Source organism: Cibotium barometz, chromosome 28, assembly GCF_041138505.1.
Source record: "Cibotium barometz isolate CiBa-2024 chromosome 28, ASM4113850v1, whole genome shotgun sequence".
NCBI lineage: Eukaryota > Viridiplantae > Streptophyta > Polypodiopsida > Cyatheales > Cibotiaceae > Cibotium > Cibotium barometz.
In genome coordinates, this window is record NC_141073.1 from 30,237,985 (window position 1) to 30,382,163 (window position 144,179).

At 41.2% G+C, this 144,179-nt stretch overlaps 1 protein-coding gene and 1 pseudogene across 2 annotated transcripts; both read left to right on the forward strand.

Moving 5' to 3' along the window:
* Window positions 1-6,035: 6,035 nt before the first annotated feature.
* LOC147622732 (uncharacterized) lies at window positions 6,036-57,797 on the forward strand. Of its 2 annotated transcripts, none has more exons than XM_086822358.1 (3): window positions 6,036-6,239; window positions 6,357-6,878; window positions 57,111-57,797. In XM_086822358.1, the coding sequence occupies exons 1-3, from the start codon at window positions 6,116-6,118 to the stop codon at window positions 57,593-57,595; spliced, it is 1,131 nt and encodes a 376-aa protein (XP_086678484.1). In that variant the 5' UTR covers window positions 6,036-6,115; the 3' UTR covers window positions 57,596-57,797. The 2 variants fall into 2 exon arrangements, with proteins under 2 accessions (XP_086678484.1, XP_086678485.1); XM_086822359.1 differs by having other exon boundaries at window positions 6,149-6,272.
* On the forward strand, window positions 53,577-56,577 carry LOC147622733 (uncharacterized; annotated as a pseudogene).
* Window positions 57,798-144,179: the final 86,382 nt, after the last annotated feature.

Genomic DNA, 144,179 nt, shown 5'->3' on the forward strand with positions numbered 1-144,179 from the left:
AGCGGATAATCGAGCACCTATGTGCAGGCACCTCTAGAGGCGGTGAAGAATCGATAACTATGGGAGGATCTTGGGCCTAAGGCTAGACGAAAAAAAAGGCTTTATTATTTAGAAAGGGATATGGAAGGACATACATGCATATGTGTCAAAGTACATGCCTTGTCAACTTAACAAGGATCCAAACATAAGGCCAAGGGTTTTGCTTCAACCCTTAACTATGCCCGAAGGGAAGTGGACTCACATTGCTATGGATTTCATCATGGGACTTTCTTAAACAAAGAAGGGATGGGACCCAAGATCCCATCTTGGGTCCCATCCTAGAATGGTAAGGAAAATGGTCTCTTTTTATACAAGCATTAAGCTTGAAGTGAATACAAATTCTCCACTTCCCTCCTTTCTTAGGTGAAACCACTACTACTAAGACCCACTCTTCCACTAAGAATATAAACTCTACATTCAAAAACTTGTAGATTTTGGTCCTCAAAGTCTCTCCCCTAAATGACCCTAATCTCCTTAATTTTTGAACCACAAGTTTGGAGCCTTCCTTGAGATTGATGATGAGATGCTCCATCCCTTAAATACCTATTAAATCCTCATATTAGTGGCAAAGACTCTAGGAAAAAATTCCAATGCATTCACATACTCTTCTTTCTCTTAATAAGAAAGATCTTCAAACAACATCTTGTCATGCATCTTCTTCTTATGGGAATATAAATGTTTCGTGAATTATAACATGCCCCGGGGGTGACAAGCAACTGTCCTCAATTTTTTTGAAATCATAAATAATTATCATGGTCTAGTATGAATATAAGATTCAATCAAGCATGGATAGTCAACGAGAGCATGACTGGGGTTAATAATACAAAAACAATATTCAACAAAGGAATTAGTCTAATGATAGAATGATATGTGAATAGGAAATTAGAGTAAAAGAATTGGTTTTTATGCTATAAAATAAAATGTGAAAGTTGTTAATCTATAATCCTCTATAAACATGTTTATGAAGTGCGATAAATATCTTTTCAGGTGAAAGGTGAGACTAAAGATAATTTAAATGAGTTAGAAAGTCGTGTCATGGCGTGGGTGACTGTGCAAATTTCTTCAATTATGTAGCCTCGAATAATTTCGTATTGTTCCATGAGTTGACAAAATTGAATGCTGGGAGAAAAGATGCGAGTGTTTCCAATGGGGATCATGACAAAACATGCTTCATAATCTTGTGTCCAATCTTCGACCATTCATCTTCGGGTTTATCATTAAATATTCGTAGCAATGCATCAAAAAAGTGTGAATTGTGTTTGGTTATAGAAGCGAGTCGGTGAAGACATTTTGCCATAAGTCGTTAGGAGTTTGGATGGTTAACAAGGATTGTGAGGAGACATAAGAGTCATTGTGTTGTGTGCAAGATATTCTGCCATAAAGAAACTCTCAATTGTATTAGTTTTAAAAAGAATCATTAAATAATTTACATGTCTAAGAAAAGGTTTTTGTAAGGCTTATAAAGCTTTACACTTTATAAAGCTTAAAAGCTTTAAATCTTTAATAACTAAAGCTTAAGGTTCTAAAAGTTGAACAAAAAGAAACTGGCAGTAGCCATATACTGTGCGCTGAAATAAAAGAAAGAAGTAATGATTTATGAAACGCCGCCCATTACCATTGAATCCATGGGGAAGAGAGAAAATTGATTTTCAGCCATGTAAATGGTGTTTTACAAGAGTAGAACTCAATCTGTGGTGGCTGATTGGAAGGAGATGAAGAATTGAGAAAAACTAGTTGAGATTTTTGAGTGGTTTAGGGAAGTGGTTTTCCACCTTTCTTTAACTTATGGGTAAAAGAAACATAGAAATTGGTTATCCAATGGATAGAAACATGCTTTATTTGAACCTTTGAATTCCCTTGTAATTTATGAATGAAAATTACCTTCTTTTGAACTCCAAGGCTTCTTTATCTTCTGGTTCTTCATCGCTTTCAATTTTTGCAATCATTCATGGCTATGATATCACTGTTGTGGGAGGTTAACATGAACACAATAAATTGATTACAAAATACTAAAGACCAAGCATAAAATAGATAAAAATTTGCTCAAGACACAAGATTGGGTCCAATTTTCCCCCACACAAGAGTGAGCCCATGCTTCCTCTTGGAGTATTTAAATATATTACTTGAAATAACTTGTGGGGATCAAAATAGTGTCCTTTTACAAATATGTCAACTTCTTCAAAAATAGCTAGCTTTATAGGACATGTAAGCTAATCTACGTCAAAAATAGATGTAAATCTAAAACCATATAAATGTGTACATATCTTGTAAAACCAAATATGCACAAGGGAGCTTTCACATGTCCTAAATAATATATGTACATTGTCAATAAAAATGGATGGTGCCCAAAATGAATTAATGGTGCTTGTTACCATAAAATAAAAATGGATGGTGCCCAAAATGAATTAATGGTGCTTGTTACCATAAAATAAAATAATATTTGTTGACACTCAAAATCGATTATCTCGAAATATTCCTGACCACCACTAGCTCGCCTCCTTTATCCGATCCAATGATCCACACTTACATCAACTATGCCAATCAATTAATAAATTTATTGATAAAAATATAAATAATCATATGAAACTCATAACATCAAGACTATGCAATCAAAAGTCCCATGCATCTAAATTGGTAGAAGCAAGGGATAAAGAAATGTCAACATAAAACTCTATGCTACCTTGCTCAAAAGCTTTGAAAAAAAAAATCCAAGGAGGAGATGAGCTGAATTGTCAATAATCCCTTCCAGGTGGTGGATCAAATGTGTGGTGTACATTTACCTTATCGATACTACTCACCATAATTCATTTTATCCCTTCCCCGTGTGGTGGATCAAATGTGTTGTATACATGTAAATTTTCGATAGTACTCACCCTGATTCATATTGTCCATACCCTAAGCCAGTGTTCCTCTACTTAAATGAGTGCAAAATACTTGATCATGACACCTTACATTGTTTCCATTCATGTATAACAAGTGTTACCTCAAAACTGGGAAATCATGTTCTCTAGACTAAAAAAGAAATAGAGGTGACATTTATCACAATGTCTCCATTCATGTGCAACAAATGTCACCTCAAAACTGGCAAAATCATGCTCCCTTCACTAAAAAGGAAACAAACCAAGGGTGGAAGCTACTAATGAAGTAGCTAGACCATAATTATGGTGCTTCTATTGTTTGTTATAGATCGCACAAGGTAGCAAATTGCCCAAATTAAAAATCTTCAATAACTATAGTTGATGTTGATACCTTACAACTCCTATGTGAACAATGTGCAATCGATCACATGTTCATAGGCTGCTCGAGGGAGCCGCTTTAATGCATGATACCTCTTAGTACTCAATCCTCAATATCTTAAGTGTGTAGGATGGATGGTTTGTCCATGATACCTATGAATGTGCTCACACGCTTGTAAGGTAAGCAAAAGCCAAAAAACCTCTAACAAATGACTCCAAACATTGGGTGGAGGAGATTGCCTTAAAATAGAAACCCAAAAAGGATTCACAAGCTCTTAAATCCATGGGAACCAAAGGCAACAAACTGAAGAAGCTAAGGCTAAACCCAAGGACAAGGAAAAGAAGCCTGAAAGAAGGTTTGCCAAAAAGAGGTAAAGCTACACACGATGGAGTGGAAGCACCAACCTCCAAAACTATCCTAGGAAGGAACCCACATGCAAGGAACTTTTTTCAATCCAAAGCAAGTTCATTCTCATCACATGGGCAAAAATCAAATGATGAATCAATGTCCAGTCCTCACTTAGTAAATTTCAAAATCAACTCAAGGCACCAAAATCCAATGCACAGTCCAAAACACTATCCTAAACCGATGACAAGATTCTTGTCAAGATTTGTGAGGAAGCTTGGGAGTGTATGGTTACGATTATTGAACAATTAGCTGGGTCACTTGCATTACATCCAACCCATCAATATTAGAAACTGTACTTTTATAAAAAAAAATAAATGAAGCAAGGGACCGTGCTAAAGTAGTCAATTCACCTCGATTTAATTTACTAGATACTTACACATGCCATTAGAATACTATTTACTATAACAAACCCCAACATACTAATTTTTTACCTCGTAATTTGTAGAACATATGAAGGGGCCAACCTTTGGAATGTTAAGGACTATACTTACTCATACATAGTAATTTTTCTAGTTATAAAGTTGCAAGGTTATTTTTTTGAATAATCCACTAAATTATTACAAACATGGAAAGGAGATATCAAAGGTAGTTTTATTACATATTTCAACAAGATAGGTGTGCACACGTGTCTGCATGTGTTTGTGTGTGGGGGTGTGTGTGTATGTGTGAGATGATAAAACTTCTTGTGGTGTTTTAGCATCCTAAAGAAGTGGGAGGTAGTGAAAGCTTGGCCTAAGAGTGCAAATGAAAATTTTTGCTCTGCACATTGAATGGGTGAAAGAAAACTAAAGCAACCCTTCATATGCAAGGTACATTTGGGTATGAAAATAGAAGGGTGAAAGAAATCTAAAGCAGCCCTTCATATTCAAGGTACATTTGCGTATAAATTTTTTTAATTTTCATACCTTTTTTGGTGCTAGTTTTTTTTTTCAAAACTAATCTTCATGCTCACAAACTCGTTTGTTATATTAATATTTAGATGGTATTTGCCCACAACTTCGTTCATTAAAGAAAAAATCTTTATACTAGCCCATATGGGAAAAGTAAACCTTTACCCATGGCAACCTTTGAAGTGACTTTCCCATGAAACAACGCTATTACTGTAAGAAAGTCACCTTTCCTATGGTTTTTTTTTTGGGTGTGTGTTTAGCGTGCAAGTGTTACACTACAGGAGGAAAGGGTACTGAAAAAAACTGTTATTTTGCCAATGAGGTGATAGCTCAAGTGGTAAAGGTGGTCGTGGGTTCAAAACTCCACATGCTTCTTCGATGGCATCGCATACATGCGATTGAAAAAGCGCTTACGAACAGTAAAAAAGCGCTTATACGAACAATGAAAAATGGTAACTACAAGAGGATCTTGGGGCCAAGACCAATGGAAAAAAAAGTTATTTTGGACGGGATTGAAATCATTGAACCCCAACCCATGAAAATGCATGTGCCACCTTCCTATGTTGGGATGCCATTTTAGAGTTTTCCTTTAATACGTGTATGCCATGTAGTAGAGGACCACCAATGGAAGAAACAAACCACAACGAGAGGGGAGGGGGTGCTTGAGTGCGATCCGATTCTCTACGTGTCACGCATGTAAGGCGCGAGTGGGCGAGTGGTGGTATTAATCGGCTCGTGGGAGTGCATGCAGTGTGTACGTCGACGGGTGGTCAGCGTATCGCGTCTTGCATGGTAGTCGCCTCTAGTAGTTGGCTCCTTCGTGAGGATGAAGGGGAGACGGGATGGGGAGATTGGGACACATAGGCTGAGGAGGAAATGAAGCGAAGAGGTGAGGAGGTTGAGGTGATCTACGTCAAAAGAAAGTGTGTAATCAAGTCAAAGAGAAGGTATGCCTGAAGCTGAGCCAGGAATTTATCAGAGGCCAAGTAGGTTTATTCTCTATGTGTAGTGTGTTCTTGTTCTGTTCAGGAAAACCTCCGTCGAAGAGAGAACTAGGTAGATGGCTGCAGGAATCCATCTTGCATGATTGTGCTGTTTCTAAGATATTCTATCTTGGTAAGGGTTTTTTCAATGTTTTGTTTATCAAAGGGCAATCTCGACTGAACTGTTTGCCAAGGGCCCTTTGTTCTTTGGTCAAAGGCTAATTCATGTCTTTCCCTTCGACCCTCTTTTTGATGTTAATAAAAGTTTGCAAAACGCTTGCCCTGTTTGAGTCGAGGTGATAGGGTTGCCCCCTTGGCTGAGACTAGCTTTGCATGATATTTCTCAATCTCTAGGTCCACCGGTGTTGATTGTCCTTGGTCATGAGGTAGCAGGAAAACAAGGGAAAAAGTGGTGTGATATATGTTGTTGGTGTGACTTGATATACTTTATTGTAAAAAAAAAAAAGAGAGACCTCTCTATCAACGGGGAGACCAAACCTGACGCTCGTGCCCACTTCTCATGATTAATGTCCTTAAATCTCAACACAAAGCTAGATTATGGCAGCCGTCAAGCACATCCTTGGGACTCCTACCCTTACACTAAACACGGACGTACGGCCACGTTGGAATTTTCAAAAGCAAACCGTGCCTAGCCTTATCCGAGCGCCGTGTACGGACACCGGTTAAGTGCTCTCCATTAAACTAATTTTCAAAGGTGCTTCTTGAGTTTAATCTTGGATTAGTCTTCCTAATCTTAGTTACAAAACACAATTGGATTTTTTTTTTTGGGGGGTTGCAGGGCACAAAGCATCTATCAGGCCAGGGAGAATTGTGATGGCAGCAGCTGGAAGTGAAGGTGGGGTAGTTCATACAGTAGGCCATGATGTGCCAGACACCGAAGGCCTAGGGGCCAAGACTGTTGATGAGCGTACACCCCATGACATGTGGGTTTGGAACTCCCTCACCCACTGGAAACACTGGCATGGACTGTGGGCCATGTACCAGCCGCTTCAAGGCCCTGACATTGTCAAAACCTACAAGTCGGTAAGGTCCCTCTGGCCAGTCGACAAGGATCGGGTCCACCTCTACCACCGCAACCAATGGTATGCCACCACCGGCGAGGGCCCCGACATCAACTGGGAGTGTGGACCCTGGGCTATGTATGAGTTTAAACATAGCCTCCCTGATGGTATATGGCATCCCAACTCCATTGATCACCGCATTCTCCAATTTCCTAATGGTGACCTAGGTTGGGTGCAGCTAGCATTGAAGCCGAATGACCCCAAAAGCGTGGTTTTCAATGAACTTCATTTCATGGCATGTAAGTGATACTCCTTTTTGTATTATAATTCTTATAATTCCTTGGGGATTCACTATTCAAAGCCCCTTTGTGTTAAGTGCATTTGAAGGGTACATATCAAACACCTTATCTGCGAATCTTGGCCCTAAAGAGGACCCCCTTTATTTAAAATAGATTTACAATGTTTTTCTCAAGTCACTTAAAAATATTCCTTATGCGAGATCCTTTATTAGTAATGTCTGCAAAAAAGCGAACTACAAAACCAGCAGCCCTAGGGGGAGTCTGCCATGTAGATCCCTCCAATGAGGTAAAAAGAGAAACAAGAGGGGGCCCTCTTTGGCTGGTTGCACTTGGAGGGAGACTACATTTGGGGAGGGGGAGGGAAGAACCACAGTTGGGGCCTATAATGCCAAAACGGTCCATCACCCTTTATAGTGAGGAAGGAGCCCGGTGCTGCTACATCCGCTTCGAGTCACTTGCGAGGCACTCCCAACGTCCTCGCAAACTATGGATGACAAAGTCCTGGATGATGTCTAGCCAAATGGAGCAGATTGGGGGTTGGGAGGGGGAGGGTAGGTGGTGTGGTTGTGCCATCAATGGCCTCTTTGCATCTCACCCACTAGATATGTGCAACATGTGGAAGCTTACAGAAAAGGATTATACTTTGATAAATACTTTCAGCCCTTTGTTCTTGACGATGATAGCACAATGTAGAGAAGATAGGAGTAGAGAGAGAGAGGACAGACAAATACATGATATTGGGTCCCAAATACCCTCTGAAGGGTCCCCACCACACACACCCACACACACACACACACACACACACATATATATATATATATATATATGTATGTATGTATGTATGTATGTATATATGTTTGGCCATCTGTTTGTGGATGGAATGCACTGGACAGCTGTAACTTAGTCCCAAAGTTGTCAAACAACACTCTCCAAAAATGGGACGTGAACTTAGGATCTCTATCTGATGTGATTGTCCGTGGCAAACCACCAATGGGATACCAAAACCGAATAAACAAGCGAGCTATGTCCTCGGCTGTGGGGCAATCTACTTGCATGGAATGAGCATGCAGAACTTACTGAAACTGTCCACAATTGTCATACACTGTGTTCAAGATCCAACTGAGGTGGGAAAAGGGTCTACGAAGTCCATACTGGTGTCGTGAAAAGGTCCCTTTGGAATAGGCAAAGGCTGAAGTAACCTTGTTTGTTTTGTACGAGGAACTTTCACCTTTTGACATATCTAACATGATTGGACGTGTTGGTAGACATCCCGTCGCATTTTAGGCCAATAGAATGACCACTCTAACTTCTCCAGGATACTATTGATACCCCTATGACCTCTGATAAGAGAATCATGAGCATCGTGGAGAAGGACTTGGCGCTTTTCTTTGAGTACACAGACAGTTCTTGAAAAACAACCAACCATCCTATATATTGTAGTGGCCTGGTTTTGAACTAAGGACCAACTCATATTGAGTCTCGAATTCTTCTGAATCCAGATACTGTGCCTTCATGTTGGACCAACTTATATTGAGTCCCGAATTCTTCCTAATCCGGATATTGTACCTTCATGTTGTCTAAGTCTTTGCCTTGAATTTCTAGCACAGTGGACTCCTGCAATGTTTGGATTGTGCCTTTTCGACTAAGAGCATTGGCAATGGGGTTGTTATTACCAGGGACATACTAAATCATTCCCCCAAATTGTTGGAGCAATTGACTCCATCTCGACTGCCCGTCACTCCATTGGGCACTGGGCATGGTTTGTAACCATTTAAGTGTCTGGTGCTGTGAAGTCTCTCCCGTAAAGGAAGTGCTTCCAATGTTTAAGCGTGGTCATCACCCCCAAAAGCTCCTTGTATCAAATAGTTCTTTTTAGTGTTATTCAACTTGTGGCTATAATAAGCCATTGGCCTACCATCTTGCTATAAAACAGCTCCAATGGCTAGGTTACTGGCATCGATAATCACCTCGAAAGGATCATCCCATGATGCAAACTTCAAAACTAGTGACTCAAAGGCAACTTTCTTCATTGCCTGAAATGCCTCTAAAGCCTTGCCCATGACGGACACTTTCTGACGACGAGTCTTCATGTCCTTGAGCAAGTCGATGAGGTGCTGCAAGGTTAGAAAACTTGTCAATGTGTGTGTTGTAGGCCTGACAAAGACCCACAAATGAGCGGATTTATTGGGCTGTAGTGGGAACATCCCATCTGAGAATAGCCTGTACCTTTTCAAGATCGAGGCTAATACCTGATGAACTAATGATATATCCCAGGTAATGGATTTCCAATACCCGAAACACACTCTTCTTGGCATTAATAAAGAAGTCATTGTCTTGCAAGAGTTGCAAAACTTGTGCCACATCTCACTCATGCTGCATTGTAGTTCCTAAGAAGATAAGGATGCCATCTAGGAAGATGAAGACGCATTTGCCAATGAGATCCCGAAAATCCCCCCAACATCATCTTGTTGAACGTCGCTAGTGTGTTGGTAAGGCCAAAGAGCATCACCACAAATTCATAGTGGCTGCGCTCAGTCTTGAAGGTGATTTTTGGAATGTCGGCCTCAAAGATCTGAACCTGATGGTAGCCACTCTTAGGATCTATCTTAGAGAAAATTTTTGCACCATTGAGTCGTTGGAGGATGTACTCTATTATCGGCATGGGGAATCTATTTTTAACTGTGAGCTTCCTTAGCGCCCTACAAACCACACATAAGCGTGCAGTCTTATCCTTTTTTGGGACAAACAAAATGGGAGGAGAAAAAGGGGAGGAGGAAGGTCGGATAAAACCAAACCGGTCATCGAGGATCCACTAGAAGTGGATGAGCTTAAGGAAATTTTGCAGCCAGAGCAGATTGTGTATCACAAGAAACGCAAGCTTCCTGTTGGCAAAGTTGTCAAGCGTTACCTTGTGAAGTTTAAGAACTATCTTCCCATTGATGCTAAATGGGTAGATGAAGAGTTCTTTAGAGATTGCCCGCATTTGCTTCAGATGTATTTGGATGCTTCATAGTTGCGGACAACTGTTTAGAAGTTGGGGCGGATGTCACCATTTGGCCACCTAATTGGTCCGGCCGTGCTTTCTCATTATGTATGTACATTGGACTGGCGTCCATGGGAGTTGCATATGCCAGGGATTGATGCTACTCATGTGATACTGTGGACTTGGCTTTCCGTTGGGACTTGTGCCTGTGTGTGTAAATGCTTGGAGGATTGGTGTTCCATTGGGTCTGGTACCTCATGTACTTGCTTGGAGCACGTCTATTTTGGTATAGTCTCATGAACAGGGATTGTTCATACCAATGCTGCATTGCATAGCATCTTTATGTGCTTGCTTGCAATTGAATTTGCATGCTGTCTTCATGCTTGCTTGACTAATATGTAGTTCCGGCCCTCCGGGTAAGGGGATGTCCGCCCGTGAACCGTGCGTGTGAAATTGTTTGGTGACATGGTTATGTGGCATGTGACGGGTGGTAAGTATTGGTCATAAACCTAGCCTTAGAAATTAGCATTAATTTATAAGTGACTGTGTACACACTTCATTAAGTTTTGGGTAACCAAAACTCGCTTATAAATTATGACCAGCCCTGGATTCACACACAGTGATGTCCCAAGGTGGACAAAACTCAATGCCCACCGCCCAGACCTTATCTCCTTTGTACAAAGGGAGCAACCAGCCATGTGTCCATCGCAACTTGCACCACAAGTCACTTGTCCACTCTACCTGATACCTAGGGTGGACATCTCATCATATCTCTCTTCCCTCTCTCTGAAGTTGGCACCCTCCTTCATGAAGTCTTTTGGCTATATTTTCTGCACTTTCTCCTTTCCAACTCCATATCCAAGCTTGCTAGTGTATTTTCCAAGCTTCCAAGAGTGTTTCCAGGTGGGGTTCACTCTCTTACAAACTCCCAATGACTGAAATTCAGCAAAACAGCTCTTATATTAGCTGAAAACTCTAATTTCACCCTTCCTTTCTCAAGTTGAACCATAGGGGAAGCTTTCCTAGGGTTCCCTTCATCCTCTTGAAGACTTTTGTCGCGAAGGATCGCGACAGATTGAAGATTTCAATACTCCAAGCGCTTCCATCGCAAAGACTTCCGCTAGCATGGACTCTACTTGCAATTGGTAAGCTTTGATGCTTAAATATGGAAGCAAGTAGTAGGACTCCATGTTCACATACCCTATGTAGTGTTCTCTTATCCTACGTGCTCTCTTGCAGATTGTGGCTACCATGTGTTGGTGGAACAATAGAGAGCAGATTGTAGGGAACATGGGCACTTGAGAGGGTAGTGTGAGTTGCAAGTCTACACAGATAACCACATTGTTTGATCTTATATTCATATGCATTGGTATGGAAATTTGGTAAGAAATGTCCATGACACCATGTACTTGATTCTCCTAAGATCAATATACTTTATTTGAGGAAGAGGCCGGCCGTTCCAGTTCATTGTGCGTCTCTTGTCAATTCAGCAAATCACTTCTGGTATTGAGCATATTGTCCATTAAATCTTGATGTATGTAAGTGTATTGATTAGCATTGTGTTCAACCAAGTTACAAGAGGGGCTATCCATTCTCTACTTTCAGGGCTGTCCACTCTTTGCTCATGCATATGCATGCAAGCCCACCAACATGCATGCATGCTACATGCAAAGTTATCCACATGTATGCATGCAACATGCAAAGCTACCTTCATGCATGCATGTCACATGCAAGCCTACCTACTTGCGTGCATGCTACATGCAAGCCCATGCAACCATGCAAGTTCATGCCACATGCAAGCCTACCTACCTGCGTGCATGCTACATACAAGCCCATGCAGCCATGCAAGTTCATGCAAGCCCATGTAACCATACAAGCAATGCAAGCTCATGCAACTTCACCTTTTTGAATGTAATCTCATCCACTAGCATGTAAAGCTATCTAGCCCACCCAAGTCTATAGAAGAGCGCCTGCTAGCTAAGAGAAGCTCATTCTGTCATGTTCAAGACATGCACTGGCTGAACTCAGAGGCTACTCCTGAAGGGCAAGAGGATACAAATAGATCAGAACTAGACTGTGGAGCATAGGTTGCTGCTTTGGCAAGGGGGTTAACTGATGGAGGACATGGTGTGCTGTCGGCCAGCGATTGATGACTTGGATGACTTGTTGGCTATAGCTATTTATTGGATTATATGTCCTGGACCTGGCTGACTGCTGTCAGCCAGTCCATGGGTTCTCTCCCAAGCCTATAAAAGGCACCAAGGCTCATTGTGGTAGATCATTCGGTCCTTGTTGGCTGGATCATTAGTCTCGGCTTAGACTTAGGTTAGATTAAGTAATTTACTAACTTTTTAGGCATGCCTAGGGCTGCCATGACTTGCACCTTTTTGTACATATATGAATGTACTGAATACTCAGCTATCTCTCTCTCTCCTCTCTCTCTTTTGTTTGCGTTTTTGCATTAGCATGTTCCCAGATGGTGTTTAGGGCTGAAAGAAGACTCCCAAAGCTTCCACATGTGACATTGGTATCAGAGCTTCAGGTTGGTTCTGAGTATTGTTGCTGCCCATGTCCCACCCACCCTTACTACATCACGCATGGATGAAACCATCGCCTGATTCTTGAATTTGTGGTGGTGTGGGAACCAAGCAACATTGTTTCAGCATGAGGCTCAGCAAGGCTAAACACCGATTCAGTCCCAGATGAAGGTGCACATGTCCAAGGTACAAGGCCCGAGGCAAGGAACACAAGACATGGAAGAAATCCCAGGAGGTCGGTTGGTGGTGTTCCAAGGGGATGGCAGTCTTGTGAGTTGGGTGCCACTTGGGGCACACCAGGAAAGGCTTTTAGGCAACGGTTCCAAGGGATGGAGTGAGAGTGCCAGACTCATTTAAGAGGAAAGAAGACCAGAGAGTGTGTTTAGGGACAGGGCAGGAACGGAATGGGGACTGGATGGAACAGATGCGTAGATCTTCTTCAGAGTTAGAGTGGATTTGGAGACCGGGCCGGGTGTTCAGTGAAAAGGTTGCCAGAGTGGAAAGGATGACACAGGGTCTCTGGGAATAGAATGGGATGATGACAATCATCCAAGAATATAGATTGGAATCCCATCATCAAGTTTAGTAGAGGGGGATGTCATGTGCAAGACATGCACTGGCTGAACTCAAAGGCTAGTCGTGAAGGGCAACAGGATACAAATAGATCAGAACTAGACTGTGGAGCATAGGTTACTGATTTGGCAAGGTTGTTAACTGATGGAGGAGATGGTTTGCTGTCAGCCAACGATTGATGACTTGGATGACCTGTCGGCTACAGCTATTTATTGGATTATATGTCTTGGACCTGGTCGACCAGCATAGTCAGCCAGTCCATGGGTTCTCTCCCAAGCGTATAAAAGGCACCTGTATATGGTAAATTAACCATGCTTGATGAAGAATTCAATCTTTAATTAGTGTAAGCACACCTCCGTCTTGTTATAGTCGTATTAGAGCAAGGCTTCTTTCTCTTTCTCAAGAGGAAGGGGATTCTGAAACCAAGGGCAATCCCAAAGCAATGTGAAGCAGTTGGGTATTGGTGATACAATCGTCGTGGGAACTCTTTGTAAACGGAAGGGCACCTCTAACACGGAAATCTTATCAATCATGAAAACTGAATAAACACATAAGCATGCCAGATAAAAGAAAGATAATAGCTCTGCACAACAGTACACCACACTAGGGGCCAGAAGATGGGCTCAACAACCCCCCCCCTATGGTTAGATTACCAAAAAGGAGTCTGCTTCCAAATACAACTTTGCGGGTGCCCAGGGATTCTCCACTGGCTAGCACCTATTTCTTCTAGTACAATATGAAAACAAAACAAAACATATCCTGAATTTGATGTCAATGCTCAGCACAAGAGAGAATTCTTGGCATAAAGCACATGTAGGACAACCATGGACAGCCCATAGCACTCCCACATCAGCCCGGGACAGCCCTGCATCTTCATCTTCCTCCTGTCTGGCTCACAGAGCAAGTAGACCAGCCTTGAAGGGTTGTTTACAGCAGTCGACCAGCTCTCAGAAGCCACAGAAGAAATCGACCACGAGTAACAGTTCACAAACCAGATGGTGTTCGATCAGTAGAAGATGTCTCTCCCACAAATCGGCCAGCACTTCCCTGCCTCCGGATGCCCTGACCAGCAGCTTCTTAGGGCTGTAAACAGTCAGCCAACATCAAAAACAGCCACTAGATGAAGTCGACCAGCCTTGGCCACACACCTGGTTGAATTCCGTCATGGTAGGTAGTAGTAGATGGCTGTAGGAAGTTGTAGAACTAGTCGACCAGCTCCTCCCATGCACTAGAAAGCATGCGCCTATGCAAAACTAGAGTTCTCCCCGTGTAATAGAGTTCCACCGCTGAAAATAACCCAATTGTGTGCTTTTCTGGTCGAGAATGGGTGCCTACTATTAGTTGGCTCAAATTAAGTCCGGTGCCCATCTTTTGGCTACCACATGTATTAAAATAGTCTTGTCCAGTGTGAAAATCTTATAAGTTGTCCGGTCACTTATAAGTGAGTGTGGACCTCCACCCATAATTATTAGTATGTAAAATCATAAAGCTGTAAATTGGGTTTTTAGGGACACTTACCCATAGTCACAAGGGACGGGGGACGGGGACGGGACAGGGACGGCCATAAGTAGGGAACGGGGATGGGGGAGGGAATGGCACTCAAAAAATACTTTTTTAAAAGTTTTTTTACTCTACACTTATTCTACTTTGGAAGTACATCAAAATGAGCGCAAATTTACACTATAATGGTAAGCTTTTGAGTCATATTAACAAAATACGCCGCTCAAAGAGTGAAGGCATTGACGGTTGATTGTATTAATAATTAAGTAGATACAAAATGAGTCATGACTCAAGAGTCAGGACTAAGCCTTAAGGAGGCACAATACATGGAAGGACTCCAATGAGTCAATGACAAGTGCTAAAGCCTAGAGGCTAGAGCTAAGTAGTAAGGCCTATGAGTCGTGATCCATGAATGATCATCCACTTGAAGTGCTCGCCTCATGGTCATGGGTAGCTTGTGCCAAAGGAGCATCAAGCTCATCCTCATTCTCATCCTCACTGGCATGCTGCTGCTGCACCTCCTCCTCTTGTTGACTCATCTTCCACTCGGTGAAGGGATCTGCCTTCTTGGTCACGCTCTTGCAAAGCATTCGCAAGTTCGTGCTTACGAAGACAAGGTCATTGGCACGCTCTACCCCGAGTCGGTTCCTCTTCCTAGAGGTAATGTGGTTGTAGGTGCTCCAACGTTGCTCCAAGCAAGAGGAGTTGACGTCCTGGCTAAGTATGCGAATGGCCAACTGCGGTAGCTTTGGTCCTTCCGAACCAAATTCCTCCCACCATAGAGCAGCACCAACTTTGGAGCGGTCGATCTGTGCATCATGACAGCCATAGGAGCCATGAAATGACCTGTACATGGAAAGCTGGTTCCTAATCTTGCACCTCATTAGGCACAAGACGGTCCAAGATGATCCTCCATCCAGCGCTCACCTCCCGGTCGCTCTCTTGCTTCTTGCCTTGGAATTTTGGCTCCACCACATAAGCTGCTGCATGCAATGGAGAGTAGTAGGAATTCCATCTTCCTAGACACAAGGCATGGATCTCCTTGTATTTGTCTTCGTTAGGCTCGAAGTCTTTCAACTTCTCTATCATGTAATCCATGACCTTGTAGACCTTGCCTATGCATGGTTGCCTAGTGTCTACAATCCTCAATAGGTGGACTATGGGCCTCACCATAGCATCCGTGGTCTTCACACACTCCCACCAAGAGGCGTCATCGGCCCGTAACCTACACTCTTGGCCAGTGTTTGTATGGGACTCTTGCATGCCGACAAACTTGTCGCTAAGGAAAAGCCTCCTCAAAGCACCACTACAATCCTTCAAACGGCCCAACATGAGGAAGTTGTAGGCAAACCGGGTGTCCGAATATTTGAGGAGAGAGAGAGAGAGGACCTCTTGTTGAACTCATGCCAAAGTCTTTGGTGGTTGAGAACAAAGGAGACCATGGTGTTGGCCTCCTCAATGAGCGGGCTGATCCATGGCAATGCCCCTATGTCCTTGAGGAGGTTGTTTAGGCAATGAGCCATACAAAAAGACACCGTGACATGTCCATACATACCTTGGAGGATAGCTCCCGCCGCCCTATTGGAAGGCACCCCATCCGCAACAAAGCCCACTACATGCTCGGGGCCATGATCTCCATGGTGGTAGCCCACTCCGCCGCAAGCGCATCCGCACTCTTCCCGGTGCCAGATGCATCATGAGATGAGATGAAGTACATCTCTCCGCGGGAATATGCAACCACACCATGAATACTCCTCTTGCGGGTGTCGCTCCATCCATCCACAATGAGGGAGACTCCGTTCCTCTCCCATTGCCGCTTTGTGTTGTTGGCCTCTTGCTCTACAATGCACTTCTTGAAAGAATGTGCACAAGCGGAAGCAAATAAACGTGAGAGAGAGAGAGATTGCAAGCAAGAACAAGAGCTTTATTAGCTTGAGGTTACAGAGTACAAGAGCCAGCAAATAGGGCAATGAAAAGATGATTAAATGAATAAAAGAGAGCAACTCTTATATACTTGTGCATGAAGCAGTCAGTTGTAGAAAACAGGCCGATAGGTCTCCACGACAGCATAAGGAGAGATGCAATATTTTAACACCCCCTCTGCATCTTGAAGTGTGCAAAAAAGTCAAAAGAAAACTGATGACGAAGGTGCGACCATGGACACCTCAGCATGGCCAGTACTGAGTACACCTCGGAAAATGCACATGTCAGCTTGTTGTCTTCAGAAAACATAATGCCACTATAAAGAGCAAAAGAAAATCTGCTTGGCTCCAAACTCAAAGTAGAACTGTGAACACATCACATCCAATAACCTCGAACAAATGAACATGGAACACATCCTATCCATAGTCTCTGTTGACCAATAGTTCTGGAACTCATCCGAACCATGAAGGAAACTTGGTTGATCTTGGAACTCATCCGGACCATCAAGTGAACTTGCCTGTCTTCATACTTGGAACTCCGACACACGGGTCCCATGCTCCAGATTTAATATAAGCGAGCTTTTGAAAGCCCCCTCTCCCGCCCACAAGCCGTTTCTGGAAGATAGCATGCGGGGGGATGCCCTTAGGATCAGAGCAGGACACCAGTCATGTTCTCTCCAGTCTGCAAGGCCTTGGGAGAGCTAGGGTTATCACTAGACGAGTCTGTGTTAGTGTCATGTGACTTGTCTTTGCCCTTCTTTGAAGACTTGCCCTTGTCCCTGGATTGACAATCCTTTGACAGGTGGCCTTTGTAACACCGACTCCGAACTTCCTTCTGCACCGTCGCGAGATCATCAAATTCGAGGGAACGTGTTGTGATCTGAACCCGCAAAACTCGGGAAACCATGTCATAATCTGGAGGAAGCCTGGTGAGGAGGAGAGCAGCTAACTGAGAAGAGGTCAGGGCAGTACCCATTGCCACTAATTGGTCATGAATTACCTTAACCTTCATCACAAATGACTGCATGGAAGTCCCTGTTGTAAACTCCAGGGAAAAGAGCTGACCCAATAGGTTGACAGACCGCATTGTAGAGTCCCGTGCATATAGATTTGTCAGCTTTCTCCAAACAGAAGTAGCACAATCCAATGTTTGCACGGCGGGGGAGACCTCTAGTGAGATGGCTCGTACAGAGCTTTTGAGTCTTGATTCTCCCAAGCTGAAAGTTCTGCGAGAAAGGCATCCTCCTGGTCTTGAGTCCACTTCCTAGAGCTGGTAGGGCATTCGGGATTTCGTTCGTGGCCTTGAACAATCTCCTAGAGTCCCTTGTGTGTGAACCAGACCTTCATCTGTAACTTCCAGTGATCATAGTTTGAACCACTGAGCTTGTCCTCCTTGTTCGTGCAGGGGGGACCCATGTTTGCCTCAAAGAAGCTATGTCTCAAACAACCTCAGAGTAGCTAAGCAATCCACGTGCTCTCTCAAGCTCCTTTCCACAGGATCCAACTAGGGACTAGTAGCCCCCTTTGAAGATGCAAGCTAGACAGCAGCAAAAGAAACCCAAAAACACACCACCGGGAACCTCCTACGGGAAGAGGGAGGGGATCTTGGAGGGAGAAGAGCTGATGTGCCACTTGTCTGATGCACTTACTGAATTTGCAGCTAGAACTCCTCCACTTGCCTATGTAGAAGAAAACGGCGTGGGGGCTGGCCGATAGCAGTTGGAGGGCTTGTAGAGCAAAAAACGCAGCTAAGAAAGAAAAAAGGCAGCCACTGTTTGAAGGATCTACAGCTTGGAGAATCTAGGGAAGCAGAAAACAAAGAGAAGCAGATTGTGCAACAGCCAGAGCCTAAGCGTATGATACCATGAAAGAATGTGCACAAGCGGAAGCAAATAAACATGAGAGAGAGAAAGATTGCAAGCAAGAACAAGAGCTTTATTAGCTTGAGGTTACAGAGTACAAGAGCCAGCAAATAGGGCAATGAAAAGATGATTAAATGAATAACAGAGAGCAACTCTTATATACTTGTGCATGAAGCAGTCGGTTGTAGAAAACAGGCTGACAGGTCTCCACGACAGCATAAGGAGAGAGGCGATATTTTAACACTTCTCCTTCTCGAGCAATGTAGTGCACATGCTCTCGGATGAGGGGGGGCGTATAGGTTGAGCCATACTCCCCAATCTTCTTAACCATGACCGTGAAGTATTCCAACCTATTCAAGAAAGCAATTTACTAATGAGAAGGGGACTAGGATGATGAAAACATGAATGATGAATTGGCAATGATCGATTGCACTTACCTAGCCGGTTGAAAGGCAATGTGGTCGTGGAAGAAGAAGTGGGCCACCGCCATATCCACCTTCTCCAACTTAGGGTTCCAATTCTCCCCAAGTGTAGATTGTCGCCGTGGGCCATGCAAGAGTTGAGAGGCCATGGAGATGGAGGGTGTCGGCGTCATTGTAACATGTGGAAACTTCGGGGGAGATCGGTAACTTCAATGCTCAGAAAAACAGCACACTTGTCACGACGAAAATTAACACACAAAACTGAATATAGATGTGCAGAAAAATAGAGAGAGAGAGAGGGAGAAGAGGACAGAGTATTGGGTCCCGAATACCCTCTATAGGGCCCCACCACGAATGGTGTATTTGCTTTTATTAGAATGATGCAAGAAAACACACTTCCTTTTCGGAGCGCAATGTGACCATCCACACTGTGTGGGGGAGACTTCCGGAGGCTGAAAACCAACCGTCCTTCGAGGGACAGGAGTTGCTCCGAAAGGGGTAGTCCACCGGAGTCTAAAAACCAACCACACGAGCTAGAAAAATTGAGAGTAAGAGGAGAGGTGATACAATCTTTTGAAGAGAAACACCGCAAAGAGACTTGAGAGAATGAGTATAGTAGAACTCGATCACACAAGGGCACCGACACGGTCTTAAAATTTCAGCAGCAGTGGGCTTTGAAGTCTTTGAGGTCTTCACAATCGTCCACAAGATTAAGACCTTCACTTCAGGATGGTCTTCTCAATGTGCTTCACAATCTTCACTCCTCAATGGCTTTCAAGAGCTTCACTTCAAAAGATCACCTCTGCAGCTACACACACCCTTCCCCTTCTTCAGCTTTTAGTTCCGTGGCATCTTCTTCAATCCTCCCTCTTCCTTTCGAGCTATTCACATTGAGCTTCCCTCTGCAGACGACCTTGACAATAGTGTCTCTGGTTTTCACTCTCTCTTTTGTTCTCTCTCTCTCACCCCGTTTTATAGTGTTACGAGGTGTTGTGAGAATTTTGGTAGGCTTGCCAAGTGGCTAGACATGCTATTACTCGCCATTACCTCTCGATCAATCCCAACGTTGCTGGACAGCTGCCATGTCGCCCCATCATCACCTTTCTCTGCATTGCCATACTATGTCTTCATTCATGCCAAAGAGAGGACTCCACATGTCTATCTCGATTAATCTCCACACTCCCAATATCAATCGGCTCGTTGCCACGCCATGCCTACGTTGTAACAAAGTGGAATGGTCTCATATGAATAATGGGCCTAAGGCCAATTGACCATGCCCATGGACAACACTTATGATAGTGTGAAAGGGGGTCATGTATATAGGCTACATACACCATATTTTTGGTACCTTTTGATAATTAAGAATACACAAGTCTTTTACTCTCTCTTCTCTCTCTAAATCTAGGCTAATCCTCATAATATAGGGTAATCCAAGGCTAATTAGGCTAAATCCAAGATAATCTAGATGCTACTTTCTTTCATTAGTATCAGAGCTATGTCTTTAATCCATTTCGATCTTAGTTTCAAGAAAATTTGAGAAATTCTTGGATTTCCTTGATTAAGAAATGGGGATGTGATGATCTTGTTGAGGGAGAATTGATCTTGCTTGAGTGGAATTAATAATTTGATTCATCTTTTTCCTAAGTTTTGGGGACATGGATGACAGAGGACTAGATTCTAAAGGATCTGCTCATAATTTTTACACTTGGACCAAAATTGGGAGAAAACTGCTAATCGTTATTAGGGATGTTAATTCAAAACGTTTTTTCAATAAACCTCTCCTCTATGCAAGTTTCCGTAGCCATAGCACTCATTCCCAATTAAATCTTGTTGCCATTCTTTGGGGCAATCATCAAGCAAGCAATTACTTCTTTTTTTTCATGAAGCTTGAGGACGATTGATGCACTGGGATGCTGCCGCAGATTGCTGTGCATTTTTGGAGCTTGTGAGCTTAGCCATGGCCATTAGAGACTAATATGTTTTCTTTGAGGTTGTGGAAGCCCTTTGCCAACATCTTGGAGGTTCAATGGACAAAATCGACGTCGATTTAGCTGCTTCCCTTCCCTCACGGCTTGCAAGATCTCGCCTTGTGCTAGTAGGTTATTATCGAGTTTAATCACCATGGTTATGGTTAATAAAGCTTTTGTGATCCTTGTTACATCAGCAAGAAAGTTTAAGGGCCAATATTAATAGGGATTTGCAGCATTTGTGCAACAAAGGGGTTGCATTTTGCTTTCTTAGGGTTCCATGGGGATAGCATGGCATAAGATAGCTTAAGTAGTTGCCTATTAAGCTTTTAGTCATCCATAATCTTGGTTAAGCATCTGCATTTGCTGATTCTTTCAATCTTTCCAACTCTCTAGTGATACAATCGGGGATTTTATAATAATAGCCCTAATTTCTTACCATTGGTCAAATATACATGCTATTCATTGATATGGAAAGCTATATGATGCCTCAATGAAGACCATGTGCAACCCATTTATCCTCAATTGAAGCATTGGGAGAATCCTAAGCAAGATTTGATCACTCTTGTAATTTTCTTGGAAGCAATTTGGGGATTTAGTTCTATTTTCAGCATTTTCTTGGCAATTATGGACTCCCATGGTTCAATTGGTGGCATAGAGCTCTTTCATGAATTGTTACATGCCATTGGAGAGTTGTAGATTCCATTCATAGCCATCTTCATGCTATGAGATATCACATCACATGCATGATTGGGTTCATATGAGTATGGAATGATGATGTATGCCATTGATCATGTGATGCAAATGATATGAGGTATGCTATATGCTCTTGTGAAGAGGCAATGTTTGAGCATTGTGAAGGGCAAGCAATTGAAAGTGGTACTTAGAAGACATCTTTATGAAGTTCACCCTTGCAATCGTCATCATCACCATTAAACTCTTGTAATGATGGAAATTGGCATGCATCTATAAATGCCATTTGTAAGTGAACTCTTACTTCTACTCTTCTATTGCAAGCTTTTTCCGTTCTAAAATCTAGTTTGTGGTAGAGGAGTACCTTGGCATATAGGCGGAGAGGCCAAGGGGAGAGATTGTTTGAATCTTCCTTGCCATGAGTGCCTTGGTAAAGCCGTAAGGAAGAGGATGAGGTACACCGGTGGTGAAGACTTAGCCCAAGCCCTTACTCTCGGATTTCAAACTTGAGTAAGGGGGTTGAAAGAGCTTGGCCGGGAGATCGGCAAGCTTCAACGCTCTACATCGACTCTCAAGTGCTTATAAAGGATGCATTTTGTTGGGCAAAGAATTGGCAAGCATGGGATATAGTGTTGCAATTGATTTTCAATCGAGTTTATAGTGAGATTTGGTTGCAAAAACAAAGGAGGTGTTGTACCTAAGAATTATTCTCATTGAACCTTGCCATGAAGACATTAAGGAGGATGTGGATGAGTATGAGGAGTACTTCGAAGATGCCAACAATGAAGTTGAGGATGTAGATTAGGATGGTGAATTTCCCTTTGATCCGGGTGGATTAAAGGAGGAAAATGTTGACTATGATGATGGGTTACCAATGCCTATGATGACAAAGACAATATGGCTACCCTATGCAATATCTCAAGTCATGCCTATGCTGGTTGCAAAGGAGCCAATACACTAAAGTTGAAGGCATGCATTAATGGAAGAGTGACACATAGCTTTATCAACACCAAATTCATGTGCGGTCTCAAATTACAGCGTGTAACTTTATCTTTGTGGCATGAGGTTCAAGTGGCTAATGGAGCAAAGATGGATTGCACAATGGTATGCAAGGATGTGAGGTTGATTCTCACAAATGATTATACTTGCAAGGCTGATTTACTTGTATTGGATATGGGTCCCATTGACATCGTTTTGGGATGCGATTGGTTGGCAACTCTTGGGTTGTTTCACATGAATTTACAGCAAGGGTATATGAGTTTTATGCATAGAAACCATGAGGTTACATTGATTGGAACTCATGTGCCAAGTATCAAGATGATCAATGCCACATAACTCAAGAGGGAGCTAAAGAAGATGGGATGCATATATGTTTTATAGCTTTGCAAAGAAGAAGGCAATGAACAAAAGGGTGAAGTTATGTGTAACTTGGTTGAACACAATGGTAATCAATACACTTAAATACACTAAGATTTGATGGACACTTGTTCAAATATAAGAAGTAAATTGCTGGATTGACAAGAGACACACAATGAGCCAGAACGGCCGACCCCTCCCTCAAATAAAATATATTGATCTTGGGAGAATCAAGTACATAGTGTCATGGGCATTTTTGACCAGATTTCCATACCAATGCATATGAATACAGTATTGCAAACAAGTGGTTGTCGATGTAGACTTGCAACCCACACTACCCTCTCAAGTGTCCATGTTCCCTACCATCTGCTCTCTATTGTTCCACCAACACATGGTAGCAACAATCTGCAAGAGAGCACGTAGGACAAGAGAACACTACACAGGGTATGTGATCTTATAATCCGGTTCCTCCCTCGTGCTACTTGCTCCCATATTTAAGCATAAAAGCTTACCAATAGCAAGTAGAGTCGATGACAGCGGAAGTCTTCGCGATGGAAGTCCTTGGAGTGTTGAGATCTTTGATTTGTCGCCTTTCTTCGCGACAAAAGTATTCAAGAGGATGAAGGGAACCTTGGGAAAGCTTCCCCTATGGTTCAACTTGAGAAAGGAAGAGCTGAAATTAGGGTTTTCAGCAAAAAGACCAGAAATTACAACAATAAAGAGAGCTGTTTTGCTGAATTTCAGTCATTGGGAGTGAGTAGGAGAGTGATTAGTACTTGGAAACACTCTTGGAAGCTTGGAAAACACCCTAGCAAGTTGGGTATGGCTATGGAGAGCTTGGAAATGGAGAGAAATGGTGGAAAAACAAAGTTGTCAGCCTTTAAAAGTCTTCATGAAGAGAAAACATGAATTTTCTTTTAATAAGTAAGTGAATTGGGGTCCAATCAGAGGGACATGGGGAGATGCCCATTTATGAGTAAAAGGGGAGGATGAGGTCCTGGACATTGAGTCTTGTCCGCCTCGGGACTTCAGTGAGTGTGAACTTGGAAGCGGTCATAATTTATAAGTGACTTTTGGGCATCTAAACTTTAATGAAGTGGGAACGCACTCACTTATAAATATTGGCTAAGTCCAAAGGGCTATTTGAGCCTAGATTGGGTAATACTTACCACCTGTTCACATGCCACACAACCATGTCAGCAGACAATTTCATACGCACGGTTCACGGGCGGGCGTCCCCTTACCCGGAACTACACATTGGTCAAGCAAGCATGAAAACAGCATGCAATTTCAATTGCAAGCAAGCACATAAAGATGCTATGCAATGCAGCATTCGTATGGACAATCCCCGTTCATAAAGATGCTATGCAATGCAGCATTGGTATGGACAATCCCCGTTCATGAGACTATACCAAAATAGACGTGCTCCAGGTAAGTACACGAGGTACACCCAATGGAACACCAATCCACCAAGCATTTCCGGGCATGTATACGGAGGCACAAGTCCCAACGGAAAGCCAAGTCTACAGTATCACATGAGTGGCATCAATCCCCGGCGTAAACAACTGCCATGGACACCAGTCCAATGTACATACATGATAAGAAAGCACGGGTGGACCAATTGGGTGGCCAAATGGTGACATCCCCCCCCGGCTTCTACACAGTTGTCCGCAACTGAAAAGCATCCAAATATGTCTGAAGCACATGCTGACAATCTCTGAAGAACTCTTCATCTACCCATTTAGCATCAATGGGAAGATAGTTCCTAAACTTCACAAGGTAACGCCTCACAACTTTGTCTGCAGCAAGCTTGCGTTCCTTGTGATACACAATTTGCTCTGGCTGCAAGATCTCCTCAAGCTCATCCACTTTCGGTGGATCCTCAATGACCATTTCATTGGGCTCTGGCCCTACATACTTGCGAGGGAGACTCACATGAAAAGCATTGTGTATGTGCCAATGACTAGGTAATGCCAATCTGAAAGCCACTTCATTGATCTTCTTGATCACTCGAAAAGGCCCATAGTACATGGTTGCAAGCTTAGGATATGCACCCTCTTTGCAAGTCTTGCTTTCTCAAATTTCAGCAATACCCAATCATTCTCTTTAACATCCAATTGCCTTCTATGCTTGTCAGTAGCCTTTTTATGCTTGTCTTGTGACCTTGCAATGGCTGTCCGCACCTGAGCAAAAGCAATATCCAAGTCTCTTACATACTCATCAGCTGCAAATATATCATCCTTTGTGCAAAGGATGGGTGGCAAAACCACCTTACCATAAACAATCTCAAACGGGGCCTTTCCCGTAGATGCATGCACTGTGTTGTTGTATGCAAATTCCACAAGCGGTAAGTACTTCTCCCAGGAAGACTTCTGATCCGCCACATAACATTTCAAGAGATCCAACACGGCTGAATTTGCAGCCTCACTTTGCCCATCCGTTTGAGGGTGATAAGCTGATGAGAAGTCCAATTTGGTGCCCATATTATCAAATAAGGCCTGCCAAAAGAGACTTGTAGTCCTGGGATCTCTACCTCCCACAATGGACTTCAGCATTCCATGATGTTTGAACATTTGTGCAAGATATATTTTAACCATATGCTTAGCTTTGATGGTCTTTTTGACTGGCAAGAAATGAGCTTGCTTGCTAAACCTGTCCACAATTGTGCAAATTGCATCATTATCCTGTTGGGTATGTGGTGGCAAGTCCATAATGAAATCCATTGTAATACTTTCCCATGGCTGCGTGGGAATAGGCAATGGCTGAAGTAAACTTGGTGCCTTTTGCCTATCAAATTTGACTTTTTGACAGGTGATACATGCACGTACATGTGCCTCTATGTCCTTCCGCATACCTGGCCAAAAGAAATACCGCTCAATCATGTGCGTAGTAGACATTATGCCTTTATGACCAGCATATGGAGGAGCATGGCACTCATCCAAAACCTTTTGCCTCATGTCAGACACCACACATAGGCAATTATTTTTCATGAGATAACCCTCTTTGATCACATATGAGGCATGTGCATGACCAGCCATCAAATCAGCCCAAATAGTGGCAAAATCAGCATCCGTATGATACAAATCACGCATGGTAGACAAGTCCCCATGAGAGGCAACCGAGATAGTTGCTACATACGGCTTTCGTTGACAATGCATCGGCAACTACATTCTTCTTTCCCGGGGTGTGCAAGATTACATTAGTCCATTTGAACACGGCCTTCTTCTTTGTCAAATCATGTAAAGGAGAAGCAATCCATGCAAAGTGCCGAATGAACCTGCGGTAGTAAGAGCATAATCCATGAAAACTATGGATCTCATGCACTGAACTCTATTCAGGCCAATTCGGAATTGCATCAATCTTTGCAGGATCCATCCGCACCCCATCTTTGGACACAATATGCCCAAGATAATGTATCTCTGACAAGAAGAACTCACTCTTCTTTGCATTTATGAAGAGTTTATGCTTATGGAGCTCTTCAAAAACAATGGCCAAATGAGCTTTATGCTCTTCTTCGGTCTTCAAGAAGACTAGGATGTCATCAAAGAAGACACCTGTAAATTTCCTATACCCACGTAATATGCGATCCATCATTCTATTGAATGTAGCGGGGGCATTTGTAAGACCAAAAGGCATAACAAGATACTCATAAAGCCCAAATGCTGTCCTTAAAGCAGTTTTGTGTACATCTTCAGACACTACGCGCACTTGATGATACCCACTCTTGAGATCAATTCGGCTAAAGCATGCCGATCCATCCAACTTGTCAAGGATATCGTCTATGCATGGAATCGAAAACCGATTCTTGATGGTAAGCTTATTCAAAGCTCTATAATCCACACACATACGAAAGGATCCATCCTTCTTTTGAACCAAGAGGATGGGTGAACAATATGGGGAAGAGCTTGGCTGAACCAAACCCTTCTCAAGAAGCTCATTCACTTGCTTCATGATCTCCTCTTTTTGGGATGCACTTACACGATAGGCTGGCCTATTAGGTGGTGAGCTACCCGACACAAGATCAATGCGATGATGTTCCGGTCGTACAAGTGGTAACTCATTTGGTAACTCATCAGCAAAACAATCAGTGTGCTCTTGCAAAAATTTCAGCCTATCATTACTAAGAGTGTTTACATGTACATTATTTTTCTCAACATGATCTCGTACAAAAATCAAGTACGCAAAAACACTCTTTTTCATTACTTTCTTAATTTGTACATGAGATACAAGGGGAATGGTATCACCCTCTTCACCAACATCAATTACATGCTCTCGGCCTTTATGCATGAAGGTGATTCTGTTGGTCTTGTAAGCCTTGCACGGATCAATACGTGTATGCCAAGGCTTTCCAAGCAATACATCACAACCATTCAAAGGTGCCACAAGAAAATCCTCATGATCCACATAGCCTTGAATGTGTATGCGCAACTTGCCAAAAATAGGCATGACCTGCACTTCTCTACCAACAAAGGCAGCCCCTGCTTTAATTTGAGGACCCATGTCCTCCACTTCAATACCCAAAGCAGCTACCATCTGTGTGGATATGAAATATTCAGATGCACAATCATCAGACACGAACAAAGGGGGCTGATCTTTGAGCGCTCCCCAAGCTTTACATACAACCCTATCTTTGCTATCATGTGAAGTGTTACCCTGCACTTCCGGAACCATATGCACATTAGGCTTTGATGCATTTGCATTATCACGCTTCTTCTTGTTTAGGCATGCCTTTGCAATATGCTCGGTGCTACCACAAGTAAAGCATTTTCCCTCACTCATATATTGCTTTTTCTGCTCCGGAGTGAGACCATAGTCTCTTAGTTTGAAGGGACGCTTCTTGGTAGTGTTATTTTGATCCTTTGGACCATTTTTATCTTGGTTTTGGTCCTTTTTAGGTGGCTGTCGAATACCTGCACCAACAGAAAACTGCCATGATGCATGTGTTGTGCGTGCACATTTTCAGCCGGCAATGGCATTTGACATACATTTTGACCACTGCCATAAACATTGTATCCTTCACGGGCTACATAAGGTATTCCTGCATGGCGTGAAGTCACTGATTGTTCCTCTCCCATAGCATGGAGATTCATCTTCTTAGACATAAGTTCTTGTTCGGGCACTTGTGGGGATTCCAAGACACGTGGGATGGTTGCCTTTTTTGCATAGGCATCCTCAGTACGAGCCAAGTATGCACGTGCTGCATCCCTCAGTTGCATGTGCAACTCTTGAGCAATCATTGCCATTGCATGATCCATAGTCATGTACCAATGGATCCTCGTGGTGGTAGAGATTCAATTCTTCTTGTTGTGCATGGAGACGAGCCTGCATACGAGTTAAGTTCAGCCCTCAAGACTATGGACTCTTCTTCCTGCATCTTCTCTTTGCCACGGGACGGCTGTCCCACATATTCATGTTCCCTATTATGCACCACATGAGTTTGCTCATCCTGTAAAGCATTGGAGGCATGCATTTCATTGTCCTTGCCCCTTGTATTAGCATCTCCAACATTCATTGTATGGCTGTCCATAATGTTTTAAGTGTAGAGATAGCTAGTGTTCACGGTGATCGTCTCTCACTATAGAAGTGAAAGAGAACCGTATGCTTTGATACCGATGTAACTTGGTTGAACACAATGCTAATCAATACACTTAAATACACTAAGATTTGATGGATACTTGTTCAAATACAAGAAGTAAATTGCTGAATTGACAAGAGACACACAGTGAGCCGGAACGGCTGACCCCTCCCTCAAATAAAATATATTGATCTTGGGAGAATCAAGTACATAGTGTCATGGGCATTTTTGACCAGATTTCCATACCAATGCATATGAATACAGTATTGCAAACAAGTGGTTGTCGATGTAGACTTGCAACCCACACTACCCTCTCAAGTGTCCATGCTCCCTACCATCTGCTCTCTATTGTTCCACCAACACATGGTAGCAACAATCTGCAAGAGAGCACGTAGGACAAGAGAACACTACACAGGGTATGTGATCTTGTAATCCGGTTCCTCCCTCTTGCTACTTGCTCCCATATTTAAGCATAAAAGCTTACCAATAGCAAGTAGAGTCGATGACAGCGGAAGTCTTCGCGATGGAAGTCCTTGGAGTGTTGAGATCTTTGATTTGTCGCCTTTCTTCACGACAAAAGTCTTCAAGAGGATGAAGGAAACCTTGGGAGAGCTTCCCCTATGGTTCAACTTGAGAAAGGAAGAGCTGAAATTAGGGTTTTCAGCAAAAAGACCAGAAATTACTGCAATAAAGAGAGCTGTTTTGCTGAATTTCAGTCATTGGGAGTGAGTAGGAGAGTGATTAGTACTTGGAAACACTCTTGGAAGCTTGGAAAACACCCTAGCAAGTTGGGTATGGCTATGGAGAGCTTGGAAATGGAGAGAAATGGTGGAAAAACAGAGTTTTCAGTCTCCAAAAGTCTTCATGAAGAGAAAACACGAATTTTCTCTTAATAAGTAAGCGAATTGGGGTCCAATCCGGTGAAGGGACATGGGGAGATGCCCATTCATGAGTAAAAGGGGAGGAGCAGGTCCTGGACATTGAGTCTTGTCTGCCTCGGGACTTCAGTGAGTGTGAACTTGGAAGCGGTCATAATTTATAAGTGACTTTTGGGCGTCCAAACTTTAATGAAGTGGGAACGCACTCACTTATAAATATTGGCTAAGTCCTAAGGGCTATTTGAGCCTAGATTGGGTAATACTTACCACCTGTTCACATGCCACACAACCATGTCAGCACAGAGTTTCACACGCACGGTTCACGGGCGGGCATCCCCTTACCCGGAACTACACATTGGTCAAGCAAGCATGAAAATAGCATGCAATTTCAATTGCAAGCAAGCACATAAAGATGCTATGCAATGCAGCATTGGTATGGACAATCCCCATTCATGAGACTATACCAAAATAGACGTGCTCTAGGCAAGTACACGAGGTACCAGACCCAATGGAACACCAATCCACCAAGCATTTCCGGGCATGTACACGGAGGCACAAGTCCCAACGGAAAGCCAAGTCTACAGTATCACATGAGTGGCATCAATCCCCGACATAAACAACTGCCATGGACATTAGTCCAATGTACATACATGATAAGAAAGCACGGGTGGACCAATTGGGTGGCCAAATGGTGACATTATGCATAAAGGTATGAAGGAATTGTTGAAGGAGTATGAGTATGTGTTCCAAATGCCAAAGTGCTTGCCGCCAAAAAGAGAGGCGGATCATGGGATAGAGCTTGAACCGCATACCAAGCCCGTCAACAAACCACCTTATAGATTGTCAAAAGTGGAGAAGGATGAAGTGGCAAAGTAAGTGCAAGAGCTTATGGACATGGAATGGATTACTTCTAGCCAATTACCTTTTGCATCACCCGTACTCTTGGTCAAGAAGAAGGATGGTACTTTTCGCATGTGCTTACTCCTAGCCAATTACCTTTTGCATCACCCGTACTCTTGGCTAAGAAGAAGGATGGCACTTTTCGCATGTGCGTGGATTATAGGACTTGAGTAAATCTACAATCAAGAATAGATTCCCCATTCCATGAATTGATGATTTGCTTGGTGAGTTGAAAGGTGCATATTTCTTCTCCAAGATTGATTTGAGATCAGGCTATCACCAATTGAGAATCAAGGAAGGTGATGAGTACAAAATGACATTTCGGACCGAGAGAGGTCTCTACCATTATTTGGTTATGTTGTTTGGGTTGTGCAATGCGCTGGCAACATTTCAGGCTTTAATGAACAAGGTGCTTCGATCTTTCCTCTACAAATGGATGCTTTTATTCTTTGATGATATCTTGATATATAGCAAAGGGGAGAAGGAGTACTTGATGTATGTAAGGGCTGTTTTGGATGCTTTAAGAGCCAACAACTTATATGCGAAGGAGAGCAAATGTACATTTATGGCACAAAAGGTTAAGTATCTTGGACACATAGTGAGCAAAGAAGGCATTATGGTGGATCCTAAGAGGGTTGAGTGTGTTAAGAATTGGCCCACGCTTAGAAATACCACTCAATTTTTAAGGGGATTCTTGGGCTTGTCATCATTTTATAGGAGGTTCATTAAGAGGTATGCTCATATTGCCGCACCTCTTACCGACAAGCTTAGGAAAGAGGCTTTCTTTTGGAATGCTATAGTCGATAAGAGCTTCCAAGAGCTTAAGGAGATGCTCACATTAGCCCCTATACTTCTATGCCCGGACTTTTTTTTTTTCCGAGAAAAGATCCTTTCATTAGTTATGTAAAAAAAACGCCCGTAGGGCTACAAAAGAGCTCTCTCCTGCTCCTAACAGAGAGAAGAGCAGTGAATACATCATGGCAGCCCGGGAGACTCTCCCTAGGTGCTGCACAATACAAGCATCAGTCTAAAGGACTGAGCGGCTAAATCATACAATGGGGGGGGGGGAAGAGCCAAACAGGTGGCCTGTAGTGCCAACGGGGGGATCCCGTGTGTAGGGTGTAGAACGGGCCGCAGCGCCAAGTGGTATGAAAGGCCTGGCGCCGTAAGATCGCCTCATCCGAGTCTCCCCGGATGCGGTCGTACTGTCCTCGCAGGGTGTGGATCAACTCCTGCCAAATCCCCCGAACAGTCTCTGCTGGTGGCTCTAATCTCCCCTCAAAGGCCGTAAAGCACCGGGCCCTCCAGGTGAACCAGATGGTGAGGCTGCTGAGGAGCTCCCATCGTAAATCCCTCTCCTGTGTCCAGCTGGCGGACGAGAAATCCGGTGCCGGAACCAGGCGAGGCTGGCCCCTAATAAATCTGATGGCCTGACTGCCCTGCTCCATCTCATAGCCCATAGCAGGCCCTGACGAAGTCGACCAAGCAGCGGCACCCCACGTAAACATACTCTCTGGAGAGAGGGGGGCCAGAATACGCAGCATCCGCAGCCAAATCTGCTGTGCCTGAGGGCAGTCCCAAAGGCAGTGTCTCTGTGTCTCCATAGGGTGGCCGCATCGGACGCAGGCCGCCGGAAGACCGCTGTAAACAAGCCAAGTGCCAACTGCTGAGCCCCTGTGGGCGACCAGCCACTGAAAAGCCGAGATCCTGCGGGCCTGTCGACTAGCCCAGAGCCGAGCCCAGAAATCCTCCAGGAACTCCTGTGATAGTCCCTGCAATCGCCAATGCCCCGCTGCCGCTAGAGAAACCGTCCTCCTCGCCGTCAAAATATGCCGTCCCAGCCGAACAGTATACTGGAAAAATGTGATCTCTGTGGCCTCAAGGGATGCATAAGGATCATGCCACTCGTACTCTCCGGGGTCCCACTGTAGCCGGGCCAAGGGGCGCGCGGCATATGCCCATATGCGCCAATCCGGGAGCACGTCAGCAGGGTCGGGGTCAATATGCCACTTCCGAGAAGCGGCAGCCACTACCCGAATCCTCTGAAAGGTGCACTCTGCAACCAAAGGCGACTCCACCTCCACTCTCTGGAGTCTGCCCTCATCCTGAATCTCATAGTAGAGGCATCTGCCATCCTCAGTGCTAGCTCTGACAGCAATCAGGATCTCCAACTGTGTAAAGGCTCCCATCCACCGTGGGGCCACTGGCTCAAAAGGTGTGAACCACTCCTCTGAAAGTGCCTCCTGAATATCATCCCTCATAATCAACCCCCCTCTGAAGTGACTCAGCCTCTCCACCTGGGTCTCCTCTGGTAGACTGCAGAAAGCCTGCCAGTCTCCAAAACTACGAGCTGGGCCTGCCGCTAAAGGTCCCCAGGCTAGACGAGGCCGAGAACCCAGCATATGACCCTGCTCTGTACGAACCGCTGGGCTCCAGATGAGCGGCTGCCTGGCCCGCTCCTCAACACAAGAAGGAGGCCGCTGAGAGAGCCCCGGTCTCAGCAGCTCCCAAGCTCTCAGGATACTCAAAGCAAATCTGTCCTCCCATCCTCTACTGAGGCCTGTCCTCCTCATCTCTCACTAAAAACCTGGAGCGACTGCTCTGCCCGAATAAGATTGGCCTCTTGGCCATGCAAAAATAAGCCCGTGTCGTCTGCAAACTCAGCATCAAGCAAATCCTCCCCCCGGACTGGGAGCTGAAGTCCTCTCAAACCAACCTCTTCTGCCGACAAATACATACTCATAGCCTCCGCAAAGAAGAGAAAAAGGAAAGGGGCGAGAGGACACCCCTGACGGACTGATCTGGTCAGCTCAAAACTCGGCCCCCGACCTCCTGCAATCAGCACCTGGCTGCGAGCTGTGGAATACAAAGCTGCCACCCCTCTGATCCATCCTGGCTCAAAGCCCAGGCGTAGCATAGTGCCCTCTAAGAATCCCCAATCAACTCTATCGTATGCCTTCTCAAAATCGAGAAGCATCACGACCAAGTCCTCGCCAAGAAACCTAGCTCGGGCCGTCGCCTCCCAGAAAGTAAAGATGTTGTCAAGGATACTGCGCTCCTTGACAAATCCTGTCTGAGTAGCATGAATCAACTCCCCCAGGAAGGGCTGGATCCTCAAACTCAAGGCCTTTGCCAAGACCTTATAGACAGTATTGAGGATCGTAATAGGCCTCCAATGCCGAATATCATCTGATACTCCCTCTCCCTTGGGGATAAGATAGATCAAGCCCTCTGAAAAGCTCTGCGGCATCACCCCAGTGTCCAAAACATGCTGAAAGCCCCTGCGGAGGCCTGGCCCCAAAAGGTCCCAATAGTGCATAAAAAAGGCCGGCGTCAGTCCGTCCTCCCCTGGGCAACTATGTCGCGGCAGGACCCTCAAGGCCTCGGCAAGCTCAGTCTCTGACAGAGGCGCACCTAGAACTGTGCGCATATGGTCTGTGACCCTCCTCTGCACATGGGCCCACACAGTCTGTCTGCATACATCTCGATCCTCAGTGGCTGGCTCCGCTGAAAGGAAGTCACTATAAAAAGCAGTGGCAATGGCTCTGATCTCCCCGAGCTCAGTAGCTATCGATCCATCCGGTCTACCAAGCTGGCGAACCCCTGCTCGCGCATGACGGGGTCCAGTGATCTCAAAAAACTCCCCAGTCACTCTATCACCAAGCTGCGTCCACTGAGAGGCCTGACGACGATAGTAAAACTCATGTCTCTGCTCCTCTGCCTCTCTAACCTCCTGGCGGGCCTGGCTCAGCTGGGACGCCACCCACTCACATGCTGGCTGCTGCTCCTGAAGGCGCTGTAGCGAAGCAAGGCTGCGTCTCAGCCGTTGCTCCCGCTCGCGAATCTCTCCCAGTCGTGTCAAAGCTGCAGCGTGCAGAAAAGAGCTAAGATCAATGAGTCCCTGGGCACACTGGCCCGCTGCATCCTGGTCAGAGCACTGACTATCATGCCAGATCCTCTCAATGTCCTCAGCGAGACTGGGGTCTGCAAGTACCCGCTCTGGGATCCTCAACTGCAAGCTGGGCTCCCGTGTCCCCTCCTCCAAAGTCAATATAACTGGCGCATGATCTGAAAATGAGGTGCCAGCAAGAATGCCGACGGAGCCCCCTTGCTCCCCCAACCAATCGCCCACATAAAAGCGATCAATCCGAGATAGATTAGTCCCTCCCTGCCGGCGATCCGACCGAGAGAAACTTAGACTGTCCTGAGACCGGGAGAAAGCCCCATGCTGCCATGCATCAGTGATCCTCAGTGACATGCAAAACCGGTCCCAAGCTGCAAGCTCCGTGCCGTGCACTGTAACATGACTGCCTCCCACCCTATCTGCCGGGTCCTCAAGCATGTTGAAGTCTCCCCCAACACACCAATGTGCGGCCTCTGGCAATGCATCTGTAACCTGAGTCCAGAACTCTGCTCTGGCACTAGCATGATTGGGCACATAGATGTTGAGCACACCCAATAGCTCATCATGCATCCTCAGAATGACATACTGTGCTCTACCAGGCACAATGATACCTCGATCCACAATGGCCTGCCGCCATGCATCTGCAATAACCATGCATACTCCTCCCTGTCCACCCAAAGGACCAAACCCTGCAGACCAGAAAGTGTCCCATCTACCAGGCATCACCGAACCATATCTCCGGATCCTGCTCTCACCCAAGTGGTGCTCCTGCATCATCAGAATGTCAATGCTGCCACCAACCAGGCATCTCTGTAGCTCCTGCCTCAAGCAGCCTTGATAGCGTATAAAGTGTGCTCCGCCAAGGCCCTGTACATTCCATGAGATGATCCTCATGGATGTCCTACTGAGGTGGATGCTGTCTCAGCCGTGCGGCGAGCCTTCGCAAGCGGCTTGGATGGAGAGTAGTCCCCATCCGAACGGCTGCGAGTCTGCCCACCCGGTGTACTGCAAGAATCCCGGATCAGGCGCCAGTGGCTGTGACCCATGGCGACTGCCTCCTGCTCTGACATAGTAACCTCGTGGATACTCACATATCCTGGGTCGCGTGCCAAATCTGCAACTATGCGCACGACCAAATGCCGAATCCCGGATGTATCCACACTCCCGGGATCCAAGAAAAAATGAGCCAACTCCCAAAGTCGGCCTATCACATCTGTAACCTCCAAATCGCTCATGTGATGAGAAAACTCAACTGCCTGAGTCTTCAACGTGCTGAGAGCGAGCTCTAGAGTCCACTCCCGGTCACAAGGTCCACATAGAGGGAAAGAGAAGGCCACCGCTGAGTCTAGTGCCTCCTCCCCGCGGGCCGGAGGTATCACTACATGCACTCGGATGGGTGCTGGCTCATGGGGGCCCTCTGCTCCAAAAAGCCGTGTAAAGGTATAATCAAACGCCTCCGAGCGCTGTCGAATGCCGAGGCGACTCAGCCGACTGCGGATAGATGAAATCCGTGAGGCCCTAATCGGCATAGGTCTCCTCTGTGATGCTCGAGCGAGGTCAGTGCTCAGCGCCCTCCGGACTGCAGGTGAGCGCCAGGGAACTGCCAGGACCTCCCGGGAAGGCGAGGCGGGCGGAGGGGGAGGAGGGGGAGGCGAGGGAGGAGGAGAGGGAGCCGCTGCCGAGACCGGAGCGGGGGCGGGAGGAGGCGATGGTGGACGCGAGGCGGTGGGAGGGGGTGGGTGTGGGGGAGGTGAAGGAGGGGGAGCTGGCATCTCCTGGTCCTCGGTCGCTGCAGGGGTCTCCTCCTGAAGGGGAGCAAATCTGTTCCTCACGGGAACCCAGTGAGGCTGAGACTGTGGCTGCTGCTGCAGCGGTATCTGGGCGCGCTGCTGTGGCTGTCTCCCTCGACGGCGCCCCTGTCCAGGCTGCCACTCCGAGGTCTCTGTGGCCTGAGCAGGTGTCCCTGAGGCAGCCTGCCGAGCCGAATCTGTGGGCGGGCCATCCGTGGCCTGCTGCTGTGGTGAGGGTCGAGGTCTCCTGCGAGGGCAGGCCTTGGCCAAATGACCGACCTGCCTGCAAATGAAGCACTGGTTCGGGAGCCCCGAGAACTCCACTCTCTGATCTATCCACCCCCCCCCTATCCTAGGTAGCTGAATGACCTTAGGAAGGGAGGAGATGTCAGATACCAACACTCTGACCGAAGGTAGCCCAGCTGCTCTGGCCACCACTGAAGCTGCTGAGGGGCCCGTCTCAAGAACCGAGCCCACCAATGCTCCGAGCCTGGAGAGGAGCGGAAGATACTCCCGGCGGAGACCAGGGAAACAAACTGTAATATGGAAGAGGCGCTCTCCCTGCTCCGCCGCAGCTGGGTCAAATCCATGCTGCCAAGGCCTGAAGAAAGCCCGAGCACCCCTGATATCCAGAGGACTCATGGCAAGGACCTTGGCAACGCTCTGGGCGGCCTCGAACTCGATCTGATAATGTCCCCGGCCCAAGAGCTGTACATCCAGGATCTTGCCCACATCTGCAAGAAGGCGAGCCTGAAGTAGATCCCTGATCTCCCCTCTGCTGGGGCGAGTGCCGACTATATGGCAGATGGTGGAGTGAGCCTGAAGGCGTTCCACCTCTGCGGTGAGGCTCGCTTCCTCTTCCGGCGAAAGAGAAAGCCTGATGGGGATGACCTCGGGGGCGGGCGAGGGGGCTGCGGAAGAGTCCCTCTGAGGCGAGGCGGGAGGAGTCTCCATCAGAGTCTGAAGCTCAAGCGAAGGCGAGGCGAAAGCGGAAAACCTGCGAGAAGCGGGCTGCACACCAAGGGGCGGAAGGACGGATGACGATGAGGAAAAAAAAAACAAAAACCCCCAAGGGGTGAAGAGCACGGAGGAGAGGCCCAGAGGGGGGGGGGGCGGCGACAACGCGAGAAGGAGGGGGGCGGGGCGCTGCTGATGGGAGGCGGGCGTGAAGAGGCGAAGAGGCGGGGAGGGGCGAACAGGCGGCAGCGGGGAGGGAGGGCGAAATGGCGAAGAGGGGAGGGGGGGCGAAATGGCGAAGAGGGGGGGGGAGGCGCAGCAGCGAGGAAGGAGGGGGGGGGCGGCGCAGCAGCGAGGAAGGAGGGGGAGGGCGCAGCGGCGAGCAGAGGGGAGCAAGCGGGGGGCGGAAGGAAGAAAGGCCGCGAGGAGGGGGGGGGAGCGATGGCGCGCAGAGCAGGGGGAGGCGGGAGCTTCAGCGAGCGGGAGAAAGATCCGGAAAAAACGTTGTACTTCTATGCCCGGACTTCTCAAAGCCATTTGTGGTTTAAGCTGATGCATGTGGAAGAGGGCATTGGGACTGTTTTGTTCCAAGAACATGGAGTGATTGCTTTTGAGAGTCGAAAGCTTGATGAGAAGGAAATGATTATGCATGTCTATGATCAAGAGATGTTGGCAATACTTCATGCAATAAAGAAGTGGCATCATTACTTGTATGGGAGTCATTTCTTTGTAAAGAGTGATCATAGAGTGCTTCAATACTTCTTGTCTCAACCTACACTCTCTCCCAAGCAAAGAAGGTAGGTAGCTACATTGCAAAATTATGACTTCGAGATCTCTTACATAAGGGGAAAGAGAATGTTATGGTGGATGCATTGTTACGCATATGGGCATGTAGATGCATGGAAATATCGGAGGTACATAAAGATTGGATTTTGGATATCCAAGAAGAGTACCTATTGGATGAGGAAGTGACACCAATGTAGCAGAAATTACAGCAAGGATACCATGATGATTTGCTACATTTTGAACTTCTTAATGGACTCATCTACTACAAAGGCAAAGTCTACCTTGTGCCTACATCAAGCTACAAGAAGAGGGTGTTAGAAGAGATGCATTCTTCTCCATTATCGGGGCACAGGGGCTTTTTAAGACCTTTGAGAAGTTGCGGAAGAGTTTTTATTGGAAAGGAATGTGGAAGGATGTGTATACTTTTGTGACAAATTGCTTGCTTTGTCAACAAAACAAGGATCCCACTTTTGCCTATTCCAGATGGCAAATGGACACACATCTCCATGGATTTCATCACGGGGATTCCTCATACAAGGAGGGGATGGGATAGTATATATGTGGTGGTAGACCGCGTGACAAAAGTGGCACATTTTATTCCTTCCAAGGTTAAATTTTCAGCATCTATGGTTGCAAAAGAGTTTATGGATCATGTGTTTAAGTTGCATGGAGTGCTGCAATAAATTGTTAGTGACCGAGATGTGAAGTTTATGAGTTCATTTTGGAGGACATTGTTTGAGATCATGGGGACTGTTTTGACACCTAGCACCGCCTATCACCTTGAAACCGATGGACAAACCAAGAGGGTGAACAAGTGGGTGGAAACTTACTTAAGGCACTATTGCCATGATATGCAAGGTGTTTGGGATGAGTGGTTGCCGCTTGCCGAGTTTGCTCATAATAGCACGTATCATGAGAGCATTGGCATGTCACCTTTTGAGGCACTCTATGGGTACAAAGTGAATATGTCAATGATGGTTCAAAAGCAAGAAGGGGTGAATCCTAATGCAAAAGAGGAGATGGAAAAGTTGGATGCACTCATGCAACAATGCAAAGCTAATATGAAGTAAGCTCAAGAAAGGATAAGGCATTATGCTAATGCTCATTGAAGGCCATTGGAGTTCATGGAAGGTGATTGGGTATTCTTGAGGATTCCCAAGACAAGATATGGTTCTCTCAAGGACACGACAAATACCAAGCTAGCTCATTGCTACTATGGGCTATACAAGGTGGTGAGGCGTGTTGGTGAAGTTGCTGCACTTCCATCAACCTCAAAGATTCATGATGTATTTCATGTATCACATCTCAAAGCTTACCTTGGGCCGGAGGTATTTATGCAAGATGAATTACCTCTCGTGAATAAGGAGGAAATGATTGAGTATGTGCCGGAAGTGATTTTGGGTGCAAGAGAAAGAGTCCTTTAGTGGAGTACTTGGTCAAATGGGGTGAGGGCTACCTATGGAAGAAGCTTCTTGGCAACCCGCCTCTACATTGGAAGAATTTGAAGGGTTGTTGGATGCATTTTGGAAGTCCAATGAGGGTCATGAACAATGAATTAACTTGCTGGAAATTACTGTAAAGTCAATGTGGACAGGCCTATACCCTTGGAAATTGGATGCATAATGATTGGAAGCTACTTAAGGTTCTTATGCCATTATGGGAAAGAAGTTATGGCTTGTTTTGAGGGTTTATTGAACAGTTTACAGCCATATACATGTGATTTTGGTCTCCCATACATGGTGTGAGCATGAGCTTCAAGTTTAACACGAGTCCATTGACATATACTCTATCCATGAGGATTGTAATTGTACATATCAATGGTTTCGAGAACGAAACCTTTTGGGTGGGGATGGTTTGTAACAAAGTGGAATGGTCTCATATGAATAATGGGCCTAAGGCCAATTGACTATGCCCATGGACAACACTTATGATAGTGTGAAAGGGGGTCATATATATAGGCTATATACACCATATTTTTTGGTACCCTTTGATAATCAAGAATACACAAGTCTTTTACTCTCTCTTCTCTCTCTAAATCTAGGCTAATCCTCATAATCTAGGCTAATCCAAGGCTAATTAGGCTAATCTAAGATAATCTAGATGCTACTTTCTTTCACACTTGGACTCCTGCTCCATACTCTAGCTATTATCCTTCTCTCTCCACGAGCTCTTGATGCCGTCAACTAGCTGTCATGTTGCATATACACCACTAATGCGTGGTCATTGGCCACATGATTGTCCATAGTCTTCATTTTTGATTTTTTTAAATAAAAAACCTTAGTGTATTTTTTTGAAGGATAGCCCAAAGCCCTTGTTCACATCGCTAGGCTCTCACTTAACGGGTCCATCACAACACCACCACATCCACTTGTCCACGGCGACCACTCTCTCCCGAAAGCTAAGTTTCTCAAGATGTGATAGCTACAACTTCATCATCAATCCAATGCCCAAGTGAGTCAATGGCACCGTATACCACCAAAGTCTCCGAGATCAAGAGTGCAATGTCATTAAGAGCTTCTTTAGAAGAGTTGTTATCATCCCTTGATCCTTATTACAAACATACACACGTTGTGTAATAAACAACATGCTATATATACAAAGATGAATTGATGCATCACTCAAAGCATAGTGCAAGCATACTAGTTGATCATTAGTACATCCCCGTCAGAGGATCCTACTACTCCAATCACAAACACAAAGTGCGTTTATTTGAGTATACCAAAGCTCAACACACTTCGCCTTGGTTACTTTTGTACAAGGTTTTGGGGTTTGCCATTTTCTCCTAGCATCGTGCTTCCACCCATCCTTCGGACTAAGGATAAAATCTTATCTTTTGATTAGTATGTCAGAGATTTGGATACCGCTTATGCACAGGTATGGGCAGCCATAGAATGCTCTCAAGATAAGCATAAGAAAGCTGTTGACAAGCATAGGCGCAAAATGGGTATTAAAGGAGAGGGATTTGTAGGGTTTGAGCTATTAGGGTTAGGGTTTGGAAGGCACACTAACAGGAAACGTGAGAGTGAGAGAGAGGAACACGACTGCTCATGTATTGATTGTGATAAAGTGAAGTACAATAGCCACATAAAAGATGTGACCTAATAGTGTGTTCACATGGTCCGGCCATAAATAGTGCCAGGTGGACCAAATCACTTATAAACCTCTATAAGTGAAACTAAGCTAAAACTGGGAAAAAAACCTCCACTAACTGAAGTAAAAAGTGCCCCAGTAACCTACTGATGTTCACTAGCACTCCCCTGGGTGCATACACAGCATAAAACCCAACAAACCCCCCTGGAGTGATATGTGATCACTGTACATCATCCACCAAAAGGAAACAAATTCAAAGCAATGCGGAATGCTTCGAATTTCGGACGTGGTAGTGCCTTGGTGAAGATGTCTGCCACATTCTGATCTGTAGGGCAGTAAATCAGACTGATATCACCTGCCTGGAGTCTCTCCCGAACAAAGTGATAGTGAATCTCAATGTATTTCGTGCGAGCATGAAACACAGGATTCCTGGCCACAGCAATGGCACTTTGACTATCAGTATAGATAGGTGTAGGCTCCTCCACTGAAATATCCATATCAGTCAATAAGACGACGCAGCCATACGCACTCAACGGTAGTAGTGTAGGCTGCTCTGTACTCTGCCTCACAAGACGAAGCGGCCACTGTGGTCTGTTTCTTGCTTAGCCAAGAAATACATGAAGAGCCAAGAAAGAAACAATTTCCACTAGTGGAATGTCTGGTATCAAAATCTCCAGCCCAATCTGAATCGCTGTAAGCTTATAGCTGCATGTCACCCCCCTCAGGATAAAGCAATCCAAGAGACAAGGTACCCTGCAAATACCGAAATACACGCTTCACAGCTTGCCAATGTGACAATCGCGGGCTGTGCATGAATCTGCTCAACTGAGATACGGCATACTGAATATCTGGCCGTGTAGTACACAAGTAAATAAGGCACCCAACAGCCTAAGCATATGTAGTGGCATCAAATAAAATACTGTCATCCTGTAGTGACAGTTTCATCCCAGGCTCCATAGGAGTGCTGATAGGCTTGCAATCCTGAAATTTGAACTTCTCCAGAAGTTTAGCAACATACCGAGATTGCAACAACCCAATGCCTCTGTTATCCTGCACAAACTGTATGCCCAAATAGTAGTGTACGAGCCCCAAATCAGACATGGCAAATGTCTGTTGCAGTATCTCTTTAAAAGCTACAATTTTGTCATCATTTGATCCCATGAGCAAAAGATCATCTACATAAAGACTGATGACCAGCAGATTTTTTTTTTCTTTACATACAAAGTGGCTTCTGATGGACTGTTCACAAAGCCTTGAGTGAGCAGGAAAGCATCTATCTTTGCATACCAAGCTCGTGGAGCTTGTTTCAAACCATACAAGGCCTTTTTCAGCCTGCATACTTTCCCCTCATGACCATGTTCTGCAAAACCTATGGGCGGATGTACATAAACTTCCTCCTCGAGGTCCCGTTGTAGGAAAGCAGTCTTGATGTCCAACTGATGAACAACCCAACCACGATGTGCAGCCAATGCAATGACACTCCTAAGTGTCGACATACGGGATGTAGGAGCAAATGTCTCCTCATAATCAATGCCCTTCTTCTGTGCATAGCCCTTTGCAACTAGACGGGCTTTGTACCTGTTAATGGATCCATCTGCATGTCTTTTCAACTTATAGACCCACTTAGTACCAATGGCTTTCTTGCCTTTGGACAGATCAACCAAATCCCATGTTTGATTCTTTTTAATAGAATCAAGTTCATCCTGCATGGCTTTGTTCCAATGCACATTGTCTCGTGCATCCACAAATGAATCAGGCTCATCATCATCCTGTAAACTGGCTGCCATAACCATATTTAAATCCATGATGTGTGCATGCTCATTGGTCCGTGTCTCCCTACGAGTACGGCCAGCAAGAGGAGTCTCTAGATGGCTGTCCTGTAATGTCCTCAAATACCATCTAGGTATATGTCTGACCTGTGGAGCCTATTGCCCCATATTTGGCTCAACTTCTGGCTCAATCTCCTGCTGAATTTCTGCACCATCTTCATGATTAGCTGGCTGTCCTGCACCCTCATGGGTTGGATCACCAACTGTGGAATGAAACTCCATACGTAGTAGACCTTCAAACACATCATTTTCAGCCTGATTTACATCATAACCAACCATGGATATTTCTGATTTTTCATCAAAAATCACATCCCGACTAGTGAATATCTTCTTGGACAGTGGGTCATATAACCGGTAGCCCTTGCTGTCATGGCTATACCCAATAAAAATACATTTTGTGGCTTTATCATCCAACTTCCTCCTCAACTCTTTGGGTATGTGTGCATATGCTAGACACCCAAAAGTACGAAAATGTGATACCGAAGGCTTGCGGCCATGCCAAGCCTCAAAAGGAGTAATGGAAACCAATGCCTTTGTGGGACATCGATTCAAAATATGACAAGCACACATAACAGCTTCCACCCAAAAGACATGTGGTAGCTTCTTTGCCTTTAACATACATCTGGCCATCTCCATGAGTGACCGATTCTTCCTTTCTGCAACCCCATTTTGCTGTGGAGTATACTGATGCTTGATACCTCTACTCTCAAGAAAGGAATTCAACATGTGTGACACATTCCCCCCCTCGGTTAGAATGGAGGGTCTTAACCTTGCATCCTGACTCTGTTTCAGCAAGTGCTACAAAGGCCAAAAATGCATCATATACCTGTGATTTTCGTGTCAACGGATAGACCCAGCATATACGAGAGAAGTCATCAATAAATATAGCAAAATAGAAGCAACCTCCTAATGACTTCGTCTGCATGGGACCACAAAGATCACTGTGTATAAGCTGCAACTTTGCAGTTGCTCGTAGAGATTGATCACGTGGAAAGGAAAACCGATGCATTTTTCCCAAAATACATCTTTCACATATGTGATCTGGAGGCTTCTCCATAAGAGGTAGGTCTGTCAACATGTTATGTCGCTGCATAAGCATAAGACTACCAAAATTTACATGCCCCATGCGAGCATGCCATAACTCCGCATCAACCATAGCTGGAGTAAGAGTGAACTTAAGCATCAAGGTCAAAGCATTAGCTTTGTCTCTGACCATGCATTTGTCATCATCAAAGTTGACTTGCATACCACACTGTGTTAAAGAAGAAATGGACAACATATTCTTCTTTATCCCTGGTACATATAAGACATCAGAACAGGCAATGGCAGCTGATGGCGTGGAACTGTACGGGCAGGGCAGGCGAACCTGCTCTGATACCAAATGTAGGGTTTGAGCTGTTAGGGTTAGGGTTTGGAAGGCACACTAACAGGAAACGTGAGAGTGAGAGAGAGGAACACGACTGCTCATGTATTGATTGTGATAAAGTGAAGTACAATAGCCACATAAAAGATGTGACCTAATAGTGTGTTCACATGGTCCGGCCATAAATAGTGCCAGGTGGACCAAATCACTTAAAAACCTTTATAAGTGAAACTAAGCTAAAATTGGGGAAAAAAACCTCCACTAACTGAAGTAAAAAGTGCCCCAGTAACCTACTGATGATCACTAGCACTCCCCTGGGTGCATACACAGCATAAAACCCAACAGGATTGGGTCCTCCTTAAATTTAAAAAGGCACGTCTCCGCAAGAGACCGGGGCAAGAAGGCAAGGCTATCAAGCTTGCTAATAGGTATTATGGTCCATTTCAAGCTACTCAAAAGATTAATGATGTGGCTTTTTGGTTGGCTTTACTTAGCCATTGGAAGATGCACAATGCTTTCCATATTAGTTTATTAAAACCATATGTTGGAACACCACCCTTTGAACCAGTTACATAAGATCCACCAGAAGCGGATGAATTGGAAAAGGTGCTTCAACTAGAATAGATTCTTTTCCACCAAGAGCGCAAAATCAAAGGAGGAAAGCTCATTCGGTACTTGGTTAAGTACAAGAACTATTCTCCTATGGATTCTAGGTGGATGGAAGAGTAGGACCTAAAAGAATATCTCGATCTCCTCAACAATTACTTGGAAGCTTTTGAGTTGAGGACAACTGTTTAGAAGCCGGGAGGAATGTAATTGCCTCCTAATTTTTTGAGATTGTATCACTAATCTTTTTACATGCATGGACATGGGTGTATGACACCACATGTAGCCATGGCATGTCTTGGCCATACTTCCCTAGAGAGTGCTAGTTGCATCTTGGAGACCCTAGACACAAAGGTGCATGTTGTAACTATTTGGCCTTCCTAGCATTATTCACATGATGGAACCCTTGCCAAGACATTAGACTGTTGAAAGAAGGCATGGGGATAGGGACCATAAGGTTTGCACATGGAAACGCACCAGTTTTGGTCGAAAAGTTGAGAAAAGCAAAAAGTCAAACTAAGTTGATCCCGAGCCAAGAGCATCACTGGCAAGAGGGGATTGAGCAGGACCAAAAAGCAAAAGTTGCTTTTTCAAAAAGCAACTCTAGGGCCAAAAAGCAAGGCCCTAAAGCTGGAAAAGCTCTTGGAAAAATTTGGCTTTATTTGAATAATATTCTATCGTAAAAAGTGAAAAGGAGAAAAACAAAGCAAAGCTAAAAGAAAAACAAAAGCATGGCTAGCTTTTTTGGCAAAAAGCAAGACCCACTTAGGCATAAAACTAGAATGAAACTCTCTCTCTCCATCATCATCCAAGCGTGGAGTGTCCATCACTGCTATCTATTGTTTGCTCTGTAACTGCCGTACTGTCGCCTACTGACTGTGCCGTACCGCTATTGATTTGTGCCGTACGGAACTGCGGCTGATTTGTGCCATATGGAATTGCTGCTGATTTGCGTCGGCTACTTGCCGCCGCCAACTGGCTATTCTGCGTTGATTGAACTGTGACGTACTATCGTTCTGCGCTGGCTAAGTGCTACCGCTTGCTGCTGTTTTGCGCCAGCTGTCATGCTGCCACATGGACCTAGTCTGGTCCGTATGCCTCTGTACGGCCTTTTGGGCCGTTTCTACTCTGGATTGGGCATCAAATCTATGGTTGAACAAGTTTTATCATCTACTCTTACCACTTGTGTACCTCGTTTACAAGCTTGGGGTACCTTGGATTTGGTACTATCCCAATGAGAGACCCTGTGGGCCATCCCCACAGTGTGCTTGGCAATGTGATCTCGTGCCTTGACATCGACTTCCACATTGGTTTCTACATCGGCATATTTGTTTGCTTTTGTATTCATTGATGTATTCATCCTGGCTTGCGAGCCTGTGGATTGTTCTTGAATAAATTCTTGAAAGGGGGCGGGGCCTGTTCCCCGCTCAGTGTGTGTCTTGTGCGAAGTTATCTAAACCCTACTCTCTATCTTCTCTCTCTATTTTTCTCTCTCTTGGATATGTGGTGGAATCTGTCATAGACGCCCTGCTGGGTTTACAGTAGTATTAGAGGAGGACTTCTCTCGACAAATCTTTCTTGGGGTGACAGAGCCATGTCGAGAGTAGAGGGCAACCAAGGGCCTAATGAAGGGAACAATTATGAGGCCGATCCAGGACTTCAGGATTGGAACAACTATGATGGCAACTAGGGTTGTCGATCCATTACTCATGAGACCGCGGCCATGTCGCCAGAAGAATACAATGATTTTCAGCAATTCAGGCGTTTGCTCAGGGATGAAGAAATCCTTGCTTGGAGAGCCAAAATGGAACATGACAAAAGAAGGGCTCAAATGTTTGAAGACTTCATTAAGCGTAGAGCCACCAGAGCCGAAGGAGTTGAAGCTGCCAAAGCCTATCTTCGTGACAAAAGAAGTGCTCAAATGTTTGAAGACTTCATTAAGGATAGAGCCACCATAGCCGAAGGAGTTGAAGTTGCCAAAGCCTATCTTCGTGCCAAAGGAATCACCGTTGCGGAAGGATCTAGAGCCACCACATATCCAAGAGAGAGAAAAATAGAGAGAGAAGATAGAGAGAGAAATAGAGTAGGGTTTAGAGAACTTTGCACAGGACACAAAGGAAGAGGCCCTGTCCCTTTTCAGGAATTTATTCAGGAACAATCCACGGGCTCGCAAGACAGGATCAATACATCAATGAATACAAAAGCAAACAAATATGCCGACGTAGAAACCAATGTCGTAGTAGTCGATGTCGAGGCATGAGATCTTGTTGCCGAGCACACCACATGGATGAACCACAAGATCTCTCACCAGGCTAGTACCAAATCCAACGTACCCCAAGCTTGTAAATGAGGTACACAAGTGATAAGTGTAGATGATAAAGCTTATGATGATTGGTAGCAGCAGAGACGCCAAATCCGGAGCAGAGACGCCAAATCCGGAGTAGAAACAACCCCAAAAGGTCGTACAGAGGCGTACGGACCAGATCAGGTCCACGTGGCAGCACGATAGCTGCCAGACGGCATAGAATAGCAAGCTGCAGCAGCTATATGGTGCAGAACTGCAAACGGCAGTAGGTGAACAGTGCAAAACAGCAATGACAGTAGCTGTACGGCACAAACAGCAACGGCAGCAGTCCAGTTGGTGCAAGCGGCAATAGTACAGCACAATTCAATCGGCACAAACGTCAGCAGTACGACAACAGTCCAGTCGGCACAGGCAGCAGTAGTAAGACACAATTCAATTGGCACAGACAGCAGGCGACAGAATTCTGTATGAACTATGCGGATCCGTTCAGTGTACGGACAGATGATAACGTGGCATAGGGGGGTGTTGGTAGTGTTTTGAATAGCAGCAGGCGGTGATGGAAAATTCCATGCTTGGATGATGATGATGAAGAGAGCTTCATGCTTGTTTTATACCTGAGGGGAGTCTTGCTTTTTACCCAAAAGCTAGCCATGCTTTGGTTTTACTTTTTGCTTTGCTTTTATTTGACTTTTTGCTTTGTTTTCCTCTTTTTCACTTTTTACATTATAATGCTATACAAATAGGGCCATCTTTTTCCAAATGCTTTGTGCTTTGCTTTTCCAGCTTTAGGGCCTTGCTTTTTGGTCGTAGAGTTGCTTTTTGAAAAAGCAGCTTTTGTTTTTTGGTCTTGTTCAATCCCCTCTTTCATGGGCAACTCAATTTGACTTTTTGCTTTTCTTTGCTTTTTGACCAAAACTAGTGCCTTTTCATGTGCAAACCTTATGGTCCCTGCCCCCATGCCTTCTCCCACTAGTCTAGTGTCGTGGCAAGGGTTCCATCATGTGAATAGTGCTAGGAAGGCCAAATAGTTACATTCCCTCTCTCTTATATCGCAGTTGTCCTCAATTGCGGAGTACAAGTGTTTAAGCATATCCATATGTTCCAAGTATTAGCCCCATCTGGTGAGCTTGTGCATTTGGACATCCCCCATATCTGTGATGTTATCTGCTCATCCGGCAATAAGTCAATGCCTTATCTTTGACCAATGGCTTGTCTTTGATGGTTTTTCTTCATGACTTGTCAGATGTGATCATGTGCTAGATAAAAGGAATCCATACTTACCTCCTGCAAAAATTAGACAGAATGTAGTCAACAAACAAGTATGCACCATTTGCGTCTATTGGGTATTCCAGGTACTGGCTAGGTAGTTTGGAGCCCAGTGGACTATCACATGTCATAAATCCAAGCATATTTCATGCATCAAAAACAGCACTAAAAAGTCAAAGAAAATTCAAACGTACATCAGTATGTAATGCACATGTAAAGATCCTCCTATTCATAGATTGTCCTATCGTGGTTGAGTATTTGGTCTCATCGGAAACCGCTCCTGAGCTCTCTGGCTTCCCAAGGAAACCGCTCAGTCAATCATAACCACTCATTTGGGCCATCTGGTCCCTATGACCGCCCGAGTGTTCAGGAATAAAGTCATCTGGGCCACGTGGTCTCTCGGACTACCCAAACGTCAAATAGTCATCTGGGCTATCGTGTTGCAGTGACCGCCGGACTATCAAATCCAACACAGTTATCTAGGCCATCTGGTCACTATGACCGCTCGATTGTGAAATCCAAGGCATTTGGCACAAAGGCCGCTCAATGGGTCATTTGGCATCACTGCCGCCCAAATGCAAATCTCGCTCCTTGGGTCATTTGGTATGCAACCTATCCAAACTAGAGCATGTCCAATTAACCATTACATAAGTAAAATAATGATTAATTACATTCCAATGTATATATACAATGAAGAGGGATAGAGATACAACTCTAGCTTTGGAGAGCTACTTTTATTGGCCTAGCATGAGAAAGGACATTGAGCGATATGTCCGAGAATGTTTGGTTTGTCAGAAAGTTAAGTTTGATCGACAAAAGCTAGCAGGACTATTGCAACCATTGCAAATTCCGAATGTTCCTTGAGAGAGTATTGCTATGGATGTTATCTTTGGATTACCAAAGTCAGGAAGTGGGAATGATGGTATATGGACTATTATTGATAGATTCAGTAAGCAAGCCCACTTCATTCCAGTGAAGAAAACGATTTGCACAGAACATATGGTGAGATTGTTTATTTAACAGATTTTCAAGCACCATGGATTGCCTAAGTCCATTGTGGGGAATAGAGATCCTTGGACTACCAATTTCTTTTGGAGAGCTCTTTTCGACAATGTGTGGACAAAGCTGAATTTCTCTTCGGCTTATCAATGATGTATGTTATCGGTTGGACCTTCTAGATCATTGGAGGATACATAATGCCTTCCATGTGAATTTATTGAAACCATATACAGGACCTCTCCTAGAGGAGCCCGTATTGAAGGATCCACTAGAGGTGGAAGAGCAAGAAGAGATTTTGCAACCATAACAGATTGTGTTTCATTCTGTGAGAAAAAGAGGAAAGACAGTGGTGAGAAAGTTCCTCTTGAAATTCAAGAATTAGAGGGAAATGGATGCTAGAGGAGTACTTCAAGGATTATCCATAAATACTTCAAGCTTATGAGGAAGCGGTTGGTCCAGATGTATTCGAAGTACAGACATAGATGTCTTGAGAATATGATAGATTCAAGAGGGAGAAATTATACCTCTAGCTCTCTTCATTGTATATATATATATATATACTAGAATGTAATTGATCATTATTTTGCTTATGTAATGTTTAATTGGACATGCTCTAGTTTGGGTCGGTTGCATACCAGATGGCCCAAGGAGCAAGATATTGTATTTGGGTGGCAGCGATGCCATATGACCCATTGGGTGGCCTTTGTGCCAAATACCTTGGATTTCAGAGTCAGGCGGTCATAGTGATTAGATGGCCCAAATGATTGTATTGGATTTGATAGTTGAGCGGCTGAACACTCGGGCGGTCATAATGACTAGATGGCCCAGATGAGTGGTTATGATTGACTAAGGGGTTTCCTTGGGTAGCCAGATAGCTCAAGAGGGGTTTCCAATGAGACTAAATGCTGGACCATGACATGACAATCTATGAACAGGAGAATCTTTACATATGCATTGCATATTGATGTATGTTTGAATTTCTTTGACTTTTGTGTGTTGTTTTTTGATGCGTGGACACTACATGGATTTATGGGACGTGATAGTCCACTGGGCTCCAAACTACCTAGCTAGTACCTGGAATACCTAGTAGATGCGAATGATGCATACCTGTTTGTTGACTACATTCTGTCTAATTTTTGCAGGAGGTAAGTATGGATTTCTTTTATCTAACACATGTGATAGGTCATGAAGAAAAACCTTCGAAGACAAGCCATTGGTCAAAGATAAGGCATTGAGATGTTGCCAGTTGAGTAGCATCACAGATATGGGGGATGTCTAGATGCACATGAGCAGGACCAAAAAGCAAAAGTTGCTATTTGCTGCTTTTTCAAAAAGCAACTCTAGGGCCAAAAAGCAAGGCCCTAAAGCTAGAAAAGCAAAGCACAAAAGCACTTGGGAAAAGTTGGCCTTATTTGAATAATATTCTATTGTAAAAAGTGAAAAAGAGGAAAACAAAGCAAAAAGTAAAATAAAAGCAAAGCAAAAAGAAAAACAAAAGCATAGATAGCTTTTTGGCAAAAAGTAGGACCCCCTCAGATATAAAACTAGCATGAACCTCTCTCTCTCCATCATCATCCAAATATGGAGTTTCTATCGCTGCCGCCTACTGTCTGCGCCGTACAGCAGGTTCTTCTTTAACTTAATACTCAAGAGAGGCTTATGCTTCTTTTATACTTGGAAAAGCCTTGCTTTTTGCCAAAAAGTAATGCTTTTTCTTTGCTTTTGTCTTTTTATTAAATATTATTAATAATAGCCAAAGTTCTTGATTTGTGCTTTTACAACTTCAGGGCCTTGCTTTTTGGCCCTAGAGCTGCTTTTTGAGAAAGCGGCTTTTAGCTTTTTGGTCCGGCTTAGTCTCCTCTTTCCAATGGTGCCCTTGGCTTGTGCTCAACCGTGTTTGACTTTTTGTTTTTTCCTGCTTTTTGACCAAGAATGGCGCTTTTTCTTAATCAATCCTTATGGACCCTGTCCCCATGTCTTCTTCCACCTGTCTGGTGTCCGGGCATGGATTTCATTATGTGAAATAAAGCTAGGAGGGCCAAATAGTTATAGTCGCCCTCTTCTATGAGGCATATGAGCCATCAGAAGAGCTTGTGGAGATTAGAGGAGGGGGTATCCATTCTCTACTTTAAGGGCTGTCCACTCTTTGCTCATGCATGTGCATGCATGCAACATGCAAAGCTACCTTCATGCCTGCATGTCACATGCAAGCCTACCTACCTGCATACATGCTACATGCAAGCCCATGCAACCATGCAAGTTTATGCAAGCCCATGCAACTATACAAGCAATGTAAGCGCATGGAACCTCATCTTTTTGCATGTGATCTCAGCCACTAGCATGTAAAGCTATCTACGCCACCCAAGTCTATGAAAGAGCACCTACCAGCTAAGAGAAACTCATTCATTTCATTTTTCCTCATGTCTACTTGATGCCTAGAGCTGTGCATCCTACTTCAGCCCTCTCTTGGCACTCCTCTCAGCTAGGCGCCCTGTTTTCAGGCCCCATTCTGAATGTAGTGATTGGTCTTGAGGCATGCCCTGCCTTGCCCTGCCTCACCAGCATGCCAACACATAGTTGTCAGGTACGAAAAGCTTGATTCGGTACGGTACGTTCAAATACGGTCTCGGAATGCACCGCTAAATTTTGAAAATAAAAATACGGTGGAGGTACGGTCCATTTAAAAAATACTTAAAAATAAAAAAATACGGTGGAGGAATAGGGAGATGATTGAGAGAGTCTAGAGGGGAGAGAAGCTTGAGCCTTGAAGGAGAGTTCAAGGGAGAGGATAGACTTGAGTAATGAGCACTTGTGAGTGAAAAAAAGATCAAAAAACAGCCCCAAAAAATGGTGAGAAAAAAGAAGGGGAAAAAAACGGTCGAATCCTAGTTGACCATACCTCCACCGTACTGTACCGAACCGTACGTATCGACCGTACTGAACCGTACCTCCTGGGCAGTGCGCGAACCGGGTGCCACTATGTGCCAACATTATGCTATAGGTGCTTGGGAGGGTGATACTACGTCTACTTTGATGGCAGATCTTGCATCCCCTTCTACTGTGGAGCAAGCTAGATGGGATGGCAAAGATGGCAATGCACATGCTTGAATAGCATTGTTTGTGAAGAGGAGCATAATCGCTCATGTAAGAGTGCTAAGGAGGCTTGGGATGCGCATCATGTCGTGGACAAGGGAAAGCAGGCTGACAGCATGAAGAGCAATCCAACTGCATGTAGGTGATCTTCTATAAGGTGCCTTCAGTCCCTTGCATAAACCATCTCATTCTCTCATATTTTAGCAATAAAACACAGCCTCTGTCATGTGTGCTTGGGTCTTTTGACCTTCATATACATTTTCAGCAAGAGCATTTCATTGTGCTACAGCTCAGCTCAAGGCAACATAAGAAGTCCTCTTCAGCATACATCGTCCTTGTGTTTGGCATTCCACAATCAACCGCCATCAATATTTTTTTTGCATTGTAAAGAAGTTCTCCAAAGCAATGAAGCAAATACTTTTGCTTGTAGGAGGGGGCCCTTAGTTGGTAATTGGAATCCAATCTGGTGTCGACTCTCTATCTCTACGGCTCTATCTCCTATGTATAAAGATTAAAGTGGATTTCTTAAGCTCACTAAAAAAAAGGTATAAAGAGGGCCTTGCTGTGAGTTGCATGATCATATGGACTGCATGTTACATGTTCTAAACTGGGGGGGTGAGTCACAGTTGCATGTCTTCAGTGATTCCGTTTGGGCTGGATGTTACGACACTAGAGTGTACACTAGTGGCTTTTGCATCGGTCTTGGTGATTCATGTATTTCATGGCTCAATAAAAAACAACCAATAGTGGCCACTTCGAGCTGTGAAGTTGAGTACATGGTAGCTTTTATAGCTATAGTTGAGTGTGTTTGGCTTAGATGCCAGATGCCGTTGGTTGAGTTGGGTGTCGAATAGTCGTCCTCCACTACCATATTCATTCGCAGTCAGAGCACATTGGCAGTTGCGAGGAACCATGTGTTCCATGCTCGCTCTAAGCACATTGAGGTGCATTATCATTATGTCAGCTCTCTCTAGGAGAGTTTGGCTTGGTTTATGTGCCTACACATGACAACATGGTAGATTTGTTCACGAAGGCTCTTTCTCGTGAAAAGTTCAAAGCTTTGCGCTTATTGCCCTTAGGGAATTGATTAGAATATTCTTGTACATGTTCACATCATCACTCTAGGGGGGATTTGTAGATTGTGTTATGGTAGTGATATGTGAACTCATTTAGGACCAGGCCGGGGCTCTTTTTCCCTCTTTAGGAGGTTTTTCCCTTGACTGTGTGAACACCCTCTTATCCACATTTTAGGGTGTACTTACCTTTTGTATTTGGCACACATTAATCTACATCGAGTGGTGTGCTCTCTTCCCTCTCACACTTCTCTGCATCTCCATGACTGTGCGTGCGCGTGTTGCTGTTGCTAACACACCCACACCCCCCCCCCCCCCGCCCCCCGCGAAAAAAAGAAAAAGAAAGTGTATTTGCTTATTTGCATTCATATACTGATTTTTTCTATAGGCTGAATGTGTATACAGTAGGACCAAGGTGAGTGCATACCAAAAGGCTCAATCTATACGCATTCACATGAGAAGGCTCGGTTGCAGGAAACGTGGGATGAAGGCGTGGAAACGTCGTTTCCACGTTTCCCCACCAGCCAGCCGTTTCCTATAGCGGGAAACGGCTGGGAAACGGTTGTTTTTAGTGTTCTATTTAAAAGACACGTGGCATGTCAATAAGCGAAAAGAACTGCTGCGAATTTAAAAAAAAAACGAACGGGGCCCAATATTCATAAAAAACGATTCGCCTCCCTGCATAGACTCTGCGCAGAGTTAATGAACCCACAAGCCCACAGTGCGCCAGAGCATTCCACGCTACACTTTCTGCAGATTTATCGTGACCCTTGAAAACGAGGAGCCCGTTTTTTTAAAAAGCCCGTTTGTGGATTTTTTTTAAAAAGCACCGTTTTAATAAAATTAGAAAAAAAAAAAGTTAGCTGAGCCTGCAACGTTGTTAGCTCTCTGTGAGAAACTTAGGCGCACACAGCTCTCTCTCCTTCCCCCTCTCTCTCTCTCTTTCCCCCCTTCCCACCCCTTTCCATGCAAGCACAGGAGGAGCCCCCTTGCCTTTGCTTAAACTGTGCACCCCAACCTCCTTGCATTTGCTTTAACTGTGCGCCAAGAAGGATCATTTTCGAGCCTTGCAAATGTCCCCTTGATCCTAAATACCACCTTACTCTCGCAGATGCTATTCGCCATAGAGCCTTAAAATGCAAATGCATCAATTTAGTTTCTGTCCCTGAGTGGCTTTGTTCGAAACAGCTTCAATTGGAGCAAACTCGCAGGCTTAGAAGGAGAAGAGCCCCTCTTTTTTGCTAACTTCCAATTTCAACCATGTTCTCTTCTTCTTCTTCTGTGGTCCCCCTAATCACGCCCTTCAAGCCTAAAGCACCTCATGCTCCCGAGCCATTGTGGAAGTATGTGACTGAGAATGCAGCATTCGGAAAGGGGGGCAGCAAGAAATGGGAATGTTCTTTTTGCAAAACAAATTTTGCAGGCTCCTATCCACGAGTACGGGCCCATTTACTCGGCATCAAGAACCAAGGCATCCAAGTGTGCTGCAAGGTGTCGACTGAAAATCGAGCAAACATGACTCGAGAAGACCATGAGAGCGCTATCAAGAAGCAAAAGACTGGCAACAATCTAGTCAACAAGAAGCCTACAATGCAACCGTCCGTGGAAGGTATGTTCAAGAATGCATCTCGAGAGGAAGTAGATGAGGCCGTTGCTCGATGCTTTTATGCATGTGGTATGCCGTTTTTTTATGCACGGTCTCCTTATTTTCATGACATGGTGGGTGCAATAGCGTCTTTTGGTAAGGGTTACAAAGCCCCAAACTATGAGAAGCTTCGCACCACACTCTTGGACAAGGAAAAAGACGGTTTGCAGTCGTCTCTCGGGGGTAGAGGCTTCATGGCCACACTTTGGGTGCTCCATTGTGTCTGATGGATGGACAGACACCGCAAAGAGGCCCTTGATTAATTTTATTGTCTCCAGTGCTCGAGGTGTGGTATTCAAGAGATCCATCGATACATCCGGGAGCCAAAAAACAGGGGAGTTTATTGCCTCTGCTCTTTTGGACATCATTAGGGAGGTCGGTGTGGACAATGTGGTGCAAGTAATTACGGATAGTGCTGCCAATTGCAAGCTTGCAGGTCACTTGGTGGAGCAAGCATATCCCCATATTTTTTGGACACCATGTGCAACTCATTGCTTGAATCTTCTACTGAAGGACTTGGTCCTAATCGAGTGGATGGATCGAGCTATCACCCAAGGCAAAGAAGTCCAGCAGTTCATTTCGAATCATGATGCAACAAGGGCCATGTTCAGCAAACACTCCAAGCTCAAGCTCATTAGGCCAGGTGATACTCGATTTGCTTCAAACTTCATGATGTTGCAGAGATTGGTGAAGGTGAAGAGTCCCTTGAAGCAGCTAGTCACAAGCGAGGAGTGGGATGCATGGAAGAGAAACAACGAGTATGCTTTGCACATAGAGATGCAACTCTTATCTACTCCTTTTTGGGAGGACATAGAGAAGTATGTCAAGGTCTTGTGGCCGGTCATGGCAATGCTTCGTATGGTGGATAGAGATGAACCGGTCATGGGTACGGTTTATGAGGGCATTGATCAGATGCTAGAGAAAATCAAGGAGATATTGAAAGAATACATAGATGGCAACGACGAGTACGAGGAGATTCGGGAACTTGCACAAGAGCGTTGGGAAATGCTTCATTCTCCTCTTCATGCAACAGCTTATGTCCTCAACCCAATGTGGTTTATGAAGCGACCATACAAGGACAAGGATGTGATGAAAGGGTGGAGAAAGACGTTGGATAGGGTGGGCAAAGATAAAGATGAGAAGATAGAGTACAAAGCACAATTGTCACAGTACATTGGACTATAGGGGGATTTTGCAGAGTCTTCAGCTTTAGCGGACATGCAAAAGCTTTCTCCTATTGCATGGTGGGAGAACTATGGTACAGGTACTCCTATGTTACAGAGATTGGCTATTCGTGTCTTATCTCAAGTATCTAGTGCTTCAGCATGTGAGAGAAATTGGTCCACCTATGGCTTCATACATTCCATGAAGCGGAACCGGCTGGGTCATACGAAGGCAGATGACTTGGTCTTTGTGCACAGTAATCTTAGGCTCATATCACGGAAAGAGCCCTCGTATTCTTCAGGTCCATGCCAGGCATGGGATGTATTAGAGGAGGATTCTATATATGAGTGTTTTGAGGATCAGTTTGAAGATGAAGGTGTACTTCCCATGTAAACAAGTTTTATCTTTGATTGATTAATGAAATTCAGCCATGATGGTCTTCCATTGTTCTGCTTTGTTTTTCATCTTTTAATGGTGCTTACAGATCAATAATTGAATTTGTACATGTACTTTAATTTTTTTGTAAAAAGATATATTTGTACTTCTGTTTTTTTACCTTAAACTTGAGCCTACCCCCGACGTTTCCTAGTAATTGAGTTTGGCGTTTCCAAACGTTCCCCGGGTCTTGCCGTTTCCTACCAGGAAACGTTTCCTGCAACCCAGTGAGAAGGCTAATCTGTATGTTTACATATATCGTTAGCAAGGATCTTTATGTATGTATGAATGCTTATTTTTCCATCACAAGCCTATATGCCTGTTTATGTATAACCTAAGTGATGATCCTTATGCATGCATGAGTGTTCACATGTACATTACAAGGCTGCATGTATATCCTAAGTAAAGATCTTTACTCAGGCTTGAATGCGTATATGTATATTAAGAGCTTACATGTGTGTACGTATATCTCAAAGTCACAATCTTTATGCATGTGTGAATGCTTAAATGCACATTACAAGGCTATATGAATGTGTACATACGTCTCAAGTGACAATCTCTATGCATGAATGCATTTGTGCACATTTCCAAGTATGTGTACATATATCCTAAGTGATGATCTTATGTATGCATGAATGCATATATGTACATGACAAATGTGTACATAGATCCTAAGTAATGATCTTTATTTATGCATGAATCATTCTCAAGTGTCACTGTAGTCAGTTATGCTCTCATTATGATATTTGGACTTCACAGCTTCGGAGGCTAGGATGCCAGTCATCATAGGCTATGACTTTGAAGGGAAATTGGGGATTGCATTACAGCTTGAGGAGACCAGAGATTCTGACAAACGACCGGAGGGATCTTGGAAGGGGACGATTTGGAAACACCATTCCGACCCCCTTGCTGCTAGAAGAGACGAACCAGAGGGGCTTTATGTTGGAACTGAAATGAGCCTCACCACTTCCCTTTCCCAAACCATACAGAAGGCCCAGTGGAAGGGCTTCAAGGGAGGGATTAGTGATGATGAAGCTGCATTATACACTTTGGTCCATCTGCCACAACGGGTCACAGCATGTGTTCCTAAGAAGGCTCCCATCGGGAAGGCTCATGCTTATTATGTGAGTTGGGTGGTGAATGAAAACCAGGTGCGGATTCTCTCGGCAAGGTACTTTGCTGATGGACGGTTACAGTATGTGAAATCTGGCACTTATGATAAAGGGAAGGCTGAAGCCCAATGAGTAAGGTTTGGTTAGAATTGGTTTGTAAATGTTGTACTGCTTAGGCAACGGTTAGGTTTGCTAGATTATCAAATGTAAATTATTGCTACTGATTGAATTTGCAATTGTGTGCCAGGCTAAGATGGGTTGCCATGTATGGTAGTGTCTTTTGCAGGTTTGGCCAGTATAAGTTTTTTCCTTATAAAAGTGGACATTGATCTTACGAGTGTGTATGGTAGAGGACACTAACTTGGAGAACGCAACGCTGATAAAACATTTTAATTTCGTTCCTTAAAATTTGAACAATCCTTTGTAACTGGAAGTTTGCAATTGCTCTTGTTTCCATCAGCAATGCCTTCATTGGTGGAAGCTCTCGGGACTAACAATGAACCACTTGTTTTTGACAATATTTTAAGTTGAACTTTTAGTCTTTTCAAGTGAACATTCATCTCATCAATTGACCAAGTGGAGTTGTCTCCTTAATCATGGCCATAGATGAGGGGCTGATGTTTGGTCTCAATGGTTAACTCGGACCGAGAACATCAGGATGGAACTTCTGAATGGCCATATTATTGCGAAGAGTTCGTTTTCATTAGTCCAGTATTCAACCTGTCTGTGTCAATCTTCTACTAACCATTTTCTTCTTCATGCAATAATACAATCCCCCATCCCAAATTGAATGCATCAAAGGTTTGTGAAAAATAGGGTATAGTAATGTGACCTTTTATCAACTTTATAAGTTGATCAAAAGCTCCCACACATTGACTACTCCTTCGGTTTGAAGGTTCTTACCTCTTGAAGGGCTTTCACACACTAAGGAGAACCAACAATTAAAGGCATGTTAATGTATGGCATATCAAAGTGTTGAATGTGCATTTCTCCACAGCTTCAACCTACATCTCCTCCACAAAGAACAAGACCTCAAAGAGCAGGTTGTCACCTTCAAGAAAGAGTGAGCTGCCAAGCGGATGTATGGTGAATTTCCATACTGTTGAACTGCATCCTTGTTGGCAAAAGCGGCACGATCTCTCACAAGGATGCTAAACTATTGAGGTATCTTCACAAATCACCCATCTAGTCATGTTGCTCCTTAGGGTGTCACAGTTCTGCAAGCTAGTCTTTACGTTGGCGTGTTCAAATCAAGAGCTTACCTTAGCCTTGTTGAAGCATGTGTCATTGGGTCTTGACTTCCAAGCTGCAAACTACAACTTTCCTATGTGGGTGTGCTAGCTCATCCCATCGCGTCCTCACACTGAATGCTCCTTTGTCAATTTCCTTGTGAGTTCTCTATGGCTTGATGCATGTAACAAGAGATTCATCTTCGTGGTAGTACTCTCTCACAAAAGGCGGGGGAAGAAGAAGAAGCTAATGCAAGACAAAAACCTACAGTCAAACCTATCTCTAGACAAAAACCTACAATCAAACCCATCTAGCATGCATCCATCAAGCAAGCAAGAATCAATGCCATACAAGAAAGCAAGAAGAGGGTAGAGGAGAGCTCCGAAGTAAAGTATTGCAAGGGAATGATTGTGTATTGTTTATTGTAAAAAATGTCTTATGTAGAAGTGACGAGTTTTCACACTAGGTCGGCCAAACGTAAAAATAGTCCGGTATCTATTACTGGTCTTAAGAAACTATGTGTACTAAGTCCTTAGACTTTCACTTTGACATTAAGCCTAGGGTAATGCTACTTTATATGTTCCAATGCTATCTTACAACAGTTAAGTGCCAGTTCGAGTAGGTAAGATAGCAAAGCGCCTTACAGTAGGTTAGGCGGGTAAAACCATGTTAACCTGTGAAGTGGTTAACATATCCCATTTCCTAACGGTGATCGTGTCCTCGCGTCACCCAAGTCGGTGGTAAAGCTATTGTTGGGGTGGAAGGTGTGGAGGATCGAGGATATGCCATGAAGTTGGCTTTCGAGATTAAGTGGTATAATTTGGGATAGATCCGCAATCAAATGTAGGGCAAAGTAGTGGAAAGCTTTAGGTAGGCCAAACTTAAAAATGGTCTGGTCTTTTATTACTAGTCTTAGAGTAGGTCGGGTGGGTGAAACCATATTAACCTATGGAGTGATTAACATATCCCTTTTCCTAATGGTGATCACATGCTCACATCACCCAAGTCGGTGGTAAAGTTGCTACTGGGATGGAAGGCGTGAAGGGTCTAGGATATGCCATGAAGTTGGGTTCTGAGATGAAGTGATATAATTTAGGACCGATCCGCGAATGCAAGGCAAAGCTTTAGGTAGACCAAACTTAAAAATGGGCAGGCCTCTATTACTAGTTTTAAGCAACTATGTGCACTCAATTCGTAGACTTTTCCTTTGATATTAAGCGTAGAGTAAGGCCACTTTATATGTTCCAACGCCATCTTACAAAAAGTTAAGTGCCTGTTTGAGTGGGTAAGATGGCAAAGCGTCTGACAATAGGTCAGGTGGATGAAACCATGTTAACCTACGGAGTGGTTAACATATCTCCTTTTCAGATGGTGACCGTACGCTCGTGCCACCGAAGTCGATGGTGAAGTTGCTGCTGCTGTGATGGAAGGTGTGGAGAGTCTAGGATACGCCATGAAGTTGGCGGACGATATTTAGTGGTATAATTTGGGATCGATCCACAACTAGATGTAGGGCAATGTGGTGGGAAGCTTTAGGTAGCCCTAATAGTAGATAACTTGTTGAGGCGGCATGGAAAGTGATGGACGATATAGAGGTTCTTCATGGAAGGTCTCAGCTATGGTGGAAATGGTGTGGGTTCTTCAACATGAGGTGGTGTGTAGAAGCGGTCTGCACCCTATGATTGGTGGAATGAGCACCATGACCACCATGGAATTATTTGCATGGATAGATGGCGGTCCGGATCTTCATGGCATGACATGACAGTATGTCTCGATCTCACCATGTGATGTTGAGAGATGAGGCTTCTTCGTGGCAAAAACATCGATGATGGCGAGGTTGTGTAATTGGAGTCGAAGCAAAGGTGACATTCATTGTAACTCTTTGAAGGTACTTGTCGGGTTGAGGGTCCTCTAGGCAATGGGTCGTACCATGGGTGAGTCTTGCATCTCACCATGGACCCCCATCTAGAGATGTACCTGGAGGGTTGTTGTAGACAAGGTTAGTTGCAGGTGCAAGTGTTTGTGTGTGTGTCGTGATGTGCGATAAGAGAAAAAAAATGTGATGCTCATAGTGAAATATGTAGATGAAATGCATAGGCAATGGGCACAGTGTACCCGTGTGTGTACACTTCTCTAAATAAAGGCATCTCCAACTCAACTACTTTCTTTGACTCTCTTGGCTACTTTCTTTGACATTTACTTAACATCCCTTTTCTTGGGGAGCCAAAATCACTAGATTGTTTTAGGGATGTCAGTGGGCTTTGCGCATGGCTGTGTCCATAGCTACAAAGGAGTTGGGCGGCCTTTGTGAGGGATTTGATGTTATCAAGCACTTGGGATAGAGGCAGTGTGGATCAAATGGGTGGCATGGTCGAAGATGAGGCCATAGAAGGTTCTTGTTGATTTGAGTTAAGTCCAGGTGATGGGTCTTACCATGGGCCAAGTTTGCACCCCCACCATGGTCTCCCTATCTAGAAATGTGCCTCAAGGGTTAACGTTGATGAGGTTAATTCAGGTTTGTGAAAGAATAGTGTCTATGTGTCTATTATATGCAGAGCCCATGGGTATATTACAGGTGGCATACATAGGTTGGACAAAAGGTGAGTTCATGTAGAAGCATCGAGTGCAAACTCCAACACTTTGCTTTATTTGATACTTTTCATTTTGGTTTCTTCAACTTTTATACATCGTTTTAGATAGGGAATTGGTTGTTGATGTGTAACAAGGTTGGTTGATAAGAAGGTTGGGTTATCCATGAGAATGAAAAAATTTAGGACACCCTTTATGTCATGTACATTGGTAAACTGTAAACTATGACATGGCCGAATGGATCCGGGCACTTTTTAAGCCTCTTTTTGAAGTGTTGGTGCCTTTTTGGCCTGGTTGCTTGAAGCATGGCGATATTGGTGAAAATAAGTGAAACATTATAGAGCTTGCACGGCTTCAAGGTGAAATGTCGGATTGTCGAACAATGCCAACCTTGGCATGCGGCTTTGCATTGACCTGGACATCTCGACCTTGTTTGATAAGCATGGTTGTGTATATGTTTTACATTGGAGGGAGATGTGGAGCCGGATTGATTCTTAGACTTTTGTTGGCTTCAGTTGCGTTGCCGGCTATTCATCGCAGCTAGGTTCTCTTCTTGGGAGAGGTTTTCATGTGCCCTCTCGCCCTCTTTCTCTTCCTCTTTCTCGTTCTTCTCTTTTCTCTTGCTCTCTTTCTTTTTCTCTCTCTTTCTCTTTCTTTCTTTTTCTTTCTTCTTCTCATCTTTTTTCTTGTTCTCCTTCTCATATTCTTATTAATATTATTTAGAAATAAATATTGAAAGATAAAAATGTATATTTTGTTGATTTTTTTTATTTTTATAAGAGTTTTCTTAAAAAGTTTTTTTTTGTCATAACATGGTGACGTGAGCCTACGTGATGATGTGACACTTTTTTAGGTGATGATGTGGTAACGTGCGCCTCCGTGATGATGGGGCACACTTGAGCCAACACGATAGCATGATGTTTTTTTGGGTAGGATGATGATGTGGCAACATGAGTCTGTGATGCTGTGGCGATATGAGGCTACATGATGATGTGACACTTTTTTTGTTCAATATTTTTTAAAAGCTTTTTTTGGGTGATGATGTGGCAATGTGAGCCTATGTGATGACATGGTGCACACATGAGCCAACGTGATGACATGTAACTTTTTTTCAAAGATTTATTTTTGGGTGATGATATCGCAATGTGAATGTATGTGATGATGTGGTGACATGATCCTCGTGATGATGTGGTACACATGAGCCAACATGATGATGTGGTAAGGTTTATTTTTTCTTTAAGTCTTAAGTTTTTGTGTGGAAATTTTTTGCAAGGAAGGGAGTGGTTCAAAAATTTAGGGGAAGATTTTTAAAGGGGTGTAAGGGGGAGAAAAATTCAAAGGGCCTAAGAAGGGGTAGTTTTTAAAGGGGGGAGATGGGGGGTTTGAGTGTGTGTGTGTGTGCATGTGTGTGCGGGCGAGTGTGGGTGTGTCTATTTGCCCTAACCCTAATTCCAAAATTGGTATCATAGCTAGCTTCCTTGACACTTAATCTAGTAGTCTGCCTCAGGATCTTGTTTTTCTCTCTCCGATTGAGATACCCTCTTAGGAGAAGAAGATATATACTATAGTGTGCTATATACAAAGTATACAATAGCGTTTTCGGGGTCCGCAGCGCGATTCGGGTGCGTTTTGGGTAACACAATGTTTCTGCAGACGTTCTGGAGAGGCATCATTCTAGATTGGTTCTGCTCGATTTTGGGTGTTTGGGCTATGTGTAGTAGTATCTACAGTGTCTTCAACAACATCGACCATCATACTTTCACTAGTAACACTCTATTCTCTGCTCTGTGTTATTTTTCGTATACTTTGCAGGTGATTCAACCAGTTGTTGGCAGCCATTCGGGGTTACATTCAGTGAATACTGAGTAATTCATGGTGGTTGGCAGTGTGGTGTATTCAACATGTTGTCTGCTGAGGACAAACTTGATGGGACTAACTACCCATTGTGGTCCTATATGATGAGGCATGTACTAGTTGCTAAAGGCCTTTGGAATGTAGTCAGTGGTAGTCAAACTCATCCTATTTCACAACTACCAGTGCAACCAGGTGCTGCAGGTACATCTAAAGTAGAATCTCATACAGATGTGGCTCCTCCCCACATGCACCACTAGTACCTCGCACTGCTGCTGCCCAAACGAGATGGGATGGAAGAGAGGCATAGGCACATGCATTGCTTGCACTTTCTGTGAAGCGAAGCATTATTCCTCATATTCGATCATGTAAGACTTCAAAATAGGCATGGAATGCACTTGCTGCATTATACTAGGTGCACAATGAAGCATGCGTTGCATATCTACGTAAATAGTTGGAGTCTGAGCATATGAATGAGAGAGACTCAATGGATAGCTTCTTGACCAAGATCAAAGATTTTAAGGAGTAGCTCGCTAGTGTGGATGAGATATATCCTAATAGTACATTGGTGTCCATAGTTCTCAATGCATTTCCAGATTCTTATCAAAGCTTTGTCTCTACCCTTAGACTCATGATGAAGGAAAATCCAAATGCCCTTTCATTTGATAAGCTGGTTTCAGTACTCTTGCAAGAAGAGCAGTCTAGGCAAAATAGATCTGTTATGCGAGTCGGTGACTACGCTTTTATTGCGAGTCAAAAAGGCAAAGGTAAAGCTTCTTCGCATATGGTGGCTATAAGCTCAGAATCCTCAGGTAAGGATGTAGAGAAAGAAGGTGATAAGCCTAAAAAGAAGGGCAAGTGTCACTATTACGAGAAACCAGGGCACTACATAAATGAGTGCAAGAAAAAGCTAGAGAAGGAGAAAAAGAAAGAATCGGGCATGGCTGTGGTGGCTGATGCATCTCCACCAAGTGTCACTATTGTAGGAAACCAGGGCACTATATAAATGAGTGCAAGAAAAAGCTAGAGAAGGAGAAAAAGAAAGAATCGGGCATGGTTGTGGGGCTGATGCATCTGCACCAAATGCATAGAAGAAGGAATCTGTAAGTTTTTCTCTAGATGATTGGGCATGGACTATACATTGCACTTATGACCCTTCTGTTCATGATATATGCATGTCCGTGGCAGAATCAGATGCTTGGTACTTTGACAGTGGTGCTAGTAAGCACACTACTTCACAAAAAAAATTGTTCTCATCTCTGGAATCTATTGCAGGAACCATCACATGTGCAAATGGATCCTCATATCATGTCAAAGGAGTTGGTAGAGTTGGTAGAGTTGTGCTCACACTGCTACAAGTGGGGGTGCATTTACTCTTTCTAAAGTTTAATATGTGACAGGCATTAAGAAGAACTTGCTGTCAGTTTCGGCCTTAGCCTTGTTAGGCTTGATGGTAAAATTTGTGGATGATAGATGTACAGTTCAGGATAGAAATGATGGTTATTCTATCATTGCCTCTCAGGTACCTTGTTTCATGGCCTATACAATATGGATGTATTTGAGAAGTTGCAGCATGATGCTTGCTCAGTCTCTAGCGACTTGTACTATGAGTGATGCAGAATTATGGCATGCATGATTTGGCCATCTGAATTATGGCAGTTTGTTATGCCTTCAAAGGTATGATATGGTGTTTAAGTTGCCAACTCTTAAGACCCCTGCTAGACATGTATATGTGAGGGGTGTATTCTTGGTAAAATGCACTGGGCATCATTTCCAAAGGATGGATATGTGAGAGTTGTTAAGAAATTACAGCTTATACATAATGATGTATGTGGTCCTATGAGGACACCATCTATTGGGGGGTATCTCTACTTCATCAATTTTATTGATGATTACTTCTTCAGATATAGCTGGGTGTATCCATTAAAGAAGAAGTCAGAGGTTTTTATGTGCTTTAGCACTTTGTATCCATGGCTGAAAATGCATGTGAATGTAAAGTTGGCACCTTTCGTTTAGATCCCGAGGGGGAGGGGGGAGGGGTATATGTCCAAGGAATTTCATGCATATATGGCTAAAAAAGGCATAAGGCATCAATGTACAGTGCCATACACACCTCAACAAAATGGTGCGGGTGAGAGGAAGAACATGTCTCTCATGGAGATGGCACGATGTATGCTGAAAGTCCAAGATTTACCTCATGGTTGGTCATTGGTACTAAGTGGGTTTACAAGTCAAAACGCAAAGCAGATGGTAGCATTGATCGCAAAGGGATATGCCTAACAAAAGGGCATTGATTATGATGAGATCTTTGCACCCATACTTGTATGACTACCATTAGGTGTCTCATTGCTTTGGCAGCACATCATGGGTGGAATGTGTATCAGTTGGACATTAAGACTGCATTCTTGAATGGTGATTTACATGAGGAGGTGTATGTATCGCAGCCTCCTGGTTTTACCGTGAAAGGAGAAGAGTCTAAAGTATGCCGGTTGAAAAAGACTCTTTATGGTCTTAAGCATGCTTCTAGAGCATGGTAGCAGAAGATTCATGTATACTTGGTTGCAAATGATTTTTGCAACAATCCAACACAGAGTATCCTCTATGTGAAGAGGAGTAAGGACACATTTTTGGTCATTGTTCTATACGTTGATGACATGCTGCTCACATGGGACCCGATATAGATCAAATTTTAGCCTTTAAGGCTGATTTACAGTCATTGTTTGAGATGTCAGATTTGGGACCCTTGCATTACTATTTGGGAATTTAGTTTATACAGCACAATGATGGCATTGTTATGCTGCAGTCTAAATATATACAGAAGAGCTATTGAAGAGGTTTAATCTTGAAGACTGTAAACCTTTAGCTACACCTATGGAGACAGGTACTCGACTTAGTCTTCAAGATGCAAGAGACTCTTTTGATGCTAGTTTGTATTAGCAGGCTATTGGATCCCTTCTTTATGCGTGCTACACGAGGCTAGATATATAATATGCAGTCTCACAGTTAAGAAAATTTATGCATAGCCTAGGTACGAAGCATTGGTAGGATGTTAAGCGAGTTTTTTGCTATTTATAGGGCACTCAGTATTTTGGATTATTTTATCCAAAGGGGGGTGAGTCACAGCTGCATGCTTTTAGTGATTCAGATTGGGCTGGATGTTATGACATACGAGTGTCCACTAGTGGGTTTTTCTTTTGCCTTGGTGATTCATGTATATCATGGCTCAACCTACAGTGGCCAATTCCACTTGTGAAGTTGAGTACAAGGTAATTTTACAACTACAATTGAGTGTGTGTAGCTCAGACGTCTTATGTGGCTGATTTGGGTGTTGGATAGTCATCTAGCACTACGATTTTCACTGACAGCCAGAGTGCATTAGATTTGTGATGAGGAACCCAGTGTTTCATGCTCGCACTAAGCACATTAAGGTGCATTACCACTATGTCAGGGAAAGACTCTCTGCAGCAGCAGAGATCAGCTTGGTCTATGTGCCTACACATGACAACATGGCAGATTTATTCACGAAGGCTCTTCCTCGTAAAAAGTTCGAAGCTTTTTGTAAAGCTTTGGGATTACTAACTTTTCAAGATTGATCGGCCATACCTAGTACATGTTTACATCATCACTCGTCGAGAGGAGATTTGTAGCATTATATGGTAGTGATGTGTGTGAACACACTTAGGACCACTAGGGCACTTTTTCCCTCACTGGGAGGTTTTTTCCCCCGTGTGTATGTATGTTGAAATTTGATCATAATAATGAGCTATGGTGGATCAAACACTAGAATCAATATCATTAACAAAGTGATTAGCAAATGATTAAGATGTAATTATAGCAAATAGATTAATGTAAGCATGGATACTCAAAAACCAGCAAATTCTCATTAGGGCTATGCCTCAATTTATAGAGTTTACATCAAGCATCTAATCCCATTGATTTCTCCATGATTCACTCCTAGAATATCTCCACCTTTTGCCTGATTCTCTCCACCTCTTCTCTTTTCCCTGAATATCTCCTAGAATAACTCCACACTCCTAAATTCTCTCATGCTTCCCTTTATTCTCTCCCAGTAGATTCTTCTCACCTTTTCACAGGTTCTTTCACAATTACATCTCCTCTTTTACAGCCTCTATCCAAGAGCTTGTTCCCACACACACCCTATTCACTTGTATTTTCAACACCTCCCCTCAAGTGAATACTCCGAGTACACCTAGACCCTATACCAAGTTTGCCTCTCCTTACTTGGTAGTCCGCGACCAGTGTCTACTCCTCCCCTCAAGTTATCTCAGCACACCTGGACCCTGTATCAAGTTTCTTTCTTACTTGACAGTCCGCGACCAGTGCCTCAAGTCCCTAAACTCCATAGTCCTTGACACTCTCTCTCTCTATGTGTCCAAGGCTACTATAAGTGCCCGCGACCTTGACTAAAGTGCTCACATACATCTACCACGTGGCCTACATCATCGGTGGCTCAGAGGTGGTTTTACTTTGTTGGGGCAGGTTACATTGGGTTGTGGGGTCTCTCTCTCTCTCTCTCTCTCTCTCTCTCTCTCTCTCTCTCTCTCTCAGAGATTTTCACATGGCTCCTCACTCTTTGGAGCCTCACATCTTCTCTTCTCTTCAGTCTTCTTGTCGTGGCAGCTTCTCTCCACGCGTCCGTCTCTTCTTTCAGTCTTCTCGGGGCAGCTTCTCTTCTTGTGGTGGCAACTTCTCTTCTCGTGTCCATGTCTTCCTTCAGATCTTCTTCTCGGTGTGGATCCTCTTCTTGGAAAGAGATATTCTTCTTCTTTCATGGCTGGGGCCATGAGCTTGTCCGTCAGGTCATTTTGCTCCATGTGAGCAACATGTTTCAATGTTTTGCTGACAGTTCCTTTGGGTTTTTGATGTTTATATTTTGTCATTATGCAATGCAAACCCAAAATTATGCGGGAGGTCTTACCTCGCCTTATTCTGGACAAGGGCAGTGTCTGTTCCCATTTTTACACTGATGTAATGTGCCCAATACATAATGCGTATAGCATTCATTCTCATGCACATTCCAAATGCAACTCTGGCTGTGAATAATCTTGAATTTGAGTGAGATTTACAGGCATTAACCAAAGGTTGAATGCAAAATGATGATTTTCATAAATTTATCAGCACAATTTTTCCAAAAATTACATTAAATTAAGGGTAACCAATTTGTACGGGATGGTTGGAGTATCAAACCAACTCCGATTTGAAATATGAAGTTATAGGGATCTGTATTAGATACCTAATGGTTAATTTGAACCCTCAATTGCACCAAAGTATAGTGATTAGCATTGATTAATCACTGATTAGCAAATTAATGCTCTGTTTTGTGTGCAAAAAACAGAGTATGCGGGGAGTCCAGATCTGGTGGCTTCCACTTCAAATGAGCTCAAATGCTTTCAAAGGCATCAATAGCAATGAGTCTAGTACAGGATTAAGCCAAGAAACACAAGATTTGACCAAATATTGAAAGCTTAATCTCTGTTTTACCAAAGTCACCTGTAGATTTGATGAAGAGCTTGGATCTCACTGTAGACTTGATGAAACTCAATTCTGTCTTCACCAGCTTGTAGAGCATGCTTGATTACCCCTTGGGCTAAGAGGAATTAAAGAGATTTGATCTGTGGAAGTTGCAATGTCAAAAACATCTCAGAAAATAAGCGCCGACGAAAATCGCGAATTCTCCTGATTCCTTTGGCGGTTTGCTGCGCCGTTTGGATGAGCTTGTAGCCTAGTGTGTTGGCTACCTTGTGTTAGAAGCTTGTGCCCTAATTTTATGTGTGCAAGGTGCTAGAGATCCTCCACTGGCTGGGGGTGAAGGGGAGAAGTGAAAACTCACTAAAATTTTGATTATTTGCTAATTTTCTACTAATCTTAATTAATTAACTAATGGGCTCATAAACCTAATTGATTCTAGGCATGGCTCTGATACCATGTTGAAATTTGAGCATAATGATGAGCTATGGTGGATCAAACACTAGAATCAACATCATTAACAAAGTGATTAACAAATGATTAAGACGTAATTAGTGAATAATTAGCAAATAGATTAATGTAGGCATGGATACTCAAAAACCAGCAAATTTTCATTAGGGCTATGCCTCAATTTATAGAGTTTACATCAAGCATCTAATCCCATTGATTTCTCCATGATTCACTCTCCCAGAATATCTCCACCTTTTGCCTGATTCTCTCCACCTCTTCTCTTTTCCCCGAATATCTCCCAGAATAACTCCACACTCCTAAATTCTCTCATGCTACCCTTTATTCTCTCCCAGTAGATTCTTCTCACCTTTTCACAGGTTCTTTCACAATTACATCTCCTCTTTTACAACCTCTATCCAAGAGCTTGTTCCCACACACACCCTATTCACTTGTATTTTCAACAATGTACACCCTCTTATCTATTCATTTTGGGGTGTGTACTTATCTTTTATATCTGGCACACATTTGTTTATTCTTATCTAGTGAGTTTGTATGCTCTCAAGCTTCTCTATCTTAGCTTCTCTATCTTGTGTGTGTGCATTGTTGTAACCCTGACCCTAATTCCAAAAATGATAACCTTTTTGGCTTGTGCCACAAGCTCTTGGGGTGCTGGCTTTGAGGTTGAAGCTTGAGCTTTCTGCTTCATAGCTATCTTGAATGTGTCCTTGGCTACTGTCCTTAACTTGGTGTGGATCCATGTGATGGCATTAAGAGGGACTGTATGAAGAATAAGTCCACCGTGTACAGTTAACAAGTTAAGGCTCATTGCAATGGATGATGCTTTGGCCACACCGAGATGATTGTCACTCTATTTCGGGACAATCCTTGAAAGCATGAACGAATCCACATTTGTAATATGTGCCTCCATATGGAATGGCATTAGTGTTTATCACTAGATTTGGGGATAGAGTTGGCATACTTGGTACGTCTATGAGGACACTCAGAAACATGGTGCATGCCCTTATAATGGAAACATTAAAGAGGTGGCCTGCATGACATGTTATTGGAGTCTCTCGCCCTTTGTTGCACCATAGCTCTGAGCAAGGAGGCATAGTTAATGGCTAGGGATTCCTATGGATATCCATATGAATCGTATTGCTCATATAACTCATAGCTCTCATGTTATGGATTCTCATCATCCGCTGCAAATTCATTGATTATTGTTGTACTGGTGTGGTTCTAGGAGGAACCACTTGGGGTGGGATTACCAAAGTTGGGTAAGGCATTGGTGGCAGTCTATACGTAGCTCTCAGTGTAGGGTTTTGATATGTGGGCATGCATGGTTTCAATGGAATATTACACAACAAACCATATCTCTTCATGAGAATAGGTATGGGTGTCTTGATCGAGGTGCTTGCTAGAACATTGGGGCTGGCCTTGCCACTTCTGGCCCAAATGGTTGAGCATAATACTGTTGTTGTCTAGGCCTTAGCATTAGACACTCTATGCTTGTATGCTTTTGAATGATAGAATGTGTCCCAAACCAGATCTCTTCATGGGAATAGGTGTGGGTGTCGTGCTTAAGAGGTGCTAGCTGGGGCTTGCCTTCTTAGGACTGCTGACCCTGCCACTTCTGGCCTAAATAGTTGAGAAAATTCTTTACCAACTCATTTATGCACATCATGTGATTGACTAAGACTCTGGCTCTTGTTGGGAATCCTTGGTGGTTGATGAGGCTTTGGATGATGCATCCAAAGCCTCATGTGATTGACTAAGACTTTGGCTTGTTGGGAATCCTTGGTGGTTGATGAGGCTTTGGATGATGCATCCCCTATCTTTTGGTTTGGGTGGATAATTTCTACATCCTTATCTTGTAGATTCTCCATCAGGTCTATTATCTTGCATGGCAACACTCATCAAAGATGTAGTGTGTCGTCTAGACCTATAGAGATGGTTATGAAGCATCTTGATCTTGAGACTAATCCTCAATAGATCAATGAGTGATAAGTCATCTATTCTCTCTCGTAGGGTTGTATCACATGTGGAGATACTCGGTTCTAGCAATATAGTCTCATTGTTGTTGTGTGGTTTTTTACTTAACTTTGAAAATACCTCCCTCCTTGGCTGATTCTAGATCATATTTATTTGAGATATGCATGTAGAAAGGACAATGGGAATGTAAAATTTTTGGTTTTCAGTTTTCGAGGCAAGACACATGATTAAATTAGTAATTAAGTAATTTTACAAGTTTCGAAAAAATTGTTAATGCCAAAAATGGTAAAATAAATCAAATGAAATGTATATAAAAGCTGAAAAATTGATGCACAAAGTATGCAAACAATAGATTTTGGAAAGAAATTGATTTTTAATCATGATGTTTGTGTTAAAAATTAGTTATTTTTAGAATTTAAGGTCAACAAGCATGAAAAATTTATTTTTTGGCTTACTTGGGGTAAAAGTAGACTGTAAAAATGTGAGAAAGATGCGAAATTGAGATTGAAAAGCAAAAATGTAAGAAAGATGCGAAATCGAGATTGAAAAGTAAGCATTTGGTTTTTGATGATCCACAGGGGTAGAAGTTAGCCCAAACTTCACATTGTCAATCCGATGCTCTAGTAGTCGGGATGATGTAGAAGGAATTTTGGGTAAAAAGAAGCAATGAAGTAGGAAGATTCTGGGAGCTAGAGCCGGTCAACTTCTTCTATGCTCTCTTTTGATGGGTTTTTTAATAAAAAACTCATATTTTGGCCAAAAAGGTTTATTAAAATCCTAAAAAGCTAAAAAGTCCAAAATATATTAAAAGCCAAAAATATCAAAATTCTAGAAAGTGTGCATGAGTTGGCAGATTCATTGAGGACCTAGGATTAATTATAAAAATAATAATTAACCTCACTAACTGTTAGATACCTATAACGCCGCTACGGGCGTTACCACCACAGGAGGGGACGGCCTCTGGCTCACCACCCAGCCATAGAGGAAGAATGAGGATTGCCCCAAGCTATATAGTGTGTGGCCTGTCGTCCACACTAGCCTGGCCGCCCATGACTCCGCATGGGTGTCCTCTCCCACTGAACCTCGGACATGGCCATCCGGTCTGCCATCGGTCAGAGGCGTTACAGCCTACGTGACATTACCCCCCCCTTAAGAAGAGTTTTCGTCCTTGAAAACAAACTGGGGAAACCTTTTGGAAATTGCACTACGGCGTTCCCAGGTAGCTACCTCCTCATCCCTATCTGTCCATTTAACAAGTACCTCCTGGTACACTTTATGTCGGGTTTGTCTATCACGATACTGTAGAATCTTTTCAGGTTCATGTGGTATCTTTGGTGGCTCTATCAAGTCCACCAAAATCTCTGGAGAAACTGCGTTCTCTAACCCGTGAACCGATTTCTTCAGTTTACCGATGTGGAAGATAGGATGGACTTGAGAACTCTCTGGTAACTCAAGTTTATATGCTACGTCCCCAATCTTCTTAAGGATTTTAAAAGGACCACAATATCTCGGAGAAAGTTTATCACACTTTCCCGTTTTCATGGTTTCTGACTGCGCAGGAACCTTGAGGAATACAAAGTCACCTTCTGCAAAGGTCACCTTTCTACGTCCTTTATCCGCATAAGTTTTAGCGCGATCCTGAGCGCTACGAATGCTCTCACGTGCGGCTCTGAGCATATCATTCATATCTTCAAGGAAATCCTTGACAGATTGAATTTTCTCCTTTTCTAGGCCTACAGCCATTGGAGATCTCGGCTGGAATCCATACATTAACATGAATGGTGTAAATCCAGTCGCTGAGTGTTTGGAGCTGTTATAGGCAAACTCCAATAAGGGCAAGTACTCTTCCCAATTAGATTGCTTCTTACTAACATAAGAATGCAACATATCCTCTAGAATTTGGTTAACTCTTTCAGTTTGACCACATCAAACTCCGGATGATCTGCCGTACTCATACTCAGAGTAGTATCCAACTTTTTGAAGACTTCCCTCCAAAAATGACTGTTGAACTTTCTATCTCTATCCGACACTATATCTGTGGGCATGCCATATAGCTTGTAGAGATGTTCAATAAAGAGTTTTGCCAACTTTGGCGTTTTAACAGTTTTCTTCGTGGCGATAAACTTTGCCATTTTAGTTAACCTGTCCACTACCACCCACACCGAGTCATTCCCTCGACTCGTCTTGGGTAAACCGGTAATGAAATCCATGGAAATGCTTTCCCATTTCCCTTGAGGAATCTCCAGCAGATGGAGTAGTCCTCCAACCTTAAGACGTTCATGTTTATTGACCTAGCACTTACTGCATTTCAGCACATAAGTTTGGACGTCCTTAAACAAACTAGGCCAATAAAACTGTCTTTTTACTAGTGCATAGGTCTTCTGAATCCTGGGATGACCCGCACTTGGACTATCATGACTTTCTTTAAGAATTTGGGCCCGAAAGTCACCAATAGTTGGTACACATACTCTACCCTTGTAGAGTAAGTACCCGTCGTCAATGGAGTAATTAGCATATTTCTCCCCCCGACGAAGTTTATCACTCCCCTTTGAAGCCGTGGCAGTCACAAAGGTGATGAAGGGCCTACGTCAGAGCTCTCCGGCTCCAAAATATACCCACAAGACACGGCTAGTCTCTCCGGACTAACTCTCGCTTCCCTTCCCATTGCACCTTCGGCCAGTCTCTCCGAACTAGCAACATGTGCCAAACGAGGGAGGTGGTCGCGTCTTTGAAGAAGTGCATACACGTACAGCGCGCCAGACCTCTGTAAAAGATGGATCGTGCTCACATAAACCACATAGTGACTCCAAGAAATCCTTCTTGAAGACTGTGAAACTAAGTTCATTAATCTGTGTGGCATGCGACTAAGTGCATCTGCCACCACGTTATACTTACCTTTTTGGTAACGTATCTGAAGGTCAAACTCCTGTAGAATCTCCGCCCACCGAGCTTTTCTACCCTTCAGTTCATTTTGACTTAAAAGCCATTTCAGACTTTCATGGTCCGTCCGGACCTCAAAAGTAGCACCATATAAATAGTGTCTCCACTTTTTCAGTACATGAACTATGGCTAGTAACTCTCGCTCATAAGCCGAGTTACGCTGCGCACGATCTAACTTTTTACTCTCAAATGCAATTGGGCATCCCCTTTGCATAAGTATGGCCCCAATGGCCTCATTACTAGCGTCTGTTTCCAAAACAAACGGCTTATTTGGATCGACAATAGTCAAAACAGGTGCAGCTGCTACGGTCACCTTGAGCTTATCAAAGCTCTTCTGTTGGGCTTCCTCCCAACTAATGTTTTTTGTTTTTGACCGTAACTGGTCAGTCAATGGGACTGCGATCTTCGCGTAGTCCTTCACATACTGTCGGTAGAACCCCGACATGCCAAGAAAAATCTGCAGTTCCTCGAGATTCTTCGGCGCTGGCCATTTAAGAATAGCCTCTACTTTTTCTGGCTCCATCCGCGTACCATCGGCGGATATAATATGGCCAAGGTAGTGAATTTTTGTTTCAAAAAATTCACATTTGCTCTTCTTTGCAAATAGTTTGTGCTCTCGTAAACACTAGACGCAAATGCTCTATGTGTTCTTTCTGTGTCTTAATGTACACAAGAATATCATCTAGGAAAACTACTATGAATTTTCCCAGATATGGACGTAAAATGCTGTCCATCAGCGTCATAACTGTCACTGGAGCATTGGTTAGCCCAAATGGCATAACCAAAAACTCAAAATCCCGAAACAAGTCCTAAATGCTGTCTTCGCAACATCTTCTGCTTTTATTCTTAACCTGATGATATCATGATCTCAGGTCTATTTTTGTAAAGTATCTCGATTCATAGAGTTGATCAAACAACTCATCCATGCGTGGCATTGGTGGATGCTTGTTCTTAATCGTTATCTGATTAAGAGTCCTATAGTCTATGCACATCCGCATAGATCTGTCTTTCTTCTTTACCAGAAGAATAGGCGATGCCCACGGACTTGAACTAGGCCGAATGAAGCCTTTGTTCAAATATTTTGTCAATTGTTTTTCCACCTCCTGTGCCTCGGAGTGGCTTAATCTATAAGCAGGTTTGCTTATAGGTTTTGATCCTGGCATAACTTCGATGCCATGGTCTACTTGTCTAGATGGTGGTAAACCATCTGGTAGATCATCAGGAAAAACATCCTGAAATTCCTCTAATAAATTTATTAAAGTATCTACGTACTTTTTCTTTAATGTCTCTTTCACCTTGGTTTTTTTTTTGTTTGAATTGCATGCATGCCAAACAGGGTTTTCAAATAGTGGGTCTCGTCCAAGGCTATTTTGTTTTCCTTGTTTATCTACGCAAACATCATTTACAGTTTCATCTACAAAAACAGAATTTAAAAGAGGGTAACAAGCATATACCTCTGCTATCTGGTCTCTGCGGACCACTGTACACAGCTCCATGGAGGAAATAAGTGGTGTGGCGAGGATAGTACGGTCGCCCTACAGGGTAATGACTCTACCTCCATGCTTAAAAAATAGCGTATTATGTAAGTAATTCCGAGCTAGACTAGGGCCCAAGCCATACAGCCACTCCTTGCCTAGATATACGTCTGCTCTGGCTAAGTGCATGACCTGAAAGTCAAGCGGAGCCTCGTAGTCCTGCATAGATAATGGGACCCCCAATACTACCGTATTCCATACCATTTTGTCATATCCATTGGCTAGGCCAACAGTATACTCATGATCACTCTCCGGGTCTCAGTCAACCCCAACTTCTTGACTAACGAGTAGTTCAAGAAGTTGTGACTAGCTCCATCATCAATAAAAACTGTGACTCTACGGCCACCTATGGTGCCATACATGCACACCATGTCATGCGGACCTACAGTAGGCTGCCACATCGCTAGTGTCACTGAACAAGCATGATGCTCATCACAATGACACATTGTCACCTCTTTGAACTCTGCGGAACTGAGAGGGAGTCTCTGCATTGTATGCAACTGCCTAGAAGATTTACCATCTTTTTTGGGCTCGTTGCCACTTGTGCTGGCTTTAGGCTTTGGACACTCAGCCTTCGTGTGCCCTACATCATTGCAATTAAAGCAGCGATTTTCCTTTCGCGCTTTAATATACTGCTCTTTCTTTTGGATTTCACTGTCTCTTTTCTTTTTGGATGGTCGCGGTTTTTTAGACCAATGACCACCTTGTCCTTCCTGGTCACCCTGCTAGAACCACCACGCGCACTACGGCGCTTGATGCCATCAAATATTTGCGCATACTTAATTGCCTCTGCTAAGTCTTTAGGCTGCAAGGGCTCTACGTACTCAAGGTAATCATCTTTGAGGCCTCTTTTAAAGCCTCGCAATGTCTGGAATGCATCGATTCCCTTTAGCTTGAGTACTATCTCCCTATAGTCTGAGATGTACTGAGTTAGAGATTTGTTTTCCATCGAGCACTTGTCCCATAACTCCCAGCTTCTCTCTGCCTCATTAACAGGCAAAAATTCTTTTCGATACATCGTTTCAAACTCCGTCCAAGTGGCAGGACGAGTTGTCAAACTCATCCACCACTTGTACACTTTGTCGGTTAATGAGAGGCTAGCCTCTACGGGCTGTATACGGCTAGGTTGCTGTTGCAGCGCGTGTAAATCTGACCACTTTGCTAGAAACATATTGACCGAGTCTTTGTTTCTCTCCTTCTCCTCGCCACCAAAACTAGGCAGCTTTAAGTCTTTTAATAACGACAAAGCTGTCGCCTACGGATGGCCCCGCAGGCGCATCGGCATGTACTCTTGCAAACAACTGGCGAGGCTACGCTCACCCGTGCCGTAGGAGCTCGGCTACCACGAGGAGTCGGAGTACTAGCCGAGGCGGCTGTCAGTGCATCTAACCGTGTGGAGATGCTCTGTAGCTTCGTGTGACTAAATCAGCCTGGACTTTACCCATATTGTTTAGTTTGGCATGAAGATATTTAAACAGTCCACTAGAGAGCTCCGTCTCTGCCAGGATATCAGTAGGGTCCAATAGGTCATAATCATCGTTGTCGTACTCCAAGAGGTCCTCCTCGGTCCCCTCGGCGACGTCGGTGTTCATGTCCTCTGGCTCATCGGTCAGAAAGGGGTCATCTGCTAATGCGGCCGCCGCCCGCGGGCTCGCTGGGTCCTAAGGCGGGGTCAATAGACGAGGAGGGCGCTGGTGGATCACGCGTGATCGACGAGCGCACTCCGGACCGGACAACGGTCGGGCGTATACGGCCTGACAATTCGGTCGGGGTCAAGTCGGGGTCAAACCCCCGACCGAGGACAAGAGACCTGAAAAATCTAGAGAAGTAGAAGGCGGTGGGGACGCACTACGCCTAGCAGACATCTTTAATTCTTGTAAAAAACAATGCGAGAACTCGAAAATTACAAAAAAAAATGCTAATAAAATGAGCGGTGGTGGAGAGAGAATAGTCACCCCCCTTTACGGTCGCCTGTCGATTTGTGTTGCGCTGCGAGCCTCCAGATAGCACCGCTTCTCTGGGATGCTCTGATTCGAGAGAAAAAATGCCTGCAACTCATAAGAAAAATAAATTGGCTCAGGAGGCTGTGCTTGAAACAGTCGGTTATCCCTTGCCGAGATTATCCCTCCCCAGCCGAGAGAGAGGATCCGTTTGAATTTAGTTTCATTTTTAATTTTATTAAAAATGAATAATTAAAATATATAAAAAAATAAATGATTTTTTTTCTTTCTTCTTCTTCTTCGCTGGTTGGCTGGCCGCCGCGCTGGCCGCCCCCGCTGGCCTAGTTGGCCACGCAGGCCGCCGCTTGGCTGGCCTGGCTGCGCTGGTTGGCCGCCCTTTGCACAACGACGCACACAACCACTAGCTAGTCTTCGCCCCCCACAAACGACGCACACAATGCTACGGGTGGTCTTCGCCCCCCCCCCCCACACAATAGAGAGACGAAGCTTACATTAAATAAAAATTTGCTTCGCAGACAAGCTTCAACGCAGAAAAAAAACAACGAAATGCTTACCTGCAATTCGCTTTGCTGTGTGCGACGGGGAGAGAGAGAGAGAGAGAGAGAGAGAGAGAGAGAGAGTTCTTCCCTTCAAAAATGTCTTCCTTTCAATTTTGGTCGCCTCCCTCCACACACTCCATTGCGGAGATAAGGATGAGAAGATGAATGGTTGAAAATCATTGAGTGGGCTCCGGTCACGCGCGGACCCTGACGACCCAATCGAACCGACGCTCTGATACCAGTGTTAGATACCTGTAACGCCGCTCTACGGGCGTTACCACAGGAGGGGACGGCCTCTGGCTCACCACCCAGCCATAGAGGAAGAATGAGGATTGCCCCTCATCCCCCAGGCTATATAGTGTGTGGCCTGTCGTCCACACTAGCCTGGCCGCCCATGACTCCGCATGGGCGTCCTCTCCCACTGAACCCTGGACATGGCCATCCGGTCTGCCGCCCGTCGGTCACAGGCGTTACAGCCTACGTGACACTAACCATGATAAATTTTCTCGTTACCCATCTGGCTAAACTAGGCTTTTGTCAAAATTGGTGTCCAATTGAGTGAAATCTAGCATGCCTGCAGACCTTGATGAGGAGAATTCTTAGCAACATTAGACTTGATTAGTTGCTTGCTACCAAAAATAAGTGTTTTGTTGGTGTACAGGACTATGACTTGAAGTTGCTAGTTTGGAGTAGAATGGATTAGGAACCACCAAACTAAATATGCAAGCCATGTGAATCTTTTTGGCCCTATTTATGGCCAGGTAGGAAAAGCAAAAATGATTTTACATATAGCTTTCTTCAAGAGGGTTGAAATCTGACTTTTTGCTATGTCATGCAGCAGCTTGTGAAGTAAAGCACATTTCATGTGTGCTGCTACACTATCATGCTCTCTCTTCCCATGTCTAGTCTCACATTACCTTCAAATGACCTAAAATGCCAATGTCCAAGTGCCGCATGTATAGCTAGTAGAACTGCATCTAAGACTTGAACTAACTAGCAAATCTAACATTCTACCATGTGACTCCATAGTACCTCAAATCTAACATGCTACCATATGATTCCATAGTCCCTCAAAACTGCGCAATGTCACAAAAAATGTTCATATATGCGAGCAATCATTTCTAATGTAGAAATGATACTCCTTAATGCGATGATGTGAGCCTCAGTTGCTACCAAATCCATCTACATGGGCCTTTGCATAATGATAATTGATATGCACTAAAATAAAAACCTAGTGGGACATTATACTATTAGATTGTAACATGTAATATGTAAAATTTATTTATTAAAACACAATGTTAGTGATACTTACTCAAAGAAGTGTAGCAATCGGATTGTATCTCCTATAAAGGTGCAAACGTGTAGTTCCCTAGCAAAATCTACCACTAAGATAATCACACCTATGGAAAACTACATGGTAGGAATGCATGGAATTGGTGATCCTAAAATGCCACTATCCAAGTGCCACGTGTAGCTAGTAGAACTACATCTAAGACTTGAACTAACAACCAAATCTAGCATGCTTCCATGTGATCCATAATCACACCTATAGAAAACTACAGTAGACATGCATGGAATCGGTGATCCTACCAAATGACCTAAATGCCAATGTCCAAGTACCACATGTATAACTAGTAGAACTACATCTAAGACTTGAACTAACCACCAAATCTAACATGCTCCCATGTGAATCCATAGTCCCTAAAAAATGCATCATGAAGAGAGAAGAAATGTTGTAAAAAATGTGCACATACGTGAGCAATCATTTCTAATGTAGAAATGATACTCCTTGACAATGATGTAAGCCTCACGTGCTACCAACTCCATCTACATGGGCCTTTGCATAACGATAATTGATATACACCAAAATAAAAACCTAGAAGAGCATTATCCTATTAGGCTGCAATATGTAATATGCAAAATTTATTTATTAAAACACAATGTTAATAGTGATACCTACTCAAACAAGTGTACCCCTCGGATTGTATTTCCTAGTAAGGTGAAAACGTGTAGTTCTTGTAAAATTTTCCAGAAAGATAATCACACCAATGGAATACTACAATAGGCATGCATGGAATTGGTGATCCAACCACTTTTAGCATAGTGGGGGTGTGTTGTTTGTAGGGGTAGATTTGCTCTCTAAATGCTCCAATGAACACTACACACAAAGTATCTTTCTCCACAAGGTGCAACCTCCTAGGCTACCCATCACCATTAAGCTAGTGACATACTCATAGTGTTGTCAATACACTATCTTCATGTCACTTGTACCTTGGGAATGACAAATAAAACTCCACATGGTATTGACAAGCCCCATTTCCATGTTGATGGGAATATTACACAATCTCTCCAAAGATCATTGGTGGCTACTTTTGATGAGAGGATGTGCCTCTAAAAAATAATTATATAGCTTAATATGACTCACCTCAAGAAAAACAAGCCCCATGCACACCCTTTGAAGACTCTTTTTTGGAATGCTTGAAAACTCATAAGACTCTACAGTTCTAATTGCTCTATGAATGCCTTAGTGCTATCATTAGAATTGCATGATCACACCTAGGTGCAAGACCACAACAATGCCAAGTATTCTCCTTTGTATCTAGGTGGTATCTAGGTGTTGCCTCCTAAAAGAACCACCTTTAAGAGTGTGTGGATAGTGTGTGATAAAATACCTACATGGAGGAGTGTGCATTTGAGTGGTGAGGGTGTGGCAAGGAGATTTTTTTGAGTCTGCACTTGAGTTGTGAGGGTGGCAAGGATATTTTTTTGAGTGTGCATTGTTGTGAGGGTATTATTTTTAGTGTATGGATGGCAACATTATTGATATCTCTTTTGCACATGATTACTAGATAGTTAGGGAAATTTTGGAGCACGTGTGGAGAGACTCCACTACCTTCCCACAATAGTTTGCATGCTAATGTGGAGCATGCATTGATGGTGATTTGGGGAGATTTTGTGATTTCTAGATATGGGCAGATCCCTAGAGAGAGGGGGGATTACACTAGAGAATCCTTTTCTTCACATGATGCTAGTGTGCTGTGTACATTTTGGATTGTGACCAGCAGCTGACATATTTATTGGCCACACCATCGACGACATGTTTGTCATTACACTTAATAGTAATGAGGAGTATGTAGAATACTATTTGTTGAGATGATCTATCTTAAATAAGAATATTGTAGATGGTCATGGAATTTCATTTGATGCTCATAAAAAGATTATGGGTGGTACTTTCATGTTAACAAGCATGGTCGATACGTTTAGCTCCATCACTACTATCTGGTCGATTGTGAGTTTTACATATATTCTCATCTTATGATTGAGATCAAGCGTTGTCTTGATCATGTATAGGTCTACAAACAAAACTCTTCACCACTTTGATGACTTCCTATGGATGAGCATGGGAGCATATTAGATTATTTGAGAGTGAGAGAAAGTTGGTATGTATTTTGCTACTATTTGATCATTCTTACTGTGGTTCTTATTGGTGTCTCATTTGATCATCATTTTTTAAGTTTTTCTATGTAATGATGATTACTAGGATATTTTTAAAGGAGTGCATTAAGACCTAAGTGCTTAGTCTAAGGCCTAAATCTCCTAAGTTCATAATGTATTAAGACCTTAATGCCTTGGTACTTAGACCTTAATGCATTAAGGCCGAAGTGCTAAATGTACTAAGGCTTTAGTGCTAAATGCACTAAACCCTAAATGAGCTACGATCTTAATGCCTTGTTTTTTAGATCTTATTACATTAAGGATAACTTAATGTATTAAGGCCTTAGTGCTTATGTATTGAGATATTAGTGCTAAACATACTAACACATTAATGTATTAAGGCCTTAGACCTTAATGTACTAAGGCATTATTTCATTAAGGCCTTAGTGCATTAAGGTGTAAGTGCTTTAATGCTAAATGCATTAAGGCCTAAATGCACTAAGGCCTTACTGCCTTGGTGCTTAGACCTTACTACCTTTGTGCTAAGACCTTAATGTAGTAAGGCCTTAGTGCATTAAGTTATTAGTGCATTAAGACCTTAGTGCATTAGTGTTACATGTACTAAGGCCTAAACCCTAAACCCTGAATTCTAGATCCCCTAAATCCTATAGACCAAACTCTAAAACCTAAATCCTAAATCCTAAATCCTAAATTATATAGAGGTCAAACCCTAACATATAAAAATTAGGGATTTTTAAAACACGCAAATTTGATTTTTGCACGTGGTGAGAATGTGATTTTTACATGATTTTGGTTTTCACACGTGTGAATGTGAGTTTCTATTTTCAAGTGATTTTGATTTTCACCAACTTGGAAATGTGAACTAAATTTTCACTCATGAGAATGTGAACTAATTTTTCACACTCATGAGAAGGTGATTTTCATATAATTTTGATTTTCGTATATGTGAGAATATAAGTTTTGGTTGTCAAATATATGAAAATGCGAGTTTTGACCTTTCCATGATTTTGATTTTTTTCCAACATGAGAATTGGATTTTTTTTTTGGACAAGTGAATTTGGGCTTCATACATTTCTAGTTTATGTGGGAGATAAGTTTTTTGAATTCTTAAGACACAAGGGTGAATACTTTACATAAAATGAAAGTGGCAAAAAGTTAACTCTCCTTCTTTAATGCATATGACACCCCCCTTTGCATTTTCTAGGATTTTCCCACCTTTCTCTTACACGTGCCATAAAGGAGCAACTAAAACTCTACGTGGCCAAGTAGGCATCTCCTTATTAATTACACTTGGTCCCCTAATGAGTTGTGTAAAAATGTGTGTGTTATGACTAATCTAATAATTAATCATAAAACTAATGTTTTCCTCTTTTGAGATAATTTAGTGGTGGCTATAGTTAACCCCTACTCAATGATGAATTTATAACTTGAATTTAGTGGCTATAAATATGAAATTATAATTAATCCCTACTCAATGATGAATTTATAACTTGAAACCCTAGAGGATAAACCCCAAACTCTAAACCTTAAGCCCTAAACTCTAAACCTTAAACCCTAAACTCTAAAGACTAAACCCTAAACCCTAAAGGCCAAGCCGTAAGTGTATTTAATGTATTTAGTCCTTAGTACATTAAAGATTTTAATGCATTAGTCTTCATGCATTAGCCTTAATGTATTAAGGCCTTAGTGCACCACGACCTAAGCATACTAAGCCTTATCGCACCAAGGCATTTATACATTAAGGTCTCAGCACCAAGGCCTAAATGCATTAGGGTATTAAGGCATTAATGCATTAAGACCTTGGTACATTAAGGCCTTAATACACCAAGACATAAACATTTAGGTCTGAATGTATTAAGGTCTTAAGGTCTTAATGCATTGATACCTTAATGTACCAAAATCCTAATGCATCAAGGCCTAAATTTACATTAGATCTTAATGCATCTATATTAAGGTATTTAGGACTTATGCTTAGAACTTAATGCATTAAAGTTTTGAGGCCTTAATGCATTAAGGCCTTAAGGCTTTACATATAATCCTAAGATATCCTTACCCCAATATCTAATTATGAAGGATTCTTCTATATTACATCCACCCACCATTAAGAATTCCTTTCCAATCATTGTAGAGGTCTATACAACATAGTATCTCTTCTACTTAAAGTTACTTAAAGTATTAAACTTGATACCCAAGTGATCATGTATTAACAAGAAATCTCTCCTTGACGACTCAAGTTCTTTAAGGTTTATATATGTAGATAATGTAAAGGATCCATTGATCTTTCTTAGCTACACCTCATTTCTTCTTTATGGAAACCATTGCAAATGACTTCATAGCATGTCATTGAACCTCCTTCTATCCCTTCGTCTTTTACCTCTAGTGTGCCTAGCTCTTACCCACAATTTATGTCCATCCCCAAAATAGTTTGTTGTTCAACTAGTAACCAGCAACACCTTTAGAAAAAAAATCAGTAGTTCTCCTTCCAAAGTACAAGAAATCATGCTGAGTGATGACCTCCCACCCAATCTCCCTATACTATCACTTAGTCACCCCCTAAGGATTATTGCATTGAGTTGGTCCCTCAGATAGAGGCACCCACAGTAAGTTTTCCTATCATCTATCTAAGGCATCGGAGGGCAAACTGGAGCAATAGTGTTATCTTAGTTACTTCGGATTGGATTTATTCACTCATCATCCTTGCCATTCACTACACCCATATTATCCTTGCAAAAGAAAGATAAGACCACATGTGGACTATAGGGCACTAAATAAGCTCACCATAAAAATTAAGTTCCCACCAATGCCTAGATTTGAGTACATTCTGGAGTGCTTTAATGGTGTTTAAGTATTTTTGAAAATAAGACCTCAAGAGTGGTTAGATAATGTCTTGAGTATTCATTGAACTAATTGCAAAGAGTGTATTCATCTTCTTGGATGATATACTAATATTTTCTACTAATGCAAAGGAGCAGAATGTGGAGAAGGTCCTACTACTTTTATGGGACAATGAGCTCCACATTGATGAGAAAAAGAGCACATTTGACCTCTTAGAGGTCCATTATCTGGGATACGTGATCAATGAGTTTGGTATTTTCCTTATCATTGAAAAGTTGTAGGCTATACTAGATTGGGATGTACCCAAGGCTTCTCAGGAGATCATATCATTTGTGGGTCTTTTCCAAGCTTGTACAGCCACATGGACAAATTTTCTAACCTTGTACAACCTCTTATAGATCTGCCTTCAAGGGCATGAAGATGCATTACCAAAGGAGCAAGGCTCTTAAGGCCTTTCATGCATTATATTAAATGGCCTCATAAGCACCAGTTCTCAAGATGGCATCATGGGATGATCCATTTGAGGTTATCATCGATACTAGCTTCCTTGCCATCGGTGTGCTATTTAACATAGCAAAGAGGGCAGACTAGTGGGGCTTATTACAACCATAAAAACTAAATGATGCTAAGAAGAATTATTCAATGTATGACAAAGAGCTTGCTTTTTAAGAGTGATCATAGCTGTTAAGACACTGAAATGGTTGCAAACCATGCCTAGTATGCCTAATGGAGTGATAGGCATCAGATGGAGTGATAGGCATTAGCAGATGGAGATGCGATTGAATATATCCCTAGTAGGAAAAACCCTATTGCTAATGCTCTTAGTAAAAAGGCCACCATTTAGACATTATAAGGTTCGACTGTGCGCTAGAAATTCAAGGAAAATATTTGGATATTACGAAGGCACATATGTGGATTTGGTAGAATTCTAGACTCCATACATTTTGGCCCTTAGTTTAAACCCAAGTCATTATAGAGTCATAGATGGCTGGTTATATTTTGGCCCTTAGTTTAAACCCAAGTCATTATAGAGTCATAGATGGCTGGTTATATTTTGGCCCTTAGTTTAAACCCAAGTCATTATAGAGTCATAGATAGCTGGTTATATTCTACAAGAACTAGCCTAAGGGAGGAGAGACATAAACTTCTTTATGATGCCTATGATTCTCTTATTGGGGGGGTCATCATAGTATCAACAATAACTTAGAGAAGCTGGAGCGGTTATTTTATTGGCAAAAGATGAAAAGAGATGTCTACCAATATTATGATGAGGCATGCTAGATTTTCCAAAAAGTGAAGGTTCCACAGTCAAAGCAAGCTAGGTTACTATAGACTTTGTATATTCCCAAAGGACCTTTTTAGGATATCATTATAGATTTTATAGGCTCTCTTCTAGCAATTATGGGAACCATGAATACACAATGTTGGACCATTGTTAACCAATTTTGTAAGTTTTACATGCTCATTCTATGCAAATAACAAAAGATATTGTTGACTAGTTTAGTAAGTTTTACATGCTTATTTTGTGCAGACAACAAAAGATATTTCTTTCTTGTTTATTCGACTTTGGTATCTTGTTTGTGATTTACCATGGAAAATTACTTCAGATAGAGATCCCAAGTTTACTTCCCAATTTTGGAGGGCATTATTTAATAACTTTGAGACTAAGTTTCAGTTATCTATAGTGCATTTCACTAACAGACATAGAGATATAAAATCGGGTTGGTATTTGATGTTCTCAAATCATATTGCCATGACAAGCAATCAAAATGGGAACATATCTTCCTTTGGTGCAAGTAATTCTTAATGACACTCATTCATCTAGCACTAGCAAGACTTCATATAAGCCAGCATTTGGTCATCATTTCTTGTCTCTTTGTATGAGGATGGTGTTGCCATAATTGGATCCCAACAAGACTGCATAAACATTCTCAAAGATTATTGATTTTGTGAAGGAGCGCCTTACCAAAGCACATGAAGCATACACTAGGCAAGCCAACAAGTCTAGATGAGATGTAACTACAAGGAGGGAGATTCGTTATTTCTCCAAATCATGAAGCAATAGTTAAAGCAAGTGGGAAAGCATTGTCCCAAGCTATCTTTTCAAAGCCTTGGTCCATTTCTTATTATAAATAAGCTTAGTGAGATCTCCATGAAGTTGCCATAGATTTGGAGATATGCATGATATCTTCCACATCTCATGGTTAAAGCTATATGCTGGACCATCCTTAAAGAGGTTCCAAATGAGCTTGAAGTGGTTGATGCATTTGAAATCATTGATCCTATAGGATTATGCTCCATAAGTGGAAGCATGGATTTGGTTGAAGACTCAGATAGTTCTAAACTAACTTCAGAAAATGAGGCACTCAAAAAGCTATTTGGTTGGACAAGGAATTCTTCTGAAAGTATTCTTCCAAGAGTACCCCATAGATATTGGTGGAATACTTGGAGGCCATGCAACTAGAACCAAGCTAAGTAGGGAGGCATGTCGTGTGCATTCGTCCCACTGAGGTGCAATGTGACATATTAGCTCATCATCAATGCCATACTTGTACATAAGGAGTACCTTTTTTTATGAATATTTATTGTATGCCCGTGACCTGATTGTGAGCCCTAGTCTAGGGACATAGTCCAGGGACATGTCAAGCACTAGATACATAGGTCTTTTGTAAGTCTTAGATGTGTTAGAGTATGTCACTTAACCCACTTGCATATAAGTCAGTCTAGCATAGCACATATATAGAAGCATTTAGGACTTGTTGAGAAAAGGGATTAAGGATTTAGGCCAGCCCTTGGGGGGCTAGCCTATGAGCCTTTACCTGTAGGCCACCATAGGCCACTCTAGAGAGGGCATACAAGGGGATAATATTAAGTGAGTATCCCTACATGGGCCTAGCAAAGTCAACAAGTGGTAGATCTAGTTGGCAAAGAGAGGCTAATATCCAATCGATAACACTATAGGGGCCTAGGTGAACCAATGGTAGAGCTAGTCAGCTGGCATCTAGGATAGCTTAGACCATATGTGTGAAAGCGATGTTAAGATTGGATAACACTTAATGCTAAAAAATACAAGTAGCCCTTAGCCCACTACATAAATCAGCTCATTTTGCATAGTTAAATAGAAAAGTGTAGAAGAATGTGTGAGACTCTATTCTTGTGCATACATCTATCTTAGCCAAACCACTCTAGTGCTTCACTTCCAAGGTCACCTCCCTTAGCAGACTTGGGTGTGCATAAGGCTCTCCAAAGTGGCTTCATAGTTGTCTTCAACCCGCTTGATGGTTCAACAGATGTTTGGTTTGCATCATCCTTGCGTTTGACATTCCTCTTTCAATCATATTTAGTAAGTTTTCTACATTGTAATCAAAGTTCTCCAAAGTAAAGCAAATACTCCTACTTGAGCTCTGCTTTTGCAGGAGGGCCCCCTTAACTTGGTACATTGCGGCGGAATTTGGTGTCATCTCTGCATTCTCTATCTTTTCAACTCTATCTCCTATGAATAAAGATTAAAGGTATAAAGAAGGTCTTTTTGTGCATTATTACACAATTATACCAATTACATATTACACTCTATCCACACCATTGTTCAATGAAGAAGTGGCCATAAGTGACTAAGGAGCTAGGGAAATATATATTGGAAAAAGAGTAATGGTAGGGATGGCCTTCGATGGGGCGGAGAAGATGGAGCAGCATGTTGCCATTAGAGTCCTCCAAGGGGTGTGACCAAAGGCATAAAGAGAATGTCGGGGAGAGGGAGAGATTCAGCTCCTTCCAAGAAAACACACACATACACACACACACACACGAGAAATGGATGGCTAAATTTTCTACTATCTTCTTCCCTTATCTATAACCATATAACTGAAATATAAGAGTGCATACATAAAGGGAAAGTACTCTCCTACAACAACACATAAATGGATGGCTGAATTTTATACTGTCTTCTTCTCTTCTCTATAACCATATAACTAAAAGATAAGAGTGCATACATAAAGGGAAAGTACTCTTCTACAACAACATACAATGGTCGGCTGAACCTGACTATATCAGCTGGAGCTATAACTATGCCATAATTCTCGTACTCCAAAGTCGCTATCACATAGCTTGCCATCCATTGGTGGCATATTAACCATAATCTCACCAATCGTACCAGTGGTATAAGTATGGAAGCTATCACCTAGGTGGGTCATCAACACTAGTGGAGCTCGATATCTCAACACTTCCCCTCGAGCTCAACTCCACACACTCCACTCCAAGTAAGCTCCTAAAATTATGGAGCTTCTCTATTCCCAATGCCTTTATGAAGATGCCAATCACTTGATCCTCTGTGCTGACATATAGTAGATCTACATCACCTGCTAGAATCTTCTTTCTCATAAAGTGATAATGCACCTCAATGTGCTTCATTCTAGCATGGTATACTAGGCTATTGGCCAACTGTATGCTACTCATGTTGTCTTAATAAATGACAACTGTCCTATCCATAGGCTTACCTATATCACCAAACAAGTAGCTTCTGAAACCAAGCTACCTCACAAGCTGCCATAGAAACACCCCTATACTCTACCTCTATAGTTGATAAGGTAACTGTTGGTGGCGTCTTCTTACTCCTCCAACTCATAGCAGCCCTCCCAAATGAAAACATAAAACCATTAGTATACCTCCCGTTTGCAACACTACCAGCCCAATCAGTACTCGTGTAGTTGTATCTCTATAGCATCCTTATAGAAAAATCCACAATCAACTGTGGACTTTATGTACTTGAGAATCCATCTAGCTGCATCCAAGTGTGGCTTCCTTGGGGCCTACATAAACCGACTCACAAGTCCAACAACATAGCTCAAGCTTGGCCCAGTAGTGGTCATATGGATCAAACTACCCACTATGCGCCTATGCGTATTAGGGTCCTCCAAAAGCTCACATGTTTTTGCGGTGGAGAGCTTTGTGTTCTACTCCAATGGCATTGAAATAGACTTATAGCTTGTCATACCATACTTGGACAACATGTCCAAGCCATACTAACTCTGTAAAAATACCAAAATTCCATGAGGTGATCTCACCACTTCTATGCCCAAGAAATACCGTAGCTCACCCAAACCCTTCATCTCAAACTTCTACTTCAAAATCCTTTTGATATCATGTATGTCAGCATCATGATCACCAGTGATAATCAAGTCATCCACATAGATGACTAATATCATGATCCCTCTATCTATCTTTTTCACATAAAGTGAAAAATCTACATTGGATATCTAAAATCCAATGGCAACAAAATACTCCCCGATCTTGTTTGACCATGCTTTGGGTGCCTGCTTCAAGCCATACAAGGCTTTACATGACCTTCACACAAAATCTGGGTGTGCATCACTCTTATGCTGCATGTATACTTCTTGCAAATCACCATGCAAGAAGGCATTCTTTACATTCATCTGATGATGTAAAGACCAACCCTATGCTACAACCATAGCAATGACAGCTCTCATGGTTGCCATTCTTGCAATTGGGCTAAATGTCTCCTGATAGTCAATGCCATAAGTCTGCACATAGCCCTGCGCCACCAATCTTGCCTTTTACTTGCTCACTAAACCATCCGCATTATGCTTGAATTTATACACCCACTTACATCCAATTGCCTTTTACTTGCTCACTAAACCATCCGCATTATGCTTGAATTTATACACCCACTTACATCCAATTGCCTTTTACTTGCTCACTAATAAACCATCCGCATTATGCTTGAATTTATACACCCACTTACATCCAATTGCCTTCTTTTCCTTAGGCAAATGCACTAACTCCCATGTTGCATTTGCATCCAATGCTGCCATCTCTTCATTCATGGCATCTTCCTATTTCTTATTTTCTTGCTCAAAAGTGGACCCCAAGTTTTGTATTGCTTTAACCATATCATGTAAGCATAATGATGGGCTATATATCCATCATATCATAACCTGTCAATAGGATACCTAACCCTCGTAGACTTGCGTACACCTGGATCACCGTGCCACATGTCCTCAAAATAGCCATGGTTCTCCTTACACCACGAGTAACCACAGATGGAATGCCAAGCTCCTTATCAAGGATCTGCTCAAAGCCGCTAGAGTCACCATCCACATATGAGTGACCTGTTGGTGAGGACAGATGAGACACAAAAGGTTGATCTACCTTTTCTTTTCCTTTGCGTGATAGTGTATCTATATTTGTCCTTGCCTCTGACTATGGACTAACATTGGATCCACTGCTAGAGTACTCTCCAGGTCTACTAAGCACCTGTGATTGCTTCTCTACATGTGATGTAGCATCAACACTTCTTACATCTTCATCTTCTATTTCCTTCACCGCCGCTGGTGTATACCAACAACATCTCTACTTACTCGCATCTCACGAGTGGTAGGGTTATAACATCTATAACCTTTTTAATCCATAGCATAACCAATAAAGATGCATTTCTCTACCTTTAGATTCAACTTTTTTCTTAACTCATTAGGAACATGCACATATGCAATACACCCAAACACTTTTAAGTGAGACACATCCAGTCTTATGCCTATAAACATCTGTTCATGCATCATACCATGAACAATTGTAGTGGGTGTCCTATTCATAATGTACACAAGAGTTGCTACTTCTTTTACCCAAAAATAATGTGGAATATTCTTTTCAGCCCATCAAGGCACGTGCCACTTTTACAATGTGCCTATTTTTTCTTTCTGCAACACCATTCTATTGTGGAGTGTACCTGCATGTAAACTGTCTCTTAATTCCATACTTTCTCAAGAAATCATTGAAGTCATTGGAGAAATATTCTCCCCCACCATCTGATCTCAGGCATTTTATTTGCATGCCTTTTTCCTTCTTGAACAAGGCTTTAAACCTCTAAAAGTGAGCAAACACCTCACTTTTCTTATCATAAAGTAAACCCAAACTTTCCTAGTGTGGTCATCAAATGAACGTAACATAATACCTGCAACAACCTACAATTGTTGTAGTCTTGGTCAATCCCTATACATCTGAATGTATAACATATAATGGCCTTGGGCTGATATGCTTTTCATGTGGGAAAGCATGTTTGGCTTGCTTACCAAGTTGGCATGCTTCATATACTTTGTGAATACCATCAACCTTAAACTTTGGTAAACTTACAACAACAATACTTTGGGCCTGCATAGACTCCAGTCACTCGCTACTATATATTCACATGACCAATACGCTTGTGCTGTATGTCAATATTTGCAATGCATGGCTACCTTTAACTCAAGCATGCTCACATCCAAAGTATATATCCTGCCATTTCTGTTACCCTTTGTGCAACCAAATGATATTGATTTTTGAAGTCTTCCACAAAACATCCTTGAGGATTAAACCTCACTTTGCAGACCCTGCTCGACCATACGTCCAATAGAAACTAGGTTCTTTGTAATATTTGGAACATGAAGTACATCTACTAAAATTACTTCATTTTTCCATCCTGCATAGACCATGGCAACTTACCAATATGTGCAATGGGATATGCAATATCATTACCTGTTTCTACATAACCTGTTTTTTTCATTTTTTGCATGTCTCTCACCATGACTGGTCATGTGGTTAGAGGTGCAAGAATCCACATACTATATATCGAGATCCTAACACATCTCATGTTATGGAATTGAGCATGTGCTGCATTACAAACAACTGCTCACTTTTGTTATCACTCACCACCCTATTTACTAGAGATGATGCATAGTTGCCTTGCTACAACTTTTCACTTTTAATGTCATTATGTTTTTTATAATAGTCCTTTCTTATGTGTCCTAGTTTGACACAATAATAGTAATCTATGCTATTTGCACTCTGATTTCTTTGCCAATCACCTCGGCCTCTTTGGCTTCCCTTGCCTCTAGACTAGCCTCTTTCACCTATGTATGAATGTTGCTTGTTGCAAATCATTGGATTATTGTTGTCTAAAATTTTGGTTTCCTTGTGTGCCCCACCACCACCTTGGCCTCAACCATGACCTCTTTCTCTAACTCTACTTGAATTAGAGTAGAAGGCTCGTTCTAATGTGTTCTTGCATTGTGAAGAAGAGTCCTCACCTAGAGACTTTTCTTCTATGATCAGCATAGACACCAAGTCCTGAAAGTTGGGAATATTGACTCTGACTGCAATGGAGGTCTTGAATGGCTTGTACTCTTTGCCAAGCTCATCCAAACAGACACTCACCAAATCATCATCTTCACCGATAAATTGAAAGACCTAGGGGATTCAACAATGCCCTTGATCTTTAAAGCATACTCTTGATAGACATGCTTTTCTTTTCCACTATATGTAGCTCTTGTTTTTGTTGAGATAGCGAGCTCATCTAGTGAGGCGGTGGATACTAATGACCTGCGTGGGGGATAGGCCCTACACTTACATCATTGGCATGGTTGGTGAGATCATGGGTGATATGCGGCCAGTGGGATGACAGGTTGTGTGACAGCCATTCTAAAGATTGGCATAGTTATAGCGCCAGCTCATTTAGTTGGGTTCACACTATAGAGAACCCTAATATGTATTTAGTTGAGTACCTTTTCATATTGTGTACTCTTATCTTTGTATATGGTGTGTTGAGTGTTGAGTGAAGAAGAAGAAGATTTTCAATCTCTCACCTTGTGTGTTCTCTTCTAGGGTTTTGTGAGTGTGTGTGTGCTTGCAAGAGCTCAAGCTCTCTTCTCCCTGACATCCTTTCATGGTATCAAAGCCTAGTTCATGCTAAGGGCCAAGCTACAAGCAAGAGAAGCACAAGAAGCGGTACGAGGGTAAGAGCTTCAACTACTCTTCCCTATTTGTGTTGGCGACTACACCCTTGTCGGGAGCTCTACGGGAGGCACCGGTAAACGATTTCTGATTGAGGAGCTTTCTTTGCAGGAGTAAAGCTATAGGGAAACTATTACTCCTATCAGACAAAATTTTTTGGACCAAAAACGCGTTTCGGGCGTGTCAGGACCTTCGTTTTTCAGAAAGCAGGCAATTTCGAGCACTGCGAGCGAAGAGTAAGTCATCGATTCTCTGCAAAACTCTGTTTTAAGAACTGCAGGAAGATAGATTGGTTGTGCAGACATTGTGTGTGTTGCAAGGAGGTCAATAGTTGCCATTGGGTGTATGTATGCACATTGAGGTCACTGGTGACATTTGAGTGTAGTACAGTACCGCTGCAAAAAATACAACAGTTTGTGCAGGACAAACCAAAGTGCTATTTCTGGTAAATTTGTGTGTCTGGCAAGATGTCAAATGATGGCATAAACCAAATTGTTGCTGAGAAGCTTGATAAGAACAACTTCCATGCTTGGAGGTTGAAGCTGACAAATTTCCTTATGGGAAAGGGTTACTAGGACTACATAGAAGGTGAGCATGAAGAGGCACCGGAGATACCGGAGATCAATCCGATTGCTGCAGATGCGAAAGAGTTCAAGGATTGGAACCAAGGAGCCAGAAAAGTTATGTATTGGCTCTCTATCAGTATACAGGACACCATGATTGGGCACATACAGGATTCCAAGTCCCCTAAGGAGGCGTGGGACACCTTGGTAAAGTTCTATGAAACGAATACCAAGGCACAAAAGATAGAGTTGAAGAATGAACTTCATACTGTGGAGAAAAAGAGTATGTCTGTGAATGACTATGCATTGAAGATCAAGGGTATTGTGGAATCCCTTGCATCTATTGGCGTTTCAGTAGATGATGATGACAAGGTGGAAGTCTGTCTATGTGGTCTCGGGCCACAATATAAGGTGTTTAATACGTCTATTCAGACTCGAGAAAACATTCCCAATTTTACAGATTTGGTGTCTATGTTGATCATAGAAGAGAAGAGCTTGGGTGAAGACCAACAGTCTTCACAAAACAAAAACACTTCAGAGCAATAGGCATTCTACACAAGTTCAGGAAGAGGACGAGGTAGAGGAGACCGTGGACACGGCCAAGGAGGTGGCCGAACAGGTATTCAGAATTATGGCCAGCAGCAACAACAACAACAGTCCCAGAATTCACAACAACAACAACATGCAGGTGGAAGAGGCTAATTCAGAGGCAGGGGGAGTCAAAGAGGTCGTGGAAATTGGCAAAGGCAGTATAATGATACACGTGGATGCTTTTATTATGGTAAGCTTGGACATGTGCAGGCAGATTATTATAAGAAGCAGGCTGACATGCAAAATGGGAAATTGCAGCAAAACAACTATGCATCCTCGAGCAGAATAATGAGGATAATGAAAGGTTGTTTGTTATGCAGCATGTCGTTAATGCCATGTCTGAAAATGTTGAAGCAGCACATAAAGATGATGTATGGTACGTTGATTTAGGTGCTTCGAACCACATGACAAGTCATGGAGAGTGGTTCAAGGAGATGAAAAACCTTGAAAGACCAGGTTTTGTGGAAACATGGGATGACACTGCTCATCCAATTGCCCATGTTGGAGATGTGCCATTGTCTATGCAGGATGGCAAAATGAAGTACCTTGCAGATATACTTCATATTTCGAACATAACAAAGAATCTAGTTTCAGTTGGCCAGATGATTGAGCAGGGTTTGCAGGTTCGGTTTAACCTTGATGGTTGTTACTTTAAAGACAAGTGCAGGTTGGTTGCAAAAGACAACAGAGTGGGCAGAATATTTACATTGAATGTAAACATGCCTGAAGTGAGTGTTGCGATGTTTGCAAATGGTTCAGGGATTGTTGCAGATACAGACATTTTGCATAAAAGAATTGGACATGTGAATGTGTAGAGAATGAAGTCTATGCAGACTAAAGGAATTATGACAGGGCTGCCAAAGTTTAAAGTTGAAGGTATGCAGAAAATATGTGAAGCATGCCAATTTGGAAAGCAAACAAGGTATGCATTTCCACGTAATAGATATGTGAGCAGAAATACACTAGATGTTATGCATTCAGATATATGGGGTCCTACAAAAACCATGTGTATGGGAGGCTGCAGGTATTATGTGAAATTTATTGATGACCACACAAGGAAAGTGTGGATATATTTCATGAAAGAGAAGAGTGAGGTGTTCACTCATTTCTGAATTTCAGAGTTATGGTTGAAAAGCAAACAGGGAAATATGTAAAGTGCCTAAGGTCAGATGGAGGGGGAGAGTACTTCTCCAATGAGTTCTCTGAATTTTTGAAGAAGAATGGTATTTGGAGACAGTTTACATGCAGAGACACTCCGCAACAAAATGGAGTTGATGAGCGGAAAAACAGGCACATTGCTGAGATTGCGCGAGCATTGATGGAAGAGAAGAATATGCCGCATAGCTATTGGACTGAGGCTGTTTCTATAGCAGTTTACATCATGAACAGGACTCCAACTGCAGCCATACATGATGTAACTCCAAAGGAGAGGTTTACTGGCAGAAAACCTGATTTGTCTCATGTGAAAGTCTTTGGATGCATTGCATATGTGTATGTGCCAGATGAGCTGAGAACTAAGCTAGATCCAAAAGCTAAAAAATGTGTGTTTATTGGGTATTCCCTGGAGCAAAAGGGATATAGGTGTTATAACCCTGCTACAAGTGAATTGAGGGTAAGAAGGGATGTTAATTTTGATGAGATGATCAACTGGTATGTTGCTGAAAAAGAAGCTGTTGGGGCTAATGTGAGTGGAAATGTGGTTGCACAGAATGCAAGTCAGTAAAATCACAATCTTTGAGTGGACCAGGAGAGTCCTTATCTAGTGGTTCAGTTTTGATAGATCATGGAGTGACAGGCTGCGTCATAATACCAGTCCTGCAAATGTGATTAGTACATCACATAAAGGCAAAGAGAAAGTGGTTGAGCCCCTTAGTATGCCTGACATTTCTGTAGGGCATTCTCATGTTGATAGAGAGTCTAGTGGCTCAGAGATGAGCCTTGATGAGGAACTTGGGATACCAGCTATGAGAACACCTGGTGTAAAGAAGGCTATGGAAGCCATGAATGCAAAGCTGCGAAGATCTGGGAGAGTGAAGAATCCTGTGCAGAGGTTCACCTATGATGGTTATGTGGCACATCACTATGCATACATGGCAAAAGTTGTACAGGTTGTAGAGCCCACATGCATTGATGAGGCTATTGGAAATGTGTGTTGGGAGAAAGCTGTGGATGAGGATATGGATGCACTTTATGGAAATGAGACTTGGGATTTAGTGCAATTGCCTAAAGGCAAGAAAGCCATTATGTAAGATCCCAGACCCCACTGTGCAACGAATTCGGGGGTGCTAGCAGAGCGGAAGTAGCACTTCTTGCGTGGGGCAGGGTCCTACACTCGGGGCCTCACCCACGGATATCCAGACAAGAGACTAATCCATTGGCTCTTCCAAAACCGAACTTGAAAAATCTTCCCTTGCCCGGAAAGCACGGAAACACATCATTCAAACATCCATGCACATCAATCCACCTCATTTCATAAGCATTCTCATTCTCATCTAATCACATCTTTTTCTATCTCATCACTTATTTCCTCATTTTTCCTCATCAGATCTCACCCACTTGCATCTACCCATATATCTCATCACTTCACATACATTAACATCTATTCACTTTACATCACATCTTATCACATTCATTTCACATCACATCTCATTCATTCACATCCTGATTCACATGCTAACACATTCATTCATGTCCCTTATCGTTCATTCACATTCTGATTCACATCACATCACATCCATTCACATCCCTTATCATTCATTCACATCCCAATTCACATCCATTCACATCCCTTATCATTCATTCACATCCTGATTCACATTACATCACATCCATTCACATCCCTTATCATTCATTCACATCCTATATCATTCATTCACATCTCGATTCATATGCTATCACATTCATTCACATCCTATATCATTTATTCACATCCCGATTCATATGCTATCACATTCATTCACATCCTATATTATTCATTCACATCCCGATTCATATGCTATCACATTCATTCACATCCTATATCATTCATTCACATCCCTTATCATTCATATCTATCCAATTTACTTCACATCTCATCGCTTCAATTCTCGTTCATAACCATCACATTTACATCACATATATTCTCCTACATACATCCACATCCATACTTATCACATACATATCCACATCTATCCTTTCACATACATCCGCATCCATACTTATCACATACACATCCACATCTATCCTTTCACATACATCCACATCCATACTTATCACATACACATCCACATCTATCCTTTCACATACATCCACATCCATACTTATCACATACACATACACATCCACATCTATCCTTTCACATACATCCACATCCATATTTATCACATACACATCCACATCTATCCTTTCACATACACCCATCCACATTCATTCTTTAACATACATCCACTTCTATTCTTCACATACATCCACATCCATCCATCCATTCATTCCCATCTATCTGATTTACATCCCATCTCACACATCTATTTATCTCTCATTCTCATCACATCTATCCATCCATTCATTCTCATCTATTTGATTCACATCACATATCATCACATCTATCTACCTCTCATTCTCATTACTTTAATTTTCATCACATCTATTCTCTATTCATTCTCATCTATCTGATTCACATCACATATCATCACATCTATCTACCTCTCATTATCATTACTTCAATTTTCATCACATCTATTCTCTATTCATTCTCATATATCTGATTCACATCACATATCATCACATCTATCTACCTCTCATTCTCATTACTTCAATTTTCATTACATCTATTCTCTATTCATTCTCATCTATCTGATTCACATCCCATCTCATCACATCCCATCTCATCTATCTGATTCACATCCCATCTCATCACATCCATTCTAAGAATGCAAGAGAATCCTTATTTTTTTATATAAAGATTCTTTACACATCTATTTATGCATAATTTCAATTTTATGGAGAATAACACTTTCGAAATAAAAATAAATCTTTTATGCATCTTTCTATGCATAAATTCAATTTTAATGAGAATAACTCTTTTGAAATAAGAATAAATTTCTTTATGCATCATTCTATGCATAAAATGAAAATTGATAAGAATAACTCTTTTGAAATAAGAATAAATTTCTTTATGCATCTTTCTATGCATAAAATGAAAATTGATGAGAATAACTCTTTTGAAATAAGAATAAATTTCTTTATGTATCTTTCTATGCATAAAATCAAAATTACACTTTTAGAATACACAATTGGTGGGGATTACTCTTTTTTGGATAATAAAAGATAAAACTTATTTCACCAATTTTTTGCCATAACCTCCTTTGTATGGCTGACCATTTTTCAAATTTTTTAAACTTAAAATTACTTAAAAGTTATCCCCTAAATGGTTTTAAGCACTCTAAACTAATCAAATTTCACTTTTAAAAGAGAAACAATATGAAAAGTTTAATTCCAACGATTAGATTTCTTAACTAGGATAAAGAAGGGCTGAATTTAAGAATGAGAGAGGGAGAAAGCCTTTCCAAGAAGGCATAGCATCTGTTTATCATTTTAAGATAACAAACAATTTAGAAAACCATTAAAAGAATAAGAAAGAGTAAGATTTCTTACTTACATGAAATTCTGGGAGCTTTCCTTTGGCTTGATGGTTTGAGGGATCTACTCTTGTTTGCAACATGAGTGGCCACCAATTCTTTAGAAGAGGGAATGGTCAAAAACTAGTGAATTATTAAGAAATTCACAGTTCCTAGCTCTTGGGAAGAGGAGTAGAGTAACAGTGCATAAAACACTATTAAGCTTTAACAAAGGGGGAGGCTTCTATTTAAAGGAAAAAGTGAGCTTCTAACCAAGCAAACTTATTCTAGAATTTTCTAGATCAGTTTAGTTAATTTTTGACCATTTTTAGGTCAGTTTAGCTTACTTTTTGGAACTAGACTTGAATTAGGAGAGAGGAGAGATGAAATATCTCAATTTTTGATAATTTTAAACTCCACCACACATGTGAAGTAGGCGCCTCCTTCATGAGGGGGGAATTCCCATTGAGAGGTGTCAAAAATCTATTTTTTTTAGTAATTCCTTTGGTAGTCCACTCTTCATCTTATGTGAGTATTTACTCATTTTTGGGGGGATTTTCTTTATTTCTTCTATTTATCTTCTCCACACATTTGGATGAATCTGATTGGCCCCTCAAAACCTTAATTTAAAATTTTTCGAAAATCTGGACCCCTAGGATAAGGCCTCTTGAGCAGATTATACTTGATTTCTAATGCTCCTTCTGAAAATCTTTTTGAACTTCTGTTTCGGGGAAACTTATTTTAATAAGAAGATATATTTTTTCATCTAAAAATATTTAAAATATGAATAATCTCTCTCTAGAATATTTTCTCTCTCTAGGCCAAAACAAGCAGAAACAAGATCTTTTATAATTCTGAAGAGGGGATTGATTTACAGGGGAAGATACTGGACATCCTGAGAGGCTGGGGAGGAATCTTACACATTGGATGCAAGTGGGTGTACAAAGTAAAACATAACAGTGATGGAAGCATAAGCAGGTACAAGGCTAGATTGGTAGCCAAAGGATATGCGCAGACATATGGCGTTGATTATGAGGAAACTTTCAGACCAGTTGCCAAGATGGCAACAGTGAGAGTTGTGATAGCAGTGGCTGCATCAAAGAAATGGTCTTTACATCAGATGGATGTAAAGAATGCATTGTATATGTTGCAGCCACCTAGTTATGAGGATGTGAGTCACCCCGAGCATGTTTGCAGGTTGAAGAAAGCCTTGTATGGCTTAAAACAAGCACCAAGAGCATGGTCTGACAAGATTTCTGAATATCTTGTCACTATTGGCTTTCATGTAGCCAATGCAGATTTCTCGCTGTATGTGAGACACAATGATGATAGAGGGGTTGTGCTTGTTGTCATCTATGTATGAGAGATCCTTGTCCCCACCACGCAACAAATTTTGGGGTGCTAGCAGCGGAAGTAGCACTTCTTGCGTGGGGCAGGGTCCCACACTCGGGGCCTCACCCACGGATATCTGGACAAGACCGAACTTGGAAAAACTTCCTTTGCCCGGAAAGCACGGGCGATTCCACCAGGATAACTTTTCCCTATCATAGTCAAAAGCCTTAATTATTTAAACTGATCTGACCAAACTTGTAAGTTCTATAGTCAGATCAAGGGACAGATTGCACTTAGATCATAGAGACCAACGCTTTTTTCCTCATCGAGAGGCACAGCCGTTGATTCTTTTTCCATAGAACAATTTTTGTTCGGGATTTACTTCATCTATCGAACTAAACAGAAATAGGGTCTCGATTTACGGATCCATCAGTCCAGCCTAACCCCATCCAGTCCCATGGGTTAGCCAACCCTCATTCATCCACATCCATCAAATCGTTCACATGTATGACTACTCACATCTATCCATACATTCATATCTATCACTTCACATCCATATATATTCATGTCACATCACATTCTTTCACATACACATACACATCCACATCCATTCTTTCACATACATCCACATCCATTCTTCACATACACATCCACATCCATTCTTCACATACACATCCACATCCATTCGTCACATACAATTCACATCCATTCTTCTCATACACATCCACATCCATTCTTCACATACACATCCACATCCATTCTTCACATACACATTCACATCCATCCATTCATTTCATCTATCTGATTCACATCACATCTCATCACATCACATCTCATCACATCTATTCACATCACATTACATCCATCCATTCATTCACATCTATTTGATTCACATCGCATCTCATCACATCTATTCACATCACATCTCATTTTTATGCAAGTTTTCAGTTTGATTTTCTTTTGAATACAAGGAGTATTTCTTCAATCAATATCCCCAAAACTTCTTGATCGGAATTTTGAATTTCATACCAGAATTCCTCGAATTCTATAACCTTGATCCACAGATCAATTCGAAGGGTCCCAAGCTTAGTTTCAGATTTGGCGGGAGTTTTGAGTGTATTTTTCTAAACTAGTCACACCTTCTTTCCTCAAAGCTGACAAAAGAGTTGGTCTTTGTCATAGTATGGTCATAGTCTGATTCAAGGTTCGAGTCGGATAAGATTTTTCCTGATCTATCTTTCTCGAAAAGGTTTGATAATTCAGTTACTATTTTACTGAATTTATTTCTTTGAATATTCACTTAACTGATTTCTAAATTAGTTACGAATTCCAATGAGAAATAGATTAATCATTTATCTGAATATTTTGATCTTGATATATTTCCTGAATTCTCTTTTTACAATCCATGTGAAAATAAAACGATAGAAATTTTTCTCTTAGAGTATTTAATTATTCATTTATCAAATACTTATAGAATTTAAACATAGAATTTAAGAGAATTCTAATTTTGATCTAAAAATTCTTTATGCATCTATTTATGCATAAAAATCAACTTTAGTGGGAATAACTCTTTTATAAAAAAAATCCTTTTATGCATCTATTTATGCATAAAATCAAATTTTGGCCTTGGTCTCTTCTCCATAAGCTGGACCGCCAACGTCAAGAGGCGAGATCACATTGGTCCAGAGATCGGGTAGATCTAGGAATTTATCTACATATTTAATAAGAATAAAACTTTTATAATAAAAAAAAATCCTTTATGCATCTTTCTATGCATAAAAATCAAATTTAATGAGAATAACACTTTTGTAGTAAAAAAATTCCTTATGCATATTTCTATGCATAGAAATCAATTTTAATGAGAATAACACTTTTGTAATAAAAAAATTCCTTTATGCATCTTTCTATGCATAGAAATCAATTTTAATGAGAATAACACTTTTGTAATAAAAAAATTTCCTTTATGCATCTTTCTATTCATAGAAATCAATTTTAATGAGAATATCACTTTTGTAATAAAAAAATTCCTTTATGCATCTTTCTATGCATAAAAATCAAATTTAATGGGAATAACACTTTTGTAATAAAAAAAATTCCTTTATGCATCTTTCTATGCATAGAAATCAATTTTAATGAGAATAACACATTTGTAATAAAACAATTTCCTTTATGCATCTTTCTATGCATAGAAATCAATTTTAATAATTAATATCAGTGATATCCATGCATATTCATAGGTGAATATGTACATGGAGTAATTAGAATATTTCTTTTAGATGCAAAAATGGTGGGAATTCCTCTTTTGGAATAACATCAAAACAATCTTTCTTTTCCACAAAATTTTGGAAAATTTTGCCATAACCTCCTTTGTATGGCTGACCATTTCTCATTTTTATCATTCTTTATTTAACTTAAATTAACCCAAATTAGATTTATAGAACTCTAATCTACACAATTTTCTAAATTCAAGAGAGTAAACAATAAGAAGAGTTTAATTAATCCTTTAGTTAATCTTTCTAGCATTGAGAAAGGTTGGAATGTAAAGAGGAGAAGGGGGTGGCATTTTTATCAAAGGCATAGCATTTGAATTTAATTCAACATCTGCAAAACATAAAAATTAAGAAAACCATAGAATCTTCATTAAACAAGTAAGAAATTTAGCTTACATGGAGCTTGCAAGCTCTCCTTTGGCTTGAGGGATTGAGGGTTCTACTCTTGTTTGAAGCAAGAATGGCCACCAATTCACTTTGGATATGATTAGGCCAAAAACAATTGAATTATTAAAAAATTCAATGTAGATGGCTCAGGACAGGAGCAGAGTAACACTGCATAAACACCATTAAGCTTTTACAAAGGGGGAGGCTTCTATTCATAGGAAAAAGTGAGCCTCTAACCAAGCAAACTGATTCTAGAATTTTTCAGATCAGTTTGGTCAATTTTCGACCATTTTTGGGTCAGTTCAGCTTACTTTTTGGATCTAGTTTTGAAATAGGAGAGAGGAGAGATGAAAATATCTCATTTTATTGATTAAAAATTGGCGGTAATGATGAGAAAAAGGCACCTACTTCACGAGGGGAGATCCCCACACCGAGGTGTCAAAATTCAGTTTTTTAATTCTTTTCTTTGATCCTTAGTCCACTCTACATCTTATGTGAGCATTTACTCATTTTTGGGGGGTTTTTCTTTTATTCTTCAATTTATCTCCTCCCTACATTTGGATTAATTGTATTGGTCTATAGGAACCTTAATTGGACCATAATCCAATTTTTTTTGAAAATTTGGACCCTTAGGCTAAGGTCCTTTATACTTATTTTTAATTAATTCCAATTGCACATTGGAAAGTTCTTTTTGAATTTCTATTTCAGGGGAAATCATTTTAGACACTAGGAGGAGGATTTTTATAACCAAAAATATCTCAATTTTGAATTACCTCCCTCTAGACATTTTCTCTCTCTAGGCCAAAACAGGGTAAAATAGGATCTTTCTTTTATTTCAGAGAGGAGAATAATTATAAGATCAAAAGGGTAGGTTCTTACACTTGCACACCTCAAAAGCTGGAGGAAGAAATCTTATATAGTAGGTGTTATCATCCACAACCATCATTGTGATCAAACTATGTATGTAATCTATGAGTATGTATAGCATTAGGAGTTTACTACTAGGGTACATAAGTATACATAGAAGTCTATTAGTCCAAATGTAAACATAGAGCTGATTTCTTTGTGAGGGGAAATACATAGAATGATGTTATGAGAGAGACATTTTTATGTTCTTGTATTACGATAGTCAATATCATAAGAGATAAATTTTAAAGATAAACAATATCTCCTCATTATATTAAGATATGCTTACGACCATGAATTCCCTATTGTCACTCAAAGACTCTCCCTTCTACTACTCATGTCCTCATACATAGACGGACTTAACTGGGTACTACCTATTGGCCCTCAAGGAAGTTGCAAGAGAAATATTGTTTCCCTTTGTAGGAGCTTTTGATGATGACGGATACATCTTGGCCTCTTTGGTGGCTATTTAGTGCTGAATTAGTAGACCATTAGTAGGGAAGTAACCCTTCGAGGTATTAGGGGATTGCAAGGCGGCATCAAACACCAAATTCCTATATGAAGTCATCACGATAGGGTTTGAGTTCCCACTTAAGCTAATAAGTGATCAAGGAACTCAGTTCCTAAATGAGGTAATCAAGAAATCTACACATGGTCATGCACAACAAATCCATAATCTATTATCCCCAGGCAAATGGCCAAGCCAAATTAACTAACAAGATCTTGAAAGGAATTCTAATCAAAATGGTGATTGAGAACATGATTGATTGGGATAGGAAACTATGGGATTTCAAGATAGCCTACAAGAACACAACCAACCTCACACATTTCAACATAGTGTATAGTCTAGAGGTAGTGGTGCCTATTGAGTTCTTAGTGCCTAGTCTTAGGATAGAAGTCAGAACCAACCTTACACCTTTCAACATGGTGTATAGTCTAGATGAAGGAGTGCCCATTGAATTCTTAGTGCCTAGTCTCAAGATAGAAGTCAGAGAAAGAAGGAGTTTAGAAGACTCAAAGAACCATAAAATTCAACACTTAGTGAAATTATAGGTACACCAATATTAGGGGGAGAAATGACCACATGTAGAAGGAAGGAAACAATGGTATTAAATGCTCACCCCATCCACTTATTTCCATAACTTTTTGTGCCATTTATGTAGCCATGATGAGGAGACCAAAGATCATAGGTGATCATAAAGATCCTGATGTTGAGTGTCACCTGCATTGCCATGTGTGGTCCAAGGAACAACGATCAATAGCAGCAAAAGGAACCTCTCTTAGCCTAGGTAAACAACCCCAAACGAAGAGGGGTGATTATAAAGATCCTAATGTTGAGTGTCACTTACATTGGCACATGCAGTCTAAGGACCAAACCGAGGAACCCCTCTTAGTATGGATGAACAACCCCATTCCACTTATTGTCATGCTATTATTGCTAAGCCACCTTTGCTTTCTGATCTATCCATATCACACCACATCCATTCATAGCTCATCACATTCATCCACATCCATTCATTCATTCACATTCACATCTATCCACATCCATCCATTCATTCACATGCACATCTATCACATCACATCGCATCTCATTCTCATCCATTTACATCACATCGCATCCTTTCACATATCATCATATCTCATTCTTATCCATTTACCTCACATCACATCCTTTCACATATCATCACATCTTATTCACATCTCACCACATTCACATCCACATCCATTTACATCACATCACATCCCATCCACATCTCATCACATCCACATTCACATCCACATCCATTTACATCACATCACATCTCATCCACATCTCATCACATCCACTCACATCGTATCACATCGCATTCACATCTCGCATTCACATTTAGTACCGTTTTCTACTTTCGATATCGATGGGACTTTTCTAAGTTTCTGCCAATTGCTTGGTCTAGTTAAAGGTACTTTTTCTCGGTGGATATTTTCATATTCTTTCTCAAATTTCTCAAGTGAAATATATTCAATATTCTTCTTTTTGAGTAAAAGATTCATGGGATTTACAAAAATCAATTTTACCCATATTTTCCAATAAAATTAGTAATGCTCAAAATTCCACTTATACTCATAATTTGAATTATGCCAACAATTCCTCTTTTACCATTTAATTACTTGGATCTCAATTATCATGGGAATTCCTCTTTTTGCATAAAAATAAATTTACCAAAATTTACTCTTTTCTCATAATCAATTAATTATGCATAATTACAAAAAAAATTATTTCTCATGAATATGATGAAAATCATTCTTTTTGCATAGGATGTCCAATCCTAGAATATGGTAGGAAGTCCTCTTTTAGCATTATGCATAAAAATAAGATATGTATTATTTTTTGAAAATTTTACCATAGCTTTGCTGCTATTACTGATAATTCTCAAATTTTTTTCTAAAGAATAAAAGCTTGACAATATGATAGTAGTTCCTTTTTTATACTTAAAATCAAACTATGAATTTAAATCATAATTTTAACTATAATCATAAACTTAATTATGATTATCCCACTAGATTAGGCTAATTCCATTATTTCTCTTTTCCCAAATTGGTAGGATAATCTATTTCTCATTTAGAATCAATCAAAGTAGTTTTTAACTACTTATAAATATCTAAAAAATAACCATTGTTTTGTTAACACAAAATCATAAAAATACCATTTTTCTTAATCTCTAGCTTATCAAGCCTAGAGTTTAGCTTTGAATTAAGAGACTATCATTGAGAAGCATCCTTTTTCAAGGGATTTAGCCATAAAGATGGCTATTCTTTTAGAGAGAGAGAGAGATTTACTTTAAGAAAGCATTACAAATAAGCATAAAGATTAACTTAATGCTAATTACATATTAAGAAACGTAGGGAAAGCGTGATTTGAATTAAAACAATCATTTTGAAAGCTTCTCAAGCTTGAGAGGGGTTGATAAGAAGAAAGTTATTGAGAAAATTGGAAAAAACCATAAAATTTGATTTTACCTCCAAGTTTGGCTTGATTCTCTAATTGCAGTGAAGCCCCCGACCAATCAATTGGTCCACCAAGAGAAGAAGAGCAACTCCAAGAGTTATTGTGGAGAGAGAGAGAGCTCCAAGCTCCCAAGAGGGAAAAATTTAAGGGATAATAGAAAATATGATTATTTTAATATAATACTGGCATGGTATAGCTCCAATATTTTTTTACAAAAGAATGAGGGTCTATTTATAGGTGAGGGAGACAACTAACCAAGTTCAATTGGGTTCGAGGTTCAGTTTGATTCAATTTGGACTAGTTTGGCTCCCTTTTTTATTTGGTTTGATCCAGGAGAGAGGAGAGATAAAAATATCACAATTTTTTTGAATTAAAAACCCTTCCACACATGTGAAAGAGGCACCTACCTCAAGAGTCCCCCTTTCCTTACCCAAGGTGTCAAAAATACATCATTATTCTAAAATATCTCATTTTTTTAGTAATATCTTGTAATTTACTAATAAACCTTGTACTCAGTCAACTCTTCATCTTATGTGAGCATTTACTCGTTTCTAGGTATTTTCTTTTATTCTTTTGGATTTATCTCATCCCAACACTTGGATTAATCCAATTGGAACCTTAATTGGCCCATTGGAACCTTAATTAGACCACAATCCAAAAATTTCTAAAAATGTAGACGCTTAGGCGCTAAGGTCCCTTATACCATTTTCAATTAATTCCTAATGCACATTGGAAAGTTCATTTTGAACTTCTATTTCATGGGAATCCATTTTAGACACTAGGAGGATTTTTATATCCAAAGATATCTCAATTTTGGATTATCTCTCTCTATATATTTTCTCTCTCTAGGCCAAAACATGGTAAAACAAGATCTTTCTTCTATTTCAGAGAGGGGAATAATTTCAAGAATAGAAGGGGAGGTTCTTACATCTTTACACCTCAAAATCTAGAGGGAGGAATCTTACATCACCACCACTAATGGTTTGCCAGTTGAGCACTACCAAAGATTTCATGAAGTATCCACCATCATGATCGAGGGCTCCTGCTAGGGATAATAATATTTTCTCTTATAATTGTCAAGGGGGACAACAAGTAGTACCCGATCGATTCTCTCTATGTATTAGGATAGGAGTAGTAGAATAAGAGAGAGCATTCAAGAGAGAACAAGGAATTCATGGTTGTAGCATACATCAAAGAGTGGAATTTTAGTTTGGATGCACAGTATTGCAGTTGTATATTGAGTAGATAGGTTTAGTTAGATTTGTGTATGAATGGAGTTGAGACACTCTTTGTATTGGCTGGTATGGCTATAATCTATAGAGTGAGTATTTGTCTTTATGTATGAATGGAGTTCAAAATCTCTTTGTACTATTTGGTATAACTCCATCATGATTTCTCTTCTCATTACTAAAAGGGTTAAGTGTGCTCGTCGTGTTTTAATATTGTCTTGAGTGGATAAGATAAGTTTTCCATGTGGCACTCACAACTTAGTAGATGTGATTTGTATGGGTTAAAAGGTAAGGTTGCAAGCCTATAAAAGCATTGTACTTAGTGAAGGAGGACGTACATTGGATTGAGCAAACAGGGCAATGGTTCCCTGGGGCGGACGAGACTACCAATGTGGGCATCTTGGATTTTTAAGATTGAGAGCCATAGATATGGGATGAGTTGAGCTATTTTAAGAGGTACGTAGGGCCTCTTGAGAGAGAGAGAGAGAGAGAGAGAGAGAGAGAGAGAGAGAGAGAGAGAGAGAGAGAGAGAGAGAGAGATGGTAGGAGAGATAGAACAGAGGGAGAGAAGAGTGTGTTAGAAGAGAGAGAGAGAGAGAGAGAGAGAGAGAGAGAGAGAAAGAAGAAGAAGAAGAAGAAGAAGAAGAAGAAGAAAAGGAGAGAGATAGTAGGAGAGAGAGAAGGGAAGAGAGGGAGAGAGAGAGAGAGAGGGAAGAGAGAGAGAGAGAGAGAAGAGAGAGAGAGAGAGAGAAGGGAAGAGAGGGAGAGAGAGAGAGAGAGAGAAGAGAGGGAGAGAAAGAGAGTGTAGGAGAGGATGAGAAGAGAGGGACAGACGTGAGCTAGTTGGAGAGAAAGAAGAGAGGGAGAGAAGAGAGTGTGCTAGAAGAGAGAGCGAGAGAGCGAGAGAGAGAGAGAGAGAGAGAGAGAGAGAGAGAGAGAGAAGAGAGAGAGAGAGAAAAAGGTGGTAGGAGACAGAGACGAGAGGGATAGAAGAGAGATGGTAGGAGAGAGAAGAGAGGAGAGGAGACTATGCTAGTAGAGAGAGAGAGAAGAGTGAGGGAAAGAGATGGTAGGGGGAGAGAGAGAGAGAGAGAGAGAGAGAGAGAGAGGAGTTAGGCTAGATTAGGTTGGGGCTGGGAGGTGGTGGGAGGAGATGGTAGTGGGGAGAGTTAGAGAGAGTGTTCAAAGTAGAGAGAGAGGTAGCCACCAAGAAAAGCTCCCTCATTGGTAACAACCATGGTTACACTGTTATGTGTGCCAATAATGCCTCATATCTACTCAAAATTATTGGTGGGATTTTCCTTACTACTACTTCTATTGGTGAGGGTCTTTGTCTTCAAAAAGTTGTTTTTGTTCTAGGTATAAAGAAGAATCTTCTTTTAGTTCCCACTCTAGCAAGGGGGGATCTTAATGTTGAATTTACAAACAGATTATAAATGCATTGTTTGTGATAGAGAACATGACAAGCAAATTGTGCTTACTCAAACTCTCAAGCATGGTTTGTACACATTGGACATATATTGATTGTTCTCATCAGTAGCAAGAACTACAATTATTATGGCTTCATTTAGCTCATTTACATTACCCTCCCACATTTCTTTCTCTTCTAGATGACACTTGGTTGATTTTCTAGGCCCAGCATACATTTCCCTAGTTTCTCCATGGACCATTGCTAATAACTCTTCTCCAACTGGCATTTCATTGATTGCACCACTACCAACCATGTTGCTTGTGTTATAAAGTTCGCTTTCCTGCCACACAAATGGTACATTAAACTGAATTGCATCATTTTTAAACTCCTCAACGAGTCTCTCCTACCTTGCAAAACTTTGCCACCATTGTAGCGGACTTGCTGGAAAATATACATGTGCACCCCACAGTATTTTCCTTATTTCATTCAAGCACTATAGAAAATCAATTGAACAATTATCTTTTTGATATCTTGCTATCTCATTTGTGGAAGAGAGCAAAATGTGCTTAGCTCAATCTATTTCACGTGCTGGAATGGATAATAAGAACTTGAGTCCCTCTTTTGGGAGCCATGTTTCAAAGTTGGACTACTTTTTGCTCCACATGAGTGTCTTTTCCTCCTTTTTCTCTATTTTAAACTGATGTTGAAATTTATGATTATTGAGCTGCATAAATTATGGGTCATAGATTTACTTAAATACTAGGCATTGGAATATATGCATCTTGTAGCACACTGCAAATCTACGAAAAGATCAAATGCACTTTTCTTTGAAAGTTTGACAAAGAATCTACTAAACATCTGATCAATCTGATCATGTGTGTGTCCCACCAACAAGAACCCAAGTTTAATCTTCTTGAAAATCCTTTTGTGCAGTAACATGTTCAAGTATGCAAGTAGAACTTGATTTTTGTGCTCTCTTGTGTTGTCAAGTTGCAAGTAGAGAATAGGTGGTAACTGACCATGCCATCCACCAATGATCTTTTGAAGTGTTGTGACTGTCAAATTTGGATCATTATGAATGTTAACAAAATTGATGAACACTCTTGATGAAGACACCAACACTATTGAACACCAATGCTCCAACAACAAGCAACTGGATGAAGTTTCTTCCTTCACTTTCTTTGGAGTGTGCAGAAAGTGAGGTACCATGGTTTTTTTAAAATCCATACCATCAATGACCAAGCCCAAGTAATTCTCTTTCTTCTCTAAGCATTTTTTCTTGTGCTTTGTCAACTTTTTTCCTTTATATGCTTTGTTGTTGTCTATGAATCTATAAAGCCTTTAAATTGACTCTACAATGTATGAGAAAAATGCACAAAAGATGGGAATAATTTCATAATTTCAAGTATGTAGCTTAAACACAATAAAAATTTATTTAGACAACTTAATGTACTCACCCTTGTCTTCATTGGTCTTTGTGATGCCTCTTTTTGCTTTCAACTTTGCAAAAATTTGATAACACCCATCCTACTCTTCTTAGGAATTTTCACATGAGAGAAATATTGCCTTCAGACTCTCAAGAATGAGGGCAAGGAGATAACCTCTCTCATACTCTCCGTGAATGAATCTACATAGATATTCTATACTTCTTTCTTTGTGAAACTATCAGGCAAATGAGTGAATTTAGAATTTGGAAGGACTTCTCCATTGAGAAACACAAAACTTTCAAGCCATTGCCTCAACAAAAGCTGCGGTGTTTCTTACAAACTAAAAGCTACTGGAAACTCCTCAAGTTCTTTGCTTGAAATTATTTTCCCCATTCTTAAGTTTCCAAGGGAATACACTTTCATGAAGCTTACTCTTCACACCACCATATCACCAGCAAAGTACTTTGGTTGATGCGGAGGAGGAGGCTCTCACTAAAGTCCGTAAGAAGAAATTTTGTTGTGCTCTTTTCAACCCAAAGAAATGCTACCATTCTTGATGGATTTTTTGAAATTCTAGTGACCTCAAATAGTTTTTGTTACAACAAAACGCTCTACTTGTATCATGTATGGAAATGCTTGAAAGCATCCTTGCCTTTCTTGCACCTCTTGAAGTTCTTTACTTTGTGTTGTTAGGGTCGATGCTCAATGTGCATGCTGATTGCCAAAGATTGAAGTCTACTAGAGTAGGAGGTTTGGTTGATCGATTCAATATCCATGCTGAAAGTGTAAGTTTGTGAAGGAGATGGACAAAAAAGGGAGGACTTGAGAGGACTACTCATGAGCTCCATGCTATCACTCTCTCACCCCACAGAAAAGGAGATGGACAAAAAAGGGAGGACTTGAGAGGACTACTCATGAGCTCCATGTTATCACTCTCTCACCCCACAGAAACGAAAGATTGCACCTTCTAAATGAGGCTTTGGAGCCTTGGCTAGAGTTTATCTAAACTTTACTTTGGATTTTTATTATTAAAATTTAAAATTATATAAATAATCAAAAAATAGAGAGAGAGGGCTTTAAAATGAGGTGGAGGGCCTCACTTTTCAATTGCACAAAATGGAATTTGAGCTCGTGAGCACACTAGAATCAATGTCATGAGTGTGCACATTTTTTTTGCAAGTTTTAAGCCAAGGTTATTCTTTATCTTGTCTTCTTTAGTTTTAATTTAAAAAATGTATCTTTTTAGAAAAACATTAAATAATTTATGGTTAATCTCTTGGGATTCCACGGAGATAGTTTTAATGGAAATTGTAAAGTGTGGGAAAAAAAGTTACAATTTTTTGTCAATTTGAGGTGTGGCGTTATTCTTGAGAGAAAACTCTTTTTTACAAACTTTTGGTTATTTGTTTATAATTTTAAATTGAAAATTACATGTAAAAAGTAGACAACACCTAAAAAAGTGAAGGTTTCATTTCTCAATATCACTCCTCCATTCTAAAAGAAAAAAAAAGGATTCTAGAATCCAAATTGTGGAAGCCTTGCTCTTGAAAAATGGTTATTTAGAACTGGTGTAAAGGAAATTAGGATTCTAGAATCCACTTGATATATCAATCTTGGGTTTTGGATTCTAACCCTTAGTCTTGTGTAATGGTTTCTAGAATACAACTTTGCTCTTACTTGGATTCTGGAATCCCAAACTTAAGGAAGAGTGGATTTTGGATCCTAACCCTTAGTCTTATGTAATGGTTTCTAGAATACAACTTTGCTCTTACTTGGATTCTGGAATCCCAAACTTGAGGAAGAGTGGATTTTTAGGAGGTTTTTAGTAGAAACCAACTTTGCTGTCGAGTGGATTATGGAATCCCTGAATTGTATACTAATTATTGGTTTTGTTCTTTCATCATCATAACGTTCAAGGCACTAACGCTCCATTAACACTTCTATCTCTATCTTGATGGCTTGTACTCACAAAACTATGTACTACTAGATGATAGAATCATAGAACACCTTAGGTTTTGGAAATTTTTATTTATCTTTAGGTCCAAATTTGAAATACATGCAATCAAAGGTTTTGGCAAGGTCAAGCATGAGCGGGGGTATGGGGGGGGCAACCCCTCGATATCAAGGGGTTCGGGGGGCGGTAGCCCCCAAGGGGTCTGGGAGCAATGCCCCAGCGGGGCGGGATTTGATGCTGCTGGTAGATCCCAACCCCCCGCAATGGTAAGACCAATATGTGAATTGTGTCTTGTTCTGGTTCACACCTCATTGAACTACTCTAATTTTAGGAAAAGAATCCAAGTTTTGAGAACTTGGGATACTAGAATCCCAAAAAGCAACACAATTGTGTTAAACCCAATGTAAAAGCCTAAGAAGTAACGCAAAAACTTACAAATTATGGAAAACGACGAGGGAAGAAGGAGAAAACAACGTGTGGAAGATAGAAACCCTTGTCAAAGACAGAGACAGATAAAGTACTGTGTGCAAAAGAGAGGGACGAGTGTCATGTGTTTGCAGAGTCTCGAGAGACCACGCATGTGTACACATGAACGGGATAGGTACGATGTTTAGAAGTTTCTACAAGAGGTGATTTCCTTGTGTAGATTTCTGTGTATGTGCCATATACCTGGCCGATTTACTTATGGAGAGTCAGATTGGCCCTTAAGGGGACGATGCCTAGAGGGCCGCTTCGTTTCTTGTTGCAGAGTTAGGCAAAGGCGAGCGATAGAAGACATGCCAACACACACTATCACGCAATGAGCAAGAACAGAAAACTAAGCAAGCACCAGATTGCAACCAAATTCAGCAAGTGTGTGGTTATTGTGTTTCTTTGTGCCTCTTCAGTGTCTACATGAGTCTCAATCAGTGGAATTCTGGCTTTCAGTGTGAATCCAAGCACTCTGCCGCCTTGAACTTACAAAAATCCCATTCAATAAACATAATTCTTGCACTTTCATGTGGTCAACTACAATCCAACAAATCTCTTTACAAAGAGGTGAGCATTTTTAACAAGAATCATCTTTGTTTTTCATTTCCAAGAAGAGTCATCAGTGTTCTGTTTATAAATTGTTGGATTTTTTTGGGGGTTTTTCAACATAAATATCACTTTGTTTTACATTATTTTGTTTTGTTTTAACAACTAAACTCAAGAGTTTTTCATCTTTCAAATTATTAAAGTGTTCTTTTGGGAAAAATAACAGAGTAGTTATCTACCAATTCTAAGAATTTTATGTGAATTTGGAGGGTCAAGTTTTCTAAAATTTCTAATTTTGAGACGTTTTTTGCTAAATTGTGAGAAGAGTGTGGTTTCTTGTTTATCTGCCTTTCACATTGGGAGTCTAGAATCCATTTTTTATGAATTCAGGATATCAATTTTTTCAGTCGAGACTCTAGAATTCAACTTTCATGCTAGTTTCAACTTGACTAGCTACTTTAAACTTCATGTTTTGTTCAGTCTGGATTCTCGAATCCAAGTTATGAATTGTTTCTTGAAGAGGCTTGCCAACTTGAGGTTTTTGGAAACACTTTTGGAGTAATTTTTTCTTTTTCTATCATTGTAAGTATTCTTAATCTTAGTATTTGTTTTGCAGACCATGACATCACAGTCCCAACTTGTTCAGTCCAAGAGGAAGTCCAAAACCTCAAAACACGCATCACCTTCTCAAGTTGGTGATGTAAGTGGAAGGTTGGGGTGATTAAGTTCCTTGACTCCTTATCGCTTCTTGCAAGCACCACCCATGAGTCCAGCATTTGCAAAGACAAGATGGCTGTTTCCAGAAGAACGCTAGGTCATGCCAACAAAGGAAAGATTGTTTAAAGGAAAGCCTGTTCTTGTAGCAACAAAACAGTTTCACAGGAAAGCTAGCCCACACCATCAAGATGGAAAGGTCATAAAGGTAAGCGCTTGTCAAATTAGATGGAGGCTCGTGTGCCCAAGGCTCTAGAACCTAGTGGCAACAAGGGTTCTTTTGAGGGAAAGACTAAAAAATCTAGGTACCGGCATGGTTGGAGCTTGACCATAGGAACGCTTGGCCTTCATAAGAAATTAGTTAAGCCTACTTCTCCCTTTTTGCTTGTGACTAAACGTAAAGGTTTGTCAAGTGATGAATTTCAACATGGGGTGGGTGTATCATAAATGTAATGGAACAGAGATTAGAGAAGATATATTTTCTTGTTGAGCATGAATCAGAACCATCCCAAGTTGTTATCCTCCTTCTTCAAAAGGACTTTGAGCTACAAGAGGTCAATCCCCTTAGCATACAATAATTTCTTGAAGATGTGATACGAACAAGAGGCTTAGTAAGCTGAATTTCTCTTCATCTCCTAGTTACTCAAATTGTAATTTACATGTTATTTTTCTAAGTTTCTTTATTTTGGTGGATCATTAGAGTTTTGGTCAAGCATTTTTGGAGTACATGGATAGTATTTTTGGTGATTCATTTTCTACAAGTAGCTCTAATGAAGTAGCTCTAATGATCCATTTTCTACAAGTAGCTCTAATGAAGATGACATGGAAGAAGATGTGGACATAGAAACACAAGTGAAGATGAGCCACTTGAAGAAGAAACTACTCTGCTTGAATCTCATGTAGAGGATACAAGAAAGAAAGGTAATAAAGGCTCAAAGAAAAATAAGGAGAAGTAATTCTTAAGTGAAGCTGAGATTGTGCCTTTGGGTTCAAGTGCATCCTTACCACCAGGGATTTCATTCACGTGATCACGTTAACCGCGAAGTGGTAATAACACTAGTTAATAACACTCTCACACACTTGTTAATATCATAGATATTCACACAACCGGGAGAAACCTGCTATCCCGGTTTTCCCGGCGGGCTACTAGCTTGGCCCGGCGGGCCACTATTTAGCCCGGCGGGCTGCTTATCTAGCCCGGCGGGCCTTTTTTTGCGCCAAAAATTTCGCCGTTTTGGAGAGACCTATATAAAGGGTTTCCCCTCACTTCCAAATGTACTTTACCAACGTACTTGGGTGGCTCACCTCAGGCTAAAAGACACAAGAGGTGAGTATAAATATTCTGGATTTTTGTTTGAAGCTTGTTAATAATATTTTATATTTTATAATATTTTGACTGTAAATAGTTTATCGTATTTGTTACGTGGACTAGCAATGTCTCCTCTTGGGTGGTCTACTCGAGTGCCAATTGGTCTGGGTAGGAGCTTCCCTAGAGGAGGGTATAGGTGGTGAGATGTTCGGGACATCATCTCTATCTAGGGATGGATTGCCTCAAATGCATCTCACCAAACGTTTGGTTTCTTTAGGTCGACTAGCAATACCTCCTCTTGGGTGGTCTACTCGAGTGCCATTTGGTCTGGGTAGAAGCTTCTCTAGAGGAGGATATAGGTGGTGAGATGTTCGGGACATCATCTCTATTTAGGGATGGATTGCCTCAAATGCATCTCACCAAACGTTTGATTTCTTTAGGTCGACTAGCAATTACCTCCTCTTGGGTGGTCTACTCGAGTGCCATTTGGTCTGGGTAGGAGCTTCTCTAGAGGAGGATATAGGTGGTGAGATGTTCGGGACATCATCTCTATTTAGGGATGGATTGCCTCAAATGCATCTCACCAAACGTTCGGTTGCATTGGCAAGAAGTGGGTTTTAGACTTTATAATTGCATATTTTGGTTTTACTCAGGCTGTTTTGGATCTCAAATCTTGCATGATTGTTGTTTAGGTGTTACAATGGTTGCTTCTAATTGCGGCACATCAACCCAACGAAGCAACAAACCATTAGAAACTAGTGGAGTTTCCTTGCAACGAGATATGACAGCACAAACTTTGAATGTTGCGTCTCAAAGTGGCAAGAGGAGGAGCGGAGGAAAATCACCGGGACCTGAATGGCAATTTGCTTCCAATCTTTCTAGATTTGTCGAATGGAAGTGTAATTTTTGTGGCTTGGTAAAATCTGGGGGTGCTCCCAGAATAAGGGAGCATTTGCTTGGCACTAACACAAAAAATCCCGGAGGTAAATGCAAGGGTGCAGGAGCTGATGATGCTGCAAAGCGCCTTAGAGCTTTGATAAGTAAACAAGTATCACAAAACAAGAGGCCCAATCTCTGTGCAAGAAATCACCAATCGCCGAATTTGGCAGCATCAAGTGGAGGGATCTCCAACCAAGGAGTGACTCCAACACATACTACTTGCCAAAATGACACCCAAGGTCCAGATGTCTCAATACCGATGGATGCATCTCCTGAGTTTCAGGTGGGTATGTTTCGTACCAGACAAACTAATCTAGTTGACAGCTTTCGTGCCACTGCTTTAGAGGATGCTCAACTTGCATTAGCGAAAGCGATCTTCTTTACTGGTTCTTCATTGTCTATGGTCACGAAAGATTCATGGAAGATGGCTTGGAAGAAGATTGGAGAATATGGACCTGGGTTTTGTCCACCAACTTATCACCACATGCGAAATCAATTACTTGACAAGTGCTATGACAACACACGGGAAAGCGTTCAAAGACTCATAATTGACACCACAAATCAGTCTGGATGCACAATTGTCAGTGATGGTTGGTCGAATGCCCAAAGACGTCCATTGATAAATGTAATGTTGGTATGTCCTCGTGGGGAATGCTTTATCAAAGCTGTTGATACCTCCGGGGAAGTTAAATCTGGTCAATTTATCGCCGATATCATTGGTGATGCTATCGACCAAGTTGGGTCTGAAAATGTACTTCAAGTGATTATGGATAATGCAGCTAATTGTCGAGCAGCAGGTCATATGTTGGAATCTCGATTTTCCAATATCTATACATTTGGTTGTAACACTCATAGCCTTAACTTGGTGTTACAAGATTGGTACAAAAATGCTGATACAGAGTGGTTCAAGGAGATTATCGATAGTGCAAGTAAGATTGTCAAATTTGTGCTCAAACGGCAACGTGTTTTAGATATGTATCGTCAACGCATGGAAACTATGCTAAAGTTGCCTTGTGAAACCAGATTTTGCACTAATTTTTATATGCTTCAATCTCTCCTAAGAAATAGGAATGCAGTGATGGAAACCTTTGTGTGTGCTGGCTTCTCTGAGTGGGAGGTTGACCAGTCCGAAAAGGTTAAAGAAAAGGTGAGGTACATGCGATCTTTGATATCGGATCGTAGTTTATGGGAGGAAGCAGCAGATTGTTATCATGTTATGATGCCAGTTATGCTTGCTTTGCGCCAGTTGGATTCTAGATTGCCAAATATCGGGAAGGTTTGGATGGCGTGGTGGTCCATTCAAGAAAGCCTCGCAAACCCAGAGGAGCCCACTAAAACTGTTGTCAAGCATTGGAGTCCTCCATTCACCAGAGCAAGGAGAAATATCTTGGCCAAGTATGTAAGCGCTCGGTGGGTAGGAGCACATAGTCCATTGCATAGTGTTGCATATTGTCTTGACCCAGAATACTGGCATATGGACGTGAATGCCCTAGATGAGGAGGTAATCGATGATTTCTATGATGTTGTGGAGCGATTTTATGAAGGTTCAGATGAGCAAGCAACAGCGGTAATTGAGCTAACCAAGTATAAATTGAAAGAAGGTAGATTTGCCTTGGAGTTTGTGCAAAAGCTTGCTAAGGAACAGCCTGCTTGGAAATGGTGGATGTTGAATGGGGGAAGTGTTCCAACTTTGCGACGCTTAGCTGTGAGAGTGCTTGCGCAATGTGCTTCAAATTCTAGTTCTGAACGTAATTGGAGCAGTTACAAGTATGTGCATTCTATTAGCAGAAATCGTTTATTGAGTGATAGAGCTGAGAAGTTGGTGTATATGTATTGTAATGATAAATTGGTGAAGTCAATTGAGTCAGATGATTACAACGAAGAGATGCCTAAGTGGACATATGACATTACTCAGTATGAGTATGATGCAGAAGAGAATGGAGATGTAGAGCCTAATGTCCCACATACGAGCGATAACTTGTGCTTTATTGAAGAGATAGAAGAAAACTTGCAACCCGATTTTGGTGTTAGTAAAGCCACCCGCAGACGCTCGTCACGTTTGATGTAATCATGTTAGTTGACACACTCCAATGTAATCCGTCTTGCAACAACTGGATATCAAACATGTTGGTGAACATTTTAGAGAGAATGGTTTTTAGTCTTGTCATGTTAAACTTAGAATACGAAATCATGTTAGTTTTGACACACTCCAATGTAATCCGTCTTGCAACAACTGGATATCAAACATGTTGGTGATCAATTTAGAGAGAATGGTTTTTAGTCTTGTCATGTTAAACTTAGAATACGAAATCATGTTAGTTTTGACACACTCCAATGTAATCTGTCTTGCAACAACTGGATATCAAACATGTTGGTGAACATTTTAGAGAGAATGGTTTTTAGTCTTGTCATGTTAAACTTAGAATACGAAATCATGTTAGTTTTGACACACTCCAATGTAATCCGTCTTGCAACAACTGGATATCAAACATGTTGGTGATCAATTTAGAGAGTATGGTTTTTAGTCATGTCAAATTAAACTTAGAATACGAAATCATGTTAGTTTTGACACACTCCAATGTAAACCGTCTTGCAACAACTGGATATCAAACATGTTGGTGAACATTTTAGAGAGAATGGTTTTTAGTCATGTCATGTTAAACTTAGAATACGAAATCATGTTAGTTTTGACACACTCCAATGTAATCCGTCTTGCAACAACTGGATATCAAACATGTTAGTGTCAATTTAGAGAGTATGGTTTTTAGTCATGTCATGTTAAACTTAGAATACGAAATCATGTTAGTTTTGACACACTCCAAAGTAATCTGTGTGCATGTGTTTGTGTGTGTGCGAGAGAGAGAGAGAGAGAGAGAGAGAGAGAGAGAGAGAGAGAGAGAGAGAGAGAGAGAGAGAGAGCATTGGAAATCTTTTGAACAAAGTTGCCGAATCTTGTTAAATTCCAGGGTTGCATTTAAGAGAGAGATAAGTTTAAATGCGGCTCTAACTCGTCCATGTGTCGTGCATTGGTCAACCGATCATGGTCGGCACCCAATTTAAAACATATATACAAATTTTTGTGAAATTCTTTGCCGCACAAAGCACACGTAGTACTGTTGACCATGTGTTGCAAAAGACAGGTCAAGTGGTACATGTGCCCACATGGGACAGTGTAGTGGCCAGACCATGAGTGAAAGAAACTATAACAAATAGGGCATGGTCCGCCACTTTCGTGCCCATGTAGAGGTGGTTGCTCCAAACTATTCGGGTGTTCAAATGCCGTCATAGGAGAGTTTGCATGGCCTTGCTCCTCCATTTGCGTTATGCGTCTCTTCAAGAGCTTGTTCTCTCTTAGTATATCTCTAGCGCTTGAACTTTCAGGTGCTTGCCCGCGCTCTGGTGCTGCTTCCGTCTGTTGAGGGCCTTGGGTGCCTCTAATTTGGTTGATTTGAGTTTGAAGCTCATCAACCGTGTGATGAACTTCCATTGAGGCTCCAAGAATGGCCAGTTGCAACTCATCTCGAGGCATAGTGATTGACTCACTCCGAATGTCTTCCACATGTAGATGAGGAGGTCGAGAGCTAAAGTCTACAACTGAATTCTGCACAAATTGTGCATATAGCATTTTAGCAAACCAGAAGGGACAGTCACCGTGATGCATGGGTTGGGCCATGACATCCACAAAAATGCGCTCCGCATGCTCGATAATTAAAGGAACACTACATTGTGTCAGCTTCAAGCGCCCTTTTTTTATGGCATCATTGGAGACGTCAGGCCAGATGCTCTTGACCATCTCTTTGGACACATTCTTGTTTACTTGGGCATACTGTAATCCATGGGCCGGTGCCCATTTGGAGGTGCGTCTGGCAATACGTGCCGCATCATTCACAGTGCCACTGCTCGAGATTTGCTTTAAGCGTTCAAATGCCTTCTTTGCGGCTTCATTATTATCAGCCATCTGAGAAAAAGTATGTACACTTTAAGTTTATAGAATCAATGTTAATTTAGGAATAGCTTTAAAGTTATTTTCAGATGTTAGGTATAAGTTTATAAAATCAATGTTTATTTACTGCAAACTTGTTATTTTCAAATACTCATAGAGAGAGAGAGAGAGAGAGAGAGAGAGAGAATTGGGATCAAAACAATATTTAACAATTGGGACCAAAATAGTGTCAGTCGATTAAAGGCAGGTCATGGAATAGATAGCCAACCAAAACATATCATTTACAAGAGGCTTTATAATAAGTGTGGTGTCATCTCAGATAGTGGACGTAAGCATACAGCAGGTGACACTTCCAAATTCTTCAATTGCTCCTCAAAATCTGCCATGGTCTTCCTATCTTCCTTTGATGGCGTCATATAGGCAGCCGTCCATTCCTTAATCAAATTTGTGTGGATGGCAGTTTTACCCACCCACGGCACTTTGGTCATTTCTGCAAACTCAGCACAAAATAATGTAAACTTTTCAATCACCCAAGCCAAGCAGAAGACATCTGATGCCTTGCTCCATGGACAAGGGGACCTTACATCTGCGAGCTCAGGGGCTCTCCAGGGGCGTTGATCGTGCTCTGCTTTGTTGGCGATATTTGTGGGTTTGAACTCAATCCCATCCCTCAATGCAAGACCCCAGTCAATGATGCCTACCCGTGGCACCCCTTCTTTGGTGAAATCTATCATTATATTCCAGGGGTGGCAATCATTGTGGATGATCCCTTCAGCATGTGCAAAGGCCATGGTATTCACAAGGGCACAGATAAGCTCGGGAGCATGAAAAATCAAAGACTTGTATCGCTCCATTTCATGAGGAGCCACTTGTTTTTTCTTGTATCTGTTGCCTTTGTCTGCAGCAAGCATGGAACTGAGGGTCCCCTTAGGAGGCGGAACACACTCCATTATATCTCCAAGACTTCCCCCATTAAAGAGGGGGAAGAGCAGTATCCATGGCTCCTTCCTTGTGTGCCCAATGGCGCGCACTATGCCCCTGTGGGTTAGGTCGATTGAAGCCTCCTGAGCAAAAGACTTCAATTGAGCCCTTCGGCTACCAAGGAATTGCTTTGCACAATAAGAAATGCCTTCTGGAAACCAGGAGACACCTTGAATATGGCATTTATGTACAACGCCGTACGATCCAGAGCCCATCTTCTTTTCTGTGATGATGGCCTCTGCAGGCAACCCAATTGTCATGCTGCAGTTAATATTATGCATTGTGCGCTGCAAGTGGGTGCCTTTAGAGACCTCACGTGCACCAGATGATAAATCTTCTTGTTCATCAGCAGGCCGGTCCAGCTCTTTGCGAGCTCTCTTGCTCAGGATAGCTTGGGTGTCTATGGCCTTTGCACGCTTGGACCTCTCTTTCTCTACCTTCCATTTTGTGTGGAAGTGCTCCAGCTTGGATTCATTTGTTTCCGCTGGTCTGTCGTCACCTAGGTCAACAGCGCATCTAGGCATGTTGCCCACAATGCTAGTAACAAAATGCTTGATGGCTGCTCCATCAGCACCCTCATGGATATTTTTCACTGCGCGGACAACCTCACCTAATATTTGCTCAAATCGATTCCTATCAGACACAATACCCTCGATGTGATTAGGTGACAAGCAACTAATGAGGGTAACGAGTTTGATACGAATTGATTTCTTGATTTCAGGAGTAAGCGTCGCCATCAATCTGCACAATATAATTGACAAATAGTTGCAACATTTATAACCACAAAAAATGCTATTTGTAAGCTAACTAAGAGATTTCTACATCCAACACACTTACGACTCATGTCATGCAAACTAAATAATCACAGTCATCGTCAAAAACAAACACAAAACACAAGTTTACGACTTAACTTGACGTCAGCAGACCTAGTCAGTATACCGACCATCTGCAGATATCGCATTAAGATGAAAACTATGGCACAAGTTAAATGCTTTGACACATCGTCAGCAGACCTAGTCAGTATACCGACCATCTGCAGATGACTATCAAACCAAATAACAAAAACAAACTTCACCACATAGCTTGGTGTCAGCAGACCTAGTCAGTAAACCGACCATCTGCAGATACCGTACTAAGTAGCAAAGCATCACACATGTCAAATGCTACGAGCGCACATCAGCAGACCTAGCCAGTAAACCGGCCATCTGCAGCGGGCTCTCAAAGCATTTAACAAAAACAAAGCCGCATTGTAACTTGGTAACTGCAAACCTAGTCAGTAAACCGACCATTTGCAGATACCGTGCCACAACGAAAACTTCTACATAAGTTAAATATTAAGAGTGCACATCAGCAGACCTAGCCAATCGCTCGGCCATCTGCAGCGGGCCTCTTAACATTTAACGACACATGCACATGCATCACAAACAACCTTAAACTTAAGCATATGCAAAAAATTAAATGACACCAACACTTTCAACTTAAAAATTACCTCAAATAGATCACACTAGCACCACTGACACCAAGTACAAGGAAGATTCTGTGAACAGTGACCCCCTGGACCACTCTTTTATACCACAATATGGCCCGCCGGGCCGGGAGTCGGGCCCGGCGGGCTTCTGCGCGCCCGGCGGGCCCGGCGGTCCAGACTTGTAGCCCGGCGGGCCAATTGTGGGTTACCAGGTCATCCCACCCTCTAGGATTTGAGAACTGTGAATTTTGTGAACATTGAGATTTGTGAACAATAGCTGTGATCACAAGAAAAAAGGCTGTGATCACGTGAATATGAAATCCCTGCTTACCACTTCCACGGGATAAGACTTCAAATAATGCTATCCCCAAGAGATGTGCAAGAAGACAAATATGGTTGATCCTTTACCTTGTGAGATTCTTGTTAGTTGTATTGATCAACCTCCCATTGATCCCCAAATAGGAAAAAGACCACTTCAACTATGAAGTGTCAATGAAGTGCATGTTTCTAACCTCAAGCTAAAAATGAAAGCAAAACCTATAGCCGTGGTGCTACCGCTACTTGTTTTGGTGGACAAGGATCAATGTCCTACCAAGGACTCATGGATAAAGTCTAGGGCAGATTCTTACAAGTATTTTGTTCTAGGTGGAACCCACACATTTCTTGCAAAAAAAAGAACTTTACCAAGAATATGACCATATTGAGAGTTACAAGGTAGCTCTTTGTTGGGTTTTGTTGGGTTAATGTGGGTTTGACTGATGATGATGAGTATACAATTTTTTATCCATGGGTCACAACATTGACTCAGATTATCACTTACAAATGACTTTCCTTCAAAAATTTAGGTTCTTTCATAATGAGTGGGTCAAGCGACAAAAAGAAGGCCGAAACATTGATGAGAACTTTTGAGTTACACTTTGTGAGAGATGTGGCCTACAAGTACATAAAAAGATTTCACGGGGTGCTAACCAAAAGCCAAACATCAAGCCTTATGATAATTTTTTTCAATTGGCTTTTCGTGATGGGGAGATCTGGGAGATTCAAGAATAGATTTTCTATTTATGGGAGCAAGGAAAGTTGAAAGGTCAAAAGATGTTGAAGACTCCTTCAAGCCCTCGTGGGAAACCCAAGGCAAATGAATCCATAAAGCCTCTTCGTGAAGACATGAAGATAACTCCCTGGGGCGATCACTACATGAATTCACGATATATCTCTAATAATGAGAATTCTTGCACGTGTGAAGGCCGAAAACATCTCCTTGGAAGAGATGGGAGCAGAATTTGAAAGGTATACGTCTATTGTTGTCTCTCATTTTCACTCGAAAACTTGTTTTTAGATTTTTAATGAAAATATCTTTGTCTTTGTAGGCAAAAAACTTATTTTCACATGCAAAGAATTATGATAGAAAAGCTGAACTACAATGATTGGGATGAAGTTAGGAAATACCATCATCATTCAAGTAACCCAAAGGAGCTTGAGAGATTCTTATTTCTTTTTTAAAAATGTGTAAGTGTTTTTTCTCCCTTTCCTATTTTAAGTAAAATTAGAATTCTAGAATCCTAATTCAACTCTACAAGTTAATTTTTCTAGTTTCCATCTTAAGGTCTCATGGGTCCTCTTTGGATTCTAGAATCCACCTTGTAGTCTCATCAAGACTTACTTTGGTTTTTGGAATCCGGCTTAAGGTCATGTGTGAGATTCTAAATTCCACATTGGTTTTTAACATGATAAATTCTTATCATATGTTATGCTTTAGATTTTGAAATGTAAATTCTTTAATTTTGTTTTAAGTTTCAAGTATCCTGTGTCTTACTTAATATCTCTTGTGTTAAGTTGAAGGAAATTTCACAACCCTTTGAATAGTTTTTGTCGCATTGTCGAATAGAGAGGAAAAGAAGAGAGCGAGAACAAACGATTCAAAATGTTCCTAGCCTAAACAAATACATTTATGATGATGTGGATGAGCCTCCTTTGCTTTGGCCAGTTCATGAAGGATGAGTAGAGGAAATGGACACATTTGTGATAGCTCATCCTTATACTTTAGCATTAGCTGATGCTCCATATGGTTTCAAATCTCCAAGCTCAGTTAATGATGATGTGAAGTATGGAGTAAGTGCTTGTAAAAGAGTCATTCAAGCTTTTCAGAAAGTGACAACTTGTGAACTGTGGGCACTCATATTTTTTCATGCTCATGATCAAATCACAGCCACTCAAAAAGATTTCACAGATCTAAACATGGTGAATTAGATGATTATATGGAAGTGTTTCTACTTTTTGTTCTCCTTTAGCCTTTCTTTTCACTGTTACTCTTTTGTGGTATTTCTGGAACAATGTCTTACTTATAGGACCAAACCCAACATTGATGGGTACAAACACGATTGAAAATCTTGTACGATTGGTTTTCACTCTCCATTTGGACTAAGAGCTCAAGGGACATATTATTTTGCCATGAAACCAAATCATACAAATGTGTGAGAGAGCAGGCGTTTCAAGAAGTTTAGGCATACAATTGGTGAGTTAACAGGTATGATTAATCCTTATTAAAAGCCTCAGCTTTTGATGATGGATTTAATTGACCTTCTTTCAATTAAGGGAGAGTGGATAATGGACTTGTTTGCGGGGACAAGCACCACAAATGTCAGTGCTCTAAAGAGGGGGAGAAATGTTGTTGTTGTTGAGTGTGACCCCTTGCAGGTACAATTCATTGAGCAAAGAGTGACAGCGATAAGAGTTTTCAGATGAGTTCTAGGAGGTGGGGATGAAATCTATGGAGTCAGATTGGAGGTTTCTAAATGCTTCTGGAGAGTCTCAACCTCCCATTGGTGACCAAGATTTTGAGGAGATTAGAGATCTGGTTGATTTTTGAGGAGATTAGAGATCTGGTTGATTTTGAGGAGATTAGAGATCTGGTTGATTTTGAGCCAGCTGTTCATAATTAGGATGAGGAAAGGGTAATCAGTACTCTTGAGCTTGATCATACATAAGAAGAGGGGGAACCACATCAAGAAGAAGAAGAACATCTAATGGTATAATAGACTTTTATTGCCCTTTTTTTCCATTAGTGATGTTTCTCAAAAACATTTGTATTGTTGATGAGTCTTATCATCTTGTCCACAAGATGTTGTCATGATCATCATGTTTAGTACAGTTTAAAGTATCTTTTTTGGGATCAAACTCGTGACATTAATCAAATATCATCTTGTTGGTTTATGGTCTATTTCAAATGAGTGATGATGGCTGTGTGTATATTTCATGATGAACTGTGACTATCTTCTATTTTGATAGTTAATTCCTTGTAGAAAAAAAACACATTTTTGTAATTCTAAGTAAAAAATATATTATACATTACATAGACATGCGTGAATTATAAGTAGTTTTAAAGAATATTAGATCTTTTCATTGACCTTGTTTTTTCCATTTTGTTACTTGACGTGAAAAGTGAAAAAAAAATTACCTTCAAATGAGCAATATGTACATTTTTTTTAAAAGAAGTTTGAAACTATGCTTATTTTATAAACTTTCTAAAAACATTTATCTTTAATGTCTCTAAAAGAGTGTAAAATTAATCAATATTTAGGACTAGTGAAAAAATCAAGACAACTTGTTTACAAACAACAACTCATGACTCGTTGTCGTTTTTCATGACTCCCTGTTGTTTGTTGGTACCCTTTGTTGATGTAGACCCTTTGGATATATATTATTTGTATAGTAGTCATCATTATGGAAGAATAGATGGTTTCATCCATGTTTTTACTGTATCCTTTTCTCTTCATCAAGGATGCAATGATGTCACAAACCAACTTTGGAGATCGTAGGTTGGTGAGTGTAGTGATTATGTTTCCATAGTCTTCATGTGATAGACTTTTAAGCAACAAAGCAATGCAAATATCTTCATCAATGTTAATTTTAATACCTGTAAGTTGAGTTGTTAGACTCTTCATACGGTTAAGATGTGTAGCAAGAGAGTCTTCTTTCATCATGTTGAGCTCAAATAATTGGATTAGCAGTCTAATCTTGGAGCTCTTGGCTTGCACTCCAAAGATGATTTCCAACCCTTCCCAAGATTCAAATGATATATCCATTCCATCAATATGAAGAATGAACCGATTACCAAGACCCAAAGCTATTATGGTAAGAGCTTTCTTGTCTTTGGATACCCATATCACTTTAGCTTCCCTTATGGTAGGCTTCTTTTCCTTGCCACATGCTATGTTCCACAAACCCTTCCTCATAAGAATGAACTTGACCTTAGTTTGCCAAGTATGAAATGAGTAGCCCCTCAACAAATAATTGCTCATTATTATAGATGATTTAATGTTCATAGTGCAGCAAAATGGGGCACTTTGGAGCTTTTATTTGATGAAGTTAGATTTGTAATGAGCTTAAATGCTTCTATGGGCATGCATAACAATGTGTATACTTGTGTTTAGGCCCAATTATCACGAGTTTAAGTGAATTAATCAAAGATTGATCACTAAAACCCCAAAGCAACTCACTAGAAAGCACATGACTTATGAAATGATTATTGCAGCTAGTGGAATTGACCAAGAGAGCTCAAAATTCATGAGTGCATTGATTGTTATCTTCTCAAACATGTTCTGAAAGGAATTAGACCAATTCAAAGTGTAAATGGAGAAATTGATGTTTTTGTAAATATTGGTTAGCCGATTGAGAATTTGCTTCCTGACTACGATTGGCAACAAATTAGGCTGAATCCTCTCATGTGATGGAGCGCCTAGATGTTAGGAAGAGGGCCCAAGTTGAATTTCTTGAAATAGTTAAGTGCGGTGAGATAAATGAGAAAAAAACCAAGGGAAAAATGACTAGAATGGCCAAATTTGATTAAATGATAATAAATAACTTAATTATGCTTAATGATAATAAATGAAAGCATAATGGGTATGGATCTAGGCTCTGATACCAATTTTTGGAATTTGTGGGAGCTTGAATGCATCAAGGAAGGCCATGGTTAAGCATGATTGAAAGAGATTAACATTAATCTAGAGTGATTAGTGTGCACACATACAATTAAGCATAATGATAATGTAAAATGAGAGAAAGGAGTGTTGTCCACTCTTGAATTAGGGTGCCTCTTAAATAGGCAAGTACAAATGAGATTACAAGGGATTAATCATGATTAGGTTAATGCTAATCAAGCTTAAGTCCTAATAAAGTTCCATGATTCTCTCCCAAATTCTCTCCACGATTCTCTCCCTAGAATATGTCCATGATTGTAGCCTCCACATGCCCTAGATTCTAGCTTCCAAAGTCAACAAAGGATGCTGCCTTTAATGCTCTTGGCTAGTACACCTCATGGATTCTTTCACCTTTACTAGCATAGTTTACAACCACTGTGAGATTATAACCTTTGAAATGACCTAAGGCTTACGCTCTACATCTATAATCCCAATTACATCAATTTGTCTAATAGTTAATGTGTTTCTCTAGCATCTCTGCCACCATCTCTCATTTTGTCAACTCAGTTGAGATACTATTTGGATAATAGTCCAGACACCAAGAAGCTGAGTGAAACTGTATCCTAAGGCTCATGTAGAGTGATGTGGTCCTTGTAGTCACCACCTTATGGCATTGAGGGCATAGCCAGATAGCATGGCTGGAAGACACCGATGACTGAGTTGTTCAAAACTACTAAAGTGTCAAGTTTGACTAGACAACATTGGTGGGGCCAACACCACACTAGTCTTCAAAATCCCTAGGATGTAGTCTCACACAACTTCCTAATGTTTCTAGTGTCCAGATAGCATCTAAACTGCATTGAGGAGATGAGATGGTAGAAAATTTGCTAGAAACACACATTAACATTCCATAGTTCATGAGCACAAAGAGAGAGAGTCCATAAGCGTTAGTATTTCAGGAAGCCCCAAGAGGCTAAGTATAAGAAGAAATAGTGTGAGAACTATTGACTCACTAGACTATAGTTTTACCAAACAACACAAAGAGCTTTAAAACTCCATTCATACATATAAAGCCAACTAAGCCTATCTCCATTCATACATATAAAGCCAACTAAGCCTATCTACTCAATAAAACTGTAAGATTGTGCATCCAAACTAAGCTTCCACTCTTAGACATGTATGCTCACAACCATGAATTCCCTATTGTCACACTTGCACACTCTTTAGTCATCATACATAGATAAACTCAACCAGGTACTACCAATTGGACCTCAAGGAAGTTACAAGAGAAAGGCTGTTATTCCCAATAGGATATCTTGATTATGATGGATACATCACAACATATTTGGTGGTCATTATAGTTCTTAACTAGCAAACCATTGGTGATGAACCCTTAGAGCTAGTCCACACACCAACAAGGATGTAGAGTGTGAGAGAGAATGGCTAGCTCAAATGGGAGAGAGATGAATCTCTCTCCAAGTACAAAAGAGAAGGTATAAATGAGTAGCAACCTTAAACAATGGATGTGGTTTCTTATATACTAGATAACCCTAAGGTGTTCGTTTAAACATGGATTGCCATGGTCCATGGGAAAATCCTAATGGGATAAAAGTGTCCATGGCATACATGGTCTTACTATAGTACTACCATAAATATCTAACAAAGCCCCCTTAGTATAAATGTGAGGTTTACAAAAATTACAAATTAGTCTCTGAAAGGGATAAGGCCCAAAGCTTTGTAGAAGGCCTCAAATGTTTCGTATGGTAAGGCTTTAGTGAAAAGATCTACCACATTGTCATGTGTACTACAATAGATCAAATTGATCTCTCGTGTATGGAGTCTCTCTATGACATAGTGGTAGTGCACTTCAATGTGCTTGGTCCTAGCATGAAAGATAGGATTCTTGGATGCTACTATAACACTTTGAATGTAAATGAGAATTAGAGTAGGGTTATGCATTGAGACACAAAGATCCTCCATCAATCTTCTCAATCATAGACATTGAACTATCATAGTGAATATACCACTATGTATTTAGCTTCACAAGATGAGCTTGCCACATCTCTAGTTTCTTCTTTCTTGGCTAGGAGATACATGAGTTATTAAGAAAGAAGGAGTTTCTAGGTGTGGACTATTGTGTATCATAATCACTTACTTTGTCAAAATTAGAGAAGGTCTACAGTTCTAAATCACCCCCTTGAAATAGAACCCTCCAAGGTCTTGAGTATATAAAGATATGTTTAATTACCTTAGCGCATGGGAAATGCATAAACGTTGAAAGCTATGACACACAAAATTGAGTGTCTGGTCATGAGTTGCACAAATATATAAGGCATCCACATAGCTTGATGATCAGTGGTTATGTTGAATAATTTTTAAGGGTACTGTAGATTGAGATTTACACCAAGTTCCATTGGTGTAGATATTAGTTTGTAACTTTCCATATTGAACCTTTTGAGCAGTATACAAAGATACATTTAATTACCTTAGCGCATGGGAAATGCATAAACGTTGAAAGCTGTGACACACAAAATTGAGTGTTTGGCCATGAGTTGCACAAATATATAAGGCATCCACATAGCTTGATCATTAGTGGTTATGTTGAATGATTTTGAAGGGTATTGTAGATTGAGATTTATACCTATTAGTTTGCAACTTTCCATATTAATCCTTTTGAGTAGTAACTTGATGTACTTGGAGGACTGCTTAATAAGTATACCATCATCTTGCTATATAAATTGCATACCCAAGTAGTACTAAAAAAGAAGACCAATATCTAACATCTTAAAATTTGAGGTGAGGTTAGCCTTGCAAGATATAATAAAATCCTTCAAAGGTTCTTGTCCACAACATGTCATCAATATAGAGAATGAAAATTAAGCAAATTCTACTTGTCCTTTTTGACATATAAAAGTGCTTTCTATAGGACTATTTTGAAATCTTTATCTAGTCAAATAGGTGAATCATTGGAACCAAGACTTAGGGCTTGTTTCAAACAATATAAAGATTTCTTAAGCTTACATACTTCTATTCTTGACTAGGTTGGGAAATATAGTTGACTGACTCACTTAAACTTCTTCTTACAAGTCACCATTCAAGAATGTTGTTTTGATTGGTGCACTTTCCATCCATGGTGGGCTACGGAAGTGGTAACAAATCTAATATAGTGGTCATACGGGAAGTGGGGGAAAAGGTTTCATCATAGCCAATGCCTTTGTGTTGGGCATGACCTTTTGCAACAAGTTTAGCTTTGAATCTATCAATGGATCCATCTGCCTTTATTTTGACTTTGTAGAGCCACTTAGTACCAATGGATTTCTTGCCAAGGGGTAGATCTACTAAATCCCAAAAGTACCATTTTTTTAAATGTCTTGCATTTTATCCTTCATAGTTTTAACCCAATTTGGATCTTCTTGAGCCTCTTCAAAAGACTTAGGTTCATCTATATCATATAGAGAAGAAAGAAATGAAAACTCAACAAGATCTGATGAAGAGATGGTTTTAGTACCGGATTTGGTTTTACTTTGCAAAGCAGCAAATAATTTGCTATCCTACAGGGTCCTTGTAACCCATTTAGGCATAAGCCTAGACTCATTGATTGTTGCTGATATCTAGTTCAACTTTAGGTTTTCTGTTAAACCAAGTTTCATAAGGAGTGATGGTTTTCAAAGATTTAGTCCCAAAGATAAAGTTCATATTAGACCATACATATCATTGTGTATGAGCTATAATTTGTGGTCAGCTCTTCTATCCATTACATTCTTTGGGATTCTAGGGAGAGTTTGCCAAGGATAATCCTTCTCAAATATATCCGGGTGGTGGATTAAGTTGAGGAAGATCCTCTGACATCCCATGTCTTCGTTGTAAAAGCATTTAACCACCAAATGGATGTATGGCCAAACCTAGTATGCCACAACTAGGCATCTTTCATTTCATTGAAAGTGTCTGCTAGACAAGCATCATCACACTTGGCATACATGTCCAATTTGTACAAACCATGGCTAAGAGTTCTAATGAGAATCATCGCACTTGTCATATCCATTTTGGTTGGCCAAATTCACAAAACTTATCCATGAGGGCAATGTTGTTACTTAGGTGGAAGTACACTAGTATAGAACTCTTTCAACCGATGCGCTCAAGGGAAAGTATGATCTAGAGATGCTTAAACAACGCAAAAAAGGAAAGAAAAGTGGAATTTGTCGACGTGTGGACATGCTTAATTTGCAAGATGTAGAAATTATTGTGTATGGATTTGAGTTTAAAAAATCTAGACACTTGAGCTAGAAAACATTTAATATTTTAAAGCAAAAGGTCCAAGGACTCTCCTAGTTGGATGGAAGAGTTTCTTCTCCTTTGTAATTTGTCATGTTTTCCAAATTGAAGAAAAGTATTTTTCCAATTGATAATATTGGACGTTTTTGGGTTCTAGAGCAAAATATAAGTAATGTTTTATGCATTCTTTTTTCATAAAAGGAGTGGTTTTTTAAAAATGTTTGACATAAAAGTGTGTATTTTGTGTCCATAATTTTGAAAAAAGATACATTCTTGGGTTTTTTCCCCAAAAATGGAGTTGATTTGTCGTTTGCATGATTTTGCTGTCGTTTGCATGATTTTGATGTCGTTTTTTATGACTCATTGTTTACCTTAAACAAAGCAAATGGGAAGTGTAAATTTTATGGCAGGCTATTGTTGAAACTCTCATTCTTATTTTATTTTAAACCCCAACACCTCTTGCATCTCTCTTACTCTTCATGTTCTCTCTCTCTCTCTCTCTCTCTCTCTCTCTCTCTCTCTCTCTCTCTTTTATAATCATTTGAGGCCACAAACTTATCATTCATCTATTAACATAGTACACATAACTTCATTTAACTCCTTTAGATTCTTTGAGTCTACAAGCTTAACACTACCTTATTCATCTACACAATACACACAATGTTAATAATATATTAGTTTTTTGATATGTTGAGCACAAACATTGTTGAAGCTCTCATTCTTATTTTATTTTAAACCCCAACACGTATCTCTCTCTCTCTCCCTCTTTCTCTATTCATATGTAAAATAGGATCATGACATAATCATAAAAAAATGTTAAACCCAAGCACTTGAATATTTATAAACAAACATGTTCATTGAATTAGAATGATCTTCTTCAAGGCACCCTTCACAACCTCCTCTTCAGGATTAATACAAACTATGTTCATGCAGAATTTGCGGGCTACCATAGTATAATCTCCACATCCTACATAAATCTCTACAATCACTTGCCCTTCTTTTACATGGTGCTTCAAGAGGTTATCCTAAAACTCCTATCCACATTGACATCTACCTGTAAAAAAACCATTTTGCTAAATTCCACATAATATGCAAAACCCATAATTTGGAGTACTCATATATTTATAGCTTACATTGCCATGCAATCCCATCTGTGTATCTTCCCCAGTGCATTCTTGTTAACCACTCTGGTTAACATGACCTTCACGCGGCTACTATGCCCTTTTGTAACTCATATTTTATAACCATGCAATGTGTTAATTGTAAATGAGACATGGGATGACTGAGCTTATGACATGTGTACATAGAGCTTGTAAAACTAGGAAGACCTAGTTTTAGGCCCCCACTTGTAATTGGGCGGCCGACATTGTAAATATGAGCTCATGTATATAAGACATTTTATGAAATATGAAAAGGGACAATCCCATTTCTCAACAACTGAGTTTTGCCTTCTCTCTCTCTCTCTCTCTCTCTCTCTCTCTCTCTCTCTCTCACTCATTTGAGCTTATGGTTGCTTGCTTGCTTTCTTTGATTGTTGGTGTATGTGAGTAGGAATGGTAGTGCTCTCTCTTCTCTTCTCTTTTGCCTTCTCATTGCTATCTAACGTGTCCAATTTGCATACGATTGACATGAGGTAGAGGTTGAGCTCTCCATAACTCCTTCCCTCTTGCTCTCTACCTAGCATTTGATATCTCTTGGGGTGACACAAGGAGAGTGTGGAGTGAGTCCCTAGTGGCTTCACATCGAAGAGTTAACCCTCATAGGGTTGGCTAAGTGCTATTCACTGGATTTGACTCTTGCATGCACCTGTATGTTCTTCTTGCTCTTGTGTGTGCAAGGTAGTATGTTAATCCTTAACATCTTTGGCACTGCTGTAGGGGAGGGCATTTAGCTTAGGGTCCTTCACTTGATTCATTAGCTAGAGTCTTTGATTTAGCTCGGTTGGAGTGCAAATCCATTAGTAGGTTGATTAACCTTGTTTTGTTTTGTGTTTTGATGATGATTACCCCGAGCTTTGGTTGTTAATCCAGCATTAGCACATTCGAGTCTTCCCCGAGAGTGGGGAAAGCAAGTGAGTGCCCTTACCTTGCCCTTAACATTCAAGAAATTTTTAATTTTCTGTGTTTTGTCCTCAAGTTTTCACTTTAGCTTAATCATCTAATTAATTTCAATTTGTTGGCTTAAATCATGCATTATAGGCATCAATAAGTAGCTAGAGACTAGTTCTAGCTCCTTGTTAAAACAAAAACACAAAAACTCTTTGGGAAGATACCTGAATCAGCACAGGAGAAGGAAGAAAATCCTAGGAGAAACAATATTCAGGAAGCTCTAAGAAGTGCATGTCCGTTTTCTTATCAAGCCACCACCATGGCAAATCTGCCACATCCATTCCTTCCCTCTACAACAACCCAAATATGGTAAGATCTACTACCTAAAACTGGCAGAGACATTGAAAATAGATTAAATGCATTTAATTGGGCATAAAGTGCATTCAATCTAGAGGGATATTGTACTGACAGAGAATATCCAAGGAGGCTATCAGACCTAGCCATTAAGCTCCAATCAATTTTGAAAATTTCGAGTCTAACTATGCCACGTCTGCTCCTAAACTTGCCACGTTCGTTCCTTCTCCCCTAAAAAGCGAATGCATGTTCCAGTGAACATTTGCAACTACCACGCCTACATCACTCCTTTGATCCTTGATCTTGCAAGAGAACACCCATTCCCTTTTGTCCTCTTGAGCGAACGTCTGTTCCTACTCTTTTGGAAGTGAACACCCATGGTTAACTTGCCATGCCCATTCAATTCCGGGCCAAATTTCAGACATCTGTGCTAATCCATAAGCGAACTTCTATTCCTCTTCCCCTAAAAATTGAATGCATGTTCCACACAACACTCAACTTTGCATGCCCATTCTCTTCTGATTATCTAAAGCGCATGTCCATTCCTTCTCAGGGAAGCCACCTGTTCAGGATCTTCCACACATTGACTAGCTACCTTAAAGGATTCAATGAGGTGAAGAGCTCTTAGAGGTGGCCCATTTATATAAACATGAAGTGCAGTAATTGGCCTTTGATTTTCACCATTAGCCTAACTCTAAGGCACAACTACAGCTACTACGAGCTATTTGGTGCTTACCTTTCCATCATCAAAAAACTTATGATATAATTTTTCTAGTGTGGCATGCTAAAGATTTTCTATAAATCCTCTACTTTGACATGATGCCATCAGAAACTTCTCACTCACACTGCTCATAGTACATTAACACTTCTAAGAATGAAAGCTGGACTAGGCAAGCAGGGTTGTTACTCCTTTGGATCTAGCTTAGTATGTAACTCATCTGGCACATGCACATATGCTATACATCTAAAAACTTTCAAGTGAGACAAATCAGGTTTTTTGCCAGTAAACTTCTCCTTTGACATTACATCGTGTATGGCTACAGTAGGAGTCTTGTTCATGATATAAACTGTTGTAGACACAGCCTCAGCCCAATAGCTATACGGCATATTCTTCTCTACCATCAATGCATGTGCTATCTCTTCAATGTGCCTGTTTTTTCGCTCAGAAACTCCATTTTACTACAGAGTGTATCTACATGTAAATCGTCTCTGAATGCCATTCTTTTGCAAGAATTCAGAGAACTCATTGGAGAAGTATTCTCCCCCTCCATCTGACCTTAGGCACTTCACATGTTTTCCTATCTGTTTTTCAGCCATCACTCTGAAATTTAAAAAATGAGTGAACACTTCACTCTTCTTCTTCATGAAATACACCCATACTTTCCTCATGTGGTCATCAATGTTACGTAGTACCTGCAGTCACCCATAGACATAGTCTTTGCAGAACCCCATACATCTGAATGCATAATATCTAGTACATTCCTGCTCACATTTCTATCATGTGGAAATACATGCTTTGTTTGCTTTCCAAATTGACATGCTTCACATACTTTCTACATTCCTTCAACCTTAAACTTAGGCATCCCTATCACAATTTATTTAATCTGCATAGACTTCATTATTTGCACATTTACATGCCCAATTCTCTTATGCCAAATGTTTATATCTGCGACAACTCCTAAACCATTTGCAAACATTGCAGCACTCACTTTAGGCATATTTACATTCAATGTAAACATTATGCCCACTCTGTTGCCTTTTGCAAACCAACCTGCACTTATCTTCTTTAAAGTCTTCTACATAATAGCCACCATCAGGGTTAAACCAGACCTACAAACCCTGCTCAATCATCTGGCCAACTGAAACCAGATTCGTTATAATGTTTGGAACATGAACTACATCTACAAGGTACTTCACCTTACCATCTTGCATAGACAATGGCACATCTCTAACATGGGCAATCGGGTGAGCAGTGTCATCCCTTATTTCAACAAAAACTGGTCTTTTAAGACTCTTCATTTCCTTGAACCACTCCCCATGACTTGTCATGTGGTTCGAAGCACCTGGATCAACATAGCACACATCATCCTTACATGCTGCTACATCATTTCCAAACATAGCATTAACCACATGTTGCATAACAAACAACCTCTCATTATCCTCATTATTTCTGCTAGAGGACGCATAGTTGTTTTGCTGCACTTTTCCATTTCGCATGTCGTCACTCTTTTTCTTATAGCAATCTACCTGCGCACATGTCCAGGCTTACCGCGATAAAAATAGCCTCATGTGTCATTATGCTGCTTTTGACAATTACCACAACCTCGTTGGCTCCCCCTGCCTCTAAATTGGCCTCTTCCACCTATGTGTTGTTGTTGTGAATCTTGGGACTATTGTTGCTCTACTAACCACAATTTTGATTACATGTTCGGCCACCACCTTGGCCACCTCCATGACCTCTACCTCTTCCTCTACCTGAACTTGTGTAGAAGGCCTGCTACCTGAACTTGTGTAGAAGGCCTGCTACTCTGAACTTGTGTAAAAGGCCTGCTACTCTGAACTGTTTTTATTTTGTGACTATTGATCTTCACCCGAATTCTTCTCTTCAATAATCAGCATTGACACCAAATCTGTGAAGTTAGGAATGTTCTCCCGAGTTTGAATAGACATCTTGAACGCCTTGTATTGTGGCCTGAGACCACGTAGACACACTTCCACCTCATCATCATCATCAACAGAAACACCAATTAATGCAAGGGATTCCACAATGCCCTTGATCTTCAAGGCATAATCATTCATATACATATTTTTCTTCCCCACAGTATAAAGCTCATTCTTTAACTAAATCGTGCCTTGGTGTTAGTTTCATACAACTTCACCAAGGTATCACATGCCTCCTTAGGTGATTTGGCATCCTGTATATGCCCAATCATAGTTTCTTGTATGCTGATAGAAAGCCAATTTCCTTGCTCCTTGATTCTAATCCTTGAATTCTTTTACATCTCTAGTAGTTGGATTAATCTCTGGTATCTTAGGTGCCTCCTCATGTTCACCTTCAATGTAGTACCAACAATAACCTTTTCCCATCAGGAAATTTGTCAATCTAAACCTCCAAGAATGGAAGTTGTTCTTGTCAAGATTCTCTGCAACAATTTGATTATTCCATCATTTGACATCTTGTCTGTAACAAAAATTTACCAAAAAATAGCACTCTTGTCTGACCTGCACAAACTATTGTATTCTCTACAGCGGTACTATACTGCACCCAAACTATCACAACCAGTGACCTCAATGTGCATACATACACCCAATGGCAACTTTGAGACCTCTTTGTAGTACACGTAGTGTTTGCACAACCAATCGCCTTTCCTACACTTCCAAAAGCAGAGTTCTAAAGAAGAATCAAAACTTACCCGCAGTGCCTGTGAACACCTACGAACTGAAAAACAGAGGTCCAGACGTGCCCGAAATGCATTCTCGGCCCATAAAATTCTAATGCTTTGCTCTCGTCAAAGAAAGCTCCTCAATCAAAGTTCGTTTGCCAGTGCCTCCCAAAGAGCTCCCGAGACAAGGGTATAGTAACCAAAGAGGGAAGAGTAGATGAAACTCTTACCCTTGTACCGCTTTCTGTGCTTCTCTTGCTTGCCGCTCAACCTTTAGCATGAACCAAGATTTGATACCATGAAAAGATGTAGGGGAGAAGAGAGATTGAGCTCTTGCAAGCACACATACACTCACACAAACCCTAGAAGAGAACACACAAGGTGAGAGGATGAAGATTCTTCTTCTTCTTCACACAACAAAAGAGGTCTACAAAGAAGATAAAGTGACTAACACACATAATAGAGTATATACAAGCGGTCCATAATGTGAACATGCTAAGAGGAGTGGGTAGGTGTGGACTAGTCGTATATAGTCCAACTATAGAATCTCTTTGGCGAAGATATGTCAGTGCCAACTACCAAACCCGCTAGTGATGTAAATGTCAAATGGTCATGCAGGAGCCTCGTGAGTGTCAGCTCATGTTGAGCTTGACATCTCAAAACTTAAGAGACAAATACAAAGAGGCCCTCCTTTCACCCTTATACCCCTTGCGCAAGATTTTAAAAACATTATATATGATAATATAGAAGCTGTGTGGCAGCTTGTGGTGAGCCGTGGGAGAAGAAGTACAAGGAGAGGAGAGAGAAGAAGAAGAAGAAGAAGAAGAAGTGAAAGATCCCTGCCCCCTTCGCGCAACGAATTCGGGGGTGCTAGCAGTGGAAGTAGCACTTCTTGCGCAGGACAGAGTCTCCCACTTAGGGCCTTGCCCATGAATATCTGGACAAGAGACTAATCTCTCAGTTCTTCCAAAACCGAACCCGAAAAAACTTCCCTCACCAAGAAGGCATAGGCGATTCCTCCAAGAAAACTTATTCTAACGTAGTCAAGAGCCTTAAATTATCCTTTTTCATTACAACCGAACCCGCAGGTCGCATGGCCAGGTCAAGGGAGGAACTTGCACTTGGATCATAGAGACCAACCCTTTTTTCTCTGTTAAGAGGCACAGTCGTTTATTTTTTTCCATAGAACAAGGATTATCCGTGATTTACTTCAACTATCTTAACTTAACAAAATTGAGTCTTATTTTAGGAATCTATCAGTCCACCCTAATCCCATCCCAACCATGGGTTAGCCAACCGCCCAACCACTATATTGATAGGATCCATTTAGAAATTTGGTTATGTTTTGCCCCGGGTACTAGGGAAAAGAGTTCCCATGCCCCCTAGTAGCTAGTGCTTCAGGAAAAATTCAAGATAGTCACACCACTTACACACCCAATATGAAATTGCCTTTTTCACAAATTCAGCTGTCTCTAAAACAATCTTTTAATAAAACCATAGTATCACTGATTTTAATCCTCCAAAATATCTAGCTTGAATTCCAATTTCTAATCATTCCTTCATCGGTGTACCTATGGCATCATTGTCAACCAGAATGCTCACCACCTGCTCACTCAGGGGCCTTTTCAATAGTTCCTAACTCATACTACCCGGGAATATAATCATATAAAAATCCAGATGGGCTCTCCATTGAAGATCAGCTAGATCAATCAACAAGATCCATATAAAAGGGTCATGAACTCATCCTTTGAAGACTAACAAGGTCAATCAACCAGATCCATGCCCGTGATCAGAAAACAACTCCAACTCATTTTTCTTCCCCGGCACACACTGGGTATCTAGAGCATCGTATGGTCATCACCCTCTAGACTCCTTTTCGCAGGAGGTCACCTAGCGCTTCTCTCATAGCCCGCTTCCTTGGTCCCTCACCCACCGTACCATGGAAGCTCAGCTTTTTAATCGAACCGAGGCTAGTCAAGACCTTGGCCGACCTCGCCACGTGAGACGTCCTTCATTGACTCTCCATCAGCAGCAGCTGGTTGCAACCTTATCACTTAGGTTCTCACGACCTTAATATACAAGATAGTCAAAATGATTTCCAGAGCATTCTTGACATAAAACAGTCTTTTAAAAATAGGTTTCATATACAATTACAATTTCCAACAACTCCATTCTGTCCACATCATTCCATGTCATTTCTCATTATTCTGCATTCTTCTACATTAATTCACATCGCACATTCCACATCCATTCATATCCATTCCCATCGTCCTATATCCATTCTCATCCATTTACATCCACTCACATCATAGCACATCCATTCATCTCACATTCCACATCCATTCATATCCATTCCCATCGTCCTATATCCATTCTCATCCATTTACATCCACTCACATCATAGCACATCCATTCATCTCACATTACATCTATTCACATCCATTCACCTCACATCACATCTATTCAAATCCATTCACATCACATCATGTCCATTCACATTCATCCACATCACATCACATCCATTCACATCCATTTACATCCATCCACATCACATCACATCCATTCACATCACATCACATCACATCCATCCACATCTCATCACATCCATTCACATCCATCCACATCTTATCACATCCATCCACATCACATCACATCCATTCACATCCATCCGCATCACATCACATCCATCCACATCTCATCACATCCATCCACATCAAATCTTATCACCTCCATTTACATCACATCACATCCATTCACATCCATCCACATCTCATCTTACCACATCCATTTATATCTATCCACATCCATTTACATCTATTTAGATCCACATCACATCCATTTAGTACAGTTACTCTACTTTTGATACTGATAGAACTTTTCTAAGTTTCTTCCAATTGCTTGGCTTAGTTAAAGGCAACTTTTTCTCGATCCCATTAAATCTAAGTATCAAAGTGTTGTTGAAGGTTTAGAAAGGAAAAATGAACCTTTTCAAAATTTTGTAGTAAAACTCAAAAAGAGCATTTACGTATTGTGTTTTTATTCCTTAAGCTTCATTATGAAGACTAAATCTAAATTTTTATTTACTTATTGGATCCCTGATCCTCTCAAGATTTTAGATTTCCTTTTCTAATTAAGAATTATCCAAGTTTTCTCGATGCATATTTTCACATTCTTCCTCAAATTTCTCCTCAAATTTCTCAAAATAAGATATATTCAATATTCTTCTTTTTGAATAAAAGATTCATGGGATTTACAAAATCAATTCTACCCATATTTCTTAAGAAAATGATAATACTCAGAATTCTACTTTTGATAAATACTCATATTTTGAATTATACCAAAAATTCCTCTTTTAACATTTAATTGTTTGGATCTCGAATATCATGGAAATTTCTCTTTTTACATCTAAATTCTTATGCATAAAAATAAATTTATCAAAATTTTCTCTTTTCTCTTAATTAAATATTTATGCATAAATACTAAAAAAGTAATTTCCATGAATATGATAAAAATCATTCTTTTTGCATAAAATATCTAAACCTAGAATATGATAGGAAATCCTCTTTTTGCTTTATTCAAAATATGCATAAATTTAAGATTTATCTTTTTTCTAGAAAATTTTACCATAGCTTCGCTACAATTACTGATAATATTCAATTTTCTATTTGAATTAAAAACTTGTAATGAAAATATGATAGAAACTCCTCTTTTAGACTTAAAATTAAATTATGCATACTTAGCATAGTTATAGCCATAATTATAAGCATAATTATGATTATTTCTCTTAATTAAACTAAAATAACCATTCCACATTTCTAAAATTGTTAGTATAATCCTATTTCAATTTAGAATGAGTTAATGTGATTTTTCCTACTCATAACCAAGCTAAAAAGACTTAACCATCATTTTTACTAAATTAAAATCATGAAAATATCAATTCTCATTCTCTAGCTCATCAAGCCTAGAGTTTAGATTGAAATAAGAGATTATCATTGAAAATCATCCTTTTACAAGGATCTAGCCATAAAGATGATTAATCTTTTCAAGAGAGAGATTTTCTTAAAGAAAATATTATAATTAAGCATAAAGTAACATAAATCTAATTAGACATTATGAATCTTTGGAAAGCTTGAATTGAAGAAAAAACAATTTCTTTGAAAGCTTCTCAAGCTTGAGAGGGATTGAGAAGAAGAAAATCATTGAGATAATTGAAAAAAACCATTAAAATAGGATTACCTTTAAATTTGGCTTGATTCTTTGGCTAGAAGTGAAGCCCCCAAGCAATTCCTTGGCCACCAAGAGAGAGAGAGAGAGAGAGAGAGAGAGAGAGAGAGAGAGAGATAAATCTCCAAGAAAGGTTGGAGGAGAGAGAAGCTCCAAAACTCTCAAGAGAAGAGGAAAATTAGAGAGATAATAGAAATAAGCTAATTTAGAGAAAATATTGGCATGGTAATGTCCCAATATGAAAATACAAAGGAATCCAGGTCTATTTATATGTGAGGGAGGCCACTAACGAAGTCCAACTGGGTTCTGGTGCCTTCCAGCTTCAGTTTGACCCAATTTGGATAAGATTTGGATCAGTTTGGCTCCCTTTTGATCCAGTTTACTCCAGGGATAGATAAAAATATCACATTTTGTTTGAATTAAAAAACCTAAGCAATGATGATGAAGAAGACGCCTAACTCAAGTGGGTTTCCCACCTTACTGAGGTGTCAAAAAATGCATCATTTCACCTAGATATCTCATTTTTTTACTAATATACCTTAGTTTTTAACTAATAAACCTTGTACTCAGTCAACTCTTCATCTTATGTGAGCATTTACTCATTTTTTAGCTATTTTCTTTTATTCATTGTATTTATCTCATCCCAACACTTGGATTAATCCTATTGGTCCATTGGAACCTTATTTGGACCTTAATCCAAAAATTTTGAAAAATGTGAACCCTTAGGCTGTGGTCTCTGATTCACATATTCAATTAATCCCTAATGCACATTGGAAAGTTCTTTTTGAACTTTTGTTTCAAGGGAATCCATTTTAGACATTAGGAGAATTTTTGTATCCAAAGATATCTCAATTTTGAATTACCTCTCTCTAGATATTTTCTCTCTCTAGGTCAAAACATGGTAAAACAAGATCTTTTTCCATTTCTGAGGGGGGGATGATTACAAGAGACAGAAGGGGAGGTTCTTACACCTTTACATCATAAAAGCTGGAGGGAGGAATCTTAGAAGAAGAAGAAGAAGAAGAGGAAGAAGAGGAGGAGGAGGAGAGAGAAGAAAGAGAAGAAGAAGAGAAGGAGAGAGAAGGAAAAGAAGAAAAATAAAAGAATAATAAGTAAAAGAAGAAGAAGAGAAAGAAGAGAGAGAAGAAGATGAAGAAAAGAGAGAAGGAGAAGAAGAGGAGAAAGAAGGAGGAGAATAAAAAGAAGAAGAAAAGAAAAAGAAGAAGAATAAGAATAAGAAGAGAAAGAAGAAGAAAAATAAGAGAGAAAAAAAGGATTTTTTTTTGTTTTGAAAAAAAAACTTTAGGGAAAATTTGGACCCAAAATGGGCCCTTTAAGGATTTGTACACATTGTTGCTCTATAAAATGGCCTCGTGGTAAAATTTTTGTAAATCAACTCAGAAGTGAGCGGAGTTTGGACATTTGGAATCTACTCTTCAAGACCTTTCCAAAAATATATAGCATGATGGGCAATTTTGCATATTCAAGAAGTCCCCAAATTTGGTGATGAGATGGCACGTCATCACCAAATTTGTGGACTTCTTGAATATGCAAAATTGCCCATCATGCTATATATCATTGGAAAGGTCTCAAAAAGTAGATTCTTAATGTCCAAACTCCGCTCACTTTTGAGTTGATTTGCAAAAAGTTTGCCATGAGACCATTTTGTAGAGAGAGAATGGGTACAAATCCTTAAAGGGCCCATTTAGAGTCCAAATTTCCCCTAATGGAGAAGAAGAAGAAACCCAAAAATAAATATCATTATATGGTTATGACCAAACCAGATTCGATGTGTCCTTAGCTCTGGAAGGATTTGGGATTTGAGTAAATTTTTCGGTTATGCACCTAGCACAA

Bases quoted from the DNA above. Each gene is read 5' to 3' on its own strand.
- LOC147622732 (XM_086822358.1), top strand. From the start codon at position 6,116: ATGGCAGCCGTCAAGCACATCCTTGGGACTCCTACCCTTACACTAAAC. The intron at 6,240-6,356 runs GTTAAGTGCTCT...GGGGGGTTGCAG, and splicing joins AGCGCCGTGTACGGACACCG to GGCACAAAGCATCTATCAGG. The intron at 6,879-57,110 runs GTAAGTGATACT...TGGACTTCACAG, and splicing joins TGAACTTCATTTCATGGCAT to CTTCGGAGGCTAGGATGCCA.